The following is a 144,179-nucleotide window of genomic DNA, read 5'->3' as shown; positions in this document are numbered from 1 at the left end:
TGTAGCTAAATGATAAGGGATCTTTCTTTCTATGTATTCGCAGCACATTACACTTGTCTACATTGAGATTCAATTGCAATTCCCTGCACCATGCGTCAATTCGTTGCAGATCCGCCTGCATTTAAGTACAATTTTTCATTGTTACAACTTCTCGATGTACCACAACATCATCCGCAAAAAGCCTCAGTGAACTTCCGATGTTATCCACAAGGTCATTTATGTATGTCCTGAATAGCAACGGTCCTACGACACTCCCCTGCGGCACACCTCTTACTTCGGAAGACTTCTCTCCATTGAGAACTACATGCTGCGTTCTGTTATCTAGGAACTCTTCAGTCCAATCATACAATTGGTCTGATAGTCCATATGCTCTTACTTTGTTAATTAAACGACTGTGGGGAACTGTATCGAGCGCCTTGCGGAAGTCAATAAACACGACATCTACCTATGAACCCGTGTCTATAGTCCTCTGAGTCTCATGGACGAATACCGCGAGCTGGGTTTCACACGATCGTCTTTTTCGAAACCCATGCTGATTCCTACAGAGTAGATTTCTAATCTCCAGAAAAGTCATTACACTCGAACATAATACGTGTTCCAAAATTCTACAACTGATCAACGTTAGAGATATAGGTCTATAGTTATGCACATCTGTTCGACGTCCCTTCTTGAAAACGGGGATGACCTGTGCCCTTTTCCAATTCTTTGGAACTCTACGCTCTTCTAGAGACCTACGGTACACCGCTGCAAGAAGCGGGGCAAGTTCCTTCGCGTACTCTGTGTAAAATCGAACTGGTATCCCATCGGGTCCAGCGGCCTTTCCTCTTTTGAGCGATTTTAATTGTTTCTCTATCGTCTATTTCGATATCTACCATTTTGTTATCTGTGCGACAATCTAGAGAGGGAACTACAGTGCAGTCTCCCTCTGTGAAACAGCTTTGGAAAAAGACATTTAGTATTTCGGCCGTTAGTCTGTCAATCTCTGTTTCAGTATCATTTTGGTCACAGAGTGTCTGGACATTTTGTTTTGATCCACCTACCGCTTTGAGATAAGACCAAAATTTCTTAGGATTTTCTGCCAAGTCAGTACATAGAACTTTACTTTCGAGTTCATTGAACGCCTCTCGCATAGCCCTGCACACACTACATTTCGCTTCGCATAATTTTTGTTTGTCTGCAAGGCTTTGGCTATGTTTATGTTTGCTGTGAAGTTCCCTTTGCTTCCGCAGCAGTTTTCTAACTCGGTTGTTGTACCACGATGGCTCTTTTCCATCTCTTACGTCGTGGGGTCATCGCTTGGGAGTGGTTTATTAAGCAGAAATCATGCCTTGTTTGTCCACCCTTAGGTCACGGTCCCACCGTCTTCCCGTTACGTGGACAGAGCTAAGGGAAATGTCATCTTTACAGTCATTTTTTTATGCGGTTGATCCCAGGTGTCAGTCTATAACTGCGTTGCTACGTGCTCCTCCCAGCGATTTCTTCTTGTCTCCTGTACTTTGTCCCTGAATAGGTCTTTTGCGTCTCTGTATTTCTGTATTCTAATTTGTCTGTCTGTCTCTGATTGCTCTCCGGTACCGAGCCGCAACTCCTGCTAACGCTAGTTCTAGGTTTAAGGCACCTGGAATTCTTCCATACAACCCAAACGTATTCTCAGAAACTTCATTTACAGCGAGTTCTGAATGTAGAAGTCGACATGCCAGCTGAAAGTGAGAAGACTCCTGAGAAATTGCCAGTTCAACAACTAATGGCAACTGTAAGAACAGAAAGTAAAGCTACCAGCAAAAGGTCACTTAATGCCAAAGCACAATTCTCAGCAGACATGATGTTTAATACTGATTCAACAGCAGCATCAACTTCCGGTCTCGAAAATGCGAGCAAGAAGACCTCAAAGCACGCTCCAAGTCCCGTAATAAGGATTTGTACTGCGGTGACTGTAGTGCCTGCGTCTACGACAAAAGGGCTGAAGGATTGGATTCATTGCACAAAATGTAAAACATGGCATGAAAAATGAGATAATTTATCTGCAAAAAAATCAGGTCTATATAAAATGTGTGAAAATGGCTGTTCTGTGCTTGAAAGTGACTGAATGAGAAGTGAATGTATGCTTAAAGTTTGCATTGTTTCCATAACTGAAATATGTATCACTTCCGTTATTGGCCACAATTATGGATTTTTTTCATTTTTGATTCATGTATGGTACGTTGGGTGTCATAAATGTGAGAGAAATTCAAGTGGCGTTATTACCTTACTCCTTACAAACATTAGTTTTCCCTTTCCTACATAAATATTATATCCAAAAAATACTAAATATAGGCAAATTAATTTTTAAAGGACTCCATAAGGAAGGTATTAGGGAATATTTAATTAAAAATGAGATATTTTGCATAACCCTATACAACATTAGAGACACTTAACGGAATGCATGTCGTTATTACCTTCAGTTGTTCTAATCGTGGCCGTTAATGTACCAGACGCCACGTTAAACCTGTTTCTATAATAACGCAGATAATTAGCACATAGCGCAGGTTACAGTAAGAGTAAACACATGATAAAGCACATGAAGAGACACAATATATATCATACACAACGCATATCAATAGTAATTCTTAATGACATTGTATACAAACACGATGTAGACTATACAGCCTAGTATGCCAGGTTATTGTACCAGACGCCACGGTAAACCTCTAAAACGCTAACCGAGAATTAAGTTCACTAGCATATTAAGTTATCTTAACACGTAATCTTGGGAGGTACTGCATAGGGATGTCAGGCTAGAGGTCACATTTCGAGACATCTACTGCTCAATCTAACCTATCTCCTTTTATCTCTCGTCCTTTATCAAAAATTTTTCTCTGGTAATTTCCTATTTGCAGTCTGTCGTATAACAATTTTGCGAGCATAGTACCGCTCCTATTTACACAAATAAAAAGGAGGAAAGATCTCCACGAGGCCTCACCTCCACGCGGTGCTGCATATGGCAACGAATCCCGCAACCTCAGCTGCGCAGGGTAAGAGCTGCGCGACATGGGTCGTTGGTTCCGGCTAAGTGAACTGCGGTCCGCGCAGAACTTATTAGAGGGCAGGTCCTAGTAGTCCAAAAGCAGTATGAAAATATGCAACAGTCGTACACTGCAATAACTCTAAGATGGTTATACAACAATTTTAGTATATCCTCAAAGAACGAGAATTCTGAAACAAAAACATAGCAATTATAAATTTATTATCCTTCTTGTAACTTCAGTACCAGCCTCTTATAACGTATTTCATTACTCTAGCTCATTTTATAACTCACATATCTTTCATATAATTTTTACGTCATTTTATCGATATTTTCAGGTCATTTTAGTGATAACCGTAAACTAAATGAATTCTCACTAGGGCAGATGTCCCCACTGCCCACCCCATCCCTGCAGTTATTTTTTTCCCTTCCGTCTGTCCTGTAACCCTCTCTTTCATAATCTCTTTGTGAATAGCACATTGCAATATTTTAATTGGCTCTTTTAATATGTTACAATATGATATGTTCATAGAAATATTTCATAAGACTTCATAATTTACAGACTGCCTCACTGGAATTGTTACATATCTTAATGAAATTGTTAGTCGATTAATCACATTTGAAGATGGCAATCAAGTACTGAAACCGGTAATGTGAACATAGAAATTTTTATGCGGTTCTGGACGTAAGAAATTATTATATAAGGGGGCGATGAGAAAGATTCTGTTTGAGGGCGTTGCTGCAGTGTGTATGCAACGTAGCGTGGCTCCGATGGTGGTATGTAAGACATGTAGGCAAGGGATTAGTGCGGCATTTGTGTCTTTCCGACATATGTGCCGTAAATGCGGAAAAGTGAACTATGATGAAGTACGAGTGTGCTGTTATTCTTTCCTTGGCTGCAGAAGGACAAACACCGATACACATTCATCTACGAATAAAGCATGTCTGTCGAAAATCACCGTTGTGCAATGGTGCGCTAAGGGGCACTGCTTCTTCGTGATAATGCTCGTCCATATCGCGAATGTCGGAACACAGAAAGTGGGAGACACTTTAGTACCTGCTCTATAGTTCTGATCTCTTCCCACGCAGTTATGACTCCTTCGGTGCCCTAAAAATGGCCTCGAAGGGTCGACGATTCCTGTCGGACGAAGATGTGCCGCAGGCAGTTATAGAATTTTTCACGCAGCAGGAGACGGATTTTACCAAACGATTGTCATCAACTTGGTGCGTCGGTAGGATCATTGCCTCAGTGGTGACGGTGATTTTGCGTGGGAAGCATAACGATTCTGGACAGTGCGTCCTTCTAACGGATACTTTTGATCTCCCCTTATGTAAGCTGTCGTCATATTTACAATGTCTTCACTTACACAAAACCCACGCCACTCGGTTGTAGTGTATGGGCTTCGATTTCAGTTCTAACTTGGTTATTCAGTCTCAATGAAATCTTTCCCCGACTAAGAGCTGCTGGAGTAATTAACTTTAAGGCTTACTTTACCATCGCACTGTTACTATGCGAAGAACTGAAACCATTGGGTGGCAGAAGGATGTCAACTCTTTCACCTCTAAGCTGTCCTTCTTTTGTAACTAGCAACAAAAGCCTTTCCCTCGACCCGAGAATGTCAAGGAGTACAGCTCGCACAATGACATTACCACCATGGCCACCGTCGAAGTATTACCATTGCGGAACCACGATTGCTAAATACACGCCTATCGTTGACGTGGTTTATGAAGCCACACGACACTTTATTTACGCAGCTGTCACCAGTACAGCTCGCTCTCGTCCGACAGTTGAGGTATGGTTGCCACTTCTCTCGGGTATTCTTTGATCACAAAGGGTGGTGGCCGGAGGCTTTGTCAAGGCTCCACGAATTTCATATCACATATGATGTTACGACTTATATTTCAAGCGCCACGTTCTTCGAATGACAAGACTCTGCGTAGTGAAGATAAACGAAGGAATGCAGCACGCGTTTATATTACATAAATATTCGTTATTACGTCGAATAGTACTGCATGGCACGTGCCTTGCAGCGGATCGCGAACAGAAGTCAATGTATTTTTATTCGTCTTCTCTGTATCCGTTGGAGTTGCAGAAGGTATCCGATATTGGAATATTTTCGCGGCACCCCGATATCAGAGCCGCGGTTCACAGATTGGAAATCACTCTGCTAGAAGATTATAACACTAACATATAGAAAGAGTTTTCTATGTAGTAGAGAGACGGAATATTTATTCACCTACGTAACTGACAATATTTGGAAAAATCGAGGAAAAATAGTTTCAATAAAGTGAGCGGAATTCAATGACATACAAAACATCTCAATTACTGTGTGTATCTCGATATTTCTAATTGGCAGCGGCAATAATGATTTCATGTATGCCCATGTGATTTTAGCATTGTTCTGGTGTCATTCATAAACGCCAAATACACTCTAAATGCTAATATATGCATACCCCATCAGAAAATTATATGAAACAGAGAGGTAGTGGTCTCAACAAATCGTCTGTATGTGCGACTAAATATGTAGCAGGAAAACACCGTAATGTAACTAAATATGTCACCATAGCAAACTTGATTCTTTTTAACTACTTTACTTTAAATGTTATTTTTCGGTATTTTACCAGAATGATGTTGGAAAACTGTCTGCATCTTCTTGCTCTACACTTAAGGTTTGTTGAGATCTATTCCACTGCAAAAGTACTAATGACTAAACCGGACTGCATGAATATGACCATTTAGAGCAATGTTCAAAAATGTATCTGAATATCTCTACTTAACTACAGCGATGAGCGTTTCATTCTTGTACTGCATAAACTCAGTGTGTATATAGCTGAATGGGCCACAAGCGCAGTACTCGAATGAGTGTGGTTGTGTGTGTGTGTGTGTGTGTGTGTGTGTGTGTGTGTGTGTGTGTGCGTGTGTTTGTTTAAAGGTGCTTGTTACGAGTTATCCCTGCGTTTGTTACATGCTTTTAGCCTAAACTGAATTACGGTTGCATAACAGCAAATGCGCCTTTTCGACTGATGTGCTACAACTACCCAAGGATTATAATGATTCTGGAGATTCTCATACGCATTGGTCGATGTAAAATTTTGACTATGTAAACTGGATGATATTCAGCAATAATAATTACAGTGCTTGAAATATATTTCATGCCCAGATAAAGGTAAATATGAATAATGGATCTACGACTTCCAAATTAGACATATTTAGGGATGGGGTATGAAGCACAGTGTCTGCGTGTGTATATTTATTCGTAATAGAAAGTATAATAATATTTTAGATTTAAAAAATGTGCAAAATGTGGTTGAATCGCTCAACTTGACAATGATGATGATTTACATGTATGATACTAATTTTTATTACGTAACATCAATGTCAATGTGATTAATGTAACTGTAGTAACAGGCTGCTCAAGCAGTCTTCCAGAACTCTGTCCTCAAGTTCCTACTCGTCATGGAATTTACGGTATAAAATGCAATGAAGTAGGCGATCCTGCAGGTACTCAATAGTTATGATTAGCTTAATATGCTACAAGAACCATAAAGAATATAACCTACAAATAAAATGATCCAAAATATTTCAGTGTCATTTATAAGTATAAAGGAAAACTTATGGAAAAAAGAAGAAAACGAGGATTTATCCACTACATCACGGCGCTGTAATTATCATAACGTAAATGAGTTAGGCTACAAATGAAAAGTAAACTGCAATGCGACTGGTATGGTGGAAGTTGCACGTTAAACCAATCGTCCTGTACAATGGGCTTGACCTCACAGATTTATAATTCAGCAGTTGATAAAAAGCAACAATGAAAATGGTTTTTAACGATCGTGGGGCTGGCGCAAGACATGTTCGATATGCTATTCTCTGTTTTCTGGCACAAGCTGCAATCGAGAATCAGAGTGTCTGAGTGTCAGGAGTGACGTTCAGAATGCGTTACACAAAGTGTACCTTCAGTTCAGCTACTTTTGTAATCAGAACGCTAAACACAGCATCTTTCATATAACCCCATAGCCAGAAGTCACAGGGATTAAAATCAGGTGATCCGGACAGCTAGGCTGTGGCTTAATGACGGCTGATAATTCAGGAATTTCCAAAATGCCTCTGCAGCAGCTGCTTCACTGGCTGAGCAATTTGCGGAGGAGCGCTATCTGCCACAGAAATGATCCTACCCACACATCCACTATGTTGATGAGATGGAATGACGTTGCTGGGCAAAAGACTCTCACAGCGTTCATCAGTGACTGTACAGGTAATAGGACCAACAGGACCTATCTCCTCGAAAATATAAGGCCGCCGATAAACGATACCGTCAACGCAAACAATACAGTTAATTTTGCAGAATGGAGTAATACCAGATGATGTGCGAGCGGATCTTTCGTTGCCCATATGCTTTGTCTGTGCACAGAATGCTCCATGGTCGTTCATTGTAAACTTCCATGAGAACAAGCAATTATAGAGCATACTGGAAAGTCAGAATGAAGAAACACCTGAAGCTGGGTAATTTTGTATGCATAACAATACAGAGTGTTTGTTTTATGCACCATGCTCACACTCATGTCCAGAGTTCTTGCGGTTCCCTGTGCACTACATGTTTGCACACGACTGCTCGACTCCTCCTGCAATGCTATGGCAACATCTTTTATTGACGCCGGACCAGTTTTTTTTCCTCGCTCTGCCACATTACACTTCAAAAGAACCTTTCTTTTCTAATGTCGTAATCATTTTCTCTAAGCCCTTGGCAGACATCAGACCAATGCCTTCTTTTCATATCCTTGAGAGTCCAGAACCTCTGCAGAGCTACTGGCGCACAGTCACTATTCTTGTAAAAGAGATTTACCAGAAGCACGAGGTCCTGCATTCTGGCAATCATGCCATGGGTCTCGGATACAAACTGAGGAACAGCCGGGTACCATGTGCCCTGTGTCTTCTACTTTTCATGTTCTGACAGTTATATCGCCATCTAGTGGTGAAACATCAGTTGCTTCCTTCATATCGTTTCCCCCTTCTTCGAATAAATTTGGCGTCAATCTGAGTAGCGTTTCTTTTTTTTTTACAACCTTTTCAAACTGGAACTTTAATTTCAGTCATCCTGTACATCTGGGGTTTCAGAAAACGACTGTGTGAAGACTACACGACATACAGAACGACACAGGTCAATGGATACAGGATCAGTCCAAGTTTCAGTTCGTAATATGCTCTGCGGTGTAGTTGCAGAGTGCACCACTAGGGGCAGATATATCAGGACTATAGATATATGCCGGCCGGTGAGGCCGTGTGGTTCTAGGCGCTTCAGTCTGGAACTGCGTGACCGCTACGGTCGCAGGTTCGAATCCTGCATCGGGCATGGATGTGTGTGATGTCCTTAGGTTAGTTAGGTTTAAGTTCTAGGGGACTGATGACCACAGATGTTAAGTCCCATAGTGCTCAGAGCCATTTGAACCATTTTTTTTTGTAGATAAATCATCCGATCCATACTGTCGCTGGAATAAGGTTACACCTGCAGGTAGGCAACTCAATGAACGGACTTCCAAAGCACACTGCTGCTGTTGCACCACCCTGGGTTGCAGCAGAAGCAGTGACTTCAATGAACTGCACGCACCGAGAAGAAAGGCTGCAGCGGTTACGTCACAAAGATAGGTCTGAGCTCGCTCCCTTACTCATTTCAGGACACACAAAATGGGCTTCCAAACCTGTTAGCGCGTAATTGCGTGTTTATATACTAAGGAGAACTGTATCTTCTACTGCAATTCGCTACTATATGGTATAACGGCGTGGTTATAGCATTTAGTCTCTTCTGCTTAATAGTCCTCATTTCATACAAAAAGTGGTGCCCATGCAAACGATAATCTTTTCGGTACGATTTTAATTTTATGGTGCCCTGTGCAGCCATAACAAATTAGTACTAGGCCCATGGACTTCCGATCGTGACAGTGAGACTCCACAATAGTGCATTCCAGTAAAATATGGAATTCTCGTTTGTACATAACTACCCAAGTACGAATTAACAGATATAGAAACGTAGTTTTTCTGCTAGCTGAGCGAGCGAGTGAGCTCAAGCCTACCTTCGTGACGTACACACCACGGCCTGTCTTTCTCGTGGGTTTCGGCACACACATATTGACGTTTGCTGCACCCAAACGATGCCCATATGGAGAACCTATAATGTGAGTTAAAAACTAGGGAACATTCTCTAACCGTTGATACATGTCTATATTCTGTATGTTTCGTACAGTTTTTGTGAAGCTGTCTTCTGGAATCGCGGAGGCACTAATGAATAACATTGTATAAGATTCCTATCTCATCCTGAAATAGTAGGAGAAGCATATACCTATAATTACGGTGGATACAAGGGCAGATAGCATTTCTCAGGAACGAGCACGGCAAGTAGGCCTGCTATAAGCAAAATGTTACATAATATGCCATTTAACTGCTGGATGTCATCTGCCTGTCAAATCAAAGAGCTGTTTAACTATAAGATGAGGAGTTGCTGGAAGCAAATTATGATAAGCTGCAGTCAGCAAAACTAACATACTGATGAAATAGTAGCTGTAAATACTATTGTGTACAAGTCATCAGTTTTTGGTAACAAAACTGTGTGTGTGGGAACACTTAAAACTTTTTTTTGCGTTAATAACTTGAATATTCAGTATTACTGTTCCACAGTAATTATTGTGAAACAGTAACACTGTACGATGTGCATTCAAGTTCTAAGGCCTCCGATTTTTTTTTCTAATTAACTACTCACCCGAAATCGATGAAACTGGCGTTACTTCTCGACGTAATCGCCCTGCAGACGTACACATTTTTCACAACGCTGACGCCATGATTCCATGGCAGCGGCGAAGGCTTCTTTAGGAGTCTGTCTTGACCACTGGAAAATCGCTGAGGCAATAGCAGCACGGCTGGTGAATGTGCGGCCACGGAGAGTGTCTTTCATTGTTGGAAAAAGCCAAAAGTCACTAGGAGCCAGGTCAGGTGAGTACGGAGCATGAGGAATCACTTCAAAGTTGTTATCACGAAGAAACTGTTGCGTAACGTTAGCTCGATGTGCGGGTGCGTTGTCTTGGCGAAACAGCACACGGACAGCCCTTCCCGGACGTTTTGTTGCAGTGCAGGAAGTAATTTGTTCTTCAAAACATTTTCGATAGGATGCACCTGTTACCGTAGTGCCCTTTGGAACGCAATGGGTAAGGATTACGCCCTCGCTGTCCCAGAACATGGACACCATCATTTTTTCAGCACTGGCGGTTACCAGAAATTTTTTTGGTGGCGGTGAATCTGTGTGCTTCCATTGAGCTGACTGGCGCTTTGTTTCTGGATTGAAAAATGGCATCCACGTCTCATCCATTCTCACAACCGACGAAAAGAAAGTCCCATTCATGCTGTCGTTGCGTGTCAACATTGCTTGGCAACATGCCACACAGGCAGCCATGTGGTCATCCGTCAGCATTCGTGGCACCCACCTGGATGACACTTTTCGCATTTTCAGGTCGTCATGCAGGACTGTGTGCACGGAACCCACAGAAATGCCAACTCTGGAGGCGATCTGTTCAACAGTCATTCGGCGATCCCCCAAAACAATTCTCTCCACTTTCTCGATCATGTCGTCAGACCGGCTTGTGCGAACCCGAGGTTGTTACGGTTTGTTGTCACACGATGTTCTGCCTTCATTAAACTGTCGCACCCATGAAAGCACTTTCGACACATCCATAGCTCCATCACCACATGTCTCCTTCAACTGTCGATGAATTTCAATTGGTTTCATACTACGCAAATTCAGAAAACGAATGATTGCACGCTGTTCAAGTAAGGAAAACCTCGCCATTTTAAGTATTTAAAACAGTTCTCATTTTCGCCGCTGGCGGTAAAATTCCATCTGCCGTACGGTGCTGCCATATCTGGGACGTATTGACAATGAACGCGGCCTCATTTTAAAACAATGCGCATGTTTCTATCTCTTTCCAGTCCGGAGAAAAAAAAATCGGAGGCCTTAGAAATTGAATGCACCTCGTATATTCAAGTTATTGATATGTCTATGTTCCTACAGGAACCTACGCAATATTCTGTAATTAATATCTGAGATACCGAAAATAGTTCAATAATTGCTCAAGTTCACAAAGTATGCTTCCTTTTCACAAAAGACTTGTCTGAAATATGCACTACCACTTGATTGTAAGTGACATGTTAGTGGCAGTAATAGCTACCACATACAGAGGAAGCAGTACAAGGCGAGACCCTGAAGAATCTAACTTACTAGCAAGTATGAAATGGTTTCTGGCAGCGAACCAGAGCCCCTGCGATACACTTCCATATTTGTGAGCCATCTATATCTCATGTTAGGTCAAAGAAGATGCTGATAAGCGTCTACGTATCATCGATAATTTAAGCCTACGGTGAATAATGATACCCCTTAAAGAAATGGACCAAAAGAAGGAAAGAAAACCATGTGCACTCAGTGTGTATGCCTGGAGAACTTATTCAACATACTGAAGAGGCAATTACAGAAAGACTGTGGGACAGGGTGCTCTGCGCCACAGGTTATCACCCACCTTGCGAGAATTGAAGCCTGTTACCTAGCTCTCCCGACGAATGGCAGAGCAGGTGAAAACAACCGGCATTTTTCACGATGTTAGGATGAAGCTCACAACCTTTAGCATTACTCCTAGCCCTAGAGTAGTAAATAAAGTACGTCACTTAGCACATAATTATTTCTTTGTGTAAGACTACGACCTAACTGGCGGCCTAAGCGCGAGCGGTCGATCGACGTTCATTGCCCGCGCTACAGGTACTCGCTCGGTGAGAAACAAGCGAATCGGAATTGAGATTGTTTGTCAGTGCGAGTAGGAAGTGCAAATAAAATTCACGTGGTCGCGGAATGGCTGACGCGGATGATTCGTTGTTTTGTTCGGAGGAAACGTTTGCCTGTTACCAGAATTGAGCCGTAACGTTACCAAGTAACGTCAATCTCCTAATAAATTTACAGAGAACGATTAAAGCATACAGAATACCATCATATTTATTCTGAGCTTCGGAGTGGAAAGGATACTTTCTACCAATATACAAGAATCTCGAAAGCAATGTTAGACTACATATGCAGTGAAATTCGTGACGAGAGTACACACAAACTACAAAAAAACCAATAGGTGTTGAGGAAAAATTGCTCTTGACATTCAGGTAATCTGTCATATCACTAATATTCCGATATTGGAAGCTTGTTAATTTATTTTATCAAACCTCGTTATATAGCAAGCATTAGTGTAATAATGAACTTACTATGTATTACTCCAAATTTACGTTACTATAAAACAGAACAAACAGGAATTTATATTCTATGTTTGTCAACGAACAAAATGTAACATATTTTGAAAATTCCCAGTAAGATCGTAAAAGAACAAAAAACAAAATAATTACAAAAAGTAACAAAAGTTAGAAACCTGTTCTCACTATCGATCAGAGTTAAATATCTGCATAAATAATTAATACGTAAGAAACATGTCAGGACTGTGGGTTGATGTCTCAAAGAGGTGATTGTAGAGGAGAAGCTACTAAAGTGTCAGATGAGGCTCTCCTATGAAGTTGTAGATCATGTAGACGAGACAAGAAAATCGTGGAACAGGGGAGGAAGATTTGCGCCCTTCTGGCAGAATTAGAAACGGCATATTTTGAAACCTAAGTAATCACGTTTCAAATTCCGGTTGCATTCAGTTTGACTTGTTACCTGAAATAGGAGGAGAGCTTCAACAAGGTTTGAGGAAAGTAGAGTGGAGCAGACTCGTAGGAACAACTTTAAGGCTACGCCGATAACAAACTCAAGTAGAAATAAAAGAGACTTATTGATAGGTAGCAGTCACGGGAGGGCTGTAGACCAAATGCTACAGGAAAAACTAGGTGTAGAACACCATGTCACAAGCATAGTGAAACCTAGTGCCGAGCTTAGCAAGGTGACAGAGAACATAGATATTTTGTGGAGAGATTTCGATGAGCAGGATCAGTAGTAGTAGTAGAAGAAGGAGAAGAAAACAGGCTGGTATAGTATCAAATGTGATCTGAAAGATCCTCCCAATTTCTCCCAATTTCATTTTACTTCTTGCTTCTCATCATCTCCTCCAACTCATACTCCATCACAATACTATATACTTATGTCCACTCATCATGGTTTCTCCCTCCCCCACCCCAAAAAAACTTCATTACTATTCCTACTCTACTGTTATACAGTACATTAATACACAGCAAAATAATCAAATAGAACTACACACATACCATAATCTGAAAAAAAAGATTGTAGGTCAAAGGCAAACTAGTGGCAAGATTATGTTGGCAACACTACAAAATACAAACCGCAACACATACTTAGAAATATAAAAACAATGAGAAAACAATTGTGAGTGAAAAAGTGTGGTGTGAAAAACATAAGATGCACATGTTATACGTTATCTTGGTGTACGTACAGATAAGAAACTGAGTTTCCACGAACACATGAGGCTAACGACAGATAAGCAGGAAAAAATACTACATAAACTGCTGAGGCTAAATTCAAAACAGTTGAGACTACCTCTACCAATCATCACTGTGCGCTCATCGAATCAGTACTCAACTTCGCCGCTACCACGTGGGCACACCGTCTGAACCTAGTCACCAACAAAGCATCAGTCAGACGAGGGCAGACAAGTGGCAGACTTAAGGCTAGTTGGAGCCTTCGGCACCACCTCAGTGCATGCACTATGTTTGGTGGTCGGAATATATCCCATAGATATCACGATCAAATACAGAGCTGCAAGGTGTTGGTTAAAGAGAGGGAGACAAGATAAGTTACACACAATAACTAGTGCCCCATACAGACCTTGCCTTAAAAGTTACCTTAAAAGTTGGCGCTTCGATACATGTCAAGGTCAGTAGGATGTAAGTGATAAGGGACGTAGACTGTACATCTTCCTCCCTGACGTAAGAGAGCGGTTGAGAATGAAACATATAGATCCCAGCCGCGGTATGGTACATTTCTTAACTGGACATGGACCTTATCACACGCGCTTAAACCGCATGAGTCTGAAACAGACACCTACAAGCACATGCGGGGAAGAAGGTTACCCAGAACACACTGTCTTCTTTTGTGGGCAATATGCGAACAATAGACATCCACTACACTTAGACTACACTGAAACAGACATACATATATAGACAGCAACAAGACACGAAGAACAATGGGCACAACCAAATACATTAACAAAGAGTATTTAAAAAACAACACATGAAGGGTACCTGTGGACACGATGTAACCGACATGCGTGTGTGCAAATTAACAGTTACCTCCGGAGGGTGGACATAAACACCCACAGTGACAGCAAAAATAGTGTCACTAAAGAGGAACATGAGGAGGAGGAAGATGAGATGTAACAGGAAACAAGACACCCAGAATTAGGTTCAAATTGTTCAAATGGCTCTGAGCACTATGGGACTTAACATCTGAGGTCATCAGTCCCATAGAACTTAGAACTACTTAAACCTAACTAACCTAAGAACATCACACACATCCATGCCCGAGGCAGGAATCGAACCTGCGACCGTAGCAGTCGCACGGTTCCGGACTGAAGCGCCTAGAACCGCTCGGCCACCTCGGCCGGCGACGCTTCTTTTTGTTGTGCCTATACAGACCTTTACACAACTGCACGGTATTTTATAGACACCTGGTGTAGCTAGAGGATGTCGTTTATCTTTTGCGGATCTTAAACATTCTTTTATTTTCGTGGTGGATGGGTCTGTTTTCAGACCCACCACGAAAATAAAAGAATGTTTAAGATCCGCAAAAGATAAACGACATCCTCTAGCTGCACCAGGTGTCTATAAAATTCCGTGCAGTTGTGGAAAGGTTTATATAGGCACAACAAAAAGAAGCGTCAACACCCGTCTGGGTGAACATAAAAGGAAATGCCGCCTCGGACATATTGATAAATCGGCTGTAGCGGAACATGTGTTTCAGGAAGGTGATCATGAAATAAAGTTTAGTGAGAAGACCGTCATAGCAAAGACGTCGCATTATTATGCGCGAATGTACAGAGAGGCCATTGAGATTGCCAAACACTGAAATAATTTTAATAGAAAAGATGAAGGCATTAAGCTGAATAAGATATGGATGTCAACATTGCAGCAACAGCGCGACAATCGATTAATTTCAACTGAGAAAGTTGGCAATATCAGAGATCATAGCACAGCCGACGTCACGTGAGTGACAGCGGCGCCCTCTGGATGGCTTATCTACACGGCGCTCATTCGTGCTCTCGTTGCAGTTCGCGGATTGTCCTCGGAGGATGTCTTCCGCAGTCGAAGGTGAAACGTCAAGGGAGAGTCTTATGTATGGACCACGGTATTTCAGCCGGGAGGTGTTAAGTGATGTTTTACCTCTCTCAATTCCTCGCAGGCAGCGGTGCGGCGCGATGTCGTAGCGTGCAGATTCCAGTGACCGCTGATGCGGCGACTGCTCGTGTTGCAGTGAAGCGCCAGACGGTGTATTCTTCCATTCAGTACCGTATCTGTGACCCGCTGCTGCGGCGGTGCGGCCTTCTCCTTGTGAATTCACTCGTTGCATTATTAACAAGTGGTTAAGGTGTGGCACGGAGTGCTCTGTCCTAGAATCGAACAAGAGACCCTCTCAGGTCCGGCGTCTTCTGGCGGAGTTCATCAACTTCCAGGTTCACACATTTGGTGAGGCCGCAGTCCCTTCGTCCTCACCAGTCACCTGGATAAGTACCACACGAACTTCTTTCTGGTAACGTCTAGGATGCCATCTTCTGCATTGGCCTATTTTTGCGGTACCGGCATCTTCTTCTGTCGAGCAGCGTGGCGGCTAAGCCGTTGCAGCTGAGTGTAACGTCCCCTAACTAACCATCTATCCGTCTGTCCAGGCGACGTTTCTTCGTCTCTTCTTTCTCCTCTCAAAGGACCCATTCATGCCTGTTTGTCAGAGGTATTTGTTTGGTGTCTTCGCCAGTGTCGCGAAGTTTCTAGGGTCGTTGATCTATGCTTCTTACATTGGGCAGAAACGTGACTAATGTCGGCACAGGTGCCGGCTTTCCTTGTTTTACCTCTATGCTGACGTGATCGGGCATTGCCCTGTAATCCTCCTCCGCATCACCAGGTACGTCAAGCACGTGTGTTCAGTATGATAACAGTTCCTGGAGCATTGACTGCTGATGCGCTGGTTGTTATTCTCCTTGGAAACATTGCCCATCTGCTCGGTCGCTGATTTGTCGAATTGCTGACTGCTGCTGCGCAAACTGCACTGGTCATCGGCCTCCTTTTTCGACTGTTGCCACCTCCGAATATTGTGGCTTAACGTGTCAAAGTCCCTAAAATGTCCACTTAACCTGTAGTAAGTCTTTTCATATTTTTCTGTCGGATCTCTGCTTTGAACAGCCATAAATAACGTACAATTATTATACACCCTACAGTTCCTTCCATCTCTCGTCAACCGTGCTAATAGTATGGCCCACATATGACACACACTATTTTAATGGAATACGGCACACACACAGATTTCCAAGAGATAATTTGTCTTTAAAATTACAAAGAGGATCTTTTATCGTTGTTGATGTGACTAAAATACTCTGGCTGCTATGTTCCTGCGTTCGCAGCTCCTGGTCTAATGGTTAGTGTTGCTGCCTATGAATCACGGGATCCCAGGTTAGATTCCCGGGTGGGTCGGGAATTTTCTACGCATGGGGATTGGGTGTTTCTGTTGCCCTCATCATTTCATCATCATTCGGGAAAATGGCGAAACTGGACAGTGCGTAAGTAGGCTGTTTATGTTTTCTTATTGGTAACGCCACGTAGCGCTCTGTATGAAAATCACTGGCTGTGCTGTGTGCAGTCTGTGGCTGGTTTGCACTGTTGTTCGCTATTGTAGAGTTGGGCAGCTGGATGTTAACAGCGTGTAGCGTTGCGCAGTTGGAGGTGAGCCGCCAGCAGTGGTGGATGTGGGGAGAGAGATGGCGGAATTTTGAGAGCGGATGATCTGGACGTGTGTCCATCAGAGACGGTGCATTTGTAAGAATGGATGTCATGAACTGCTAGATATATTATGACTTTTGAACACTATTAAGGTAAATAAATTGTTTACTCTCCATCAAAATCTTTCATTTGCTAACTATGTCTATTAGTAGTTAGTGCTTTCATTAGTTTGACTCTTTTATTTAGCTGGCAGTAGTGGCGCTCGCTGTATTGCAGTAGTTCGAGTAACGAAGATTTTTGTGAGGTAAGTGATTTGTGAAAGGCATAGGTTAATTGTTAGTCAGGGCCATTCTCTTGTAGGGATTATTGAAAGTCAGATTGCGTTGCGCTAAAAATATTGTGTGTCAATTTAGTGATGATCAGAATAAGTAAAGTGAGAAATGTCTGAGTACGTTCAGTTCTGCTCAGCTGTTTGAAAATCAAATAATGTAAGAGGTTTATCAGCACAGTCATTCATTAATTTTTCTAAGTGGACGTTTCAAGTGAAAAGGTTTGGAATTGTGTGGATAACCGGGACGTTGAGGGCCCCACAGACCAAAACGGTCAACGTCGTGTTTCTGTAGGAGTCTACTAATGTTTCCGAGTACTGAGCACACTACCCTCTATCTCGAAGTCTCGAGCCGTCATCACCTCTCACAAAGAAATTTGGCGCTAGAGACTCTAGTCCATAGAATTCAATCATTTTCAGACAAGGACCGCCTGGCCAAAGAACTACAACACGTACGGAAAGTGTTCCAAAGTAATGATTACTCAGATGGTGAAACTGAGCGGACGTTGCGGTCAGAATCATCAACGCCTGAGAAAGAGGTTGAGACTGAGAAGTCAAGAGTTGCTTAGCTACCTTATCATGCGCCAGTATCCAGAAACATCGATAGACTCCCATGGAAACCTGGTATCCAGTGTATTATGCTCCCATTAACAAAGATAAAAAGACTTCTTTTAATACTAAAGACAATTTCGGTCTCCGAAACCGGGATGTGTACCTCATTCCATACGAATGTGGCATGTAATACGCGAGGCAGATTATTACAAAACTCGGGAGGGATGCAAGGAACATCAGCGATACTTCTGTTTCGATTTAGCAAGCAAATAAGCTGCTGCCCAACACTGGTTGGCTCTGAGCACTATGGGACTCAACTGCTGTGGTCATCAGTCCCCTAGAACTTAGAACTACTTAAACCTAACTAACCTAAGGACATCACATACACCCATGCCCGAGGCAGGATTCGAACCTGCGACCGTAGCAACAGCGCGGCTCCGGACTGGAGCGCCTAGAACCGCACGGCCACCGCGGCCGGCTGCCCAACACTGCCTCGAATAAAATCATGAAACGAAATACGACGAGGCCAGTATAGTGGTACAAACGCCAAGTTTCTGGGACAGTGTAATTAAGGAACCTATCGAAATAAAACTTGAAAACCTAATAAACAGGGACAGGTTTCAATTAAAACAAGGCTAGTGGCACTCAGTTTATTGTGATGTCGCCGGCCTTCACGCCCACCAGAGCTGGAAAGCGCTGAGGGGATAAGCGTTTCATGGAGTGTCAGTGTGCATGCTGAAAAACAAAAGGGCACCGAAGGGAGTAGTTGGCGTCGCGAGTCGAACTCAGCAGTAAATAACCGTGGGAGATCAACAGTAGTTTGTAATCGGATTGGAGTGCGGGCAGCGAGATCACATAACAGTAAAACTGGCGCCACCAGAAGGAGGCGAGTGGATCGTTCGTCAAAATATTGTGCTTGAAATGGAATCAGCAACTCGGCTGAATTCCCGGAAGACAGTCATTAATCTCGCCGAGAAAACCTGAGGGATCACATAACTTCACCCTAGGGGGAGGCGATGTTCCCAACGTACGCAGGTTGGATAAGCTCCACCAAATGAAAGGACAGCGGCTCCCCCCCCCCCCCCCCCGCGTCGGAGGTCGAGTACTCCCTCGGGTATGGGTGTGTGTGGTGTTGTCCTTAGCGTAAGTTAGTTTAAGTTAGATTAAGTAGGGCCTAAGCTTAGGGACAGATGACCTCAGCAGTTTGGTCCCATAAGACCTTACCACCAAGGTCCAATTTGCAAATTAAAGGACAGCTTCTCAGTAACATGACTGTGCTAACAAGACGTCGAAATGAACTATCTGTATCTACGTTCGTCAAGATCTAACATCATACTTACACACCACTGGCCAATACGATAATGCGCCGTGCAAGCCTAACACTAGTACCAGCGTGAATTCGTGACACCCGACGAATGCTAGACGTTACTTCAAATATGGTGACAACACTCTCTGCTGATTTTTTTGGGAATGGATTGACAATGGGACATGGTCACAAGCAAAATCAATGCAGCTGAAAATATCTGTACGCCAGAAACCAAAATTCTATTTTTTGCACAAAAAGCCAAGAGAATATCTACAGAGCCGTACAGTAATTAATCTCACTGGCAAATATCTGGACGAGAAAACACAGCGAAAATCCTCGCCAAGATGCCAAATTTCGGGCCCACTCCGGAAGTGCAACCGATTACGGATTACTTAATTTCCGTGGAACATGTTGCAGCTTTGCTGCCACCGGAAACTGCAGCAGAGGTTCGCCACGATACCTGTAGAACACTTACCAAGGAGCCAATGCTAAGATCCAATATCTCCAAGAAAAAATGAGTAGCACTGAGAAATCTGCCGCTGACAAGGAAACTCTAAATCTGCTATCCGACAAGGTTAACAGTCCTGATGTCACGTGTAGAACACAACAAGAAGATTTTCGAGCTTTTACTTCCAGACAGAGATTTCGATCCTACAAATAGAATCGAGAGGAAGATGATGACTCTTCTTAACGAGTTAAGCTTCATTAAGGGTCGTAGAATAGGAGCATCTGTGTCAACACGACTATATGGCCTTCATAAGGTACACAAGGAAGGTATTACTCTAGCACCCATAGTTAGTAATACTAGGGCATTTACACACCAGCTTTTTTCCCGAAAGGTCAAACATCTAATTCTGATTCCGTTTATAAATTTAGAGTTGTTGACGTAGGTACTTACCGAAAAGATACAGATAGGAGGATAGTGTGCAATACCACATTTTTCAAAGATCTTGCCGCTAGCAGACAGAGCAGCTACCGAATTCTGACATTGTCGCACCTTACGTCCTTTTGAGGGACGAGTCATTTCCCCTCAACGCAGTTAAAACGTTATTGCCTGTGTCGAAAGTGCAAATAAATTCTAGCCACTGTCCTAGTGTATGTGACATCTAGCATAACGCAGACTGGACGTAAGAGCCTATACGTCCAGGGACGTGGGGTCTGCACTATGTGCGATCACTCGATGTGTCAAAATTATTTTAATAAAGCAGTCTTGAGCGCATGTACGAGTATGTAGCGTATTTCATTTGGTGACCGGTTTCGGTTTTTTATAAGATCTTCATCAGACAATTTTTTACTCCTTGGTGAAAGCAGGAGCCAATAGCGTGCAACAGGCCGCTCTCGATGCATGTTCGGCAGATCATTTGGTCTCGAATAAGCTAAGGTCAATGTTTAAATCTGACAAGAATTTTCACTTCCATTTCCAGACGCCTCCAGAGTGGCCAGCTCCACGCCACCGGCTGCTGCTGTCGGCAAGGAGTACCAAGGAGCAAAAAATGGTCTGGTAATGGTATTACAAAAGAGCGAAACCAGTAACCAAACGAAATATAGAACACATTGTATTTTGAAATAATTTTGATATAATTTTACGGAGTATTGTATTTCCTCAGGAAAATGTTCCAAAAAAAATTCACTCGGTGTGTGATTGACAGTATTTATAGTTGCGAAGAAGATAAAAAAATATTTATCATCCAAAAAAGAAACGCAATTTTCATAGGTTTCCTTTCTACAAAAAGTTTGTTCTGTCACTCAGTTTTTTGGTGTTCCTTATTAACAAGTCCGAGGTAGAATGAATTTCCCTCTCCAGCAGAGTGGCGCTGACTTGAAACTTCTTGGCAGATTTAAACTGTGTGCCGGACTTGGAGTCGAACCCGGAAACTTTGATTAATCGGGGGCAAATGCTCTACCGACTGAGCTATCCGAGCTATCCATTCACAACCTACGACCTCCCCCCCCCCCCCCCACACACACAGGTTTACTTCCTCCTGCATACCTAGTGAAACAAAGGATGTTGCAGTGGTTCCTGGTTAAAATCTCTTTCCGGTACACATATTTAATTAGTTAGGAGGTTGCACGAGAAATATTTACATCTCATTATCAGTGACAGTTTCACCGTAGGTAGGAGTTGTGCAATCAGCATTAGTGTCAACATCAGTATAACTAATTTGCTTCTATCGAATGATACACCGTCAAAAAGGATCACTATAATGTCAGAATGTAGTTCATCAATGCCAGTTACTCTCCGCGATGAAAAGTTTAAACTTTAACTGAAAGAGGTAGAATTCATACTGCTACATGGAAGACCGGCAGTGCTTTATTTTTCATGAATATCTCGTTTGGAATCAGTTCGTGTTATACACGTGGGTGAATAAGGTGGAACTGTCTACATCTATCCAGATGCGAATCGTTCACATCGAATAGCCGCAGCAGTGCAAACGCAGACGTAGCAGACAGCACAATGGCCTTGCGGTTGCTACGTGTCAGAGAGCAACGCATTGTAGATTAGCCGGATTGAACGTGCCAACGTGGTCTCTCGCTCGGACTCGTGGGAATGAGGAAGGATGACGGACCGGTAAGCAGCTGTCTGCCTGAGATGGCGCGTGCGTCAGCGGCGGGACGCTGTAAGCTATCTGTTCCCAGTGCATCGCGCAGCTCTTTGACGATACGGAGCGCCGAGATAAGCTCCACCGCTGAGCGCAGTCTCTGTATAGCTCCAGTACGCGTACTAGGACGCGGTCAGACCCTGTAAAAGTACAGATTCGTAAGGGATTAAAAAGGTCTATTCACTTTCAGAACGTATTTAATATTTAACGTGATATCTGGAAGTAGAATCAAAAAGCGACTGTGTAAAATAAAATTCGTAAATCCCAGTTGCGCACCAGATGGTGAAGTGGATATGAATGCTTATAGCATTTTTCATGTTTCTGTATTTACATATTCATTGCTGATAACGTCTGCACATATACCATGATTTACCTCTCTTTCCCTTTCTGTCTTTTTCCTTTTTTTTCCCGGGAACGTGAACTATTTCCTTATATTTGTTTTCTGTTACTCAGAATATATTAAAATTGTAAGTAACTGTAAAAATGGCGTGCGAGGTCACAACTGAGAATTATAGTTTCTTATACAAAAAGGCTCGGTTAAGGAAACATATAATGTGTGAGAGGGAGAGGGAAGGCAGGGGGGGGGGGGCACTGCATTGCACTAACCTCGTTAGAAAAGACGAACTTTCCACTACATATGTACATATAATACAAAAATGTATTACAGAAACATCAGGCCAAAACAAATTTAAGAACTGCCAATCAAGAGTGGGAAGATCCTGGCTAGCTGGCCTTCATTTATGTGGGCGCTTATTGACTCCAGAAGTATAAAAAACATAAAGCATAAATAGCCTCTGCTATCATTTCTATTTCCAAAAATAGTAGGAAAAGGGTGGTGCTGGGACACTATTGAAATCAAATCGGTAACAAACTGGTATGGAAATTAATTAAATTGATCAATTAATTACACCCACTCTCACCGGCTGCAGGATGACTTCATATGGGTCCCCATTCCGCACGCCTCCCCCTTCCGCTCCTCCTCCCCCACCAACCCCATTGGCAGGAATATCGAGTTTTGAAGTGGTGGAAAATTAAAAATGGCGGTGCCCTTTCTGGGAATTGAACCCTGCTCCTTCTCGACAGAAAGCCCACGTAAACACCCAACACAAGGAAACCGTCCAAAAACAGGAGAGAAAGGTTAGACTGTAAGGTTTTGAGGACAGAACAACAACAACTGTGTACGCTGTGAATATTTTTCGTTTAATGTTGCAATCTTATCACATAAATACACGCATTTACACAGTTTACAATGTAAACTGACTAATTGCCGTCCAGGCAGACCAATTGCCATCCTGGCAGGGTCACCATTCTGTAAGGTTTTGAGGAGAGAACAACTGTGTAAACTGTGAATATTTTTGGTTTAATGTTGCAATCTTATCACAGAAATACACGCATTTACACAGTTTACAATGTTATACTGTTACGACAGTTGTCAAACGAACGCATCTCGTCCTCAGAAAATGAAATATTCCTAAACACAACAATGATAAATTTCAACTAGAAGTTTCTTTACAAAATTATTCTTATGACTATGTCATGATGTTGACCAGAACTACGATAAATCATCCGATTCTGGTTCAAAGTTCAGTACTATTTAGGATGACAATTAAGTATATGGAGGATGTTTAGTTTTGTGACAAGTTGAGCAAAAGATTACCCAAGGTCGTTCGAAATTACAGTGGACGCAAGCTGGTGAACCAACAAGTTTACGCCTCTGTTCACTGTATTTACCTTTGCTGCAATGAGCTGCTCTCGTCCTCTGAAATTCCTATAAAAACTAATTAAGCCTTTGCTAATTTTTCCAGCAGAGACTCTCCCTATGTTTCAAGTTATGCGAGAAAACATTTACTCATCCCTGGTCTTGGAATACGGCGATACGCATGCACATGGCTGGAGCAACGTGCATATTAAAATGCCCACTCAGTCCTCGGAAGAACAATTAACTAACTGGCTGGTTTGTTTCTCCACAGTTGGAGCTCAATGACGCTACAGCCAATATCTAGCTCAATGTCAACACTGTATTCACACAAATTTCTCCTCTGCATTGTACAGAGCGATATGCACCCTATTCTGCACTTGACGCCAATTCAGAGAAGAGTTCCTAAAAATTTCGCTCTTCTCTTTCTCGTACCTGAACTGTCTCTCCACCTGGGTTCTTTCATTCTCCACGTCACGGTTTTTTATTCGACAAATAGGAGAATTGATCTTGTTTTGTGGAAACTCTCCCTGCCAATCACAATGAACCTATCATTAAACTACATCGAAAACTCGGCACTTTACTCCCTCCTAGTTAGTTTCCGCCAATCGGACGTTTTTTGCCTGCTCCAGACGCTTAAAAGTTACATGCGTACATCAAATGTGTACCAGTCGCTGTTCGCGTGATCAACTGCGTCACTGGTTTTGTCCGTATCCAGTTGGAATTCCAAAACTCAGTTTTCTAAAGCTTCTTTCTGTCCTACTCCTGGTGGCCCGTTACTTGCTCTCCAGTATGCGCCACCTATCCATTTGCTCACTCACGCCATTGGACGCCCCCTAAGAGCTTTTTGTGGTGCCTCCCATGGTACAGCCTCTGCTTCTGCCCAAGCAGGTTCCATACAAAGCATTTCCTCTCACTGCATCTTTCATCAACTGCTCATTGACATGCATTATATAGGAGCGGTGTGTTAATGCCGTCAATTGAGTGTCATCCCTTTCGCATTACATACTTATAGGCAAATCTGCTCATTACCGCCGAAGTAAGTTAGGTGTCATATTCACCTTCCCGTTACAATGAAAAAACTCTTATGTAAGGTGTGAAATTGACCTTCATTTATTCCGACACCTTACAAGATTAGTATACTTTTTTATTTCGATTGGGAAACTGAAGTAAAGATTGCTCCTAATTACGCAATTCATGATAAAGTTTGGCACTAAGTACACAACTATCTGCTTAGTGCTACAGAAGGACTGCCTAAAAACGCAATAGAGCTCAAAAATTGACAATGTAATACCACTGGTGTTATCGTGCTGAGAAAAGTTTCACAATACCACTCGAAACTAGTGCAGACATACTCAAACTCCACACTTCACGTACAAGCTGATGGGAAAAAAAATAGGTTGTAAGGTACTATGTTTACTCGTTTTGGTGGGAAATATGTTTAACTGACGAGATGCTTACACTGGACAGAGAGGAGTTTCATAAGTATGCAGCTGACTTCTGTATCTATCGCTGTTTGATGTCAGAGTTCGTTACAGAGGCCTGCTCGACAGTCGCTCTGCAGCCCCAGTAATCGAGGCAAATACACACTACCACAACCAATGGAAAATGCATCCCTGTTCTAATTACACATCGAAACTGTCTAGGAGAAAAAAGAAAAAAAAACAGAACTCATAATGAACAGGTCATTTTGCAACACACGTACTGAGGAAAATCATCCTAAAATACTCCAGAGAGAGTGGTAGGTGAATGTGCGTTCTCCTCAATGTGTGATCACAAACTAACCAACTTGGAGGTAATCGTACCATCTCCCCGCTTCCAGTCCTCATCCGTTCCTCTCCTCACCGTAGGTTGGGATAGAGATGTGTTCTATCTTGCTACTGGTGGTCCATAAAGATATCCTTCTGGTAGCAATGATACACTGTCTCCAACCAGCAGAAATCAGTCACAGGCAGACAAAAGACAAGAACGAGATGCTTCTTGCAACCTGTAAAACGTATTTCTCGGAAAGACCGAATCCCCCTGGAACAACAACGAAATTCTGGAGAAATCTCCAGATCGCTTTTCCAAATGTCTACTGCTTAGAAAACAGGAAGCCCTCCACCTAAAGCGAGTGCAAACTCAGAGTAGACTACCACTGATCTGGCTGCAGAGTCTTCAGTACAAAGGGTGCCTGACCAGCATGTCGCTGGGCACTCAGTTTTACCAGTGCTGACAAAAGCTACACATACAACAGAGCATGATGCCAGTATCCCTCAGAACATGAGATAAATGAGGGCTATCCTGACTGCGGGTTGTTTGTTTAAAAGGGCAGCTGCAACCTCCTACAGAACTCGCCCACCATGCCTCCAGCAGCCCACCCAGCAAGCGCACACTGTTCTGAGGGGGAAAAACACTGCACTGTAACATATGTATTTAACATAATCGCATCTCTTATAATGAAGCATCTATTAAAAAGGAAAAAAAAACAATCGAGATGATAATGTCGTCCATCCACGTAAATAGGCACAGTCCATTTTCTTTTAGTTTTATGAGCAACATTGGTATAGTATTTAGTTTGGAGTGCAGGATACAATTCACATCTCAGTACTTTGTGACATCGAAGGAAGTGCACCACCACCGATTACATATGACCAAAAATTCAGAGGCCTATACATATCCACCCTGTGCAAAATTGGAACCAAACTTCCACTATTTTGCTGCGAAAACTACCGATCACAGAAGAATTTCCTCACTTTTTCGAGGATAAGAGCAAGGAAAAAAAGGTAGAATTTAAACTCCAAAGACAAAAATCTATATTAAGCAATTTCTTTCAGCTTGATAAACAAAATAAACGACCTGAGAGTGTCTCTCGCGTACAAAATAGTATCTCTAAATAAAATGTCAAGCACATATGTATTACAGAAATTCATACACGAGAAATAACATTAGAGAGTACGCCATTAGCTCACATGTTGGAAAAACACAATCATTTTACGTTGCACAACAACAGGCTATAATTCAATAGGGCATTGGTGTTTAGCACTCTATGACAAGTCCCGTTTTACAAATGCAAAGCTATATCACACCTGCGTTTACTACAGAGCATGAGAGCCAGTCTTGCAATACCACATCCTGTAAGATCTTACCGAATCTCTCCCTTACATTACCTCGAAATCAGTTATCATTCTCACGCTTACATTTGACGTTTTATTTAGTCCATAACTCCCCTCTACCGACATGACTGTAATGTTTCTATCATACAGCAGATTCCTGCGTTCTAGTTTTGTAAGCAATTTGATCATCACAGTCTGTTTCACGCAATCTACTCACATGTCAGGAGAAAACACCATCATTTCTAGGTTCCACAAAGAGTGTGTCTGCTTTAAAGTCTGAGGTTATGAAGTATGAAATAACATAGGACTTGATGTAACACTTATTTTAAACACACAATCGTGACGATAATGAAAACAGTCATGATTCCATTAGAATACATACAGCCGATTTATATTTCTTTGATGAGCAAAATTGGTGTAGTTCCGAAAGAACAATCTGGATATAAACTTTAGCCAGTCATACCACTCCTTGTAATAGAACCTCCTATAAGATTTTACCATGTATCTCTTTTCTGATTCATCGAAAAAGAAATGCAGTCTCTGTGTTGACATCTAACATATTACGTATACACGTATTGCTCCATTGGAGCATATGGCGAATGCTCGAAGTAGCTTGCACAGGTCTGTGTAAAGTTCTGTCGACTGTAGTGGAGGAGGACCATATACAACAGACTGTCAATCACAAGAGAGGGTTCCTGTATTGATCCTTCATAAGCAATTTAATACATTGTTTGTTTTCTGCTGTAACACGTCCAGGCGGTGTATGAGTACACTTTGTTTTTCTACCATGAATCCGAGGTCTGTGTCTGCTGCTAAACCGAAATTAACATGTTTCGAGTCTTTGGATCTTACAGAAATCTGAACATTGCATCGCGTAAACAATGCTGCTCCCACAACACACAGGGTGGTAGAAATTGACATCAATGTGGAAAATATCGCAACATATGGAAACTGGAAGATATTGCAGCATTGTAGAGATGCCATGTTAATATTACGCACGCCAAGTAGGGTGAGGACCATACCCTGTGCAGTGGGGAGGTATGAGGCATCATCTGCAGGGAGCCCGTTGCGTAGGGGGATGGCGACGTCACTACCAGTGTCGGAGGCGTGAGAAACGTAGGTGGTGTACCAGGTGGGCACTCGGGAGTCAGCAACGAACACCGCCTATAGGAGTGCAATGTAATCATCCGCAGAGTGGATGGTGTCTCGTATCACGGCCAGATTGCCAGGGGCTCGGATGGTGTCAAGATTCATTGTGGCGACACGATATTGCTGTGTACAGTCCATTGCAGTCGATGCAGAATGCATGATGGAGGCATTCTGCAGGTGTAGACCCGCCGGGTCTGCCGCAGTGGCCACGATTACTGGCAGGGCGCCGGCTCAGGCGCCTCCATGGGATGCTCTCGTTCGGACATGCTGGTGATCTGATCTGCTCCTCCTTCAGCATCATCGGCCCAGGATGCTGATGCCGAAGATATGTGACAATCGCTTACTGTCGGAGTGGAGCAGGCACGGACTGCAACAATAGCTGCGGGGGATCTGCCAACCTCATGTATTTGCGACACTGAGTTCGCGTTCTGGTTTGAGAGAGGATTCGTCACAGGAGGGGCGGCAGGAGTGATCATACCTTGTGACTGGACGCAATGTGGGTCACCATCAGACATCCGTTCGTCATTTCGCAAGGCCATCTGAAGGAGAGCGTCGTCAAGGGTGTTCGTCGGCGTTTCTTGCGTTTCCTGGGCGACCGCTATTTCCTAATGTGTTGTCCCGAATCAGACTGTGGTCGTTCATCATCCGACGCTATACCCGTCTGGATAAAGGCAGCAGTCAGCACGACATCTAGTTCGACGTCCATAGTTCGGGCAGGGTGGTTCGTCACGGTCTGGAGAGTGAATGTTCCTGGTGCTAGCACTGGGGGTGACACCATTCTGGTCTCGTCGTCTTGTTGTGGTGCAGTGGGGGCATTGACGAGGCTTCAAGCGTATCCCGAAGTGGGGTGGCTGGGTTCCGTGCTGCCGCCTCGATGGTGACAGATAGGGACGTGAACGTCGATGCCATGATCATTTCACCCATCGGTGCCTGTATCGAACGTCGGTGTAAACATCCGGACAGGAGCACGTTCGTGGCTGGCCTGGTACATGACGATGGCCCGCACACCGCCAATCATCAGCTACGATGGAACGTGCTTCATCAGCTCAATTTTCATCAGTCGGACGCCATTTAACACTGCGTAGGTTGTAAATGTTTGCCACTTCTCCGCGAGGTGACCCAAGACGTTTCCATATGGCTGGAAAGCGGCAATGACCACTTCCTGAGGCATCTCGAACGGGAGCTCAAACACCGCCAAAGATCAGAGACCGAATCCCGCATGGTCCACTGTCACTGCACTTACGTGTCCATCAAAGTGTTTAAATTTTAGTTCGGCGGCGTGTAGTTGGACAACTTCAGCGCGTAGCGCCTCCGTCGGCATCTTGATCTGTATATCTCTTCCTTTGATGGAAAAATGTATTCCGATCACGTTCAGAAGGTTCAAACGCAAATCCTCTCGTATGAACGGTTCAACCTCAAAAGCTCTCGGTAGTGGATGTTCGGCCTGAAACGTTACTTTCATCGTCGCACAGCAGTAAGAGTGCGCCATGAGGTACGGTATTAGTGGACTCTATAAACACGAGTACAGCGACGCAGAGGTATACAATGCCGAGAGCGGAGCGTTGGCCGGCTCGCGGGGCAGTTCCGCACGGTACCACGGCTGAGAGCCGACTGAGCCGGACTGGGATACCAACACAGGTCTCTGCTTACTAAGCAAATGCGCTGCCCAATTCACCATCCGGACACAGTGGTCAGCGCAACTGCACGGACTACCCAAGCAGGCCTCCCCTCAGACTCAACTTCTCAACGTATCCACACACTACTGATGTACTGCCCCTTGCATATCATTTTCATTACTCGCAGCATTTCGGCGATTACCGTAAGAGTTCGAGTATGGTGTCCGAAAGAACAGATACCACATATATAATTAAGGCAAGTACGACCAATTGATCATTTCAGTGTGGATGCACATCGCGCTCGAACTCTTATGGGAATCGGCGAAATGCCGCGAGTGATGAGGATAATGGGCAAGATCCACTACATCATTAGTCTGTGCATATGTTGAGAATTTGAGTCAGACGGGACGCGTGCTAGGGTAGTCTGTGCAGTTGTCTTGACCACAGAGCCCGGATGACGCAGTGATCAGCGCATCTGCCTATTAATAAGCAGACCTGGATTCTAATCCCTATCCGGCACAAACGTTCAACTTACCCCATTGATTTAAAACCATGCCCACTGTCAGCTTATGCCATTAATTCATTTGTCTTGATTCATAGTCGCTGCAGGGTCAAAATGGTGACTGTACTTCCGGATATGTCCGGAGGAACAGACACCACATATATTTCAGAATACGTTTGCAAAGTAGGTGACCGTTGATTTACTTCTTGGTGTGGTTCAGAATTGTTCTGCTAAATTCAGTTGATTTTAGGTGTCATTTTCGATAAATAATCTGAATGATTCTCACTTAAGGTGTAACGCTGGAGTTCCAAATCTATTATTTGATTACAGCGAGGTCATTCCATACAGAATCTATAACTAATCTCATATTTAACAGTAGTAAGTATCTCCGCTAATACATAATATCATAGAGCTTAGTCCTATCGCCAGCTCCTTGGAAATTCGGCTGCATTTTGCAGGAAACACTGCATTAGATGCAAGTTCTAATCTCGCTACAGGTTAACACATTTTGCCTGCTTTTTACGTCTTGTCTTACCGAACTATAAGATTCCAGTTCTAAAACCATTAAAAAAATCTTAACTTCAACGCCTTAAGCCTCATCGCAATTTCAGTTTAGTACGCCCTAGATATAAAGGTGAAAAATTGAATTTACTTTGACCTTACATCCTTATTAAAACTTAAATTGTACTAGTAATTTTTGAGAACATTTTTCGTGGAGAAAAACAGCGGTCTGACTAAAATACTTTAAAAATGAATTAACAACAACCTTGATGGCAATAAAATATTTATTTGCCAAGTTACTACTATTATCAGACTACCCTATAAATCCATTCAGTATTTAATTTTCAGTATAAATGGTCTGAAGCGGACACAATTTGACCGACACCGGTTACCACCGCAAATAAATACTTTATTGCGGTCAGGACTGTTTCCAATCAACTTTTATTACATATTTTTGCTTATACGAACATCTTAGTTTTTTGTGAATACACAATACACGACGTGTGGCACTGAATAATTTATTAATTGGATTTCTTTTTGGATCCACCCTCACTCTAAGGTTTATGTATTTCCTTGGTCATCCAGAAACGCTCACTGGCTCGGAGGACTTCATGTGGACACATACGATATCGGGCCCAAAAGTGCATAATATCTTGCTAATGCGTGATGTTTTGATCAAGCTTGTGTGAGAAAACGTCCTTGTTTTATTAAATTAGACTTTTGTCGTATGGGTATCCTGGTAAATTGAAATTCATTTGTATTAGCACAGAGCATAGATTTATGGCTTTTGTCGATGGTTTATTGAATATAACAGAAAAAAAGGAGAAGACTTAATCACCAACAATACATCCCCTCATTAAGTAAAACAATCTCAAGATGGTCAGCCAGTTTTTGGATTCCGCTCCTGTAGAAACCTACTGGTTTGGAGATAAAGGTTTAATTAACCCAAGTTTAAAGATCATTTCCGTCCACAAAGGAAATTTCATAATGGCCATTCGATAAGGAGCGAGAAACATAAACATTTGAGGGCGCTAGATCGAAAGAAGAGCGAAGGGATTGCTTTCCAAATGGTTCAAATGGTTCTGAGCACTATGAGACTTAACATCTGAAGTCATAAGTCCCCTAGAACTTAGAACTACTTAAACCTAACTAACCTAAGGCATCACACACATCGATGCCCGAGGCAGGATTCGAACCTGCGACCGTAACGGTCGCGCGGTTCCAGTCTGTAGCGCCTAGAACCGCTCGGCCACGACGGTCGGCCGATTGCTTTCCATTCAGGCTCTTGGATAGGTTCTTTTGGCAGATCAGCGTAGTGTCGACGGGTGTTTTCGTACAGTAACGTCCGCAGCTCTTGGTCTAGTGGCTAGCGTTATTACTTCTGGTTCACGGGGTCCCTGGTTCGATTCCCGGCCGGATTTGGGATTTTCTCTGCGCGGGGACTGGGTGTTTGTGTTGTCCTCATCATTCTATCATCATTCATGAAAGTGGCTAGACTGAACTGTGTACAGATTGGGAATGTGTACGTGCGCCCCACAAATCAACCATCAACAGTGGCAACACTAGTTGAAATTTCGTTCTTCACTTTTCGTATGTTGCGACCAGTAGATGCCACAGTTATTGAAACAGACGCCAGGTGCGATGGAATCGCCTCTGGGATACGGTTATTAACACAAAACGTCTTCTTCGTGTCACAAGAGGCAAAATGCTACATATTGAGGTCCCTGGTTCGATTCCCGGCCGGATTTGGGATTTTCTCTGCGCGGGGACTGGGTGTTTGTTTTTTTGATCGGGTCAACCATTATTTTCTGTTTATGAGGTTAATACAGAGTGATTCAAATGCCCGTCTGACCATTCTGATTTAGGTTTTCCGTTATTTCCATAAATCGACCTTTTGGGATTTGTTGTTCGTCTTAAACATCTATGTGATTACAGTCAAACAACACTGCTATGAATATCACATATTCTGATACTCGAAAACTCACTCATGAACGTCTATAAATGGACACACTGTACCCATGTCAGTCCGGGGGGTTTAGCGGTCGACAGTCCGGTTCAAAAATGGCTCTGAGCACTATGGGGCTTAACTTCTGAGGTCATCAGTCCCTAGAACTTAGAACTACTTAAACCTAACTAACTTAAGGACATCACACACATCCATGCCCGAGGCAGGATTCGAACCTGCGACCGTAACGGTCGCGCGGTTCCAGACTGTAGCGCCTAGAACCGCTCGGCCACCACGGCCGGACGACAGTCCGGGTTTAGCAGCCGAGCAGAATGGAAGTACTTTGTTTCCGCGTGTAGCGCGAGCACACTCGCGTTGTTCACTTCCTTCGGCCGACGCTAACGTAACGCCGTAACGCGACAAGATCATGGGCAATCAATACAGAAAATCAACACTGAAACTCGCTTTTAGGAACGAATTTGCTAGACCATCAGCACTTAATGTCGAGCGCTTTTTAAAGGAACAGTCCAAGATCCCGGCTACCGACAAGGTCGGCATCCACGGTCTGTGTGAAACTTATTAACGACGCTACATCCGACAAGGTTCTTAGAGGGATGAAACAAGAACTCCGCTCCTGTCACACAGACCCTAGCCTTCCCAAAGTTGATGTTGGCCATGCCAGATTGGGACTGCGGGCTATACGAATATTCGAACTACCTTTCGAACTCCCGATGGTAGACATCGTGGCTGCGCTTCGCCCCTACGGCGTAGTGAAAGAACACGTGGCAGAGAAGTGGACGCAATTTGATACCATTCAGTCCTCAACAGAGTGTGCCAGGTGTGCACTGAACTCTGACGACACGTACCATCATACCTCCAAATAGGAGGCTGTCGGGCCATTTGAGGACCATCCTAAAACGTGCTCCGAGTGCCTCCAACGTCGGATTACACAACTTCCACCGCAAGACGTGGCACCTCCACAGACGATGAAAGAACTTCCAGTAACTTGCGCGACGGCGCTCGCAACGTCTCCGTCGGTCCAGACGCAACAGACCGACGTAGCAGTACCGGAACCACCCTCCATTGAACGACGCCTTGCCGATCAATCAGCGTAGCCAGTTAGAGAACTCCGTACATAGGCATCGATATCACCGAACACTGCAGGCACCGCCGACAGCAGGATGGCAATAAATACACTTATCGGACCAACAGAAGCCTTTGTGCCGGCGACGCGTGAGTCAATGCAATCGTCCGACATGGAAGGTCACACACGAAACCAGTGTTCACCGAAACGCTGAAAAAGATGGTGCAGGACCTTGTCAGAACATGGTATCTCTAATTTGCAGGAGGCAGAAGAACTGATCCGCTGACCACCAGGCTCATAGCATTGCCACTGAGTCCACCGCTGCAGAACGGATGGCGGGGCGGATGGAATCCGTCTCTCCGTCATCTGCGGTGAATAACGATCAGCAGGAAGCCTCCATTGCAGGCTGTGAAGTCACTCTGTTCGTATCAACCACCTCGATCTTACAGAACGTGAACAGACTTCAGCGCCAACATCGTGGGTCAAGGACGTCGAGACCCGGCAGGACACGCATCCGGGGCCCGCCGAGGTCTGAACAACACCTGGAGGGCAGCGGTAGGCTGTGTGACGGCCCTCGCGAAGTTCGCTTCTCTTCACCAACACCATGGACAACCCTGCCCAACGACTGCACCAGCTGTCTTAGCATCTGGCCACGATGACTATGAACATGGTTAGCTCTCCTCCAAAGATATAATTCCTGAGAGAAACAACACAACCCAGAGGAATCGACTTTACATTCCTGCAAGAAGTGCGAACCAACGCACTCCCAAACTTTTATGGCTACTCAACGTACGTGACGCCTGGTGGTCCCACAGATATCGACGTGGCGATTTTTGTGCGTGATGGTATCGAAGCCACCGACATCACTTATCTCCTCACCGCAAGAAGATCAGCGGTGACGGCACTCGACATCCGATTCATTAACATTTTTGTACCGATCGGCACCACCAAACTTCATGACCGAGCCAAGTTTCACTCTGCTGATATGCCCTCCCCCCTTTTTCCTATGATGGTGCGAGCACAGAGTCTGCGCTGGAGATTTTAAACGCGTCCTTCATCCCAAGGACCAAGTCCTTTACTAAACGCCTAGTCCATAACTGGATAGAATGATTCACGATCTTCACTTGTGCGTCGCGTGGGAAAAGATACAACACTACAGCTCTGGAAACACGCATCTTACCAGCAATTAGGCGTGCCGACTGAATCGCATACACATGTCATAAAGTCTTAGAGAAGAATGGTGGCCGCCGTACGATGGCTTCTGGCCTTCTCTGATCACAGTGGCTATATCTGCACGACGCATCTCCACCCTCAACAAATCTGGCGTAGTAACGGCCTTTGGAATATAAATGTAACACACTTCCAGGGCCGGGACTGCCGACGGCAAGTCCCCGCAACGTGGGCCAGCTGTGAATGACGTCACTCCCGATACCACTCGACTTTGGCTTGGTGGCGCCTCTAAGTCAGACCGGCAATCCGCAAGTCACTTATGCAGTTCAGCAGGGACACGCTGCGTGGCACCGGCAGACCCTGGACTATTACTGCACATCGTTCAGGGACTTCTACTCTCTTTCCCCATTGTCGGACAGACAACGAGAACGACGCCGAATTAATGATCACGTATTATCGTTGAGGAATCACCGATTAGGTCTATAACGCACTATCGACACGGCAGCAGCGACGGATTTAATGGAGGCAGTCTCGTCTGAGGACGTGGGGGATGTCTTCGACAAAGGTTCGGGCAATAGGTCTTCCGTAACATCACGATGCCCCACTGGGTTACAATGTTCCAAGAACTCACGCCCCTGGACTTCACAGTACCGCCTACGTTAGTGGAAGGACTTCTCATATCGGTACACAACCCAGCAGGAGGGCAATCGGTCAGTGACTGTAGACCACTTACAAAGTTGAATGTCGACTACAAGATCTCTGTCAGGCTTTTGGCAGGCTACATTAAGAAGACATTGTCAGTGATCCTCGCCCCAGAACAGAAGTTGGGGGAAGGAGGAGCGCGAACATACAAATGGCCACTGGCGACTGCAGGGAGCCGCGCGGGGTTAGCCGATCGGTCTCGGGCGCTGCAGTCATGGACTGTGTGGCTGGTCCCGGCGGAGGTTCAAGTCCTCCCTCGGGCATGGGTGTGTGTGTTTGTCCTTAGGATAATTTAGGTTAAGCAGTGTGTAAGCTTAGGGACTGATGACCTTAGCAGTAAAGTTCCATAAGATTTCACACACATTTGAACATTTTTTTGACTGCAGGGACTTAACAGCGATCGCCTCGGCGTGCTGTATGAGGGCGGCGATCGTCTCCATCGATTTCAATAGGGCTTCCGATAGAGTGTACCAAAACCTATTCCCTATGGTGATGGACTACAAGGGATTTTCCCTGACGCTCATTGACACCCTGCAGCGCCTTCTGGCAGCAGCTATCTTTCAGGCCTAGATCAATGGACGGACGGTAGGCCCAATACCCATTAAGAAGTCTCTATGATGGGGTTGCTCATTTCAACCAATCTTTATGCACCCCATCGGGGGTCTCAATCACACGATATTTGGTATCACACTGCGGGACGTCACCTTCCGCTGTAGGACGTGGGCCGACGACATGTTATTCTGGCTCGTTCCATGAATGAAGTCTTCAGAGTATTGAACTGGACCAAGCGATAGGGACAGGTTGCGGGCAGTCTTCTGAACATTAACAAGTCGGCGGTGCTGAATATGGGACACGATCTCGGGCCGGGCGCTGTCGTCTCACTCCCGTCAGTTACTGAATCGAGATGTTTGGGAATCACGTTTGTGAAGGATGTGCGCGGAACGGCCATGGGAAACAGTCGACGGTTACTGATTGTACGCGTGATGGTGCGCCAGAATCTGCTCGGGGATTTGAATCAGCTGCAACGTGTGGAATACCTGAAGCTCTATTTGGCGTCAAACGCCAGTTACGTGGCACAGGTGGCCTTCGGTTATTTCTTATGCACAGGACGCGTATTTAAAATACATTATGACACTCTCAACCTCCCCCTAAGCGATAGAGGGGTGGTACTGGATAACGACCAAGGGTGGGCAGCTGCCCTTTATATGAGCAATATGTGGAAATGATGGACAAGTCAACATGCCTTCCTCACCGGTCGTCTATTGGAGGTCCTGATGCCGGTCTGTCACGTCACACCGTTGTCGGTCGCGACACAGCTCTCCCACGTATCGACATTCATTCTTGAATACAGATATGTGACCACGGATCTCCCCGCAAAGCACCTGCCGAATGTGAAAGATTTTTACACCCTCCTTCTGCGGGCAGTACCCAAGTGTCTACTGGTCACGAGTGCGGAAAACGATACGCCACAACTTTGTACCAACCACTGTACGCGAGACGTGGCATCAAGTCAGCAAGAAAAAATGTGCGACGAGACACCGGCTACACGCTATCGCATTAACAGACTCCCCAATTTTCTCCGACTGTCGCCTTCAGCACACCTGTGAACACTATTCCACGTTCGTGTCGCCGTCCGGCGTTTGGCGACTGACACAGATCTTAGCTTGCTACTTCCGTGTCAAACCTGACGTGACTGAACCTCGGACTATCCTGTGTCGCGATGACTGTTACTATCCCACAGCAAAATATCATGCACTTAGATGGTTGAGGGAATGACCATCGATTACATCTACAGCGAAGGGCAGAAGTTGAAACTTGAATATTGGTGGTATCTGCAAAATGTTCACAACACTCTTGCACACATACCGAGGTACCGTGCGCTCTATGCAAATTGTTTACACAGTGTTTTCGTAAACCCCCTGTATAGCTGGGGAGTGCCAGGATAAGTGGATGTTCAGCACAGGAACACCTTGAAGACAGAATGACCTGATTTGTAAGAAGTGAGGAGGGAAAGAGATTGGCTGATGCAAGGAAAATTCATTGAGGCATCAGCAATGCACCATGAGTCCGTTGCAGATATTTTAGGCTGCATTGCTAGAGGCAGAAAACGCGATTGACAGTGGACAGCAAAACTCCATTCGTATCGTTTCTTGAGGAAATATTATTTTAGCAGTAGTATCACAATTAATATACAAAGTTATTTCTGTTTATCCCATGAATCAAATTTTATTTTTGGCGTTCCGTTTTACAGAATTTTCATGTGTACACATTTACTAATTATAAAAGCGATAAGGTGCGTGCCTAGAAACCGGGAAATCATGGGTTCGAGTCTCGATCGGATGACCGGGTTTTTAGTCTTTCTTTTAACCTAGGTTTCACTTGTCAACAATTTGAAGTGTCCCCAGAAACAACACACGGTTCGGATTCCATGTTAAACTGTTCGTCCCCTTGCTCCAGCTGAATAACTGGGTTTGTTAGAGACACTCAAGTCGCCAAAGAGGCGTCCAATACGAAGAATTGCATCAGGGCACTGAGCCAAACGAAATTATAATTATTATTGTTGGCTATAAACATAATTAGGTTTTACGGAGCCCTCAGAGAGCGAGTCTTATTCGCAATTGTCCGTTTTTTTTAGGTAAAAAAATGGCTCTGAGCACTATGGGACTTAACATCTATGGTCATCAGTCCCCTAGAACTACTTAAACCTAACTAACCTAAGGACATCACACAACACCCAGTCATCACGAGGCAGAGAAAATCCCTGACCCCGCCGGGAATCGAACCCGGGAACCCGGGCGCGGGTTTTTAGGTAAATTTTGCCATAGTGCATTACATACATCAGTAACCTTTACATTATATGCTGCATGAGAAAAGGTCACTACGCCCTTATCTACGTAATTTATGAGGCGAAATGCCGTTTAAAAAAGTAAAGATGAGAGTGTGTACGATATCTGGCCTTTGTGTTTACACTGCGCCATATTTATGAGTAGGCCGTAAATACGTACATCAGCACAGAATGACAAGTGTAAAGCAATATTTGCAGCAGAAATATTCGTATCCTACAGTGTTGCCAGTTCGTGCAGCTAGCTGTTATGTGATGTTATTTCAGTGATTACAAAGTCGAGTGAAAAACACACATTGGGTAGACAAGACAGCTAGTGAATATCGATGTTGTCGAACAAGGAAATGAATGCTTCGAACAGGTTGTAATCAACATCCAAGGAATTAGAGCTCTCTTTCAGTATGGAGCATCTTTCTTTACAACAAAACCCCTGAACTTATGCTCCGTGTGAGTTGGTGGTCTTCTGGAATGATTCTAGCGACGTATTCGTATGGGCTCGGTTCGTACATTAGGCCACCATTTTTAACAAGCACATACAAATCCCCTTTTGCTCTGGTAACACAAGCTTAACAATGTAGGGATTCACCGTGGTTTCAAATCCACATTGAACATGACGTAAACTGGGCCATGAAAGAGGCGGATGTCACGACAGGTAGACATTCTGTCACCAGTTCGCATTCTTACACGAGAATTTTTTCTTTTTTATTAATGAGACAGTCGTCATGTAAGGTCACAGAACACTTATTTCTTGTTGTATCTAAACTTGAGATGTTGAAAATATTTATGCTTAATTGCGATTCGAACTCATATCTCTCCTTTCTTTGGGTTTGGCTCCTCTGAGAGGATGATGCAAAAGAATTCGATAGTCATCGTTTAGTCATGTATAGTCGACAACGACGATATGTGCAGAGTTCGACTCTCAGTCAGTACAGTAGTTTACGTCATGTTATTTCCTGTGCAGACATGTGCCCATCTCGCTACTGGTGAAATAAACCGATTTTTAACGTCTACTCGTAATTACAAGTCAACGACGCTAGGTAATGGGTTCGAATCTCGATAAGGCAAAGCTTTTTCGTCTCGTCACTTCAGTTTCAGTCATCTCGCTATTGGTAAAAAATTACGTTCTCTAACATTAGATTTTGCTTAGTTAACAATCAAATTATGTTCATCGTTCGAATCCCAGACCAATACAAAAGTTAATGCGATACCATTTCGAGTTTATTGCAGCGCAGACTTGGTTACTTATGATTGATACCATATTTAATATCTTTCGTGATTAGCTAACAGGAACGATAGTTGCTGGATTGGAGTGCTGTGTCCAAGTCCAGTACAGAAATGTCCGTAACATAATTTGAAGTTGAAAATTGCTTTTTAAAATTTCATTTACTACAACAAATTTTGTTTAACAACTGTAATGGCTGTATCATCTCTAATAGCGTGCTTGTGGTATTTTTATCATCGTGATATCAAACTCCCTGGCAGATTAAAACTGTGTGCCGGGCCTAAACTCGAACTCGGGACCTTTGCCTTTCGCTGGCAAGTGCTCTACCAACTGAGCTACCCAAGCATTTTTCAATACACGCCGAAGTTGTAGTCGTATGGACTCTATGAGTGTCCCTAATTGTAAATGTGTATTGTATGGTTACGCCGTCTGTTTCAGGATGTCTAGTACAAATTTGTACCTTAATCATATTTTTATTTTGCCTTCCGCACGAATCCGATTGAAGTATAATGGTCCTAATATAGTTTGACTACAGGAGTGTCCTACATGTGAAGTCATATGAAAAGAAATAAGCAGAATTTGAACCATATTTTGTTGAACCTTCGAGAAACCAGTGAAATGTACTCGATTGGTCATTGTGAGAGTGAAAATTAAATGCATAGAGCCACAGTAGCCTTTTATAGAACTGCGCAGTAATGCTTAGTTTGGGCAGAATCAAACTCGAGCATTAAGGTATCTGTGTTGTCAATTTTGACCCTCCTCAAATACTTGTCCTTGTGTTTATTGTAATCCACCGCCTTTTGTTCGTGTTCTTGATTTCTATTTTTACGGGGATCATTTGCGTTGACATTTAATATAACTTCACATTCCCGGCAGAATTCATAAGCATCAGTTCTTAGTTTTCGAAACGAATACAGACTATGCTCCTTAAAAATCACATGATAAGTGTTATATTTCACCTCGAGTACGGTATTCGTTTCATGGAGAAAACGATCGCTGAATTATGTGAATGATTTTATAGCACTAAGGTCAGCGTTGTCAAAATATTTCCTTTCGAATTGGTCGTGACAATAATGCGACGGTTGGAAGGAAATTGATCCCATTGAGATCGGACCACGTCCCATGTTTCCACTGCTAGCTTATGCGGACTATTGCTGTGCTTCCCTCTTCCGTCGTCCACTGCAAGAGCACCAACATTCAACCCACGTTGAAACTGTCTTCACACGACTCTCGATAACTTGCAGGATTCTCTGGAATAGGGATTTACAGACTACAGTCTTATTATTGCTGCATTCTGAATGGTAAATATAGGTGGACTTACGTTTCGATAAGACCTTAAGTGCATTAGACCTTTTAAATGGTGTTCTTTTCAGATAAACTTAACGTCAGTATACCTTGTGGGTTTTTATCACCTAAAGCCCAAAATCGTTCATGTTCATCTGCTTGGTCCGTTGCGCGTATTTTCAGAGAACATTTCTTGGCGCAACATTTCCTACTGACTGAAAATTGCTTGGAACAGTTATTCTCACCTTAGCAGAGGTTGAAAATACCGCTTCAGTTGTAAATTACTTTATTTTCACACGACCGGTTTCGGACTGTTATAAGCCCATCCTTTTTTTTAACCCCTGCTATAATGCTCACTTGCGAATTTTCTTCCAACAGGATTGTTTGTATTCTTACCTTCTTTTCGGCGAAACATAACATTGTGTCCTTGGAGTCTTTCGCTGTGACATGTTTCAATAAAATCTTGTTAGTTTACAAGCAGCGTCAATTCGGATAAAACACTAGAGCTTTCTACAGCTGACCCTGTCATCATAAGCAGGATTTGAAATCACTCACTGCCAGGGCTGGCACCGTGTTTTGCTTTTATAGTTGTAATGACAGCTTCTGGAACCTTAGGGCTACAAAATTATTGATATAATTCAGCGATCATTTTCTCCATGAAAGGACAACCGTACTCGAGATGAAGTATAACACTTATTATATGTTTCTTTAGGGAGAATAGTCTGCATTCTTTTCGAAAACCAAGAACTGATTCTTATGATTTCTGCCGGGAATTTGAAGTTATACAGAATGGAGTGTCGCATACGCAGAAGGCAAGTCAGACTTTGGACGTTGAGTGAAAGCAAACACGCTTGTCACTGGTAGGGACGCGGGAGCGGTAGTTTCAAATCTGGCGCCGGCCACTCGCGCCATGTGATGTCACAATGTCCCACGTGAGGTCACGAGAAAGAAAGCCGTGGAGTATAATTGCGTAGGTTTCCGCGGCCAGAGTCAGTCGACATAAAAGTTTTCTGGGTTGGTACCGCGTCATAATGTAAAAACTACTTCTGCTATAGAAAAGCCAACGTTTCGGCCACGATTGCAGCGGCCTTCTTCTGGGTCTGGGTCTTAGACCCAGAAGAAGGCCGCTGCAATCGTGGCCGAAACGTTGGCTTTTCTATAGCAGCAGTAGTTTTTACATTATGACGCGGTACCAAACCCAGAAAACTTTTAAGCCGTGGAGTGTACATAAAAGCACATGATCCTGTAGATCTTACGAGTGCCAGCACCCGTTTCCTACTGGAAGCGAATATCTCTTTCGGACGAATTTAATAAAGCTTGTCTCCGCGTTTAAATGCACTCAAGCTCTTTGTAGCACACGAAAAAGCTAAGACTTTTAGTGGATACCTTTTCCATTACATACTGCTTTCCCGAGGGCCCTGCACTGAGCCGAGCGTTGGCGAAGTATGGCAGACAAGCCGACTAGTGTTTGTTGCGAGGCCCTTATTTCTCGTGGGCCGCTGTCACGCTTCGGAACGGAGCCACTAGGAGCTGCTCGACTTACCTTCCGCGCCATGAGCCATTGCGGCTCTCTTTGAAAGGTCCCAGACACTGCCATTACATCTACACAAGTAGAACACCGTACCAGCCCTGAGAGTGAGTGTTCTTAACTCCTAATGACGATGGCGTAGTTAGTTATCGGAAGCTCGAGTGTTTTATACGAAATGACGCGCTTGTAAATAGAGAAGATGTCACCGCCAGACACCACATTTGCTAGGTGGTAGCCTTTAAATCGGCCGCGGTCCGTTAGTAATACGTCGGACCCGCGTGTCGCCACTATCAGTGATTGCAGACCGAGCGCCGCCACGAGGTCTACACTAGAGAGACTCCCTAGCACTCGCCCCAGTTGTACAGCCGACTTTGCTAGCGATGGTTCACTGTCTACATACGCTCTCATTTGCAGAGACGACAGTTTAGCATAGATTTCAGCTACGTCATTCGCTACGACCTAGCAAGGCCCCATATTCAGTTACTATAATTACTATCTTCAAAAATGTATTCTGAACAGATAATATTGTGAATGACAAACTGCCTATTGGCTTCTGTCTAGGGTTCTTCGGCCGACGTTCATCTAACGATTTTTCTGACGTTTCGCCAGCATGAGTGGCTGGCATTGTCAAAGCTTCACCCTCCATTGCCGATGGTGAACTGGAACCGAGCTCGCGGCCGCAGACTGTATTTACCTGGCGCGCCAACGTCCGAATATTGTGAATCATGTACCGTCAAGAGCGACGTTCATCATTTAATGGATTAAAGTTAAGTATCAAACTAATTACGTCCGCTTTCTGAATTCTCATTTCTTGTCATGTTCCAGACCTCACGTCAGTATAGTTCTTCCTTCCTCACGCCAGCCTGCGTGAGCTAAAATGCGTGCATTTCGGCCTCCACTCGTAACACGGCGTTGGCTCTTCTGCTAACACAAAAGAAGATATTATTGAAACACATTGCCCTGAATTTCTCTTCTTCTTCGCAGCCTTTCTTCCACTACTCTTTCTGAATCCCAAATTTTGTTTATAGTCACTACTTACTTCCTATGTGATGTTGGCAAAAGTAAATTCCACGGTACGGATACTCTGTCCCTAATAAATACGTCTCATCACGGCGCACACGAAGACAAGTTCGAAAGGTGTGTAGGATGTCTACTGGCTACAGCGGTATGCGGAACGACTAGAAGCAGAATGACCGTCAAATGTTTCTAGATGGCGTTGCGTCTGTCGAAGAGTGATAATATTTTGTCAGTACAAAGACTGGTTCGTACAGACACAATTACCGCAGGAAAAGTAAAAACGAATTAATGGGCGCTAAGTCGTTCTTTCGGGAAACACCTCAATTTCAGATGAAGCCACTACCCTTTCCAGCATTTGATCGGGAAGCTGGGACCTGGAACAACTATATATAATGCATGGAGCAACACCTCCCCATAGTCAGATATCAGGTGATGTGCAATGAAAATAATTTTTACTTTCTTATTCAAGTCCCACTGTGACTGTTCCCTACTCTACCATTAAAGACATTCTAGAGATACATTCTGACTCGTAGCCCATGTTGCTGCTGGCAGACATACATTTTTTTCAACGTTTTATGAAGTCAGATCAACGCTATGAAGAGTGGATTACTCAGTTACAGGGCCTGACTAGGGTATGTAAATTTAGGAAATGTTATGCTAACTCCTTTATTCTCAATATTCTTATCAAGCAATCTCGTGGTAATAAATTAAAGAAGGACCTGCTAAGCCTAGCAAACCCGTGTTTGCAAGACTATTAGCCATTGATTTGGGTGTCTAACAGTAGAAGTATTACAGTGCGAAGCCACTGACGTATTGACTATACGTCAACAGCCGGCACGGCCAAGCGATCGGCACGGACGGACCCGGAACACACAGGGCGAGCACGCTACTCGACTGACACAGTAAATAAACTATTTCAAGAATTCTAAATTACGAGGAGCATTTAACAAGTAATGAAACACTTTTTTTCTGAAAGCAGATTTGTTTTATTCAGGATTCCTAAACACCATGTTTTTCCCGACCCTTTTGGCTACAGAACCCTATTTTCCAGCATAATCTTCGTTCAATGTGACGCCTCATTACTGTGAGGGCCGGTATGTGCGCGTAGTACCACTCTACCGGTCGACGTCGGAGCCAACGTCTTGCTGCATCAGTAGCCTCCCCATCATCAACGTACTGCTTCGCGGGGAGTGCAACCCTCATTGGGCCAAGTAGATGGAAGTCGGAAGGAGCAAGATCCGGTCTGGAGGGTGGATGAGGAAGAACAAAGAAGTTTTATGGGCTCCTCTCGGGTGCGCAGACTTGTGTTCGGACTTGCGTTGTCGTGGAGAAGGAGAATTTCATTTTCATTTTTGTGGCGACGAATAGCTGAAATCGTTTCTTCAGTTTCCTGAGGATACCACAATACACGTCAGAGTTGAGCGTTGCACGATGGGGGAGGACATCAAACAATGTTCCCTACAGAGTCCCAGAAGATCGTCGCTATGACTTTAGGAGCTGCGGGTGTGGAATTGAACTTATTCTTCGGGAGAGAGGCGGGGCGGTGCCACTCCATGGATTGCCGTTTTTTTTCAGATTCGAAGTAACGAATGCATGTATCACTGCCTGTGACGATGTTCAACAAAAATGGTCACGATCAGCCCCACAACGCGCACGCAATTCCGCACAGACGGTCCTTCGTTGATCTTTATGGTCTTCTTTTAGGCGGCGAGTCACCCAGCCGGCACACAACTTTGAGGATCACAACTAGTGGACGAGTATGTCAGCACTACCAACAGAGACGTCCAGCTTAGTCGATCACCTAGAATGAGAGTGTCCGGACGTTCCAACACTCCAGGAGTCACAGCTGAGTGCGGCCGGACAGGTTTGAGTGACTTTGTTGCGATGGTGACAGAAGCCTCACACAACGACTTACCGTGCTTTTGTTCACTGTCTGGTCTCTGTAGAGATCATGCAAGTGACTATGAATATCTGGGCTGCTTTGGTTTTCCTCCAAAAGAAACTCAATGACAGCTCTGTGCTTGGAACGCGTCTCCATTACAAACGCCAATTTAAGGATACGTATAGCGGAACTTCGTGAAACTCTAGGGGCTGAAGGAGGAGTATTTCACGATGTCCCACAACCAATTCCTCATTTTGTCAGTCTGAAATGGCCTAGAAAAAATGTGTTGGATTTCTTACTGAAAGCCCCTCGTAGCATCCTGTTCACGCTCCGGTGTAAACCACGAAAAAGACAGATGTTTCTAACGGAACACACGCTGTAATTACTCTTTAAAGATCAGGAATAGGGCTGAGTTGAGCAATATGAAGCACAACCGACAAAAGATCAGACCCTCAAACACACTCTAGTGGTTAATAATAAAAAGTCTAGTATGTTCATAACGAACATGTATAAATGCAGGAACAAAATTTCACCTGAATACCATCTTTTTTGTCAATATAAAGTTTTTATCAATAGTTTTTCGAGTTAACAAAGTACCAATGACTCTTTAATTTAACACAGGGTCGTCAATTTCAATCGTTAACCTGCAGGCGTACTTGAAATCAGGATCGCCAAAGTTAACAAATTTTCAAAGGTCTCTGTTTATTTACATTAAACAAGAGATTAGAGTAAAAGGATAATTGTCATCTGATGTTACGCGTAGACAATTTACCAAACAGCTACATTGGTAGAGACAAATTCAAATAAGGTGACGAATTTACTAGGACAGGATCTTTTCAATGCTTTGGGCTGCACAATTCACGAATGAGAGAATCAAATTCCAACTGACATTCCAAATGAAATTTAAGTCTGCTGGCGCAAAAATATGATTTCTTTCCTAAGCAACAAGCAGTATTAAAAATTACAAGGCACATATTACAGTGAAGCCGAATGCTTTGCTGAAATTTTGCGAGACACCCAACATTCCTTTTATGTTAACAGGTAATCAGCAGCCAATGGGCAATGCTAATCCTATTTTACAGAAACTGAACAGCTGACTATGTATCTGTGGAGATTTCACAGCGAATGGATCTTAAAGAATCTTTCACAGCGACTGGATCTTAAAGAAACATGCCTGCAAATACTTTTGGACAGAGAAACGCAGAAATTAATGGCGGTAAACATTCCATATGGTCAGTGTAGTTATAAACAGTTACCCTTCAGGATAACCAGCGTACCGAGTGTGTCTTAGCAGTCTTTAGAACAATTAGTTGGGGAAGCTCAGAATGTTGTAAATAGTCTTGAGGACATAATTGTTTCAGATACAACCCCAGAGGAATTTGGAATCTCGTTTCAAAATTCTACTAGCGAAAAATTTAAAATGCAACAATGACAATTGCTTCTTCTTTCAATGCAAAGTGCAATACTTAGGACACATACTGCTGCACAAGGCATCAAGCCGACGCCTGAACTGTCACTAAAATTTTTCGGGCTCCAAAGGACATACAGCAGTAACATTCCGTATTGGACGAAACAAATTATTATAAGAGGTTTATACCTCATGCAGCTTCCGTCAGTGAACCACTGCACAAGTTGTTATGCAGTGGCACCAACTGGAACATTGAATACCAACAAGCAATTAATACATTAAATGAATTTTTGATCGATACCAAATGTCTTAGACATCTTATCCAAACAAAAAGTTCACAGTTGCTGCAGGTGCTTCACACTACGGCGTAGGCGCCGTCCTGTCGCATCGACGTCATGGTTTTGGATGTCTACTGCGTTCACATCAAAGACTCTGACACAGGCACGAAGAAATTGCACTTAGATAGAGAAGGAGCCTCTCGCCATTATATCTGTAGTCAAGAAATTTCATTATTACATTTATGGACGTAAATTTATCTTCCTCACAGAGCACAAAAATTATATCGCTATCTTTGGTCAGTCTCTGAGTTTAGTGCCTGCAGCCGGTTCCTGCAGTTCGTCTAGTACTGAGGTTCCAACATTTCCTGCATTATTCAACGAAATACAGTTTCGTGAATTCCATTAGAATCCTACATTACTACTTACCAGTCGCTATTTATAGAGTAATAGGATAATTACAAATGTCTGCATAATATTTCAGTCATAGTGACATTAACCTATACTGCCAAGAGACAGAACGGAATACAGTCTCGTGAATTCCATTAGAATCCTACATTACTACTTACCAGTCGCTATTTATAGAGTAATAGGATAATTACAAATATCTGCATAATATTTCAGTCATAGTGACGTTAACCTATACTGCCAAGAGACAGGAAATTAGTTTAGATTTCATTGTATTAGATACAGAACATTATGTGCCATGCATCAAACTTTTACCAGAATTAAATAAAGTTTTGTATCGTAATTATTGATAAATGTTTTTGATTTGCTTGTTGTATTGCCACATTTCTTTTCTAGTGTCCCCTGTCAAGCAAGTGTTTAATTAGTAAAACAGCCTCCCATTTTTATGAACGTAGTAGAAATTAATTTTCTTGCTTTAGTGGATGTTTGACTTGGATTAATAGTAACCTTCAGGTACAGCATGCCAACATTCTTCTTCATCCCTTTGCAACTTCAGAAAATCTGAACTCTATCTTCTCTCGTAAGAACCATTTCGGGAGCGCGAAGTTTTGGCCACCCCTGAGTTATGCAGCTTCACGGAACTGTGGGTTAGTCTCCATCGCCACAAGTAGGGGTGAAGCTGTCGGCGGCCTTCTGCAGGCGTCAGAGCTGTTAGCAGCACAGTTTAATATGCAACCCTTGTCTTTACATTAAAAGAATTGTCTGTTCTTTCCCTTCAACTAAACTTTCACGCAGGTACGAAACTTAGTTAAAAACGCACATATCATCCACATCTGTTAATCTCCCATGATATACATTTTCAGGGCTGACGACCAAACAAAAAGCGTCAGAGGATCGACTCATATATACGATCTGAACTAAAACTCAAAGTATTAACCATGTTGAGCCCTAACGAAGAAAGTATGGCGGAATTCATGCTCAGAGAAATAATTCTACAGTGTCAGAAATGATCTTAACTTGGATCGTCTGTAAGTCCCTAAAAATCAGCTCAATGATTTCCTTTCGTTTGGAACAACGAAGGCACTCTAAAAGGTAAAGCCTCCGAATTTTTTGCGTGAAAACTCTTAAAGCTTTTTAAATAAAACATACCTTATTAACATTCTACATTTCATGTCTAGCTATTTACTTCTCAACATAGTCACCCTGGCAACGAACACATTTCTCCCAATGAGAGGTCAGTTTGGTATTACCGCCCATGCAGAATGTTTGACTTTGTTGACGGAGCTATAACCTCAACTCTGTTTGCACTGCTTCATTACTATCAAAGTGAAGTGTTCGAAGGTGTTCTTTAAGTTTTGGAAGAGATGAAAGGCGGATGGCGCCAACTCGAGACTGTATGTATGATGGGTGACCGATGGCAGTGAAACCAAGGCGTCGGATTACTGCAGACTTCGCAGCGCTCGTATGTACTCTAGCACTGTCATGCTAAAGGGGAGGGTGCTCCATGCTCAGACAACTCTACTAAATCGTGCTTTCAGTTTTCTGAGCTGTTTCTTACGCACTGACACAGCTACATCACACACCGCCATACTACACTTTTTAAGTCGGAGTCCCCAGAGAGTTGCGACTTGTGTCAGTGAAGCGGCAAAATTGAGCCAGTATTATACATGACATTTACTACCCCACGCGATATTGAGAATAGAATAAAAGTTTCAGAGACATTACTTTTCAGCATGCCTTCGTACATTCACTTCAGTGTCAGTACAAATATGTCACATAATGAGAGACATGAACATAGACTGACTGAAAGACACTCCCTCCGCAATAAACCTAAGAAAATGTTTAGCTGCTAGAGAATGATCACTACCTCATTACAACCCACACTCCACACGGCGCACAGTTACACTCATTATAGGTGTAATTGCAATTAAAATGACTGACAAAGTAAGATTTGTAGGTCAAACGTCGGCTCCAGGCCTCTCACCACATGATGTAACAGTCGTGGTCTACTACTCACAACCTCAGCCCCTCAGAACTGTGATCGCGTTACATAACTCGTAGGCACATTGAACATAATGATCGTGACGCTCTAACAGCCGACTGCTCAGAAACCAAATGGCATCAGATGATCAAATCGAAAAGAACTATCGCCCACGAGAATCCCCAGATTACGTAACCAAGTACATCACTTTACACCTAAAAAACGTTACAAAAAAAGAGATGAAAAGCAATGCACTGTGGAAAAAGTTGCGCAGTTTCGGTATAGGGAAGCGAAGATCTGACGCTGTTTATCGAGCGTCTGCAGAAGAATTAAACGCTTTCTTCTCAACAGCTATAAACTGCCACGCAGCGACAAATTACCAGCCCCAAGATATCAATCTCTCGAGAGACAAGTTTTTCCTAAAACATGTCACTACCGGCACAGTACACAAGGCAATTATGAGAATCTCTTCCGAGGCAGTAGGAAATGATGGAGTGAGCATTGGCATGATTAAGAACGTCGTAGACACTCTTATTCCAGTTATCACAGACATCTTCAACCTGTCTCTTGTCAGTAGTACATATCCTACTGAGTGGAAGCAAAGTTTAATTCAACCTATACCCAAGACTGACAACCCTAAGTCGCCAGGTGACTACAGGCCGATCAGCATACTACCTGCAATATCTAAAGCCCTAGAATACATCGTCCATGAACAGCTGACGGATTACCTCAAAACTCATAACATCCATGACAAATATCAGTCAGGCTTTCGAAAGCATCATAGTACAGCAACTGCACTGATCAAAGTAACTGATGACATGAAACATGCTATGGACAGACGTGAAGGTACCATCCTAACACTGCTTGACTTTAGCAAGGCTTTTGATACAGTTGACTTTGATATATTACTAATTAAAATGTAACAGCTGAATTTCTCAAACAGCGCAATACACTGGTTCGACAGGTACCTCAAAAACAGAAGTCAACAACTCATTTGTGGGTCGGAAAAGTCATCATGGAAAAATGTGCGCTCTGGAGTTCCCGAAGGCTCCGTCCTTGGTCCATTACTCTTCTCACTGTACAATAATGATATTTCTTCAGTGATTCACTCCTGCAACTACCATCTATATGCCGACGACATCCAACTGTACATAAGTGCAAGCCCCAAGAACATTGCTGACGCAGTAGCGAGTATGAACGCAGATCTTTGCTCTGTTTCTCGATGGGCACAGAACCTAGGTCTGAAACTAAACCCCAAGAAATCCCAGGTCATACTTATATCTCATCCAAAGTTAATCAGCCGGTACTTTCGCGAAACAGTCCCACAAATACTCCTCAATGGTACCCAACTACCATACCAAAAACAGTAAAAGACCTTGGAATAATCTTGGATGAACACCTAAACTGGGAAGAACAAACAGTCACAGCTTGCCGGAAATCGCTCTCCTCCCTACATGCAATTCAAAAATTTAGAAAAATATTTCCAACCCACGTTAAACAAAAATTAGTCCAAACACTAGTCTTACCTAATCATTACTACTGTGATGTAGTTCAACACGGCACAAATAGTGAAAATTCGAGATGCCTCGAGCTAGTGATGAATGCTTGCGTTAGATACGTGTGCAATATACGGTTGTATGATCATATCAGTCCTTCATACTCCCAGCTAGGTTGGATACGCCCACATAAGGCACGCGATCTCCACACGATGTGCTTACTTCACCGATTTCTTAGCCACTGGTGCCCCCAATACTTATCTTCTCACATTAAACACCTATCATCATTCCACAACCGCAATATCAGATCGGATACGTCTAGCATCTTGGCTCTACCTTTACATAACACAAAATCTTTATCCGTGTCATTCTCCATCTCAGCCATACGACTATGGAACGCGCTCCCCTGTGATCTGCGTCTTATCCAGAACCACTCAATATTCAAGAGGGAACTCAAAACTTACATATTAGGGACGGTATAGCCACCATTGTTGTGCCCCTCTCATCTCTTTCTTTCTCCTCTCCATCATAGCTTCTAATTTTACCATTCTATTTCTCTTCCTCTAACCTTTCTACCTCTTCTATATCTCTTTCACCCCATTCTATCGTCTTATCTCTCTGCTCGATGAGAATAACTCACAAGCTGCAAGAACATAACGAGAAAATTCCCAACTAGCAATAGGACTGACATTCATAAAAAAAATATTTACTTTCATATACATAGTCATTACTATTGTTATTATTGATCGTTATAATTATTTTTTGATTGTTATAATTATCATTGTACTACTGTTATATGTCCTTAATGTAGAAACTGAAATTCGTTCAGTCTAAGTATGCCTGGTTAGGTGTAAGAGGGCCTGAAGGCCCTAATCTTGCCAGGTAAAATAAATGCATAAATAAATAAATAAATAAATAAATAAATAATGAAAATTTCGAAAGAGAGACCGACGTCAGTCGCAATCGGGCATCGAAATAATTTGATGGTGAAAGTTGAAAATCTGGACTCGAGATCTGATTTCCCGCGTAACTTGAGTGGTTGCCTTAACCGTTTTTATCTATTTTTAATACATTTTCCTTGTGCGTTTATTCAAAACTGTTCGCAAGAAACCACATAAAAAATTTCAAAACGCCATAAAAGGCAGGAAATTGTAATAAAATCATCAGGAACTCCGTCCTGCAATAAATGAAAATGACTGACTTGCAACATTGTGCCAAGTAAAGGAACATCTAAATCTCGAACTCTTGAATACAGGACCGCTAGACGGCTACTCAGACTTCAAATTCAGTAAGAATTAGTTCGTGTATCCAGTCGTAACTAACTACGCGGTAAAACTTCTCAGGGATGAGACAAACCGACTGTTTGGAGGGTCCATAAATATTCTTCTCAAGAAATTAGCATAACATATTCCATATTTCGTTCTGTGTTGTATCCTCTCGTATTATTCGTGTAAGTACATCGAAAACGAGTTACATTGCCTTTCCACACCGTAAACAGTGTTCACCTGTGTGCATCAGCCTGCAACATGTGGAAAGAGGCGAATCAACCATATTTGTTACGTGCAGTCTGGCCTACGTCATATACTTTTGATGAAACGTACCATGAGGATCGAGCCGCTGAGTCCAAGTGCAGGGGGTGCGCGGAAGGCCAGAGGGTAGGCCATGCTCTCATCGAGTATCGCTGTTCCATCACTTTCCTAACACGATACAGCATTAAGAGACTGTAAATATCTCGCACCGTCGGGCCTCTGGACAACGACAGCTCATGGCGACGCAGGTACAGTTTACAAGGAACATTGCAATGTTGCCGATTGGAACTAGTCCAAGAAGCGTGTTCTCTCAGGAACGCTTCGCAGGTCACTCTTGGGCCCACTATTATTTTCCTCATATGTCAATGAATTTGTGTCCGTTTTGTCCTCCTCAAATGTCACTTTTATGCCCACGATCTATAACATTATCTGCGTGCTGTGTATTGGAGGAAAGAGGATCCTGGTACAATTTTAATCCCATCTGGGTGGGCTCGCGTCGTGTCGAGGTTGTCTTGACCACAATGCGGAATTTTCGCTGGGAAGCCCTTAGACTTTCTTTATACAGTCCCAATCTCTCTCCTTGTGATTTCCATAACTTTGAAGCCCTGAAGAAAGACATTCATCACCATCGATTTGCTTCAGATGAAGAGGTGGATGCCAGGATACAATCGTGTTTCAACAGACAACCACAGACATTTTTCCATGAAGGTACCGACCGTCTTGTTGCACTGTGTGTTACATGGCAGTTTAATCCAAAACAGTCCCGTAACCTGTTTAATAATCCAATATGCAGATGTGAGCAGTAAATCAAACAAAATCACTAATGTTGCATGAAAACTACAAGCAGTAATAACAATTACCAATGATTGCAATTATAATTATCTTCGTTTCTTTTCCTTTTGGTACAGTGAAGGAGACTTTTAATGTGCTGCAGCTTGGAGTTTTCGATTTCTGGCAAAATGTGAGAGTCACTAGGGGATCTGCATGGATCACAAAAATGTATCTGCTCAAAGCCAAAGTCTTTGCCAGGAAAACCCAGGGAAGAGCATAGTGATAATTGAATGCAGCAGGAACAACTAGTGAGGGCTGGCTAGCCAGTTATGAAGATTCAGCGTGCAATAAGCGAGATGAATGCCTTTTAACTAACAAGGGAATGGTCAGACTTGTCATGCCCAAACATGTATTGCTTTTTTTAGCACTGTTATTTAACTGTCCAAAAGGTCCGTATGCAAAATTGTAGCTGCTGACATGAACTGGAAGTCACCTAAAAAAAATCACGAACATGGCTGTGTTTCCTGCTTGGCGCTTGCAGTGACGGCTGGCCACCCCTGAAAATGGCGAATCGCCGGCGTTGTGCGCATGGTCGGGAAGTGCGGCCGTCTTATCGCGGCGTTCACTAAAGAGGAATATCGCTGCCCGGTTTTCGTGGAAAGGGGAAACGAATATTCGTTTCTGCGGCATGCACGTCCTTTTAATTTTTGGTACGTATTTCGAAACATACCGTCCTGAAACTGGTTAGAGATGTGAAAGATATTCTGTACATGTTCTTCTATACTCCGCAAGCCACTTTACGGTGAACATTCAATCTCCCCTCACAGGTGATGGCGAACCCTGTAAATGTTTTGCTGCTTGCCACGGAGGTATACCACAGACGCCAAATGAAGCAATCAACAGAAAACACGCGTGAAGACTATGTGTTGTGCGACATGGTTGTTAAACTTCTAGACGAGCATGTAAATGGCGCAGACATGTCGCTAGAAACAACTGAAGCACTCATATTGCAGACTGTGAATCTACAGACGGCGAAGACACCGACGAAAGTTGCACTCATGAAGACTCTTCGAGTGATAGTACCACGTACCATCATCAATTATCTCCGAAAGTAACACCAGCAACTACAATTACCTTATCAGACAAAGAAAAAGCGGTGACGTATTGGTTGAACGAAAGTGGTAAGAAACGCCTACGTGTCAGTACTGTTCAAAATAAGTATCGCTTTGTCCGTTCTGAATGTGAATTGTATAGATGGAAAAAGGAAGTCGCTGGACGACGTATGAGCCGACTGGAAATTGCGACGGAGATAAATGCGCGATTTTTTGAGCTATTTACCGATGCCAGACAACAGTCATTTAGTGTCAGCAATACAAGTTTGCGTGATTGGGCATTAGAGATTGCCAAAGAGATAGGCGCTAAAAAATTTACAGCTTCTCAAAGTTGGATTAGTCGCTTCAAAAGATCAGATAAAATTGTGGCAAGAAAAATAACAAAATTTGTATCGAGAAACAGGTAGGAAAACGAAGTGACACAAATCGAAATGATAGAAGCTTTCTTACGAATGCGAAAAATAAGATCGCTAGTTTCAGTGAATCGTACGTTTACAATGCAGATCAGTCAGGTTTTCAAAAAGAAATGCGTGCGAAAAGAACACTGTCATTCAAAGGGCAAAAACATATTGAGGCGATTGCGCTGTCCACAACTGCGCTCACCCATTCATACACTATAATGCCCGTAATTAGTCTGGATGGTTCATTGCTGCCTAAACTATATGTGTGTCTTCAAGAACCAACTGGACGTTTTGGACCACGTGTCATAAGGAGAATGTTCTACGCAAACTATCTTGTGGTAGACCCATCGAAGTCTGGAAAAGTGGGAAATGAAAACGCTACACTTCTCATGCGTCGTGCTTTTCTTCCGTTCTGCGGGAACAAATCTCTTCTCCTTCTATATTCGTGGTCAGGTCATAAAAGGTCTGATTCATTAAAAGCTGTATTTCGAGCTCACCCTGACGAAGAAGTAGAGATACTTCAGATTCCATCCGGCACGACGAACGTAATTCAAATTAAAAGCTGTATTTCGAGCTCACCCTGACGAAGAAGTAGAGATACTTCAGATTCCATCCGGCACGACGAACGTAATTCAACCTTTAGACAGAGAATTTTTCCGTCAGTGGAAGGCATTTTACTGAAAACTAACAGAGAAAATTATTGTGTGCAGATCACTGCATTTTTCTGTCTATCACCGTGACAATATTGTCAAGCTGCAATCAGTAGTACATTATCAATTTTCTCCCCACGGTTTCAGAATTTGATTAAATACGCGTGGCACTCCTCGAAATATACTGATACTAGGCCTGATTCATTCCTAACACCAGCGCAGTTTTGTCTACGGACATCTAACAACGTCTGTGATTCGCAGGGCTGTCATATGTCGTCTTTGCTTGTATGATCTTGGTGCACAAAAAAACCTTTGTTTTGAACATTGTATCAATATTTCGCATTTTTGCGGTAATTACAAGAAATAAAATTTGGACGTGTTCTAAACCGTACATTTATTTGTGTATTTCATAGCTATTTGGAAAGAATGTTGTAGACAACATATCAGCCATATTTGTCAACGAATGTTTAATTATCATACGATCGCTTTCACTGGGGGAATCAGCTCTCTCACTGCTGTGGCAAGAGAGCGGCACCTAGCTGACGCCACCTTGGTCCCTAGATGGCGTTGGTATAACGTAGCGAGAGAGGTCAGGGGTGTACAAGAGGCAGTTATAAGCGCGGAAACTATGCGACAATAATGTCTTACTTCATAATGTTGTTTACAGACTTCCAGGTCATGTCAGCAGCTAAAATTCTGCATACAGACTTCTTGCAATGTTAACTCACAGTGGTAAAAAAAGCAACACAGGTTTCGACATGACAAGTATGACCATTCCCTTGTAAGATAAAATTTGAAAGGCAGAGGAAAAAGATTTAGCTGCCGGTGTGAGACTCAGCCATTAGACCTAAAGGAGGCCAGCTGTAATTTTTATTCAAAATTTAGTATGGAGATCCCTGACTGGCTCATAGCTATTATTTTGGTAGCATGTCTATTAAATTATCGTCAGAACTTACAAGGTGAGCTTCAATTGACTGGCGAGATTCTGATGCTGGCAGAACCACCTAAGTTTTGAAGAGGAGAGTAAGAGATCACTTTTTCTTAGGCTGTCATAATGACAGGACATTTTGACACGCAACTGCTGAGAAAGATATTTCCAACTTAGACCAGGACTCAGATACCAGGGCTGAACTTAGAATTCTCAGCCATTACTACACTTGTCTTCTGCTCTTGTACATCATTAGAGTAGTAATGGTGGGCCGAATTTGCATTCACTGAGATAAGTCAAGTGCATAGTCATTTCCTTGTATAAAAATTGCATTTTCCTAATCTGATTTTCACCGCCAGCTAGCTACACCCACAATGCACTTACGCGAGAGTACAGGTGTTTGTTCATACTTTTCTGGGACTTTTATTTAACCTATTAACATATTCTGTAGTCGTTGGTCATAGTCACAAACTCACTGTGCACCTACCTGTGCCAAGGCAGTCATATGTGTTTTAAATCCCTTGTTCATTTGGTAATTGATTGCGTTCCTGAAGCAGTCGAGAAAACATTTTTGACGTCGTTTATCAATAAATCAGATTGCTATAGTGATATTTAGTTTATTTTTTGTAGTTTGATTAATCCCATTATCAATGCATACACGTGGGCTGCAGCACCCATCTCTTCATGCTTGATTGCGCCACTGCTGATAATTTAACTAGATAAAACGTAATCCATTGAAAAAACTTGTTTTCTTTTAATTCACGTGATCTTATGGGGAGTTATCTATCACTGCAGCTCACCGGGGATAGATTCTGAAAGATCTTAAGATTGTATTAAATTGCTCAACTGACACCTCGTGTAAGATTTTGTCTAACATGCCAAGATTTTTCTGATTCCTGGCAGTCCTCTTACATAGGCAATGACATTCATAGGTTGATACATAATAGTTTGTCACCTAAAATTTGAGTAAGTTGTTATTACATTTTTGAAACAGAAAAATACATGCAAGCGCCATAATAATAACGAACCTCAGGCAAATAAATTATACTTAAGTTTTATGCACTGTGCTAATTTGTGCTTCTCTTATAGCAAGAAGAGGAGACGGAAGTAGAATCAGTTGGCATCCCAAGAGACAAAGTCAAACTAGGCGGGAAAATTTTGTTTTTTTTTGGTTTTAGTAGGTTTTCATAGTGTATTCTCATTTATTAGGTGCTCTGAGCCCTTGTGAGGCAAAGTGAGGAGCTACTTGATTGACAAGTAGACTGACATACGGTCGGGAGAGCGGTGTGCTGACCACATGTCCCTCCATATCTGCATCCAGTGATGCCTGTGGTCTGAGGATGACACGGCGGCCAGTCGGTGCCTTCCAAGGCCTATTCGGACGGAGTTAAGTTTAGTTTATAGTTTAGGAATTACGTAATACATGAGATGTGTTTTACATGCATCGACATCAGGGTATGTTGTGGTTAACCCCTGTCCATGAAAGTAGTTTGGAGAAAATGAGAAAAACTGAATGGGATGTTGCCATTCCATGAGTAACTACCGACAGTAAATTAATTATTGAACTCCAGCAGGGCAGATCACGAGGTGTTGAGGTTAGAAAAAATCAAAACAGTTATTTGCTGGGATCAATAGTAATAGATAGTGGCTCAAATTATATATGGATTAGTAGGGAACAGTCCAAAGTTGAGTCATTGTGTGAGGAGTACACTGATCAGCCAGAACATTAATGACCATCCACCTACTATCGATATAAACCCAACCAGGCGATATCAGCATCACCTGGCGAGGAATGACTGCTAGTTACACACACACACAGTGCATGTAGTATCAGTGAGCATGCTGTCCATTTGCAGAATGGCGGGCTGCGCGATCTGTCTGAGATTGACTGAGGGCAGATTCTAAAGTCTCAGAGGCTCAGCATGAGCATTTCGGAAACTGTACGATTTGTCGGGTGTTTGAGGAATGCTGCGGTGAGTGACTTCAACAAGAGGTGAAACCAAGGTGAAACTGCATTCAGACGTCATGGGGTAGGGCGGCCACCCCTCATTACAGATGTAGGACGTCGTAGGTTGGAGAGCCGGTAAAACAGGACGGGTGGCGAACTATGGCAAATGTGATGGAATTAATATCAGACCCTAATGTTGGGTCGAGTACAAGTGTGTCTGAACATGCAGTGCACCAAACACTCTCAACAATGGGCCTCCACAGCCAACAACCCATAGATGTGCCAATGTCAACACAACATCTTTGGAAACTACAACTAAAATGGGCATGTGACCTTCAGCATTGGACGATGGCGCAAGCAGAGGGATAAAGCGGTTTCTGAGCCACTTTTGATGTCAAACTGATATCAAATTAAATTAATTTACCAATTAATTACGCCAGCCCCGAGATGATATCATGGGTTTTCCACGACCAGTATGTGGGTCCCCGCCAGAGAGGCTCAAGCCTCCTCCCCTCCACTGACACAATCCAAAATGGCGGCCCAGGAAACAATGGTGGTAAATTCAAATTTATTGGCAGGAATATCAAATTTTTTGTGTGTCCACCTTGAGGTTCAGAGACCAACTGGCCTAGTTCACGACATAACCACGAGAGGGCGCTGTTGGTTCTCCTCCCTCCTCTCCCCTCCCCTCTCGTAACTCCCCAACATGTCACTTTATAAATTCGATAATATAGCTGATTTTATTACGATGATTATCTCGCCATGTGTAGGTTCTGTTAAAAGCTCTCACCACAACAAAAAACGCTTGATTAATGCTCGAACTCTCGAATAATATCTGTGGTACTCCGATCCTCGCATCCACCCACCAGATGGCATGTTATTGATATCAAACTGATAGGCTAATTAATTAATCGGATCATGAGAGCCTCTTTGCATGATGAGTAACTTTTTTCCTGCAGTCGGCTTGCACTCGCCTGGTAACTGTTACAGGCACTTCCATGATGTCTCTGGAAACTTGCCATTGGCTAGGTAAACATATCCTCTGATAACAAAATGGGTGGTAAAAAATCGTCAAATAGCTGAAGGCAACCAACGCTATTTGCGTTTTGTCTCTTGGTTGTCTTGTGATGCTGGTGGAAGTTTGTCACTTAGAATTCTGATATACTACTCCCAAACGGATCCTGCTGAGGCCCGTCAGTCTGGGGGGGGGCAGTAGGATGTTTCACTCTCTTCTTCAACCCCGGATTGCTTGTGAACAGCTGCCACCAGGACGCGAATCTCTGCCCGCGCTTCAGGGATCTACTGCTGTCTGTGCCGGAAACCTGTTCATAATTCCAGATTCGCAAGAGTGTCCTATCCTACCCAGAGGTACTGGGATATTGAATAATATGCTTCTCCTCATCCCTCCTGCAAACTGAAACGTTCTGAGGTGTGTTTTAGAAATATGTCGGAAAGGCTAACACAATGACCAATAACAAAATACCAGTTTACTAAACGCCACATCTCAAACATGTACGAGTCTTCCGATCTAGGTTTCCCTCAGAATATAGTCCTATAGAAACATTCGTATTGCCTACCACCAAATTAATGAGTAGGTAATTAGAGAACTCGAATGGTTCAAATGGTTCAAATGGCTCTGAGTACTATGGGACTCAACTGCTACGGTCATCAGTCCCCTAGAACTTAGAACTACTTAAACCTAACTAACCTAAGGACAGCACACAACACCCAGCCATCACGAGGCAGAGAAAATCCCTGACCCCGCCGGGAATCGAACCCGGGAACCCGGGCGTGGGAAGCCAGAACGCTACCGCACGACCACGAGATGCGGGCTAACTCGAATGGGAATCCCTAGAGATAAGAGGATGTTCTTTTCGAGAAACACTATTGGAAACTGGGATTTGAAGCTGACCGCAGAACGATTCTACGGCCACCAACTTATATTTTGCATAAGGACCACGAAGATAAGACATGGGAAATTAGCGCTAATAGGAGTACATATAGGTAGCCTTTCTCCCTCGCTGTATTTGAAAGGGGAACAAAAAAGGGAATGACTCGTAGAACTACACCATGCTCTCCGCCACACACGGTAAGATGGCTTGCGAAGTAAGCATATAGATGTAAATTCAGTCTACCATTAAGATGTCAGTCAATAGATTTATAGGCATCCAAAACTCACGGAACAACGTTGTCTCTTTTTTAACGAGAAAACAAAAGATGGAACTTTTACTGCTGATTGTCTCTCTGTAGAAACCCCTAATTTCCTCATTGCAATCACGTTGCTAGACGTATGTGAGAGGCTGTAATATGTTTGCCCACAATACTTAGAAGAAACGGTATAGAGCTCACCTTTCAACTCCCCCAGTCATCACAGTATAGCTTACCTGCTGTATTCTTACGAATCTTCCAGTTTTCTGTGTTGTTGTTGTTGTGGTCTTCAGTCTAGAGACTGGTTTGATGCAGCTCTCCATGCTACTCTATCCTGTGCAAGGTTTTTCATCTCCCAGGACCTACTGCAACCTACATCCTTCTGAATCTGTTTAGTGTATTCATCTCTTGGTCTCCCTCTGCGATTTTTACCCTCCACACTGCCCTCCAATACTAAATTGGTGATCCCTTGATGCCTCATAATATGCCCTACCAACCGATCCCTTCTTCTAGTCAAGTTGTGCCACAAACTTCTCTCCTCTCCAAGTCTATTCAATACCTCCTCATTAGTTATGTGATCTACCCATCTAATCTTCGGCATTCTTCTGTAGCACCACATTTCGAAAGCTTCTATTGTCTTCTTGTATAAACTATTTATCGTCCATGTTTCACTTCCATACACGGCTACACTCCACACAAATACTTTCAGAAACGACTTCCTGACACTTAAATCTATACTCGATGTTAACAAATTTCTCTTCTTCAGAAATGCTGTCCTTGCCATTGCCAGTCTACATTTTATATCCTCTCTACTTCGACCATTATATAGCATTTGAATCATCTGATTTTCACGAGTACTAGATGTCGTCCTGGAGGAAGACCATATCGACTATCAAATGCACAAGATCCTATGACCAATACACTGGATTATGATGCATTCTTCTTGGGTTATCAGCCGAGTGGTGGCGTCGTCTTATCGCAACGTTTCTATGAGTTTCGTACCCATGATAGGTACGAAACTCATCGAAACGGTGCGACAAGACCACGCTGATAGCCCGAGAAGAATTCATCAGTGGCATACACCGAGAAAGATTTCAATCGCATAAACACACTGGCTTTTCAGATCTATAATGTTGCGCTTTCTGGTAGATATGCTGTCTGCAATTTGCAATCATGTCACTCCATTCAACCACACACTTGCGTTGAATCCTGTGGAGACGTCTTTTAGTGATTACAGTCACTGGTGAAAACATACGTGGCCCTCTCATATCTCGAAACGAGTCACCTTTTTCGAACCTATCTGCTAAGGACACCATACAGCAATCTCTCTGCATCTTGTAACTGCTCCTCAGTTTCTGACTCGCCAACCCACTAGTTTTGTCCATGTGGTCGTTCCAATTTAAGTCAGAACTGAGCAGAAGTTGGAGAGTGCATATCCACCACTTTCTGCGTTCTGTGGAGAGAGAGGTTGAGCTGAGATAATGCGACAGCACCATGTTTTGACCACTCAGTGGAAACGGAAACATTTTCTCACAGCACCGCCAACCAGGTACAATACATAAGGTCAGGGCCAGAAGAAGCTTTCTTCTGCAACATGAGGTAGTAGAAAAGACAGTATGAGCAGATATGGTGGTGTTTTTATTGGGAAACTTAGGAAGACTCCAAATCATATGGGAACTGAAAGAAGGATAAGGATTTTGCTACTGCGTTGAGCTGCATCTCCAAACTACATACAGGTACTACAGTCCAAAGGAGATCTGTGTCCCTCAGGGTGCATTCATGTCTGAAACCCAAACCTCCTCTTTATTTTGTACCATCCTATATGAACTATGAAAATTCCGCTAACATCATCCAGTAGAGAACTCGATAAGATATTGCTGCTTCTGTTTCTTCTAATATATCGAAAACAAATCCCGTCTAGATGCTGATATGGATCATATGTGACGACCGTATTATATATACAGGTATTGCTCCACTGGAACAGGTGGCCAGTGATCAAAGTTGCTTGCACAAATCAGTGTAAAGTTTCATCACCCATACTGTAGGAGAACCACATCCCAATGACTATCAAGCACAATAGAGGGTCCCTGCGTTGTTCTTTCCTAGAACAGACAGGATGGTTGAAATAAAAGACAGAGGTGGTGTTTTTAATTGACAAAAGATGTGGAAGACATCGCAACATATCGAAACTGGAAGAGTTTGTTGCATTGTGGAGCATTTGCAAACAGCTCTACATTTAATCTCATCTTGTACAATGATGGAGTAGCAGATGTCTTGGTGTTCCATTTCGATTGATTCCTTATACTGCATCAATGTACGCTATCAGTGTTTCGCTGCTGGCCACTCCTAGAAGGTGTTGCTCGCACGAAGTCTCTCCATGTCAAACAGGTGGTGTCAGCCAATCGTTATGTGGTAATCAACACCATACTAGTGGATGGATGGGATGGCAAAGACACCATTGATATGGGAAAATGTACTGTAATAAGCATCACAGTTGATAATGCTAACAATTTTACCAGTTTTTCCGTCATTTTAATGCTGACCAATGGCACGGCAGCATGCTTCTCAATTTTTGTATCATCGCTAAACCACCACTGCACTGCTTTGAGAATACCATATACTAGACTGCTAATGTAGAGAGATGACTGTGTAGTACGTCCAGTCATGGTTAATTCTCGAACATATTCAGCAATGTATACCAGACAGTGCCCTTACCAATGCAATTAAGTTATCCACATATTTCTAGCACTTCAATCATAGTATGCAATTTATAATTATTATTGCCCTTCTTTCCCTATGTGGATCTGAGTCACAGAGCATTCTTGCATTCTTAAGATAGAGTTGGAGACTGGAAGACCCCCCCCCCCCCACATTGTCTTTGACCAACCCTCCCTGCAACACTATCACCTATTTAATTTGCAGCTAACCAAAAATAGGAGGGTACTATACCCACTACATTCCATATCTCGCAAAGGAACAGAGTGAACCGAGCCCATAACTGTTGCTCAGCGAAGACCATTCTGCACCAGTCTTACTAACAGCACCCATCCAAGTGGTCGACGTCTCTACAGATGCGCGCATATCGTGGAGGTTAGCCTCCCTTAACGGTGTATAGCAGGTATGAGTGTGTTTTGATGACACAACAAACGCTTAAGAAGAAACATGTGGTTTATGCATAATAGAGATCCAGACGGATGGAGTTTTAAGTATTTTATGTAAATCAACTGTGCTATCAATTCTAAAGTAATGTTCTAGTGTCTGGGGTCAGTACCACGAAGGTACCGGCAAGAGAGATATGATTGTAGAACTTGAAAACATGCACTCCTAAGGCTTCTGCACTTAAACACGCTACAATGTTAAAGCCTTGCGGTTTCCAAAATACACTCCTGGAAATTGAAATAAGAACACCGTGAATTCATTGTCCCAGGAAGGGGAAACTTTATTGACACATTCCTGGGGTCAGATACATCACATGATCATACTGACAGAACCACAGGCACATAGACACAGGCAACAGAGCATGCACAATGTCGGCACTAGTACAGTGTATATCCACCTTTCGCAGCAATGCAGGCTGCTATTCTCCCATGGAGACGATCGTAGAGATGCTGGATGTAGTCCTGTGGAACGGCTTGCCATGCCATTTCCACCTGGCGCCTCAGTTGGACCAGCTTTCGTGCTGGACGTGCAGACCGCGTGAGACGACGCTTCATCCAGTCCCAAACATGCTCAATGGGGGACAGATCCGGAGATCTTGCTGGCCAGGGTAGTTGACTTACACCTTCTAGAGCACGTTGGGTGGCACGGGATACATGCGGACGTGCATTGTCCTGTTAGAACAGCAAGTTCCCTTGCCGGTCTAGGAATGGTAGAACGATGGGTTCGATGACGGTTTGGATGTACCGTGCACTATTCAGTGTCCCCTCGACGATCACCAGTGGTGTACGGCCAGTGTAGGAGATCGCTCCCCACACCGTGATGCCGGGTGTTGGCCCTGTATGCAGTCCTGATTGTGGCGCTCACCTGCACGGCGCCAAACACGCATACGACCATCATTGGCACCAAGGCAGAAGCGACTCTCATCGCTGAAGACGACACGTCTCCATTCGTCCCTCCATTCACGCCTGTCGCGACACCACTGGAGGCGGGCTGCACGATGTTGGGGCGTGAGCGGAAGACGGCCTAACGGTGTGCGGGACCGTAGCCCAGCTTCATGGAGACGGTTGCGAATGGTCCTCGCCGATACCCCAGGAGCAACAGTGTCCCTAATATGCTGGGAAGTGGCGGTGCGGTCCCCTACGGCACTGCGTAGGATCCTACGGTCTTGGCGTGCATCCGTGCGTCGCTGCGGTCCGGTCCCAGGTCGACGGGCACGTGCACCTTCCGCCGACCACTGGCGACAACATCGATGTACTGTGGAGACCTCACGCCCCACGTGTTGAGCAATTCGGCGGTACGTCCACCCGGCCTCCCGCATGCCCACTATACGCCCTCGCTCAAAGTCCGTCAACTGCACATACGGTTCACGTCCACGCTGTCGCGGCATGCTACCAGTGTTAAAGACTGCGATGGAGCTCCGTATGCCACGGCGAACTGGCTGACACTGACGGCGGCGGTGCACAAATGCTGCGCAGCTAGCGCCATTCGACGGCCAACACCGCGGTTCCTGGTGTGTCCGCTGTGCCATGCGTGTGATCATTGCTTGTTCAGCCCTCTCGCAGTGTCCGGAGCAAGTATGGTGGGTCTGACACACCGGTGTCAATGTGTTCTTTTTTCCATTTCCAGGAGTGTACTAGTCATGTGGAGCGCAACACTCTTAATACTGTAATCCAGGGCATATATGCCCAACATCTGGCGTACACCCACCCTGGAAGTTTTCTGTCCTACTCACTACAGTGACAAAGTTTAAGATGATAAAACTACTTCCTTCAACATCAAATAAAAACACGGAGTATTTGTGATACATGTACAGTACAGCTTTGTGGAGGTGTATAGCGTCCACTGCTCACATCCGATAACAGTTCAGAAATTATACTATTCTCTGATCAGTCCTATAAAATAATCACCAGCAATGGAGAATGCCTCTTACAAGGAAACAGACAAATGCATAGCAGCGGTGTTTGACATGTGACATTACACGCCATGCTGCTCTGACTCCAATAACAAGACACAGTCACCTCTGCACACAACATCTGTCAAGAAAATATATACACAAGGTTTGCTGTACCTCACAAACACAAGGTTTGCTGTACCTCACAAACACCTACCACCAACTTAGAACCGCCGTAGTTATGAAACTGAAGACTCGATTTATGTCCAAATGCCGGAGGTAAATGGCGTACATCGCAAAAATATTCGTTCACCTAGAGGAGTGTGCCGAAACGTGTTTTCCATCGATGGACATGTTCCATCAGACTTGTGTTGGAAGTCCTCTACTGACTGTGGCATGGAGACGGTTGCATTAAACGGCCGTAGGTACATAGTGCTCAAAGTCACACACAGGCCACACAATTGCGTACAAGTCGAACGCACATTATACCAAGCAACTGATACAACCCGAGGGAACAACGGTAAAAAATAGTTAAATGTGCGATAAATGACCTGCAGCGACATCTCCCTCTCTCTAGAATGCATCATACCTGTTACAACATCATTTCAACTGATCACTCACCAATTTTCTATCATCCTTCAACACAGATCCTTGTCAATTTAGAGGAAGATGGTTCTCTTTTTCCAGAAAAGCCTCAAAGACAGCAGTCAACTTGCATGTATCACTGTTACCTCAGTAGACATACTGTAGAATGATGTTAAATAACCATACAGCAACTGTTCTGTAAGGTATGTGACTGGTGGAGAGTACAGAGAAACACACTGCAAATACTGTTTGTTAGGGTTTAAAACACCTGAACAGACCTGCACAGGGTCAGACACGTCATCCATTCTGTAGTTGCATATTGCAGTCCCCCAGCTGGTAATACAACGCTCTTTAGCCAAGTACACTTTATAAAAATCTCTACGTTGATGCCGATAACTTTGCGGACACACCTGGGCCTATGATCCGACATATATAAGTTTATTACTCTACATTTGGTGGTCATCCACGTTAAACTATCTGTCCCAGCAGTCTTACCGCTGTCGACCAAAAATGACTGTTACCCTGGATCCTGATGCTTCCATGTCAACTCTTCTCCTATTCCTCTTGCTGCCACACACTAGTCCTCATGTACAATAACTTTCCTGTACCAAGTAGAAGTGGAAAATAATCTCACCAAAATAGTGCACCGATCAAGTTGAGACCTGTAACTGTTAATTGTGACATACTTTTGCATATTCTGAACAATTTTTAGCTTTCTAGCCGCATTTTTAGTCGCACTTCTTTTTTTCTTAAACTAATATAATTAGTAAAACATATTCAATAGATTATGCTGAGACTTCACAATGTTAACATTAATATACTGAGACATACACTGGCAAAATTTGGAAAAGCTATATCAGTTCTTAATTTCACTCTTAGATTATGGCGCAATACTTTGTATGCAACGCGCAGGCTCGTTATGATGACATGGCGCTAGTAGTAGTGAAAAGGGATAAGTCCCGGCACACTCAATCGCCACTGTATCTCTCACAATGATGCAGTGCATGTTTTGCCACATCACTCACGATTTATTTTTGTGAAAAGATTTATTTTTGAACAACATTAAATATTACAAACAAGTGATGTTACTATAGCTGACCTCTTTTACATGAAATTGATTGTTGCAAACTTTTCCTTAATACTACACCCATAAAAGTAACCCTATATAAAATATAATACAGTGGAATTTTACAAATGACGTATATAAATAACATAGAATTATGAAATTAAATATTCGATAATTACAAAATTAATTTTGTGATTTAGAATTTTTAGTCTTTGCCTGAAAGAGAAAGACACAAGAACATTTCGCTTTTCAGTACTCACTCCTTTAACCACAATCGTACGAAACAATGTGAGTGTCCTTACGGACCTCTTTCACTAGAACATTTAAGGTAGACGGTGGGAATTCAGTATGTATGGCATTCTCCATTATACTCTATTACAAAAAGGGGAAGGGGAGGAGTCACTGTGGTACTTTTCCTTCTCGCTTCTTTCTTCAATACAGCTTGTAGGCTGCGTTTCATGAAACCTCCACGTCCCTGAGAAACAGATAACATAGCCTAAGTTTCTGTTCTCAACTGCCATTTAGGGGAGTGTAAGACACACTCTATATTCTGCATCCTTCTATAATTTAAATAAGGAATTGAGAAGTCCTCAGAAAGAAATTTTCTTTCTTTTCTCCTGATAATTATTAATTTGACAACTATTATTAACTTTTTCAAAATTATTATTAACAATACGTTACTTCATAAAATCGTATTATTTTACTTCATTATTTAGCTTGAATCACAAACTTTGCAATTTTTGTATGTATAAAATATAGTTATTACGCCCTGCAGGTCAGCATAGGTTTTTCAGTAGAGACATTTTGGGCTAGTTTAGAATTTATTTCATTACCTTAGATGTTGCTCTACTTGGAAAACTGAGTAACATTTGTAAGTTCTATCTTCACATGTCTCAGTTATCGTACGGATTAGTGTGCTTAGAAATCATTTGCTCGACAGCAGTTACTTTGCTTTGTTACACATATAATTAGAAAGTTACTTTTATTATAGCATACCAAACTCAACAGTCTGGGTTTCTTAACAAATCTATTCACCTGTATTGCAGTATGTATGTGTCAATATTTGTGCCTTAAGCAAGATTACGCGATCCTCAGCCTTTTTACGAGACGTGAGGGACTTACTCACTAATTTTCCAACATTTTACCATATACGCCAGCCTACTGACTTCATTTCTCCTGTGTCTCTCTACTTTCATTTACCCATATTTTTCAATTTTTTCATATTTCGACGCTTCTTTCTCCCTTTTATCTTCGTCATCCTACTGACCTCATTATTTACATTTTTTTTTTGTAATCCTCACACCGCTTTCGCATGTCTCCTTTCATTAATATCAGAACATTTTGGCTTGCCTCTAGTGGCACCATTTTATTACCGTCTTTTAACTATAGACAATCTTATTTCCAACCGAAAATTATAAATTACTTTATTGTTTCAGATTTTAGGAATTTCCAGTTTCAGTTACTTCTCTAAACGCAAAGTATTTGTATTTTACTGTTACTAATCCTTTTTGTGGATCTCATTTATTATTTATTTACTTCAGCCATTATGTTTTTATCATTAGTGCTCAAAAGCTACCCACTGTTATTTTAACATTTAGAATTTACTACTGCAAATTACTTCTCATGTTCTCTTATAAGTCACCATTCAGGTAGAGTCACTGAAGGGAATCATTCTTACTTACTAGGAAGACATTACAAACTAACAGCATATGTACAACATGAAAACATATATTCCTTACTGACTACAGATAGAACAGCAGAAGAGAATGAAACTTGAAAAGGAAATAAAAATTCATCCAGCTGGGACCGCACAGTGCAGCAAACTGTGTGTCTGCTGAAAAGTGGCAGGCTCCCTACGGAATCTAATTACGGTTATTTTTGAAAGGCTTCAGGTTTAAAGTGTTTCGTAGACCTAGTTCTCTTTTACTTTTCGGGTATTCTAAACGGCAAGCATTTGTTGAGGCCTACTTATTATACTGAATGGTCCTTGATAAACATGCGTAAATTTCTTTGTTTCCGCCGAAATTTTCTGAGATTTCTCTTTAGTTTTGACTAACACTCGTTCACCAATGTTAAAACTAGTGGGGAAACTTTTGTGTAATGCCTTCTATTTCTGTCCAAGATTCTTTTACGTATGTTTGCCCTAGCCTGTACCTTCTTCTCAGTTATAGAGCTCTGAGACAGGACTGGAAAACCAATCATGTTTGAAAGTGTTCTGGGGTAACCACAAGCGCCGCAACGAAGAAGAAGAACGCAAGACAAGAGAAGGCAGTGAGACCGCGTCGGCCACTAGCGCCCTGGCCAGGATGTCGCCACGATAGGAGCGGCATCTGGCCGAAGTGAATATAAGTGCATCCTGCCAGCCTAGGCCGGACATTAGTGGACAGTATTCGCAGAGTATTAACACGGCTTAGCAGAGAGTGCTTCGAGAACAGTTACTAGTGATCCACTAACTGTGTGTCAAACTTTTCATGAACACTATATATAGCAAAGTACTCGGATTTATGTTGCATGTCGTCCATCGCTTGCGACACCGTTGTAAATACAAGTTAAGTGTTGTCAATCTGCTTTACTGAAATAAAACTGCTACTGTTATTTGCTTGAATTGTTGTATATCAGTCCGAGAACGCAACATCGCTTAGGCATCCTAGACGAGGCGAGTGGGTAAGATCCCACATTTGGCGACGAGGACTCAACAGAAAGGATGTTATGGGGTTCCTGATCAAACATAAGTTCAGAAGGAGCATAGGCTGTTGTATCATGTTTAAGATTGTTGATGATTTTTTTTTATCTGATCAGCCCAAGTTGAATGCTTCCTGGGACAGTATGTTATGTCCTACACGTTCTGTTTAGCTCACGCATAGCCCTCTAGCCTATATTTCTGTATGGAAAATACGCCGAGATCCTTATATGGCGAATTCCAGCCTTTTCTACACATGCTTTAAATTTTCGAAATACAAATTGCGGACCATTATCCGATAATAGACTCTTAGGCTTGTCAGTCTTTACAGAATAGTCCTTTTCTAGCTTGTCTACCAAGCTCTCTTTATTGGATACAGTTTGACATACTTGCTAAAACTGTCAGTTGCCACAAAAACATGGGTACATGCTCCTTTAGATGTCGGGAGGGCCAAAAAGATCTGCTGCATATAATTCCAGGGGTTCACTTGGTTTACATTGTGCATGTCTCCCTGCACTATACTATTTACTACACGTGCCTTTTCACAAATAACAGGATGCTAGCCTTTTTGCTGCTCTACGATGCGTGTTGTCGAAAATCACATTCTCACTTCATTTAGTAAAGCATTTCTTGATCCCACAATGGCCGTACCGTAGATGCATGTAATATATTAGCAGATCGACATGTTGTGCTGGGAAACATATTTTCCAAGGCAATTGCACTGCGCTACTTTTGGGTGATCAGCAATCCCAAATGGCTTTTGACTAACGTCAACTGATCATCATCATTTTGCTCCCTTCTTAAGTTCTTACATACTTTCCTCAAGACAGTTTCCTCCTTGAACTCATGTATGGCCTCATTGTTATCTACTAACAGAATTTCTGATTCCCTGCGTAACTCAGCACTTCTTGATACCCCATCTGCCACCAGATTGTTCTTTTCTTGTATATATTTAAGCTCAAGGTCTAATTGCTGAAGGTACTTAGTCCACTTACTTAGTCGTAGATATATCCATCTGAAGTTCTTAAAAACTTAAGTGCCTTGTGATCACTATGTATTATTGCTAGTGACCTAACAAATAGTGCTCAAACTTTTTCATACCAAACACGACAGCTAGCGCCTCTGATTCCGAAATTCTATAATTTTGCTCAGCAGGTTGTAGAGAACGACTTGCTAACGCGATTGTTTTATGTCCCTTTTGGTTGCCTTTCCATCTGAAACACCTCTACTGCAATCCCATAACCACTTTCGTCAACGGAAAAGCAAAAGGGGTTCGAAAAGTCTAGATGCTGTAAAAGTGTACTCATCAAACAGTGTTTTAATGGGATGAGGAATTCCAACCACGACACCACAAGATAATCAGTTTTTTAGTTCTTCAAAAACGGACTGGCATTCTTTAGTCCAAGCCCATGGGATATTCTACTTCAACAAGCGGAGTAGGCAAGATGCATTCAATAGGCGATCTTCAACAAAACGGCGGTAAAATCCGAATAAACCACTCGGCCACCCCGTCCGGTTATTTACTAATTGCTTGCTCAGTGACACCCCATGGCAACATACATTGAAAAGATGAATTTTTTTCTTAACTGCTTGATTTCTCGAAATATGTATCTGATACAGTTTCTTGAAAAATACCAGCCCAGACTTTCCATTCAAATGGCACTCACACCCTTTAATTATACCAGACGTATCCGAGAATACATTGTGATGAGTGGATAATTTTTTCATTAATTTTTCTCTCTGTTTATCAGAAATTTGATTTATTGACTGTACCTTTGTTTCTATCTCTTCTAGGATATAGTTCCCTTCCTCATTAGCATCCTGCACATTATTACTGAATTTAGTATCTTTCTGCAAGTATCCCTTATTCTTCTTTACTGTAATAGACAGTTCCCATGCTTCATTATTACCGCCTATGTAATTTCCTATGAAAGGCTCTGTAATTACACGAGAATCAGATAAGGCTAATACTAAGTGGTTTTGGTCAAAATCAATCCTTTCTTGATATTTTGTTAAGAGGTCTGTGCCGGTTAACATCTCCACACTTAAAATGGACATGATTAAAAACGGATGGCTTATTATTATGTCGCCTGTACTAACTGGTATCAAAACATCGTGTTGTTCTGGTCTAGAAAGTTTCCGAATAGCACCTATTATTCTTAAACCACATGCAGTTAGTCAATTCTTAAGAGGAACAGAATCAAAGACTGCTTGGCACAAAGCACTTGCTTCACAGCCACTATCAAGAACACACCGCACTGTTACTCCTGAGATGTTGTTTTTTATAGTAGGGTGAGTCACTCTAGTCTGAACAGGTTGCTCATAAACGTCTTCTAGTAAATCGTATATTCAATTTGTTTCCAGCTAAAGCAATTTTGTTCAGTTGAAAGTACATTTACACTCAGATTCACGGGGTCATCAATCTCTACATTAATAGCTGCCTTCCCCAACTTCTCCACTAATTTTAAATCAGAGCACTTGACGACTTCCTCTACTTTCGTTTGCTACACATCAGCTAACCCACTCTCTACCTATGGGCAATCACGTCCCTGAGCAACACTGCTATCTATAACACTGTCGTCCGTTTGTACAATTTTTGGCAAGTCAATACAGCTAATAGGTTCCTTGAACTCATTGTTATTGCTACCCCCTTCCTTCCATCAACTCCTACTCTTTAAAACCTTGCAAAACTGACTCTACTTCCTCTAGCAAAACTTTAGCCTTCAAACCGCCATTGTTGTCCAATATGTAAGCTTTTACTTCAACTTCGTCCTTATCTGATTCAAACCCGTTAATTTGTTCCTCCTTATTATCTACAGTGTTTTCCTTTTCCTTCTTGACTTATTTCTCTCGTGTGCCCAAAATGCTGTCAGCTATACAGGGTGTTACAAAAAGATACGGCCAAACTTTCAGGAAACATTCCTCACACACAAAGAAAGAAAATATGTTATGTGGACATGTGTCCGGAAACGCTTACTTTCCATGTTAGAGCTCATTTTATTACTTCTCTTCAGATCACATTAATCATGGAACGGAAACACACAGCAACAGAACGTACCAGCGTGACTTCAAACACTTTGTTACAGGAAATGTTCAAAATGTCCTCCGTTAGCGAGGATACATGCATCCACCCTCCGTCGCATGCAATCCCCGATGCGCTGATGCAGCCCTGGAGAATGGTGTATTGTATCACAGCCGTCCACAATACGAGCACGAAGAGTCTCTACATTTGGTACCGGGGTTGCGTAGACAAGAGCTTTCAAATGCCCCCATAAATGAAAGTCAAGAGGGTTGAGGTCAGGACAGCGTGGAGGCCATGGAATTGGTCCGCCTCTACCAATCCATCGGTCACCGAATCTGTTGTTGAGAAGCGTACGAACACTTCGACTGAAGTGTGCAGGAGCTCCATCGTGCATGAACCACATGTTGTGTCGTACTTGTAAAGGCACATGTTCTAGCTGCACAGGTAGAGTATCCCGTATGAAATCATGATAACGTGCTCCATTGAGCGTAGGTGGAAGAACATATTGACGAAACTAAAATGAGCTCTAACATGGAAATTAAGCGTTTCCGGACATATGTCCACATAACATCTTTTCTTTATTTGTGTGTGAGGAATGTTTCCTGAAAGTTTGGCCGTACCTTTTTGTAACACCCTGTATAGTGAAAGTGATTTAGCACATCACTGGTACTGTCTGCTCCTGTTTCTTCATCTGTGTTATCGGTTTGCGTGTGCTGATTGAGTGTGGTCTGTATTTTTGTTACTGGCTGTGTTACTTTTTCCGCATCGTGAGTGCCAGTTTCCTCATAGTCTAGACTTAGTTTCCCACATGCAGCCTGTCGTATTCATTCGATACAGTATCAGATAGGGTAGCATTCTGCTCTCCATCTTGTTTCAACGGCAAATTATTTACATTTCTGGTTTCATCATAATAATTACTGCGAAAGCGCGGTGGACGTTTACCTCCTCTTCCTCTACCACGGCCTTGAATACGATAATTAGATCTTGTATTCTGAACTTCTGTACTTCTATTATTCACCTTCCCACTGTCATTATTTCGCTTATGTATATGATTGTTTGAAGACAAATTATTATTTTGTACCTGCTCCTCAACAACAACTACTCTTTCTACTCGCTCCAGATACTCAATGAACGTATCTACGTTATTTATAGGTGCGGAAATGTTTGTTTTCTGACGATACCAAGGCAGCTTACCGTCTAGTCCCACGATAATTATTTCCGGTTTCATATTTTTGTCAGATGTGACATCCGCGAAACGCACTTTCTAGAGAACTCTTTAAATGATTCACAACCTGGAGTAAACTGTTTACCATTCCAAAATTACCTCAAAACATCGTTTTGTTTTTGTGACCTCATTAGGAAATGCAGTTTTAAATTCAGGAAGAGTTTTGCTTGTAATCATTTCGTCATCGCAAAGCATCTCCTACTAAATGAATTTTAATCAAAGAAAGTTTCTCACGTTCTGATCATGCATTTGGTGAAACATCCTCAAAATCATTCCAGGATTCTAATGGACGAATTAGTTTATGTGGAAACGTAAAAACTGACGACATCTGATAAAAGCGGCATCAACTGAGGCAACAGATTGTACAGTAGTATTACAAGAGCTACCATAGGTTAATCTAGTCTCTGTGTTAGTAATGTACTTATGTAGTTCCTCTACTTGCAATTCTACTGCTTCCACTCTGTCAGAAAATTTCTTATTAACATCCTCACATAATTTCACACAATCAGATTTTATTTTCTTAATATCTTTTTGACAAGAATTTACTTTCTTAGTTTCTTCTTCGAATCGATAAGAACAATGTTTGGATTCACTGCCTATTCTTTCTGACAACATTCCTGCCATAAGTTCACCTGCCTCTTTGAAATCTTTGCGGACTTCTTTAATTTCGGTTTTGAAAATACTGTGCAATTTAGTTACCTGTTGCCCTACTTTTAACCTGCAGATCATGGTCGATAGAATCAATTTTGTAGTTTAAACTATTCAGTTTTGAGGTCATTTCATCCTTCAGTTCTTTACTACTAGATTCAATCTTACTGTTCAGTTCTTTATTACTAGACTCAATGTTACTACTTAACCGCTTACTATTCCATTCCATCTTCATACACAATTTTTTCAGCGTTAAAAAAAATTGTATATTTTCTGTACATTTCACGTTTGCTGACGTGCTGCAGTATGTTAAAGATTTGCATTCCATCTTATTGTTCAGTTCCTTACCACTCTCCTTTAGTCCTTTATGATGCGCCTCAAGTTTAGAAAACAGTAATTGCATCCAATTTGGTGCCACTTGGCATTTTCACAGGTTTTAAACGAGTTTCTAGGATTTCCTGACTTGGCTGAATTTCAGAAATATTGAAGTCAGTTTCATTACCTGATAACTCTATTAATTCTACATTTTCCTTTTTAACCTCAACTTCAATTACCTCACCATCAGAAACTGGTTCTAACTTCGCACTAACATTGAAGTTTACCTCTTACTCTACTTTGGACAAATCACTTTCAAATTTTGGATTTATGGCTTTGATGGAACCATCCTTATTAATTTCAATTTCAAATTCTGAGAATACATAGTCACATCAACCTGGTCAATAGATTCTCTTTGTAATAACCTGTTAGAAGCAATTAACGAATACTTTAACAAAATAATTAACAAATATTTAAGTACTTGACCTCGTCGAGCGATGCTGGCACAGTGCACCAACGAACGTGATGCAACGCGTCGCGACGTAATACAGCAGTAGCAGCTGTGGCAGGAAGATGGCGGCGAGTATAGCGTACTGCAGAAGCTCCACGGTGGGTGGGCACTGATGGCACGCGCAGTAGCTTGAAGGCCCACGCAGCTCCGTGATTGTGCACCGTCTTCTTCTAACCTCAGCGCCGGTGGTAGCCGCAATCTAGTGTCGTCTTCTTCCCTTCTTCCGTCACGATCACCAGAATCTGCAATACACGTTTCCAGCCTGCTATGGAGCGACTGCTGCACACGTGCCAGCATTGCAGCGGAGACGTCCAAAATGGCTGCAGTAATACAGCATTGCGTATCATCGAGTGTGGTTGGTGTGTCCTTGTAGACAAACGTTTTTCAGCTTTCTTCACAGAAAAAAGTCTGCAGGCGTTAAATCCACGGAATGGGATTGCCAACGTACAGGTCCTCTGAGACCAAGCCAACGATTTGGAAACAATTCGTGAAGAGATGCTGTAGTACTTCGTGGACTATGGGCTGGACAGCCGCCATGTTGGTACCACAGTTTCCTCCTAGTCTGCAAAGGAACGTCTTCTAGCATCCGAGGAATATGGTCTGTTAGGAGGCTGTGATACTTGTGCGCGTTCAGTGGTCCGTCTATGAAACATGGGCCTATGAGCTGATGGTTCACTGTACCACACCACACGTTTACGCTCCATGGCCGCTGACGTTCCACGTATCGAAGCTAATGAAGATTGTCAACAGACTCACAGTGCATGTTTCGGTTGTTTACTTGGCCATGATTGGTAAATGTGGATTCAACACTAAACAAGATTCATTGTACACCTGGAGTATCCTGTCTTTATGCTCATGTACAAAAGTTGTCTAGATGCTACACTACCACCTTCACGTAACTGACGGAAGTGATTGTTAAATGATTGTCTAGATGGTTAACGTCTATTTGGATATCTTGTTGTATACACCGTAGAAGAACAAACTGCATTCTTCCTACATTCTCCATATCAAACGAGCATGTCAGCTTTTTCGACGCTGGTAAATCACATCGTCCACTCTCGACCTACTGCTTGGACTGTTACAAATTGACTCTTTAGCAATTTGCAATGCACTCAAGGAAGACAAAAGCTCACTGTAATCAAACGTAACAACATCGTATCTAGTTGAATGGCACAAACAAGTGTCGGTGTGGGAACTTCTCAGAATACGACATCTCGTAAACAACTAACATTAGAAACCTGCAACACACACCACTGACATTCTAATTTACCCTACGTTTGGTTTTTTAATATCGATAGGCATTTAAAATGTGCATGTTTGCATAAAAATACTCTTTCTAAGTACTATTACGATCTGTTGATTGGCTAAGAATTCTAGCCGCTGTCTATCAATCCACTCCGTTGAAACCGCACATCAATAGTACTTTCCATTTCCACTATTTTAGTGGTGCAAGGTTTAGTTGGTTTACTCGAGGATGTGATTTGATTTCACGAAACCAGGCGTGCTCTGTAAATCAACATTCATATACAGGTGAAAGCGAATTATTCCTGAAAGTTGTTTTTATGTGTAAAGTCGTTCCACATCATTTCTTAAAAGAATTGTTCAAATGATCTATGGAACATGTAATAATCTTATAACCATGGACACCTATTTTGTTGTAATTACGGTGATAATAATAATGTCTTCCATTCCATTGACGGATATAGAACACTAGAACTTTATCATAACGTATACATGTACGTCTTGAAATCATCCCAAGTAGTGTAAATGCTATACCACGCACATTTGATGATGTTTTCTAGGTGTCATGTAACATAAACTATTGAGCCACAACACTATGACCATTGCCTACTGCGAGAGTGAATACCGCCCTCTGGCGTTGTGAGCACGTGACGTGATAAGGTAAGCATATAATCAGAGTAAAGGCAAATGGGAAATAGTATGAGCATCGACCTATGTTATAGGCGCCTTTGACAATGGGCAGATTGTTATGGCCTGGTAACTGGTAACGAGCATCTCTAAAACGGCGCAGTTGGCCAGCTAACTGCGCGATTCTGTCGCTAGAATGTATGGAAAGTGATTAAGCATGGTGAAACCACGAGTATGCAAAAATCTATTGGATGTCAACGCCTTTTCACAGAACTTGGTGGTTGGAGGCTAGGCCAGTCTTTAAAGCAGCATAGACGGCGATTTGTGCCAAATATGACGACGAAATACAATGCTGGTGCAAGCACAAGTGTTGTGCAGCACACCGTTCAGTGCACATTGTTGAACTTGAGGTTCCACAGCAAACGATGTCTATGTGTTCCCAAGTTGGCCCAGCGACATCCTCCATTACGGCTGCAGTAGGCATGGGATCATTGCGATTGGACCATGGATGTTTCCTGATGGAATGAATTCCTTTCCTTGCCACACCAGGCCGATGATCGTGTCCCGATACTCCATCAAGTTTCCAGAACGCTGCTCGAAATATACACCACGCCACGGACACAGGATGGTGGGGTCCGTATAACGCTATGGAAAACATTCACTTGAACTTCCATGCGACGTGTGGTAGTAATCGAAGGCACTATGTAAGCTGCGGAGTATGAGAACGTTTTGCATGTCACCTGCATCCCTGCAGGCTTGACGTTTTACCCGACTGTTAAGACATTTTTTTTATCAAGATAACTCTCCGTTATACAAGCCCAGACTCGTGCTACAGTGGTTTGAGGAGAATGATAATGATGTCACGATGATATCTTGGCCACCAAAGTCGACTGACCTGAACCTGATGGAACACGTCTTGAACGCCATTGTACGCCAGCTCTGGGCACTCAAGTCACTCATCTATAATTTACGGAAATTTGTATACGTTTTATTTGAGTTTACGATGGTGATTGTCTGTCCAGGCACATCAGACTAAGTATGGAGTACAGAGACATGCAATAGTTCGTGTTCAGAGAACTATTTATCACCATATAATAAGATAATGCCACACACACCTGTATTGTTACTTAGTTTCAATATAACAAATAGGGCAAAGATAGTGAAATAAAAGTGACAATTAAAAGTTACTTTAAATTTAGTTTTTATTTTTGTTCACATTGCAAAGGTAATAGTTCTTGCACGGAAACGACTCATGTGAAATTTAACCGTTGTTAAATTTCACTGCAAAATTATTAATCATGGTACCAAAAATATTAGTTATAGATAGGTAAAACTGCTAGGATACTAGCAAAAGACAATCAGATTACAGAGGAGATCGTTTAAAACACCCCATCCTAGCATAATACTCAAGTGTGCCTTATCTGTACCAAATAGCACTAACAAGGGGGCATCAAACGTAAACAAAGAAGGACTGTACGGATAATCTCAAGTTTGTTTGACCCATCGGAGAGCGCCCTAGATACGCCGAAAAAACTGAACTGTCATACTATTGAAGACAGACGAAAACTATTCCACGGAAGTTTTAAAAACCAAATTTCAGTGCTGAATCTACGAGTCTACTACAACTCGTTACGTATCGCTCCCGTAGGGATCGCGAAGACGAAGTTAGCCTCGTTACAGCGTGTACAGAGGCGTAGAGAAGCAATAATTCTACCCGCTCTCAAAATGTAAATAGAACGGCCCTAATAGCTGATACAGTGGGAAGTACAGTCATGAACTTCGGATTGGCTTACAGAGCATATCCATAGATGTAAGTGTAGAAATTTATTGATAGCTGTAAAGTTAATTTGAGGGCTAATAAATCTCTTCTCCTTCTGTGACCGTCTACATGTGTGTCCTTCCGAACACTATCCACATTTTGCGTTTACATTCATGATCCTCCAATATATCGAAAATCTTCTGCTTTTACTCGCATTTCACGCATCATCATTTCTGCTTTCAGGGACTAAGCGTGGCGCCTATTCCGTCTTAGTGGGTCAGCCTTATTCATGACACCTATTCTCGGGTCTCCCAGTATCTTGTAATAAATGACAATGTTTGGTCCTATTCTGTAATCTCGGTGTCTTCGATCTGATTTAGTTTCTCCACACATTCGTCATACCACAGATTTTTGCGGTTTGTTATTCGAGCCTTCACCGATGTGCTGTTGATACTTGTTATTTCTTTTTCTGCTTAATTTTGATGTTTCATTACTCTGTAAGCCATTGCTTGTCTTCTATGAATGTTGTCTCCGATGTTACTTACGAAGTGATACCATTATCTGGTCGTGGCTTCTCTCGTTACGATTGTAACAATATTTCTTTTGAATTACATATCACCTTATCTGATTCTTTCACAGATCTGCAAACAGATTAAATACGTTTTTTTCCTTCTCTTCCACAGCTTTAGCTATTTCCTCATTCCAAATCCTTGGACTTCTTTTCTTCTTATCTTACTTTTTTTTCATAAAGCTTCGAATGCTTCTTTATTGATACAGGTTTTTATGTTTTGCCAGTGAACTTGTACATTTCTAATTTGTCATTGCCTATTATAGATAGTTATTCGTTCTACTACCGTAGACATCTCTTATTCCTTTATCAAACAATAAAGTTCCTATTATAGATAGTTATTGGTTCTACTACCGTAGACATCTCTTATTCCTTTATCAAACAATAAAGTTATTTTATAGACTTATCCTGTATCTCATTTTTATTGAAATAATGTTATTTGTATGCGAAGCTTTTTTGCGATAGCAGAAAATCGCGAGAATATATGTTACTTCAACAGAAGACTCTGACGCTCTGTATTCATTTATTAAATTTGTTAGTAGTTGAATAGTAAGCTGTTATTGATCTGCTGCGTCTAAGCACTCCATATGAACTTCTGGATATCTTTCTTTCAAAAGTATGTACTTGCAGCTTTTCTATCATTTCTAATTGCAAAGTGAATTAAATATTTTCCATTGGGATTAATATATTGTCCACCGAATGTTTCCAGTACATTTCTGTTAGTTTGTTCCCTATTCTTGCGCTGAGATTCTTTCAATGATTACTTTATCAGTTGACTTAAATCTGTTTATTTCTTTTTGAAGTTTCACATAAAACGCTTCAGTACCTTCGCATTTTCCTTCCTATGAAGCACAAACTGCTATTATTGTCAGATGGCCTCTGTCTATTTTAATCCGTACAGTTACAATTACTCAATTACTAAAATCGGGAGGAAACCCCAAATCAGCTGCACTCATATGTGCTTTATTGTGTGGTAAACGTTATTCAATACTTTTGATAGCGATAAAATTTTGTATCTAGCATGTCTACCACAGTTACACGACTTTCCACAAGATTCTCGAAGACATTATTTTAACTCTAAGATGTCTGTCTTTCACTAATGTGTTTTCGTTGTTATCTCTAGTGCAGCTTCATAACATCGTCCTTCACCCCACTTCTAACCACTACCAACATTTATATAATGTACAAGCGTATGACCGACAGCTGAATGCCTCAGAGGTCCACACGGGTGTTTAAATTATTCTATAAAACGAAGCGGAAAAGTTGTTGTCGAGGGTTGCTGTGTTTTGTTTTACAACAACAATTCATCCGTATGGTGCGACGTTAGTTTCTGAGAAGACAGGAAATAACTCGAAAGTGCAACAGAACGTTAAAAGGCTAGTTAGAACTCTGGTGCGCTTGTCGACGTTGTTACGGTACCATTAGCAGACGAGAAAAGCTTCTAAGCGTTGTGACCACTCGATTTATCAAGTTCCTCGGAAGCTGCGGGTGTGTTGCGACAAAGCCAGTTACAGACTAAAGCTTTCGTAACCCTGACCGTCGCCATGGAGACCGGTCCGTTCTGCTTGCGGTGCTGCCTGGGACGTTAATTGGCCTTAGAGAGGATTAGTGAGCACCGCTATTCGAAGTACAGCGTGGGCAGCTTCCTAACGAGCAACATATCATGAAATTTTGTTTTATAGTTGACTCACGAAAACACAAGAGAGTTGGTTGAGACCTGAAGAGCAAAACACGCCACAACAGTTATGTTACAAACAATGAGGTGTTAACCGAAAACCTGGAATCTATATATATCTTCACCTTTTAAAGAGTGGCACAGACTGGAAACAAGCTGAGAAAAATACAGAAAATCAGGATATCAGGATGTACTGAAACAACACCAACAGTGTTGTGCGACACGGTAAACTTTTCGAGACTGTACCCTTGACCATAATGCATCATTAGTGCTCTATGAGATGTCGATGTTTAAGAAGGGTCAATTCACTTTTCCGTGTTTGATTTTGTTCTGTGTTCTTCTCACCTGTACAAATTAGCGCAAACTCATAAGCTCGAATTCAATACATTAAGTACACTAAATACCCTTCCAGCGAGACAGCGCTACAGATTTATGTAGTCCAAACTTGCCTTTGTATTTTAGCGGTTTGTGTTGGTAACCAGCGAATCAACGTTGTTGGAAACTATACACACCCCAGTATACAAAAACAGAATTACAAACACGCTACGGGAATGTGGCAAAGATAATGACAAAGGCAGAGTTCCTGCACAATTATTAATGACATGTTTTCCCCATAATTCGGTGTCTGCAGCTTTAAGAAAACCCCAAGAGACTCTGTAAACTGGGAAGTAGGTGTTCTACAAGCACAGTTTTGCAGTATAGCAATATTTATGTAAATAAGAGTGAATAATGTTTTGCTTCTCTAGGTGAAGTGTACTCCTGGAACAGCAAGGTTTATTTTGAAATTATCTAATGTTCTCTATCTAATGTTCTCTATTTGTAAACTGGAAAGTAGGTGTTCTACATGCACAGTTTTTCAGTATAGCAATGTTTATGTAAATAAGAATGAATAATGTTTGACTTCTCTAGGTGAAGTGTGTTCTTGTAAGAGCAAGGTTTATTTTGAAATTAACTAATGTTCTCTATCTGAAGAGCTCAGTGCTATTAATTATTTTGCGTTTCCCTCCGTAGAGCGGAATAATACAAACAGAAAATGGTTTACTCATAGTTTCATTTTTTAAATTCCTCTGAGTACATTAACAGCTTTACCTGTTACCCTCCGAAAGACAAAACTGCGCTGTACCTAACTCAGGGCCAGGAACACATTCTTCATACTAGAATAGTGATACCGTATGACTGTGTGAATTCTGTATCAGTTGCATTTATGTCTAGTTTTACATGTGTAAAGCTCGATGAGAACACACACAGGTTGCATACTCATGTTTTGACAGCGCAGTGAGTGCTCGATTAAATTTCGGGAGTGCAGCCTACGGGCTTTCGAATAAAAATGTGACCCTCAACTATATAACCTCAGACTCCGAGTTGAAATATTAAAAGTTCTGGCTGGTTTTGTTGTCAAGGGGCTGGGATACGTAGTTGTCGCATTTCAAACCAAATGCTGCTGAGTCTACAGTACACAATATGAATATACACATGAATCGAATGGTCGGAGGTTCCTATCACTCGGCAATTGCGAATTTTGAATGTAACGTAGAAATTTACAAAAGTTAGATTGCAATTAAATAAAATCTGCAGCTACTATTTTAACGACTTTAAATGATGAGTACGATAGCAGAAGTACCTTTAAGAATATCATTAATTACTGTAAAACACTTATTGGCGTCGATGGTCCAGCAATTAAATAAAATATAAGTTGAATAACAGGGAAACAATAGATTCCTACTTCACGTAATTAGTTATGAGGAACAACATAGCTCGCAAGATATTCACTTCTAAACGCATACTACATCTTCACTGCAGAAGCCACGGAAATCTCACAAGTGCACAAGTCGGCACTACAAAATATTTCAATCTCCCGCGACCATGCGCAAACTGCTCAAAACTCTCCAAGTATTTCCTGTGATCATCCGTCGCGCCTTCCCGTCCAGCACTCCGCGTGTCCTGTCACTCGAGGCTCCTCCCCCACTTCCCTACAATCTCTCCGTTGACTTCGGTAGTCGCCTACCGTAGTAACGAGCGCTGTGATTGGCTAGAGCGCTCCCGCCATGTCTCCAAGCCAACGCACACTCACAAATATATTGAAACACATATGAACTACTGGATTTACATTTAAATAACTTGAAATTAAATAAATATTCCTATGGCTGGACTATAAACACGCTGTAACATACATTATTAAATACACAAACAAATTAAATAAACATATATCAAAGGAACAGCAACAAAAGTAGGCCAGTAGCTTAATGTCTCTGTGCTTTGTAAAACGCAGTAAATATTTGACCAATTTCTCAATGAATAATATATATCGGATATAAACAATAACATAGATGAATAAATACATTTATAAGGCAAATATTGTGGTTTATTCACGAGGGGGCAGCACTGCATTCTCTCGGGTCTGTACCTCACCGCAGCTTTTCACAGGCGATGCACTGGTCGAGGAGGTCCGGCAGCATGAACTCTCCGGTCACTGGACCAAAAACCGTAGGATTCCAGGCTATGGGGACATTAAAAGGCATTGGTATATGCAAAACCCATCGACAAAGCGAAAACGTTACAGAAGTGTCTGAGCAATGCGTATGACGCAATCCAGCTGGCGCCAGGTGTGTTCGGAAGAGTGCGTGATTCACTGCGAGGAAGGGCTGAAGGATGTGTTGCGATGGGTAATAAACACATACACCAGTATGTGTACTGTCTTCTCCTTCGTAATAGACAGATGGAAATGAGAGGACTGACTAGTCCATATATCAATAGATATTGATTTTCAGACATTTCGTTATGGGATAGTTTTGAACAGCATTTAGGACTATGTGACACATTTTTAAATCACCCTGTATTTTAGGCTGGTATGTTGACGCAATTCGAAGAGTCTCTGGCTACCTGAAATGGAATACTATCATTTGAATTTGATAATATTAGTTTTTTTTGTTTCGTTCGTGTATTAAAGTTGTCAGCCAGTAATAATATTTAAGCTCTCAGATGAGTATACGCGTGGCGACATTCAAAGATATTATTGTCAGTATTAAGATTGCTATCATTTACTCTTTCATCTTGTTCTCCAACTCACAGAGAATTATATTCAGTATTGAGAAGTGGAGTACTATAGAAGTCGATCACTGGTTCGGAAACTTGGTTGTATCTCACACATACGAAATTTCTGAATGAGGATAAAGGGAAAAGGACGAAGTTAGAGTAACACAGAGAACAACCACCATTTCTAATCCAACACTACTGTTGTGGTGTCACCGCCAGACACCACACTTGCTAGGTGGTAGCTTTAAATCGGCCGCGGTCCATTAGTACATGTCGGACCCGCGTGTCGCCACTGTCAGTACTTGCAGACCTAGCGCCACCACATGGCAGGTCTAGAAAGACGGACTAGCACTCGCCCCAGTTGTACGACGACTTTGCTAGCGACTACACTGACGAAGCCTTACTCTCATTAGCCGAGCAGACAGTTAGAATAGCCTTCAGCTAAGTCCATGGCTACGACCTAGCAAGGCGCCATTAGCCTTACAGTGATTGTAATTAACCGTATCTGGAGATAGACTCATTTGTATCGTCAATAGCGATGTACCACAAGGATGCATTAAAGTTAAGTATTCAAGGAGCTGCATACTTTTCTTATAGCATTAATTAGGTATCCTGTTCCAGAATTCACGCCAGCCGGCGTGTGTGTACGCGTGCCTTTCGGCTACCTCAGAGTGGCGTGGCTGTTTTGCTACGCCACAACAACTGTTCTTGTGTTGATTTCAAAGAAAATCGCTTCACCATTATTTATGTCGAATGTTTTCAGAGCGTTGTTGATTCACGAAAATAGCTGCGAGATGCGTTATTTATTTATTTAACCTGATCTGATTAAGGTCATCAGGCTCTCTCTTAGATCTGACCAGAATTTCACACATACAGTACATTTAGTACATTTTTACATCATAGTTACCTAAGAAATAACATATAAATATGAGAAATAGTATTGAAATGATGTGATGTCTACAGAGACATGCAGGTAAACAATTCTGACTATAAACTAATAAAATTAATACTTGCAGTACTAGTACTACTGCTGTCACTAATATAAAATAATAATAATAATGATGACAATAATAACAATAATGGTAGTATCAGATATAAAAAGATTTGTAGGTGTTCAAAATAGGTGTTTTCTCATGTAGCGAGTTCTTGGGAAAAGGAAATTAAAGGAGACTACACGAGCTAAGAATAGTAGGAGATGAGGAAGATATGGTTGGAAGAAAGAATGTAAAGGATAACGAGCGCGTATAGGTAAAAAGGTGGTCATTATTGTTGCTTCAGCAGACGTGTCTTTAACTGTCTTCTGAAGCAGGACATGTTAGTAGACAAGATGGAGGATACGGAAATGTCTGTGTTTGTCTGCACGCAGCCAGGATACCTGTGAATATGATGGTTCAAAATGGTTCAAATGGCTCTGAGCACTATGGGACTCAACTTCTGAGGTCATTAGTCCCCTAGAATTTAGAACTAGTTAAACCTAACTAACCTAAGGACATCACACACATCCATGCCCGAGACAGGATTCGAACCTGCGACCGTAGCGGTCTCGCGGTTCCAGACTGCAGCGCCTAGAACCGCACGGCCACTTCGGCCGGCAAATATGATGGTCAGATATGATCAAAGAATCGAGAATCATAGATACAACGAGCACAGGCATTCATAACCACTTCCAGGCGCCATGAACTCTTCTGAGAGAGACGAAGGATAACATCACTGCATTGAATAATTGGAACTGCAAGTGTATGTACAAATTTCTTTTTCAGATCAAGACGGAAGAGCTGTTCATATTTTTGTAGGTCACGGAGAAATGCTGATGCGTTCTTGCACATTACAGTTACGTGCTCAGACCAATTAAGATTTAAGTCTATTATTTCTTATAGACTCTCTGCTAAGGTTCAAATGGTTCAAATGGCTCTGAGCACTATGGGACTTAACTTCTGTGGTCATCAGTCCTCTAGAACTTAGAATTACTTAAACCTAACCAACCTAAGGACATCACACACATCCATGCCCTAAGCAGGATTCGAACCTGCGACCGTAGCAGCAGCGCGGTTCCGGACTGTAGCCCCTAGAACCGCACGGCCACCCCGGCCGACCTTTGCTAAGGGAGAGAGGTTGATATTTGTCCCATTTAGGATTACAGATGGCAGGGATGCCGACGTTTCGGGCTAATAAGCCTAAAACGATCACCAGTACCTCTTGGCTTTTGTATGGTATGAGCTTCAACTCCATATTCTGTGCCCTTTTTAATAGTAGACATCTATCAGTATTGAGATTCTCGATAGCTGTCTTCACGTTAATTGGTTTTTTACTTAGATACAGCTGGAGGTCAACAACGTCTAATACCGAACGCTCGGGGAACGCCTGATACTTTTTGCCTCCATTGTGACTTCATGGTGCCGGACACGACGCATTGCTAGCGTTATGTCAGGTATGAGCGAAATCATTGCAATGCACTTGGCAAGAGATTTAGGTTGCTAAGTTTGGCAAGTAAAATAAAAGTCGAAAGTGTCACAGGCTTTGCTGAAGTCTAGGAAGCACATGATAGTTGTCTCTTCTACATCCATGGCAAGCGTCGTTATCTTTATTAAGGCAGATGTTGTGTTGCAATGTTTAGGAAATCTGATTGCTATTTGTCTAGTAGGTTGTTTGTAGTTAGGTGGTTTATTAGATGGTCGTGAAATATACAGAGTGTCTCTCCTAAGAGTCATAAGGTGTATTTTCTCTGATGTTTTGGCAGATATCTGCAATTTAGTTTTTGCATCGTGTAGCTGGAGTCAGCCCGAACAAATAGTGTTTATCACGTTCTTCACGCGATGCCCAGTGTCGACGCACATCGTCGGTTTGTTTCCCACTCCAAACAAACTAATTTTAAGTAAAATGTCAAGTGCCCCTTCGACAGAGTGGTCCCTGATTAATCTAGTGTGTTATTTGTTTTATCAATATCTATTAACAGGGACCGTGAAACACGAAGAATACAGAGCAATCCTGCAGCAATTCAGTACCGCTGCCGCATGACGATGGCAGCCGGTGCGGTCCGTGGCAGAGCTATCGCTACTGGAGTACTGGTTATTCTTCACGTTTTACTATCCCTGTTAATACTCATCGATAAAACAAATGTGGCACTAGACTAATCTGGGACCACTCTATCGAATGGGCGCATAAAATGCCGCTTTAAAAATAGTTTTGTTGGTAATGGGACAGAAACCGACATTTTCCGCCGACACTGGGCGTCGCATGAAATATGTAATGAGCGTTACTTGTTTGGGTTTCCTCCAGCTACACGATGCAAAAAATAAATTGCAGATCTTTTCTGAGACACCAGAGAAAATTAGCATGACGTTTCTTAGGAGATACACACTGTATATTCTAAGGCATTGGACAGTGCAGGAAGAATGCAAATAGGTCGGTAACCAGAGGGTGCTGTGGAAACATCCTTTTTAGGTAGTGATTTAACTAGTCTCGATTTCCAGGCCTCAGGGAAAACACTTGTGGTTACGGAGGGTTGAAGGTATCTGTTACTGTGGGCAGTAGCGGATCAGTAATGAACATCATTTAGACTGTGATGCCATCGTGCCCAGTAGTTGCTGAGCTGATAGGTTTGATGGCATTTTTGACAGAAATGCCAGTAACATGCTTTAGATACAGTTGTCCGTACCTAAATTCGGTAGGCCCTATGAAGTAATCAATGCTTCGTCTGTGGTTCAATTGTGGTTGTAGGTTATGTGAGGTCCTAGTTCAGTTCTTCGGCTGGGACAATGGGCTCAGCTGCCGCTTTTACTTTGTTTATACCAAGACCACGCAGGTTTTTCCATGTGGCAGCTGGTCTATTACTATTGTCTGTACTGAGCGAGGTATCGCAGTGGTTAGCACACTGGACTCGCATTCGGCAGGAAAAGGTTCAAATACCCTCCCGACCATAGAGGTTTAGATTTTCCTTGATTTCCTTAAATCGCTTCAGGCAAATGCCGTGATGGTTCCTTTGAGAAGGCACGGCCGATTTCCTTCCCTATGCTTCCATACTCCGAGTTTCTGCTCCGTCTCTAATGACCTCGTTGTCGATCGGACGTTAAACTCTAATCTCCTCCTCCTCCTCCTCCTCCTCCTTCTCCTATTGTCGGTTAATGCATGGGCAGGCCTGAGCTCTGCATTCCTCACAGCTTGAATGGCTCTGTTCCGCTTCTGCTTGTAAGAAATATGATTTTTAGGCGTAGGGCGTAGTTTGTATGCTCGACGTGCAGAGTCTCTGGGATTCATGAATTAGTTTAATTTTTCAGTTGGCCAAGGTGCAGATTTCCTTCTTACTTTTCCGGTCTTTACGAAATCACATTTGTCGTATAGTTGAGCAACTTACAGATGATCGTGTTGGTAAAGTAGGAACTTTGAAGTAGTATATTTCTCATCATAGCGAAATAGTTAATTAATAATATTGAAATTTTATGTTTTGCATTTATTTTCTCTGTAGGGTCTCGCAAGGGCATGGATAACACTTTTATTGCTTTATGACAGAATTAATTCATATATGTATATTTCCGTAAAAATTCTTACCTGTGGAGAAAAAGCTGTTACACTGATAAAATGAAGAAAATATTGGACTCTTTCCACTCTAAAATGTGGCATATTTCGAGGGAGCAGCACCCTATCAGTAAGCACTCTAAAAAGTTCAGCACAAAAAGTTAGAAACTGAGGATTGTACAGTAATAGAGAATCTTATCTAAGATATTTCTAGTACTGTATATTCCTTTCATACTCCCCGATCGTGCAGCTATGCACCGGCTGATGCACTTTCACTGGCCTACATGGTTCCACTACAGGCACTAGTGCGGGTTTCGATTCTGATTTTACAACGTATATCGCATACGGATGAAGAAGTGAACGGCAGAAATGCATCTACATCCAAATACAATGATGAGCCGTAACATTATGACCATTACCCACAACAAGGCCGAATGTCACCTGGTGGCATTACAGGTACGTGAGGCAGCAAGGACAGTGTAAAGGGTGATTCAGCTGCGTCTTCCAGTATCGTTTTGTGCAACCCGAAATGTTACAGCTGTCCTCGATGAACTACTCGCGAGATTTTTATTTCTCTGTCTCGCTGCTCGTAAACTATTACTCCTACTGCAAAAATGAACAGAACCTTTTGTAGGAAATTTAATGTGGCTAAATTTTGGACCAGTTTTCCCTGGAGGCAGTAGATTTCAAAGTCGAATACTTTCAAATTGTAAAATTATCGTTCGTCTAAATTTTACCTAACAGTCTAGTGAATTTTAACAGCATAAAGGAACCAATTACGTTATTGTATTCGTCAGACTTTCTGCCTACGAAACTGCTGTGTTGGTAAGGGTCAAGTGTGGATCGTATTGTCAAGGTAATTAGTTTTAGACTAATGTTTACTAAGGTCGTTTTACATTCGTTACCCTCACGGGCACGTTAAAAAACGGTCGAATATCGGGAGTAGTTCGTTTAATCGTATATTTATGGGTAGGCATAGGAAGGAATGCTGCGAACAACATACCAGAAATCATGACTGTTTAAGAATGAGCGTGAAGTGGGGGTGCTTTGGAAGGTCTCTTTTTTACATTTTCTGGAGTTATTCGCAAGCCGTGGCGTCCAGTTAAAAAGTATCTCAGTACAAAATTTAACTACATTAAATACCCTACAACAAAAAGGTCCTGCTCATATATTCTGTAGGACTAATACACTACTGGCCATTAAAATTGATACACCACGAAGATAACGTGCTAGAGACGCGAAATTTAACCGACGGGAAGAAGATGCTGTGATATGCTAATGATTAGTTTTTCAGAGCATTCACACAAGGTTGGCGCCGGTGGCGACACCTAAAACGTGCTGACATGAGGAAAGTTTCCAACCGATTTCTCATACACAAACAGCAGTTGATCGACGTTGCCTCGTGAAACGTTGCTGCGATTCCTCGTGTAAGGAGGAGAAATGCGTACCATCACGTTTCCGACTTTGATAAAGGTCGGATTGTAGCCTATCGCGATTGCTGCTCGCGTTGATCGAAATCCAATGACTGTTAGCAGAATATGGAATCGGTGGGTTCAGGAGGATAATACGGAACGACGTGCTGGATCCCAACAGCCTAGTATCACTAGCAATCGAGATGACAGGCATCTTATCCGCATGGCTGTAACGGATCGTGCAGCCATGTCTCGATCCCTGAGTCAACAGATGGGGACGTTTGCAAGACAACAACCATCTGCACGAACAGATCGACGACGTTCGCAGCAGCATGGACTATCAGCTCGGAGACCATGGCTGCGGTTACCTTTGACGCTGCATCACAGACAGAAGCGCCTACGATGGCGTACTCAACGACGAACCTGAGTGCACGAATGGCGAAACGTCATTTTTTCGGATGAATCCAGGTTATGTTTACAGCATCATGATGGTCGCATCCGTGTTTGGTGACATCGCGGTGAACGCACATTGGAAGCGTGTATTCATCATCGCCATACTGGCGTATCACCCGGCGTGATGGTATGAGGTGCCATTGGTTACACGTCTGCCGGCCGGTGTGGCCGTGCGGTTCTAAGCGCGTCAGTTTGGAACCGCGTTACCGCTACGGTCGCAGGTTCGCATCCTGCCTCGGGCATGGATGTGTGTGATGTCCTTAGGTTAGTTAGGTTTAAGTAGTTCTAAGTTCTAGAGGACTGATGACCTCAGTAGTTAAGTCCCATAGTGCTCAGAGCCATTTGAACCAATTTTGTTACACGTCTCGGACACTTAGCCGGCCGGAGTGGCCGTGCGGTTCTAGGCGCTACAGTCTGGAGTCGAGCGACGGCTACGGTCGCAGGTTCGAATCCTGCCTGGGGCATGGATGTGTGTGATGTCCTTAGGTTAGTTAGGTTTAATTAGTTCTCTAAGTTCTAGCCGACTGATGACCTCAGAAGTTAAGTCGCATAGTGCTCAGCGCCATTTGATCCATTTCGTCTCGGTCACCTCTTGGTCGCCTTGACGGTACTTTGAACAGTGGAGGTTACATTTCAGATGTGTTACGACCCGTGGCTCTACCCTTCATTTAATCCCTGCGAAACCTTACAGTTCAGCAGGATAATGCACGACCGCATGTTGCAGGTCCTGTACGGGCCTTTTTGGATACAGAAAATGTTCGACTGCTGCCCTGGCCAGCACATTCTCCAGATCTCTCACCAATTGAAAACGTCTGGTCAATGGTGGCCGAGCAACTGGCTCGTCACAATACGCCAGTTACTACTCTTGATGAACTGTGGTATCGTGTTGAAGCTGCATGGGCAGCTGTACCTGTACACGCCATCCAAGCTCTGTTTGACACAATGCCCAGCGTATCAAGGCCGTTATTACGGCCAGAGGTGGTTGTTCTGGGTACTGATTTCTCAGGATCGATGCACCCAAATTGCGTGAAAATGTAATCACACGTCAGTTCTAGTATAATATATTTGTCCAATGAATATCCGTTTATCATCTGCATTTCTTCTTGGTGTAGCAATTTTAATGGCCAGTAGTGCAGTTTAAGCATAGCGAGTGAGTGATTATGAAAATCTAGCGCGAGTTTTATGAAGGCTAGGTGTAACATTGCTTGTTGCATAAACCGACGGAGGTAGGGGCAACTGAATCACCCTGTATAAGTGGAGCAGAGGAAAAATCGTTGTGACGACGATACAGGTCGTAAATGGGAATGTAGAGGCTCACTGTGAGTGAGCTCTATAGTTGCAGTGTTGAGTTGAGGCAGTGGACTGACGTCAGGATGATGGCCAGTGACTGCTAACGGAAACATGGTCAATAGTCGTACATTTTTTTCAGCACGTAACTACAACTCTACCGACGCTCTGTGGCGACAATGCCCTCCTTCGGCGTGTGCTGAGAGCAGAAAGCGCAGCGGCATTAATGCAACAGGTGGCCTGTGGCCGGCTTGACCTTAGTGGTGGGACAAGAATGATAACACGCGGAATCCGCAGCACACGTGTACCATCTCAGCATATTTGCACAACTCAGGGTAGGAGGCGCCGATAGACGTGGAGACCTACCGTGATTCTTATAGTGTAAGACCCCTACCTCCCCTCCCCCCCCATCATGGTAGAAGACTCGCTACAGTTGGAGTAAGATTGTAAGTGGCGCGCCAGCTCGAAGGCACTAAGTCCACGATGGTGGACTCAGATTCAGCAGTAGGCCCATCGTCGGTGGAGGCTGTCTCGTGGTGACTGCTTGCACAACCATGAGGCTCCAGTGCCTGGTGTAGTTCTTCCCTTGTACGAGGGTGGTGTCAGGCTGAGATGCCTTTGGCAGACAGTGATGGGTGTTTATACAGGTTCTACGTCCACTTGTTTTGCCGAAACACCACTTCCAGCCACCCACATCAAACCAAGACAGTAGCCTGGAGGTATAGTAACTGGCCTGCCGATCCCACAGTCTTCCTGCCCTTCTATTGTTGCAACATTTGGTGTTGCTGACCCCAAATCGGTCCGCAATGTGGTGTGTGTGTGTGTGTGTGAATTCCTAAGGGACCAAACTGCTGAGGTCATCGGTCCCTAGACATAACCACTACTTATGCTAAGAAAAACACTCGTAACCATGCCCGAGGTAGGACTCGAACCTACGGCGGGAGGGACCACGCAATCCGTGGCATGTCGTCTCAAACCGCGCGGCCACTAAGCGCCGCCCACAATGTGGAGACCGACCGGTGGAGTCCTGCCTATAATGTAAGGATGTTTTGGTCTGCACCGTGCATGCCTGTACCGTTGGCCTCTTGTAACATTTGAGGCAGGGCTTTTATTTTGCTCAATAGCGACGAAAAATAGTGGCGGTCCTACACACCTCCCCTCTCTGGTATACCTAGTCTCTGGATCTTGGCTCAGGGTAATTCTGCAAGGACTGAACATACATTCTTAAACCGAAAGCTGTGTGCAGTCGGAGTGGCGGAGCGTTCCTAGCCGCTACAGTCCGCTACGGTCGCAGGTTCGAATCCTGCCTCGGGCATGGACGTGTGTTGTCCTTAGGTTAGTTAGATTTAAGTAGTTCTAAGTTCTAGGGGACTGATGACCGCAGAAGTTAAGTCCCATAGTGCTCAGAGCCATTTGAGCCAGTACTTCTCCTTAGGATGAACTAGTCTGAACCACAAAGTTCACTGACTACATAAGTAGCCTACAGTATTAGCCACTGGTACCTCATTTGGTCAGTAATTTCCTCAAATGTTCACTTACACACTAACAAGGTAATGTTACCAAATTCTGCCCCCCCCCCCCGCCCCGTGTATCATCTCTTAACAACTACTTAACAGTAAACTGGCTTAATAAATTTCACACAAAATTACACAGAAAGGAATATAGTCGTTAATGGTGACACCGACTAATTCACGTGACCACTGGCAAATCTTACCTGTGCTGTAAATTGCTTACATTCGCTATTTATCGTTACACAAATAATCCGTTAAAGGCTCTATGCTATTAATCTAACAGATGTATTATGGCCCAAAATAGTCTGCAAAATCATCCATTAAATATCCTGATCACCGAAAAGTATATTCTTTTCACTAATCGTGACAAAATGCTCATGTGCAATCCCGGACAACCAAATTAAAAGCAGTACTACAAAACCTTTTTTTCTCTTAATAAATCATCCTCAACACATGATCCTTAACAGTACATGGTCCGACACTGCTCAACATCCCATTTCGTCTATCCAATTGTTTCTTTACTCGACATTTAGGCACACCATTCAGAACTTAGTCTCTGCAATAATAGTCGCCATTGTGTCTTCCTCGAAAATACACCTCTGAGACTATGCTCTCACAAATCTCACTTACGGTACTACCACACACAATAAGGTGTCAGATAGTTCCAAGTATTTCCCTTACTGTAATGCTAATCACAGACTGGATTCTTCTTGTAACGCTAGGCTTTCTTGCACCCACGTTCACCCGAAATATTTTCCTGATGGTCTGTGCCACTGTATCGTGCGAGATAAACCTTGGTGATTTGCTCCGCAGTTTAACAGGTTTACTCCATTAAGACAGACGAAACATGCGACAGTATTTGACTGCTGATAGTTTCCTTGGCTGGAACATTCTCCCCCTGGGCTTCATCGTGTTCAACCGAAGGTCAGTTTTGGCATGATGACTGCATAGAAAGTTTAACCTTAAGGTTGCGCAGTGCAGTCACGTATGTTACCCTCGTCACGTGAAATGAACCGTAGCTACAGGGTGTTTCAAAAATGACCGGTATATTTGAAACGGCAATAAAAACTAAACGAGCAGCGATAGAAATACACCGTTTGTTGCAATATGCTTGGGACAACAGTACATTTTCAGGCGGACAAACTTTCGAAATTACAGTAGTTACAATTTTCAACAACAGATGGCGCTGCAAGTGATGTGAAAGATATAGAAGGCAACGCAGTCTGTGGGTGCGCCATTCTGTACGTCGTCTTTCTGCTGTAAGCGTGTGCTGTTCACAACGTGCAAGTGTGCTGTGGACAACATGGTTTATTCCTTAGAACAGAGGATTTTTCTGGTGTTGGAATTCCACCGCCTAGAACACAGTGTTGTTGCAACAAGACGAAGTTTTCAACGGAGGTTTAATGTAACCAAAGGACCGAAAAGCGATACAATAAAGGATCTGTTTGAAAAATTTCAACGGACTGGGAACGTGACGGATGAACGTGCTGGAAAGGTAGGGCGACCGCGTACGGCAACCACAGAGGGCAACGCGCAGCTAGTGCAGCAGGTGATCCAACAGCGGCCTCGGGTTTCCATTCGCCGTGTTGCAGCTGCGGTCCAAATGACGCCAACGTCCACGTATCGTCTCATGCGCCAGGGCTTACACCTCTATCCATACAAAATTCAAACGCGGCAACCCCTCAGCGCCGCTACCATTGCTGCACGAGAGACATTCGCTAACGATATAGTGCACAGGATTGATGACGACGATATGCATGTGGGCAGCATTTGGTTTACCGAAGAAGCTTATTTTTACTTGGACGGCTTCGTCAATAAACAGAACTGGCGCATATGGGGAACCGAAAAGCCCCATGTTGCAGTCCCATCGTCCCTGCATCCTCAAAAAGTACTGGTCTGGGCCGCCATTTCTTCCAAAGGAATCATTGGCCCATTTTTCAGATCCGAAACGATTACTGCATCTCGCTATCTGGACATTCTTCGTGAATTTGTGGCGGTACAAACTGCCTTAGACGACACTGCGAACACCTCGTGGTTTATGCAAGATGGTGCCCGGCCACATCGCACGGCCGACGTCTTTAATTTCCTGAATGAATATTTCGATGATCGTGTGATTGCTTTGGGCTATCCGAAACATACAGGAGGCGGCGTGGATTGGCCTCCCTATTCGCCAGACATGAACCCCTGTGACTTCTTTCTGTGGGGACACGTGAAAGACCAGGTGTACCGCCAGAATCCAGAAACAATTGAACAGCTGAAGCAGTACATCTCATCTGCATGTGAAGCCATTCCGCCAGACACGTTGTCAAAGGTTTCGGGTAATTTCATTCAGAGACTACGCCATATTATTGCTACGCATGGTGGATATGTGGAAAATATCGTACTATAGAGTTTCCCAGACCGCAGCGCCATCTGTTGTTGACAATTGTAACTACTGTAATTTTGAAAGTTTGTCTGCCTGAAAATGTACTGTTGTCCCAAGCATATTGCAACAAACGGTGTATTTCTATCGCTGCTCGTTTAGTTTGTATTGCCGTTTCAAATATACCGGTCATTTTTGAAACACCCTGTATGTTGTAAACAGTTCGCAACGGGCTTCAGCAGCCTGTGCTGTCTGCCATTCCGCAAGCCGTGACCTAGTGCTCGCATTGCTATCACTTTCTGATACGCAGGCGCATACTACCTCAAAAGATTCAGTGTTGTCGGCCCGATCATTAACCTTGCAAATGGGTTTCCTCTTGTTTCTCATATCTGTCCTGCTTCTGAGGCGGCGGCGCTACAACAGTTCGCGACACATCTGCGTCCTTCGGAAGTAAATGCGTCTGCACTACGTCATTACTTGCAACATTTGCAACACGATCTACATTATCAGTAACTTCCGGTAAATGCTCTGCAGTGTCTATAATAAAAGTGCTGTTGGCAGTTCCACACTGCAACACACAAAAATCATCGGCACAGGCACTGTGCCTCTGGCCCAGGCTCCACGGCCTCCAAACAACACCTATTATCACCAAACTGGGTAGACACTACTGCACTTAAATCATCCATGTTGCTATTCTCACACTCAATCGCTTCAGCACAACACGCACTTACCGCGTCTTGTGCTACAGACTATTAAGACCACCCATTTTCACAAGATACTGGAGCCGATACTTCTACATTACTCTCCTTAACTTCCACAACGTTACTTCTTTTCGCATCCGCACAAGTACTACCATTTTTTCTTTCACGTTCCTACAAAATTCTCATATTCCTTTGTCTCGGAGGCCTGTTTTTAACAATCGCATTCGTCAAATTCTTCCTGGCTCGTCTTCGCGTATTCTGCAGTATCTCTTCTGCGCAAAACTCTGCCCGTTTCCTCAGTCAAATTAATTTCGTCCACTTGCAACGGAGCTATGTAAGTTGCTAACATTCGTAACATTCCTTCCAGGGTAGACCCTTGAAGAATTGACAACGACACGCTTCATCCTTTACCAACTTAGCAAACAAGAAGACGAGAATAAAACAGAATTACAACAAAATCACTTAAACGTAATGCTATTCTAATTCCTTAACTTAACGTCTCCTACTGAATGACTGCTCAGCATCACTACTTTATATGCTTTCACATAATGAGACATATTGCTCGCTCATAATCACCGTCCATTCTAAACGGCGCAAACAACCAGTACATATTTCCTACACTTCGCGGGAACAGTCATTGAAGTAACTCCGTATAATAAATACAACAAAACACCAACAACAGGAAAAGAAAATCAAATGACGAAAAGGAAACTTAAATGTAACTCTGCCACAGCACTTCTCGACAAAACTCAGGTACACATCCTCAGTCGCCCGTCATTATTAACACACTATACTCTTCTAGACAATGGGCCACACTCGTTGCTAATGATGAGACATATTGCTCATATTAACCAGGTGAAAATTAGCACATTTATTTACAAATCCACATAAAACTGTCTGAGCTTCCTTGACCCATACTGAATACACAAAAGTGTCTCTCCATGACACTCAGAGTAACACACACACACACACACACACACACACACACACACACACACACAAAAGAAAACTCTGAACTCACCCCACTGCATGTTGACTCTGCAGGTTGCGGCTGAAGATGAGATTCCAGGACCAGCAGCAGAAGCTGACAACGCTGTGGCTGTCACCAAAATATAGAGGCCTGGGGTGGACGACCTCTGTGGTGACAGTGTTGAGATGAGGTGGTGGGCTGGTAAAAGGATGAAGACCAGCACCTGCTACAGGAAACATCGTTAATAATTATGCATTTTATTAGTACACAACTACAACTCTCATAGCGATGCTGTGGAGCAGCAACGCCCATTCGCTCCCCCAGCCCCCCAGATGAACGCATTGTAAGCAGCAGATCTAACGAAACAGGCGGCATTAGGGGGACTAGGCCGGTGCTGCCCCACTCTCCATTGTTGCTAGATCCATCGAATAGATGGCAATAGAGCATGACATTGTCCAAGATGGCAAATTTTGGCGGCAACATAGGTCAATTGGGCTACTTCCACTAACCTTACCCCTACCCTTCGCCCCTCCCCCAGAAAATGGCAGGAAGTTCAAATTCGATCAGGACAATGCAACACCCACTTGGGCAACCTCCACTAACCTAAGTCATCCGACAGTCACCTCTTCCTAGGAACTGGTGGGAAGTTTGAAGTTTGGAGGGAAGATAGGTCAATTGGCTATCTCTACTAACTTAAGAAAACAGCAGCAATGAAAGGGCAGTTTGGCTACCTCCACTAACCTAAGTCATCCAACCTCCACCTCATCCTAGGAAATGGTGCAAGGAGCACTGAACCTGTGCTGCACATGTCTTTATTTTTCATGCAGTATTTATTTAAAAAATTAGAGGCAGTGCCACCATCAAGTGTAGTCATCATGGGGTCAGGAGTCAAACTGGCCTAGTACACAGTACTACCAACAGAGGGTGCTGTCATCTGTTCCATGACATAATCCAAGATGGCGGTCTGGGCGGCGGAGAAATGGCGGGGAAACAGTGTTGTCGCCATGGGGTCCGGAGTCCAACTGACCTAGTACACAGTACTGCCCCCAGAGGGTGCTGTCGTCCATTTTGTGACATAATCAAAGATGGTGGTGGAAAATAGAGGGGCCGGCCAGTGTGGTCGAGCGGTTTTAGGCGCTTCAGTCTGGAACTGCGCGACCGCTACAGTCACAGGTTCGAATCCTGCCTCAGGTGTGGATGGTGTGATGTCCTTTGGTTATTTAGGTTTAAGTAGTTCTACGTTCTAGGGGACTGATGACCTCAGATGTTGACTCTCATAGGGCTCAGAGCCTTTTGAACCATTTGAACGAAAATAGAAGGAAACTGTGTGGTCGCCATGGGGTCCGGAGTCCAACTGGTCTAGTACACAGTACTACCAACAGAGGGTGCTGTCATCTGTTCTGTGATGTAATCCAAGGTGGCAGTCTGGACTGGGGGGGAAATGGCAGGAAACAGTGTGGAGGGATGCAGTGTTGCAGCCCCACTTGTTACGACTTCTGCACCACTTGTTAGCAGCAGACACAGTGGCTGTGCCAAAGACTGAGACAGCGTGGAGTTTAACAATTATTTATTGAACTTTCTTTACAATTTCTTCCTTGTCGTCACTGCCCAGCCCTGCGGATCCCTCCACCTGGCTGTTGCTATGTAGATTCTCTGACAATGCACGCAACGCACGCCGCTGATTGCACTCGGGAGCCTCAGGCTACCAGTGCTCCGCTGAAGCCAGGATGCCCTGTGGTTGAGATGAACTCGTCGCCTCTAGGCGCCCCAGTATGGGCATTCCCATGGAGCCGCATCACTGTGAGGCCAGCTGCCAATGTGTGCTGAACCGGCAGCTGGGAAGCAGTGAGTCGCAATGTCCGCAAGGTTCCATCATGGACGGAGCACCCGCCGTGGGGCCGGGTTGCCGTGAAGTCCAGGCCTCAGTCCCCAGCGGCACCTGTGACCAAGACTGCACTGCGGGCGGTCCTGCTGGAAGTTCTCACTGTAGTTAGTCAGCCATGGTGCCGACCGATCTCGGGCTGACCTCCAGAGCTGAAGTTGACATATGGCGGCGAATGGATGACTCCTGCAAGCTGAAACAGACTTCTGAAATCGTCACCTACGAAGATAGAACATAGGGACACGGACTACGTCTGTCCTCAGATCCGAACTGCTTCCTAATGGCTTCTGTCTGTTGCTGCCTGCGCTCCACTACTTATATCCGGCAGGAGGATGTTTTTTACCCTTGGTGGTAGCTTTTTGTTATTTCTCCTGCAGTATATTGCAGCGTAACTTAGCATGCTGGCTTGACTTCCCCTACTCATCACTCTTCAGGCTTTGCTCGGCGCTTGGTCTGTGTGCGTCCTTGCGTCAGTCTGTTGGTAGACTGCTGCTGTCAGCAAGGCTATCTGTGCCTGCCTACTTTGCAACGCCTCGGTCGCCAGTGTGCCTCTGTTTTGCCTTTCTCCACTGCGTGAAGCAATGCTTACTACATGTGGCTGCAACACAGCCTACATACCTGTGAACTACTTGTAAATTACTGAAATAACGCTCTGCTGACACGCAAACAACTCCTAAATTACCGAAATAATTTCAGTACACAATACACAGACACGAAAACTCCTCCAAAATAATGCAGTACACTGATGTGCAGACACGAAATCAACTCTTAAACTGTCCAAATAATGCATAGCAACGCCTATGGACCTGCTCAAAAAATAATGCAACAGACACTCAAACAACATGGACAGGTACCACCCACTGCCTCCTGTCCACTGGACCACACAGGAGCTACCGCACACGCTCCCAGAAGTCAGGATGCACTGGCAGCTGTCAAGCCAAGCACAGGTGCCCCTTCAGGTCCCTCAAGTATGAGGCGGGGGCAAGCCTTTCATACTTGACACCTGAGAAACTCATCTTGAATCACAAGATCACCTAGGCACCGTTGCTGACGTGACCAGACGGGAGTGAAGACCTATTTGCAGTGTGCAGACACTCCAAGGGTGCTCGCGAGTCGAAACCGTTGTGAACCACTGCTGGATGCAGACCATTACAAGCCGTTGCTCTCACGCCACTGCTGCCTACAGAGAGCAGGTGAAAGTTGGGCCTATTTTCGGGTATACAGTTAGAGTTCTTCGAGTGTTATACTGACATCACAGAACTCCAACCCACACTCACGACAGACCCATATGCAAGACGCCTTTGGGCAGCATGTGTATTTGCTGTTGCTGATGCGATACCTGCAGATACTGACATCACAGAATACCATGGGGTGCATTGTTCCTAGTGGTCCTAACGGACCTGCGAGCTACATCTAGCCGTGCACCCATACCCTGTGTGGCTGATGCATCTCGCAAAATGTTTGTCCAGCTGTCATTATATGTCTGAGGAATGTTAAACGTTCTCACTGCTTAAAGCTTGTGCACACTCGTGAAAACTTCGTTAATTATAAAAGCATTCTTGTTGTTTGGAAATCAGAACAATTACACAAACAGAATTCGAAGCACTGTCTTACAGAAGAAACAAAAAATGGCTGGAATTTTCAGTATCCTACAGCTACAGGTCTGGAGGTGTCCTAATGCCACAGTGGCGGATGGGTGACGGCATCCCCACCAGAGATGGATAATCTGCTTCAACTTATCCTTGAACAGTTGCTTTCTCAGAACTTTCGATACATACCTTGCCTCCATCTTGTTCGAATCAGTATGTTGACCCTCCTATGTCCCGGTACAAAGGATGTTTTGTGAATGAACAGAGCATTATGATTGTACATTGTATGGATCACCATATTGCACCGACAATTAAACCCTGCAAAATTGGCCAACAGATCGTCAGATAAGGAAGGACTCTTATACAATTACACTGCTCTCCAACTGAGGACAGGAGCTTGAATATTAGAGCGCAAAACAAATCTCCACTCCAGCAATATATCATCACATATCGTGTCGATGTAGTAAACATACAATTCGTATTCTGCACCATACAAAATCAGCCCTTTTACACCATTCGTGCATACACTACAAAGACAGACAGTGCCGTATACACTCCTTGCAGCTCTAGATATTTCTCTGCAAGGTAGGCGGTCATTCACCTCCAACAGGTGACCAGAGCACCCTCAGCAGACAGAAGTCATTCTCAGAACTCTTCTACAAATTCAGGTTCTTTCCACCTTGACAGAAACGCGTTACTGTTTCTGGTCCAGACCCGCTTGCTTGCCTGCTTTTTCTACACCAACCTCCAGACTCTGGGGTTACCAGAACACATGTATTTTCGCATGGTTTGCAATAATATTATACCATTTTCGTGGTACTTCTCGTTATCAAGCACACAGCAGTTTCTACCAATGACACAAGCAACATAATTCTGAAGATATAGACTGGAAATAATTTCTCTACAAGCCCGAAACTGTAGCTAGGTAGGGCGTGCTGTAAATGACTGACTAACTAGAAGCTTGTCACGTCTGCAAAGACATTTACGCGGGAATTCGTAAGAAATAGAGAAAACTGATATTTCCACTCACAGATACCAATGTCAGTGATGTAGCAGATTCCAAATAATCCCTATGATTTACAAGGTCTACATGTCTAGAGAACCATCAAACGTGTCTTCCACATGCTAGATACACACACACCACAATCGATCTTCTTTCAATTAAATAAAGTCACAAAATGTGGAGATGCAGTCAACTGAAGAATTTACATGGGAGGGAATAACGGTCCAGCGCAAACACACATCCATATTCAGTGTTCTCAATTTTCCACATGATCAAGAAAGCTATCCAACACATACTAAATATTAGTTCGCTATTCGGTCGTCTAGAGGGCAACACGGTTATGTCATCTCCATTCCTACATTCCAACAGGCTCTCCATTCGGACAGCTCCCCACAAAGGTGACCGGCGTTGCGCGCCAAACAGGCACAGGTAGAATCATCACCCTAAGAAACTGTCACGTATATATTTTATCCTTGTATTTGCAACTAAATGTTACGACCGTGGTCACAGATGAAAGACATTCGACAATGAGTGAAATATCGGAAATACACCCAGACAACTGCTCTGGCTCTGGAAATAGAACTATTAGTACCATTCTTATGACTTGACATATTCTTCTCTTTGCTATCACAGTACTCAACGTCAAATTCATACCTTCCTTACAAGTGGACATAGTAATTTCCTTTGTCCGCAGCTCGTGGTCGTGCGGTAGCGTCCTCGTTTCCCGCGCCCGGGTTCACGGGTTCGATTCCCGGCGGGGTCAGGGATTTTCTCTGCCTCGTGATGACTGGGTGTTGTGTGATGTCCTTAGGTTAGGCAGGTTTAAGTAGTTCTAAGTTCTAGGGGACTACTGACCATAGATATTAAGTCCCATAGTGCTCAGAGCCATTTGAACCATTTATTTTAGTAATTTCCTTTGCACATGTTGGAACACAAACACATACTTTATATAAGCGTGATGCTCAAGGTGAACGTATCATACACCCCCTACTACTAAGTATAATACTTCGTCAATAACTGATTGCTTGCGATACGAAATTAAACTCTTCGAAAATCAACGATGGGTGGACATGTTGGGTACGTTTTTCTTGCGAGTGCTACCACTGTGTCTTAGAAAGAGAGGTTAAATCATCTTACAAGCCGCCAGATGTTAAAAAAAAACAATCCAAACATCTGCTGTATGTTACTGTCACAAGCGGTCTTGGTTCTACATGTGCAAACAAGTATCTATGTTAAAAGCTATATCGGCTTTATAAATCCACATATGGCATTACCTATGAATCACGTGGGTTTTCCAGACAAATACTGAAATGGTGAACACCGGAGTGTATATTATCAGACCAGCAGTCCAGTTACACGTAGTCCACGATGTAACCTCATCATAATATCGCTGAATTTTGAAGGTGACTCGGCCAAGGAACGTGGTATGAAACCGCTATCTACAACCCCATCACGTCGCCACCACTAGATGTTTCTCCAGTATTTGTAACGTATTCTGTCTCGATATGATGTCATAAGTTCTGTGATATGTCCACTAAGTTATAATCAATGACTGATTGAGAAGTATCACACACAGTAATAGTTGGTCTGCTGATTGAGGTCATAAGAAATGAACACTAGCTTTTCAGATCTCTAGTCCTACGCTATTTGCTAGAAATGATGTCTATGATTTGGAATCAAGTCTTTCCATTCTACCACATACATGCATTGGATCTTATGGAGAAGCCTTTTAATGATTACTGCCACAAGTGAATCATATTTCTGGCACTCTCATATCTCGAAACGACTCGCCTTTCTCGAACCTATCTGCTACAGTGAAATTACTGCCTCGTTTTAGGTATCCCCTATGCATCCTGCAACTGCCCTCTCAGACGCTGCACTACCATCCCTGCAGCTTTGTGCATGTGATCGTTCCAATGTAAGTTGGAACTGAGTAGGGGTCAGAGGAAAACTATATCCACCACCTTCTGCTACTCGTGTAGAAACTGGTGAAGCTGAGTTACTGCGACAGAACTGTGTTTTGACCCTTCGACGGGAATGAAGCCTGTTCGTGCAATACAAGGTAGTATAAAAGACAGTACAGGAACTGATGGAAGGACATGGATTTTCCTACTGCATTGCTTCTCCAAACTATGTAAAAATGCTTCGAACTAAATCAATCTGGAGCTCCATCGTGCATAAAAATCACCCATTTCTTGTTATTCTTCACCGTCTGCTATTACATCATAAAACTTTCAAATCTATTACTATACATCGATAAGGAGTGCTAACCTCCTCGGCATTGGCCCATCTCAAGAAATCTTGTGCACTTTGATGGGCGAGGACGCAATAATCTCCATTCATTCACGAGACGTGGAATGTAACGGCCTACTTCTGGTCGATTGCAGATTAAACTGGTAGCGGTGCTGCAGGGAAGGTGGGTCAATGACAGTGTGAGGTGGGTCTTTCAGTCTCTAATTTTACCCTTATACTGCGAGAATGCTCTGTGACTCCCATCAGCCTAGAGACAGATCGTGAATTAAGCAATATGCTCGAAGTGTTAGAAATATGTAGTGTGGTAACTAATATACTTTGATGATGGATGTGTTCGAGAATTAAAAATGTATGGTGGTACTGAACAGTCATCTATCCACATTCACAATGATACTTGCAAGGTGGAGAGGGGGTGGTTTAGTTACGATACAAAAATTGGGAAGCATGCTGTCACAACATTGGTCAGTGTTGAAATAACTGTAAAATTGATAAAATTGTTCACACAATCACCTGTAATGCTTATTATTTCCATACATCAGGGGTTCTTTTCCATCCCATCCGTCCGCTGGTATGCTGTTGGTTACCACATGATTGACTGACATCGCTTGTTTGAGTTGGAGAAAGAGTTTTGGTGGAGGGACAACACCTTCTGGGGATGGATAGCACCGAAACAGTGATGCCGCACTTGACTGCAATATGAGGAACCAGTCGAAACAGAATGCAGTGTCATCAGCTATACCGTCACTGTGACAGATGAGTTTAAATGTAGAGGTCGTCAATCACTTTCATACAGCAGTTCGGAAACTCTCCACAACACTGCCAAACTCTTTCAGTATCCTTATGTTGTAGCTGTCTTTTATTTAAAATCATCGAGTGTCTGTGGTGTGTTATGGTAGCCAGAGTAAGAAGATGATTTACACCGTGCGACGTTTAGTTTTCAGGGAGAGTCAATGGATCAGAATGTGTTGATGTCAGTTTAGAGCCTGACACAGACCTCGAAGTCGTGGCAGAAAAACAAAATGTATGGCAGTGTACAAAGTCTGTTACAGCAGAGAAAAACAATCTTTCAAACAACGACGCTGGGTCACAGGGAGTGTCTCTTGCAACTTACAGTATGGTCTGCATGATACCGACATCGGCCTACAGTACAGGTGATGAAACTTTAAACTGGTCAGTGCAGTGGATCAATACCCGTATATTTAATAGGATTGTCACATGCGCTCGATGCTGGTACACGTGTGGTATTTGTTTTCGATATGTGGGAGGCGAGAGATGAGGTAAAAATCCTTCCCCCAGTTCCCGTACTGTTTTTTATACTACCTTGTATTGCAGGAGCAGGCTTCGTTTCCGTCGAAGAGTCAAAACACAGTTCTGTCGCAATAACTCAGTTTCGCCTGTTTCTACACGGATTGCAGAAGGTAGTAGATATAGTTTTCCTCCAGCCCCTACTCAGTTCCGACTTACATTGGAACGATCGCATGCTCATAGCTGCAGGGATGGTAGAACAGAGTCTGAGGGGCCAGTTGCAGGATGCATAGGGGCTACCTAAAACGAGGGAGTACTTTTACTGTACTAGTTAATTTCGAGAAAGGTGACTTGTTTCGAGATATGAGAGTGCCAGAAATATGATTCACTTGTGGCTGTAATCAATAAAAGACTTCTCCATAGGATCCAACACATGTATGTGGTAGAATGGAAAGACTTGATTCGGAATCACAGAAATCATTTCTAACTAATAGCGCAGGACTAGAGATCTGGAAAGTTGGTGTACATTTCTTATGACCTCAGTCAGCACACCATCTAGTACTGTTTATGATCCTTCTCAATCAGTCACCACCTATAACTCAGTGGATGTATCGCAGTATCTCTAACATCGTATCGAGACAGAATACGTTACAAATACTGGAGAAATAACTAGTGATGGAGGTGTGAGGGGGTTGCAGATAGCGGTTTCATACCACATTCCTTAGCTGAGTCACTTTGAATATTCGGCGATTTTATAACGAGATTTCATCGTTGGCTACGTGTAACCGGACTGCTGATCTGATAATGTACAATCCTGCCATCACCATCTCAGTATTTGTCTGGAAAAACCACGTGATTCGTAGATAATGTCATATGTGGTTATATAAAGCCGATATAGCTTTAACATGGATACCTGAGAGCATGTGTATAACCGAGACCGCTTGTGACAGTAACATACAGTAGTTGTTAGGATCGGGTTTCTTTAACATCTGACGGTTTGTAAGACGATTACACCTCTATTTCTAAGACACGGTGGAAGAACTGGCAAGAAAAACTTATGCAACATCTCCACTCATCGTTGATTTTCGGTCAGTATTATTTCGTATCGCCAGCAATCAGTTATTGACGAAGTATTATACGTAGTAGTAGGGGATGTGTGATACGTTCACCTTGAGCATCACGCTTATATAAAGTATGTGTTTGTTTTTTCCACATGCGCAAAGGAAAAGACTTTGTCCAATCGTAAAGAAGGTATGGATTAGACGTCAAGTACTGTTATAGCAAAGGGAAGAGTATGTCAAGGCATAAGACTGGTACTGATATTTCTATTTCCAGAGCCACAGCTGTCAACTGGATACTCATTGTCGGATGTCGTTCAACTGAGACCACGATCGTAACATTTAGTTGTAAGTACAGGGATAAAATATATATGTGACCGATTTCTTAGGATAATGATTCTACCTGTGCATGCTTGGCGCGCAGCACCGATGACGTGTGTGGGGATGATTCACGTTTCCTGTTAACTGTAGGAGCTGTCCAAATGGAGAGACCTGTTGGAGTGTAGGAATGTAGATGACATAACCGTGTTGCCCTTTAGACCACTGAATAGCTAATTAATACTTAGTATGTGTTGGATAGCTTTCGTGATCATCTGGAAAATTGATAAGAGTGAATATAAAGGTGTGATTGTACTGTGCCATTATTCCCTCCCATGTAAATTCTTCTGTTGACTACTTCTGCACATATCGCGCCTTTATTTAGTTGGGATAAGATCGATTGTGGTGTTTGTATCTAGCATGTGGAAGACACTTTTGACGGTTCTCTAGACATGAGAAACACCTTAGTTGACTTTGTAAATTATAGGGATGATTTGGAATCTGCTACAGCTCTGACATCGGTATTCGCAATTGGAAATATCAGTTTTCTCTATTATTTTCGAGTTTCCGCCTAAATGTCTTCGCAGACGTGACAAGCTTCTAGTTAGCCAGTGGTTTACAGCAAGCCCCACCTAGCTCAAAATTCGGGTTTGTAGAGAAATAATTTCCAATCTGTATCTTCATAATTATATTGCTTCAGCGACATGTGAACATTTTCGTGTTTTTCTATGTTGAGAGAGGAGAAGACAGTGGCAGTGCCAAAAAGATGGAAAAGTAGTAAATACTGAAAATAGTAGTCAGTGTTCATTTTATAGAGAGAGCGAAGGAGACAATGACGGTGTGAGAGAAACGGAGGGACATGTGGCAGTGAAACATAGTTGGCAATGACAAGACAGTACTAGGGAAAGAATTAAGGAGGCAGTGCCGGTGGGAGGGGGAAGGAGAAATGAAGAGAAAGAGAAAGTGGAAGTGCGTGAGAGCTGATGATAATGAGTGTGACAACGAGGAAGAGAGAGATATCGACAATGAGAAGAGACAGCAGCATTAAGAGGAAAGGAATGAGATACTGGAAGTAAGAGACAGCAAGAGGGAGACAGTGACAGTGAGAGGAGACTGCAACAGTAGGACAATGGAGACGAATAACAGAGAGATACAAAAAGATAAAGACAGTGAGTTGGACACAATGAGTAAGTGAGAAAGGGCAACTGAGAGTGGACGGATATGAGCGACTTGCAGTGATGGACTAGTGGGGTGTGAGTGAGTTACAGATAGGGGAACATGTGGTGGTTTGAGGTGAGTGGCATTTTATAAATAGCGCGAAAATGTTGGCATGCCATTTTTGGAATTTTTTTTAAAGATGCTAAGGAAGGTGGAAGGAGGCAGCTAGTATCCCACTTTTTAGTCACAGTTTTTTAAGTAAACAGGAACCTATCCCTATTTTTTGTGCTCCAGTAAGAGCATTTTTCCGCTGCTTTATGAATAGCACACAAATCTATGAAGCATTGCTTCCGGCATTGCAAAAAGGCTCTCCAGTATGCGGTAGTTCAAGCATACATGTTTTAGTAGATGCATTTAAGCTATTTTCGCATACATTCTCATTTTGGGAAACATAGAGAAGGATCTGGAATGGATTTGAAGCTTCTGTGAAATGAGGTATCATCGAAATTATAAGGAATGATATTTTAATGTGTTATCAGCTTGGCTGACCTATTAAATTTTTATGTAAGTAATCAGTCAGCCATACTTTCCTGAATTGTGGCTTCAGGTATGCAGAAAATTTTCTGGAGGACCAGTTCACCAAGTACAGTGTTGAACTATATGCTGAGCTTAAATGGATCATTGCCCAGTAATTGTGTACATATAAGGTTATGTCATTTACTTGGACTAAAACAGACCTCTTTTTGGATTACGCCATTAGAATGTAAGACATGATGTGTAATAGAAAAAATAATTTTATGTACAGGAGTGTAAACGTGGTACATAGACTTTCAGTTCCCTTTTAGAAGGTCATTTCTTTCCTGTCTCCGTACACTAATGGAACAAAGTTGAGGTTTGGTAATATTGGTTCGAAGTGCCCTCCACCATGCACTTTACAAAAATTTCCAGATAATTCGTTAACTGTGTACTGCACACTGTTGTAGATCGCACTACGTGCGTTTCTACAGTTAAATTGCACGAAGACTTGTATATCAGTTGCTCATTTTCTTGGATAATGAAACTTTTGTTCTATGGAGCACGCCAGAAATTTTAACAACTCACAGGCGCTGCAGACATGAAGCAGATGAACTTCCATTTGACAGTGAAATAGTTTCCAGAGATAAGGAGATGAATCCGTGAGTATGTAGGTGTGCGTATGTGCGCCAGGAGCGGATGGGTCGAGCGGACGGGAGCAATAAATCTATGTTAAGCGGGCACTCTGGGTTATTAATTATGCTAATTAAGCTGACGGCCCTGCTGCTGCATGTTTATTCGTATTACAGACGGCCCCGTTAAGTGCCAGCCTTGCCCATTTCTGCTAAAGGATGGAGAGCGAGCCGGTTCTATATCAAGAAAGAAGAAGGGATTGATATAGAGATTGTTTTATTTTTCTGGGTAAAGATAAGAAGCTTCCCTGCCAATCATATTAGGTAATGTCCCGTCCATCTACGAATGCTCTCGTACAGAGCGGCTGAACTACGTTAAGTAGGAAAGCTTTTAATGGTAGTGAACAGAACGCCAATAGAAGGAGCCATTTTCTCTTCTTAAAACTTTTGCGGAAAGTAGTACAGCTTACGTCAGAACAAAGAGTAATCCTTCCATTACGCTAAGTAACACAGAATATTAAATTTCGCTTATTGATTCGATCTATGCCCTTTTTGCAGAACTGCTCTACATTACCGACTTTTCGTATACGCTGCACATTTTCGCTACTAAGGACACCTGCTTCTATCTTCTGTTTGAGAATGAACTTACAAACTGAATGCAAAAGTTTCAGTCGATTGCATTATGAAAAATTTAAAGTAAAACGGACGCCTAATATATTCATCTATATTGTGAAAACAAATTGCACGCATGTTGAAAAAAATGTAAATTAAAAACAACATACGAAATTGTATTCAGAATGAGTATAAAACACATAACACCTAAAATACCAGAAAAATCAGAATTGATCGTAACGGGACACTGTGTAGGCACATACTAATGCGAAACCAAAATCAAAATTAATATATTTCAAAGGCGCTCCACTTAACAATGATCGGTTCACTGGATGATAAGTTAATTTAATATACTAAATAAAGGAAACCAAAAACTTAATGGTTGCTGTTATTTTCTACTAGTTTGTAATGGAGATCGTCCATAAACAACCAACTATCACTGACGATACAGACATAGAAAAGTTACATCTCTTTCGGTTTCCACAAATGAATGAATTCGAATCTTCTGTTATATTATTCACTTGTACTTTTCAGCCTACATTGTTTAAAGTAATTGGACGCGTTAATGAGACGTAGTTTATTGGGTAAAAAAGGCTTCCACTCTGCCCTGATGCATATAACGAAGTAGGTACAGTAACATCTATGTATGTTTTAAATTCCCACTTCGTGTTTATTGTCGGTATACGGAGGCCAATATCAGGAAATACCGTAGGGATTTTGTTACGTTTTTACTGACAGACCGACTGCTTCATGAGGTTCAAAAATGGTTCAAATGGCTCTGAGCACTATGGGACTTAACATCTATGGTCATCAGTCCCCTAGAACTTAGAACTACTTACACCTAACCAACCTAAGGACATCACACAACACCCAGTCATCACGAGGCAGAGAAAATCCCTGACCCCGCCGGGAATCGAACCGGGGAACCCGGGCGTGGGAAACGGATTCACGAGGAAGCTTTGTGTATGTAACTACTGTGTGTATGGCAAGAAGTACACTGCAATAGCCAGAAAAGCTTCCACCATACAGGTACGTTTCGCACCAGGCACATTCTCAGGCCTGAGCAGCTGCCACCAGATGGCGCTCTCCAACAGGAACTACACTCCGGGAAATGGAAAAAAGAACACATTGACACCGGTGTGTCAGACCCACCATACTTGCTCCGGACACTGCGAGAGGGCTGTACAAGCAATGATCACACGCATGGCACAGCGGACACACCAGGAACCGCGGTGTTGGCCGTCGAATGGCGCTAGCTGCGCAGCATTTGTGCACCGCCGCCGTCAGTGTCAGCCAGTTTGCCGTGGCATACGGAGCTCCATCGCAGTCTTTAACACTGGTAGCATGCCGCGACAGCGTGGACGTGAACCGTATGTGCAGTTGACGGACTTTGAGCGAGGGCGTATAGTGGGCATGCGGGAGGCCGGGTGGACGTACCGCCGAATTGCTCAACACGTGGGGCGTGAGGTCTCCACAGTACATCGATGTTGTCGCCAGTGGTCGGCGGAAGGTGCACGTGCCCGTCGACCTGGGACCGGACCGCAGCGACGCACGGATGCACGCCAAGACCGTAGGATCCTACGCAGTGCCGTAGGGGACCGCACCGCCACTTCCCAGCAAATTAGGGACACTGTTGCTCCTGGGGTATCGGCGAGGACCATTCGCAACCGTCTCCATGAAGCTGGGCTACGGTCCCGCACACCGTTAGGCCGTCTTCCGCTCACGCCCCAACATCGTGCAGCCCGCCTTCAGTGGTGTCGCGACAGGCGTGAATGGAGGGACGAATGGAGACGTGTCGTCTTCAGCGATGAGAGTCGCTTCTGCCTTGGTGCCAATGATGGTCGTATGCGTGTTTGGCGCCGTGCAGGTGAGCGCCACAATCAGGACTGCATACGACCGAGGCACACAGGGCCAACACCCGGCATCATGGTGTGGGGAGCGATCTCCTACACTGGCCGTACACCACTGGTGATCGTCGAGGGGACACTGAATAGTGCACGGTACATCCAAACCGTCATCGAACCCATCGTTCTACCATTCCTAGACCGGCAAGGGAACTTGCTGTTCCAACAGGACAATGAACGTCCGCATGTACCCCGTGCCACCCAACGTGCTCTAGAAGGTGTAAGTCAACTACCCTGGCCAGCAAGATCTCCGGATCTGTCCCCCATTGAGCATGTTTGGGACTGGATGAAGCGTCGTCTCACGCGGTCTGCACGTCCAGCACGAACGCTGGTCCAACTGAGGCGCCAGGTGGAAATGGCATGGCAAGCCGTTCCACAGGACTACATCCAGCATCTCTACGATCGTCTCCATGGGAGAATAGCAGCCTGCATTGCTGCGAAAGGTGGATATACACTGTACTAGTGCCGACATTGTGCATGCTCTGTTGCCTGTGTCTATGTGCCTGTGGTTCTGTCAGTGTGATCATGTGATGTATCTGACCCCAGGAATGTGTCAATAAAGTTTCCCCTTCCTGGGACAATGAATTCACGGTGTTCTTATTTCAATTTCCAGGAGTGTACTTTCTACTTCGCCGCCACATCCATCGGTCCGGGGTATTCGTCTACTGATACTATTGCCAGCTGCTAGAGAGAGTGCTGTCAACTGTGGACTACTTCGCTTCAGCCCAGTACTGACGCGGATGGAGATCGGTCTGTAAGTAGGCACAAAAGAAGGTTCGCCCTCAAAACTTTTTCAGTTCCTGCAGTTCACCTAGTTCCTACAGCACAGCAATTATGCTACGGAGCATAGATCCGCAAGTTCCTTTCAGAAGATTACAGTTCCTGCTTAACAGTCTATATTTAGAGAGTAATAGAAACAGTCAACTATGAGTGTCTGCGTAGTATTTTCAGTCATAGTGACAATATAATAGACAGCAGTGGATGTTTGTGCTGAATTGATAGTTACAACACCTCAATAATAATTTATTGCCACTATGATAGGCAAGTTGTCTAGCTGCTCAATAATAATTTATTGCCATTATGATAGGCAAGTTGTCTAGCTGCAGATACTTAGTGCTATCCTGTGCGAATCCAGGGCAGGTCACTAGTATGCTATAATTCTTGTATAGAAGACTGCTGACATAAGATAACAATTTTCGCAGCGCTGGAATAGCTTAGAAGTCATAGTTTCCAATTACCCGGTATACCGACACAGGGTGAGGGTCGCGTTGTAATCATGAGGGTGAAAAAGAGTGGTAGAGTGCACACTCTGAAATGTCAGTGATACAGCATAATCTCTCCTAACCTTTATTTATCGAAAAGAGTTTACAAATGTATAACTGTCTTCAGAGCTGCTGTTGGTGGCCAAGCACACTTGTCATGAAAGAATGCTGATGCATCGTCGCCGCAGATCAGTGTAACGGCTGCGTGCGGTGCTGGTGACCAGCAGCTTGGCGAGGAAGACGTGGCCTACTCAGATGTACTGCCACCTCAGCGTTCTGGTAGACAGCTCAGGGCGTACTCAGGAGCAGACTGCTGTCTCTGGTCCAAGACGCCAGTTTTTATGAGGGCTAAGCCGCTGTCACCCACCAGGTATCGACCAAGACAGCAGCAAATGCTCACGAGTTAACGAGGAGGCTGCGCGGACGTGCCTCGCCTGGTTGGTATGAAGACGGTAGTTTGAAGATCATCTGTGATAACCAGGTAATGGAAGAGGGCAGACTGTTCACCAGTCTTCTCATCCGCGGTGTCCCAGTAGGCACCAGTGGCTGACCACAGCTCTGATTTCCATCAGTTGGCTGCCTCTAGGTTTTGAAGTCAGCAATCTGGTCGTCATCAATCAGCATGTCGTGGTTTCAGTGAAACTCAACAGACTGTCAATCTCCCTGGTTCTGATGACACGGATAGAAAGGCAGCGTGATAGAATGTGTTCTTCAGCTCCGAAAGCCTCTCTATTTAACGGGTCGAGCCTGCGCCTATGACGTAACGGCTCTGGTTCTATGAGAGCATTTGTCCCCGTTTATCGGACCCGTCAGCACTCCTTGCCTCGCCGTGTTCGGTTTAATACTGATCCTGGGTCGCTGAGCTCGGTTCTTTCTGTCTTTATTTGACTATGTAGCGGCTCTCGGTCTGTGACGTTACATGGTGTTACTTCATAGTACCTTCTTAAGTAGCACAGCGGTGCTTGCATTTTTCTGTCTGCCTTGTTTTGAGGTCTGTTGCATCTGCTGTACACGGTGTTGATATAATGACTAACACACCAGCCCAGTGCTAAAGTACTGTGTTCTGAGCTCACCCGTAAGAACTTTAACGAAATTTTAAGCCTACCCAATAAAGTTATAAAATTATTCTGCTGTGCAACGGCAGTCACTGGTCACTGCAAATGGTAGACGCAGCTCTGGAACTTAACGATGTAGAATAGGCTATTGGCGAATTTCTGAAAATCATTTTTGTCCCAGAATGAGATTTTCACTTGCAGCGGAGTGTGCGCTGATATGAAACTTCCTGGCAGATTAAAACTGTGTGCCTTTGCAAAGGTCCCGAGTTCGAGTCTCGGTCCGGCACACAGTTTTAATCTTCGAGGACGTTTCACATCATTTTTGTGCTGCTGTGATACTGAAACGACAGCTAAGGTAGCTAGCCGGCCTGAAATACACTTTAAAAGTGAACCCCAGTTATACACAGCAAGATGTGACTCTGGACCACATGCTGCTCATGCGTGCAGCTGATATCCAAACCTTACAGCATGACTCCACCATATATGTTGTTCGGGGAGGCGTATTGTTATCCGTGTAAAGGAAACGACAATTAACGGAACTAATATACGTCAGAATCAACTATCAGAGGAGCAGAATTAAAAATACCATGTGAACCAGATTTAAAATTTTCCATATACTGATATCAGCAAACGCCTGAAGGTTCTTATGAGAAGATCGACGGCTATTTTCTGCTTTATTTTTGCCCAATGTAAACTTCAGTGACTATCCTAATGATTGTGACCGAGCGAGGTGGCGCAGTAGTTAGCATACTGGACTCGCATTCGGGAGGACGACGGTTCAATCCCGCGTCGGGCCATTCTCATTTAGGTTTTCCGTGAGTACCCTAAATCGCTCCAGGCAAATGCCGGGATGGTTCCTTCAAAAGGGCACGTCCGACTTCCTTCCCTGTCCTTCCATCCGATGAAACAGATGACCTAGCTGTTTGGTCTCATCTCCCAAATAACCCATCCCAACCAAACCCTAAAAATAGTGTCTTCGACGGAACGTTAATCGTTAATTTTCCTTCTTGATTTATTTGTGCTTATTCTGTCGAACTGTGCAATAACCCTCTTGGATAATATGGAGGCATGTATGTCCTTCAGTGCTGATTCCTGCCCGCACTATCGTTCCAGTGTCCGACTACTGTTGGAGGTTTCAAGTTCTACAACCTCTCCAGATATAAATTCATTAGTTATCAAGGTTAAAATTTTATCACACCTAGTGACAGAACAAAAGGTAAAACGCGGTATGCCCCTACTCGCGATAACCAGCACCAAAGGTCTGCAGGCGCTATGGAGTCGACCATGGTCCTCATACACGTAGAGGCTGAACTGCAGCGACAAAAGTCATGGGATAGCGATATGCACCTACAGATGATGGCAGTATCGCGTGCACAACGTATAAAAGGTCAGTTAATTGGCAGAGCTGTCATTTGCATACAGGTGATCATGTGAAATGGTTTCCGACACGTTTATGGCCGGACGATGGGAATTAACAGTCATTGAACCAGAAATTGTAATTGGAGCTAGACGCACAGGATATTCTATTTCGGAAATCGTTAGGGAATTCAATATCCCGAGATACACACTATCATGAGCGTGCTGAGAAACCAAATTTCAGGCATTACCTCTCACCACGTACAACGCAGAAGTCGACGGCTTTCACTTAACGATCGAGAGCAGCGGCGTTTGCATAGAGCATTCTGTCCTAACAAACAAGCTACAATGCGTGAAATAACCGTAGAAATCAATATGGGAACTACGACGAGCGTCTCAGTTAGGACAGTGCGGCGAAATTTGGCGTTATTGGACTATGGCAGCAGACGACTGACCCGAGTGCCTCTGTTAACAGCACGACATCGCCTGCAGTGCCTCTCCTGGTCTAGTGACCATATCGGGTAGACTCTAGACGACTGAAAACCGTAGCCTGATCAGATGAGTCCTTATTCCAGTTGGTAAGAGCTGATGGCAGGTTTAGAGTCTGCCACAGACCCACCGAAACCATGGACTCTAGTCGCCAACAAGGCACTGTGCAAGCTGGTGGTGGCTAGACAATGGTGTGGGCTGTGTATGCATTGAATAGATTGGGTCCTCTGGTCCAGCTGAACTGATCATTGAGTGGAAATGGTTATGTTCAGCTACTTGGAGACCAGTTGTTACCATTCATGGACATCATGTTCCCAAACAACGACGGAATTTTTTATGGATGACAACGCGCCTTGTCACCAGGATCAGCTGTTCGCGATTGGTTTGAAGAACATTCTCGACATTTCGAGGGAATGATTTGACCACCCAGATCTCCCGACATGAATTCCATCGAACATTTATAGGGCATAATCTAGGGCTCAGTTCGTGCACAAAATCCTGCACCGACAACACTTTCGCGATTACTTACGGCTAAAGAAGCAGCATGGCTCAATATTTATGCAGGGGACTTCCAGCGACTTGCTGAGTCCATGCCACGTCGAGCTGCTGAACTCCGCCGGACAAAAAGAGGTCCGCCACGATATCAAGAGATATCCAACGACTTTTGTCATCTCAGTGTGAATGTTCATGTAGCTGTCTGTCGCCTCCAATACACCTGATGACTGGAAGGGTGTATCGTGGACTAGGGAAAGATCTTTCTATGGTTTCATATCTGTATCCATAGCTACAGCTACATAAATAGTCTGCAGTTTGCACTTACGTAGCAGGTAGAGAGTTCATCGAAACATTTTCACACTATTTCTTTACTGATCCACTCTCGAACAGTCGAGGGTAAAACGAAAACTTAAATCTCCCGTCCGGGCTCTGGTTTCTCTTATTTTATTAGTATGATCATTACTCGCTATGTAGGTGGGCGTCAACAAAATATTTATACGTTCGGAGGAGATACGCCTTTGTTTCAATGATTGCCACCCCAGCTAACGTATCACATTGGTGACACTCCCTTATTTCGCAATTGCACAAAACGAGCTGGCCTTCTTTGAACTTCTTCGATGTCCTCCGTCAATCCTATCTGGTGAGGACCCTATATCGAAAGTAATAGTCTTGCAGAGAAAGGTCAAGCGTAGTGTAGACAGTCTCTCTAGATAATTTGTTGCACCTTGTATATGTTCTCCTAGCAAAGCGCAGTCGTTGGTTCGCCTTTCGCAAACATTATCTGTGTGATCATTCCAGTTTAAGTTGTTCGTAACTGTTATCCCTAGGTATTTAGCTGACCTGACAGACTTTAAATTTGCTAAATTTATCGTGTAGCCTAAATTTAACGAAATTCTTTTAGTACTCACAATTTTCCTTATTAAGGGCCCATTGCCACTTTTCTCATTATGAAGATGTCTTGTCTATATGATTTTGTAATTATTTTTGATCTTCTGGTGACTTTACTAGACGGTAAATTACAACTTCATCTGAAAACAACCCAAGACGACTGCTCGGATCGTCTCCTAAATCATTTATATAGATTAGGACCACCTGAGGGCTTATAACACTTCCTTGGGAAACGCCGGGTATCACTTCTGTGTTACTCGTTGACTTTCCGTCAGTTTCTACAAACTGTGACTTTGCTGACAGAAAAGTACGTATCCAGTCGCACAACTGAGACGATACTCCATAGGCAGACAATTTGATTAGAAGCACCTTCTCCTCAGAAGGTGCTACGGAATCAATTTGAGATTTCCTGTCGATAGCATTAATTACTGGATGAGAATAAAGAGCCAGTTGTGTTTCGAAAGAACGATATTTTGTGAATCCGTGCTGGCTATTTGTCGATAGATCGCTTTCTTCGATAAGTTCAAAAGTTTTGTACACAGTACATGTTCCCGAATCCTACTGCAGATTGGTGCCAGGGATATGTGTCTGTAATTCAGCAGATTACTACCATTTCCTTTCTTGACTGCTGGTGTGACCTGTGCAACTTTTCAGTATTCAGGTGCGGATCTTTTGTCGAGAGAGCGATTGTATATTATTGATAGGTATGGAGATATCATATCAGCATACCCTCAAAGGAAAGTAACTGGCATACAGTCTGGACAGGAAGACGTACTGTAACCTCCCCCTCACTTATCGACCTTAATGACAGTGAAAAATTAAACCGCGTGTACCTAATGGAAATTTTTTGGAAAAAGCAATCGTCACCGAGGTTAATTTGTCGGTAAAGAGGGAGGAAAGGGTTACATCTAAATGAAAGGAAAAATGCTAATGAAACTGGTGGAAATTAATTTTTAAATAGGGGTAAAGTTAATAAAGAAAGTAAATGTGCGGCCGTTACGTTAACAATTAACTAGCGTTAATTAGATATTTGAGATTTGGGGGAAATTACGGTCGCCAGTCCTAAGGACAATTACTATAGTAACTGAAAAAGAAAGGTTATTACACATATAATTAGCACTAGAAGCGTGGTAACTGAAGGTTGACAAGTGTAGGGTGAAAACTGAAAGTTTGTCAGAAGTAATAAATTTCGCTACTCTCTGACTTAATTTAGCAAAAGAATTAATAAAACCGGAAAATCGAAAGTTAATTTAGTGACTGAAGTTAATAGTGAGCTTTCTTTCTGAAGCACATCGAAATTCAGTAAAATACGGTTAGTCTTGGACTACCTCAACAATCATTTCAAAAGCTACTTGAATCTACGCAATTTAGAAATAAGAGATTTAACTTTGAACTTGAATTAAATGATTCTGAACAATTAACAATAGTAAAATTTAGTACGTATCAAGCTGAGCTGCAGTCACAGGTATGCTAAAATACGGTAACAAAACTCGCACTCTTAATTCGTGCTTGCGTAATCTAAATATTGTAGCCAGCTATGAAAACTTTAACTGAACTTTGAAATTAAAGCAGTGAAATCCTATATTATTATTTTAATGCTGGCGTTTGAATTTCAACGACACTCGGGTTCATTCCGGAAAAGGAAGGGACCCTGCTTGGGACAATGCAATTGGGACAATGAGCAACAAATGTTCATGCTAAGTTGCTATAATTATAGTTACGAAAATGGTACAGTTTGAAAAGCTGAGGTCTACCATACAGTTCTAAAACTTTACGTGCTCCCAGTCTTCCTTGTTGGTTGATTGAAGGTTTGAAGCCGTCGATCGAGGAGGTGGCGACAGTCACTCATTGTCGGCCGTCGCTGTTGCAGAAGCTGGATGTTGGCGCGCCTTCCTCTCGACACGGTCACCAGGCGAAACGGGCTCATGACGTGCGCCAGCTAATGCTTCCCGTCCGCGACACCGTGCCAGAAACTATCATAGCAAGTCGAGCGCAATTACATGCTGCCAAACCCCGAAAGCGCGGCAACTCGCGGGAGCGTCACACAACACACCTGCTCCACTCGCTACTCCAGCCAGACTCTCTCTCTGCCCGCGCTCCATGCGGCAGAGTTAACACTACCAAAGATCCTGCACACTTTTATTCTTCACACGACCTATCGATGTAATCGTTCGATAGCAGTTTTCCCTAGGCAAGACCCAGCGTAAAAATACAAATAATATTTACGAAACAAACCGATTATACATCGACATAAATGCATAAATATATATATATATACAAATAGTAAAACAATTACAATATGTAAAGACACAGAAATGTCATATATTCAGGTAACAAAAATAAGGAAAACAAATTGATAGTACAATAGATGGAAATAGGAGGATATGCATTTCCGGCGTTACAGTACTTTAATTAAGTGCTTTGAGTTACTTCGCTAGACCGAGGTTGTCTGCTTCTAGCCAAGATCGATAGAGGAATGCAGTAAACAGCATGTTTATTGTGAAAGCTGTAAGAAGTTTATACAGCAGTTTGAAATAATAGTTACAAAACTGCTAACAGATGGCGCTGTACACTGTACAGCTCATATCAGCATACATAAGTGAAATAATCGTATGAAAACAATTTTTGCAAACAATCACATCACAATGTTTTCAAAATGTTCACCATTGGCACTACAGAGGTGGCGCAAACGAAGAATGAAATTAACCATCACATTTCGTAGTGTCTCAACCGAAATGGATTCACATGCCACAGAGATCGCCGATTCAAGCTCGTCCAGCGTGGCGGGTTGCTTCGGGTAGACCATGTCTTTCACTGTGCCCCACAAAAAAAAGTCACAGGGAGTCAAATCCGGCGAATATGGAGGCCAATCCATGCCTGCACCAGTAAATTTGGGATATTCCAAAGCAATGACTCGATTCCCGAAGTATTCCTCAAGAAAGCGAAACACTTGTTCGGTCCTATGTGGTCGGGCTCCATCTTGCATACACCATTCAGTACTTGGTCGATCCTCTAACACTTGCTGTGTGGCGACAAATTGTTCCAAAATTGCAATGTAACGTGCACCAGTGATCGTTCCTCGAATGCAAAAAGGGCCAATAATGCCTCTGCTGCATACTGCAGCCCACATAGTAACTTTAGGAGAATACAGGGGTTTCGCGTCACTCCAATATGCCTTTTCGGGACACCAAAATCGCCAATTCTGCTTATTCACGTATGAAGTGTGCTTCATCTGTAAACCAGATGCAGCCAACATCAAATCCTTCACTGTCAATCATTGTGAGCATCTGATTAGCAAAGGCAACCCTTTGCTGCACAGCTCGTACGAGTATGGCCTGGTGCGTTTGAATTTTGAATGGAAACATGTGTAGGCTCTTTCTCAGTATTTTCTGCGTGCTGGAACGCTTGAAACCAGTCTCAGATGCAACTCTACGGACGGATGACATTGGATTTCGCTGAATAATTCCAGAAACTGTGGCGCTATTTTCAGGTGTAACTGCGGCTTGCTTGCGGCCAACATGCCCCACTAGATCATCAGTTACGCTGCCTGTTCGTTGAAATTTTGCGAAGAGCGTACGAATGGTTTTCGCATCGGGTCCTTTTGGAACATTAAATCGTGCTTGAAAACTTCGCCTTGTTGCCGGAGGACTCTCTTCTAACCTGTGGTACTCTAGCACCAGAAAAACGTGTTGTTCAATGGAGAACATGGTTTTAATCTCTTCCTTCGGTACGCTAACCTCCTTTCACGTTTCAATAGTGGAACTGATCGCTCTGGGCTTCGGATCACTATTCATACTAGGCATTACGTATGGCGATTACAGCGCCATCTGTTAGCAGCTTTTGTAACTATTATTTCAAATTGCTATATAAACTTCTTACAGCTTTCACAATAAACATACCATTTACTGCATTCCTCTATCGATCTTTGTTTTCGAGATATTTAATTTTGAAACCAGGGAGTCCTTTTCTGGACACCCTGTACGTTTGATGTTAATACCTTATAAAGTACGTAGGATTTATCCAAATTTGACCTTTCAGCGTAGAATACTTCTGAGGCAGGGACAGAGGAGTATCAAAATCATTAACAGTTTTCCTCCAGTAGCACATTCGGCGCCCATGTTTTGGAAGTATAGATGCCATGTTATGTGACGTTTAGTGCTAAATGTGACTTTTACATGGTAAGAATTACAGTCTATCATGTAGGTGATCTGACGACTGTAATGGAGTTTTTTTCCGTCGTATACGTATAATGCATCAGTACATATTTGTAATCACTATTCTCTACACCCACGCATGCAAAATACGAATGCACTATCTCAAACTGATAGACGTGGGACAGTGAACAAGACACTGACCCGTATTCTGGAGAAGCGAGATTAAAATCTCTATACAGTCTTGCTGAACTAGAAAATCGCATGACCGATTTTCTTCACTATCCTTTCGTAATCCGAACTTGTACTCCATCTATAATGACTGCGCTCTTGACGGGAAGTTAACCTCGAATCTTCCTTCCTTCTTCTTGATCTAGGTTTCCAATGGTTTCCTTAATGGTTGTGGGGAAAATATAGTGATTATTCGCTAAACAAGGCCTCCACCGATTCCAGTCCCCCTCCCTTTCCAGTAAAAAGTTGTGACTTAAGCGTTGACGGAAGGTTAAACTTCAATCTCGTCCGTTCCATTGCCTTAATTACTGTGTAAGCTCGCTCAATTGGAACGTATAACTACCTATATGAGTGCACAACTCAAATTGTTTACATTTTCAGATAGTAAACTTATTACATTAGTGTCTCTGAAGGCGAGGTACGTAATTAAAACACGTTATGGGCCTTAACAGTCTCTGTAGGTTACTCGAATCTTCAAGATCCGCCGGTGCCTTGTGTGGAGAATTCTTTTACGCATAAATCCAATGTCTGATAGGAAATAGGAGTAGGAGAAGCTGCAGGTAATTATTTTCATTCACCAACGTGAAAAGTATCAAAACACAAAAGCAAGTGTAAATTAAAGTCTACGAGTAATTCTATTCCACGTATTGTTATCCTCGCGGCTTTCAGACACTGACAACAGGTGAGAGAAGAGGAGCTTCCTATTACTCTCTGCCTTCAGTTGTATATTTTCTCGCATTGGAGATCAGCGCTGGATCTTCTATAAATTCATTTGATATCTGCTTAGGACGGATGGCTTTAAATAGCAGCATAGTTACGCTCATCTGGAAAGTGGAGAAGGCTGATTTGTATATTTGCAAGCTAAGGCTTCTGATTGGGGAAAAAAAAATGCCTTCGTTGGAGTCTCAAACAAAAATGGCAATGTTTTAAGATTTCACATCCATAAAGTGCTTTTTTCGCGTCGATTTGTGTTCACTATGTGAAAAATTTGCACGCAGAAACGTTGGACCATTCGTAAAAAAAAAAAATTACGTGAAGTGAGGCAGAGGAGATGCAAGAGTTCTGGATAGAAATCGTTTTGTTGCAAGGCAGTGTTGCACTTTAGTGTCCGTGATATTGACGATCTTGAAACTGTGTGAGAAAAAGAGGTCACCATTAAGAGACTTTTGCAACAAGAACAAAAAGAAAATTTTAACTGTACATATTAAATTTCAGTAATTACATATGTAAGTGATTACTGTCTTCTTCAACCAGTAACTCCACATTATCTTCAAAATGTGGCAGTTAAAATTACTACGAGCATTCCATAAATTGTTTCTGATGTGATTTATCGTAAATAGACTGTTTCCAACTGACTCTGAAAAACAAGATTACAGAAAAAAGTTTATCTTCCAAGAATATTGGGAACGAAGGGAAACAGCGCATGTTGTTATGGTATGAAACTCGACTACAATAGTTGCAGGACCACATGTAACTGATAGAATGCATATCAACTGTTAGCAAATAGCATACCACAAGTCCTACTCATATAGGTCAATGCGTTTGCGAAAGTAGCTGTACTGCCATTACTTTCCCTATTGTGTTAGTTTGATGCACGGCTCTTAAAAGGTGTTCACCAAATACTCGAGATAGATAACGCTAACCAAACTGCCACAGATTATTGTAATAAGTGACTTGTACCTTCTTCAGCTCTTGTTACAGGGGCACTATGAATAATACTGGAATATTGCTTTACAGTATTAATGAAATGTGTTCCCTTCTACCGATGTCCCTTAATTTGCATATGATACCCAGCTCTGATGAATTAAAACTCATATTCATTACACCAAACATTGCGAAATCATCAGCAGTCAATGTATCGGTTGTGAAAAAACACCCAAACGCCGTCCCTTGTACTCTGATGGTAACTACTGCCAGTGACAATGTGCGGCAGAGAGCGTTGACATGGAGAGTCCAACGCCTATAACTTGATGACAGATCGAGAAATAATGGCAATGACGGCGTCAGTCACACTAAAGCAGCACTATCCATTATGTAATCGGACATGGGCAAATTGAACCTTCATCACGTCTGCGAACACCTCCATCTGTCCATTAGATCAAACCTGTCTACTGCGTTTCTGACAGTTGTACTACTCGATCATTCTGGCTCATGCATCTACTGCGTTTCTGACAGTTGTAATACTCGATCATTCTGACTCATGCAGACCAACATGAAGTTTTGAAAATTACGCGAGGTACTGGTACTACTGCGTAACCGCGGCTAGAAGCATTATCTGTTTCCCAGAGCTGACTAACTGTATTACGTGCTGCACATACGCTTTCTATGGTTGCAATATTAGGGGACTATGGTTAGAATTTAACGTCTTGTTGACGACAAAACCAGTACAAAATCCATTATAACAGTAGCTCATGTGCGTACCTGAAAGGTGTGGCCTCGTCAAAGACGTCGAAGAAACTAACCCGTCAATATAACCTTACGTAAATCCATCGTTTTAACCTCCCCGATTCAGAACTGATAAGAAAAAAAAATGCATTAACGATACATAAATGACAAATTAACAAAGTTTATTTCCCTTCCAGCCAGTCACTACCTCTCTCATTTTTCTGATTCTCATTATACCGATCGGTTCATTTTAATAAAATCTAGCAATTTATCTTGTAAATAAACAGTTATTGTAGACTGCATAAAAAGTTTTTGCATTTTGTTTTTCTACACAGTATACTTTTATTTTATTCCTTATGAAAGCCATATGATCTTTAAATACTCCGCTTATTGTCTTGTACTCTCTAATACTAATATTCAAATTTAACTCCAACCAATGGCAAGAACGGCCGAAATTATCATTTATCTAGAGATCATGTGAATAAAAATATGTTCAAAGATTAAATTGTGTTGTACTTCGTGCAAGTTATTTATTATCCTTGTACTACTGGAATATCTATGCAATTTATGATGTTAGTTGAAGTCTGTAGTGTCGTTTTTAAAAACTGTGTGAACAAGATGAGGAAGTTACTTCATTGTGGTGTTAAATGCGAGAGAAAAAAATGAAATTTGCAGGTATACAAAAATGTTTAACGAAATCATTCATATAATCTTCTGTTAGTGTAGCCACGTTCCCCACAATTTCGCAAATTTTAATTAAGAACATACTATAACTGCCTCAGATACATGTTTCTGCCAAGTTGACATTGCAATGAAGATCCCTCAGTGACAATTGAACCCCTGATGATGAAGCTGTGACTTCGGAAAGTACAGTAACGAAGTGAAAACGCCACTGAAAAGACAATACAAGCTGTCCATTATGACACTGTCGCGGTTTTGCTAAGATTAGAGACAGTAGCTACCAAAAAGTTCTGTAAAGTACGTAAATTCTGTGGATGCGATATTTAAAACTCTTTTACACAAGTACTCTTTGACGTTTCAGGCTCTATGAGCTTGTCACCAAGCCAATACAGGTTTACCCACAGCAAAAAGTCGGAAATTCGTATTTATGGCAAAAATGTAGATGACTCTCTCTCCGTGTAACCGTTTGTGTACTAATTTAAAATAAATAGCCATACTCTTAGAGAACATTGTATAATATCATCCACATCCATTCGCTACTGAATACAACATATGTTTGAAGAAAGTGAATGCCTCCTGACGTATTTAATTTTGTAATTTACAAAACATTTTTCTCGGTTTCCATATTAGCTTTCTATGAATTATACAGAGTTTAGTTCCAGCTTTGCCTCACATAATCTCACTTAACCTGATGGAGAAAACAAGGATCAAATAAATAAAGCCCCCCTCATGTTGAAATATTGAATTCGGAAGTAACTCATTGACCAGAACCTGGGGTTTGTGTTGCGTGGCCAGTTTTCTCTTGAACTGTCACGGAAAATATTTAAGAATATTATATGCTGAATCCCTTGATCGGTGTAGTCATTCTCTTACCCTACCTCGTAATAGCAGAAAGTATTCAGTACCATCAGTGACTGTCCCGTTTCTTGCCTTCTATACACTTCTCTTTTGTTATGGTAAGAGACTGCAGAATTTAGAGCCTATGAGCTGGCTGGGAGAAGATAACAGTTTCCTTAAAAGAAACGAGCAGAATTGTAAATTTGATAGCTAAGTGCTATCTCACGCATTCTGGACGGTTCACGGGGACAGCTATCAGCCGAAGAAAAACACAGCTTTGTTTGAGAGCCAGGTGGCGCTTTCCAGAGGCCAGAGTGAGAACTGTCGTGGCCTAAGTGGCCACGCCCCGGAAAAACGTTCTGTTTAAATTTCTAAAACAAGCTTTGCTGTTGGTGCATAACGTCATTTTCAGCACAGTGTGTGCTTTTCCTTCCGTATTTACGTGGAAGATCTCGTATGTGCAAGCTTCGGAGTCGTAACACGGAGTGGGAGAATTTTTCTGGTTTCCTCCTCACGTCTCTACACTATTGGCTAATAAGAACTAAATCCGCAAGAGCAGGAGTTTGTTTAACTTTATTACTAAAAATTTTACTGGACGGAACTCTCAATGCCTGCTTCCATTAGCCAGCGAGTTTCCTTCTCTGACAGAAACAGCGATGTTTCAGAGCGTAAAGATACACTGAGGCAACAAGTGATGGGGCAGACATATGCACATATACAGATGACGGTTGTATCGCGTTTACAAGTTAGAAAAGTTCATTGCACTCGAGAAGCTGTCACTTGTACTCAGCTTATTGATGTGAAAAAGTTTCCGACGTGATTATGGCCCCACGACGGGAATTAATAGACTTTGAACGTGGAATGTTAGTTGAAGCTAGACACGTAGGATACTCTGTTTCGGAAATCGTTATGGAATTCAGTATTCCGAGACCATCAGTGTCATGAGTGTGCTGAGGATACCAGATGTCATTCATTACCTTTCACCACGGACAACGCACTGGCCGACGGCCTTCATTTAACAGCCGAGAGCAGTGGCGTTTGCATAGAGTTGTCAGTGCAGTGCACGAAATAGCCGTAGAAATCAATGTGGTACGTACGACGAACGTATCCGTTAGGACAGTGCGGCAAAATTTGGCGTTCATAGGCTTGTCAAGCAGATGATCGACGCGAGCGACATTGTTAACAGCACGACATTACCTGCAGTGCCTCTCCTGTGCACGTGACCAAATCGCTTGGACCTGGACAACTGGAAAACTGTGGCCTGGTCAGACGAGTCCCGATTTAGACCTGATGATAGGGTTCGAGACCCAACGATGCCATGGATCCGAACTGCCAACTAGGCACTGTGTAAGCTGGTGGTGGCTCAATAATGGTGTGGGCTGTGTTTATATGGAATGGTCCGTGTGCTATGGTCCAGCTGAACCGATCATTGACGGGAAAAGGTAGTCTTCGGCTACTAGGAGGCGATTTGAAGCCATTCATTGGCTTCATGATTCCAAACAACGACGGAATTTTTATGGACGACAATGCGACGTGCCACCGGGCCACAGTTGTTCGTGATTGGTTTGAAGATCATTCTGGACATTCGAGTGAATAATTTGGCCACCCGGATCGTCCGACATGAATCCCGTTGAATATTTGTGGGACGTAATAGAGAGGACACTTCGTCCACAGAATCCAGCACCGGCAACATTTTCGCAATTATGGACGGTTATAGAGGCAACACTCTCAACATTTCTGCAGGGGAGTCCAACGTCTTTTTGAGTCCATGCCACGCCGAGTTGCTGCACTTTTCTGGGCAAAAGGGGGTCCGCCGTGATATTAGGAGGTATCTCATGACTTTGGTCACCTCAGTGTAGAGACCACTTGCTGCTAGGAGGTCATAGAGTAAGCTTGAGCACTGAGTATAGAGAGAGTTGAAATCAGAATCTCCAGCCACTACTGGCGCCGCCTGCCGTACTCGCGTAATTCGAGTTCTGTAAGACTGGCATGCGTTGCACACACCGATGCAGTACGAACACGAAGTCAGTTCACTCCCTTCTGAAGCCAGTTATACAGCTTTAACGTTTCACAGGGAGCTTATGCATTTTGGTGAGCTGCCGGGTGTTTGCACTTATTTTTCTGCGTTCTTTCTGTGTCACTGGTCGTACCGGTGAAATAATCTCGTAATTATGCTTTTATCATGTCTATCCAACTGTGCCAAGTTAGCTTTTATGGTTATAATTCCTTATCCAGTTATTAAATGTTCATTCATTTATATCGGTGGGTAACTCATATTTTGATGTTTACGATAAAAGAACTGACTGTTATTGTTGTAGGTTGGCAGGAGAGCCAACACCGGGTTACTAAAGGAAGCCGAAAGACACGTGTTTTAGCTCACGCAGGCTGGCGTGAGGTCTGGAACAGGACAAGGAAATTAGAATTTAGAAAACCGGACGTAGCTTGTGAAATACTTAACTTTAATCCATAAATGGTGAACGTCGCTCTTGACTGTACATTATTCACAATACAATAGTAACTGGACATGGCGCCTTGCTTGGTCGTAGCAAGTGACGAAGCTGAAGGCTATGCTATCTATCGTCTCGGCAAATGAGAGCGTATTTTGTCAGTGAACCATCGCTAGCAAAGTCGGTTGTACAACTAGGGCGAGTGCTAGGAAGTCTCTTAGACCTGCCATGTGGCGGCGCTCGGTCTGCAATCACTGATAGTGGCGACACGCGGGTCCGACGTATACTAACGGACCGCGGCCGATTTAAAGGCTACCACCTAGCAAGTGTGGTGTCTGGCGGTGACACCACATTCCTCCCCCGCAAATCGGCGTAGGTTGTGGCATAAGGCTTCCGCCAGCCGCGGGGAGGACCCCATGTTGACGTATGCGACGAGGTGGGGAGCCTAACAACAGGCGAGGCTGTGCCACCCGCACCCTGCCATTCGGACCGCGGGGAGCTAGGAAACGCCTGAAAACCTGCTCCAGGGTGCACGAAAACATGCGGTGTATGCTCCCGCAGAGAGACAGGAGGGGCCGAAGGGTCGACCTCCATCGGGCCGGGGCACCCGACGGGCGAAGACGACATATGGTCCGGAGCGGGCAAGAGTTCCATGTCGCAGGACAACTGGTCACGGGAAGCGATCGGCGGCGCGTGACCCAGGGAGGCGCCCGGCAGTTTCAGTGATGCGTCCACTGTGGGCGTCGCCGGCGGGAGAACAGGCGGCGGTGGCGGCGGCGGCGGCGGCGGCGGCGGTGCGTCGCCATGGTGCAACATGGAAGGCAGCGTCGGTAACACCTGGGGCTGAGGCGAGCCAGTAGATGGGTCCCCAGGGCGCTGAACGGACGGCACCGTCGCTGAAAGCAGACGGGGAGCGGCAGATCCCGTGCGACGACAGAGGCGCAGCTGATTGAGATGCCGACGCACCTCACCAGAGGCCCCCAAAACCAGATACATAGCACGGCCGAGGCAGCGAAGAATGCGCCCTTCGAGCCAACGCCGTGAACCTCGATAGTGGCGGTAGTAGACAACGTCGCCTGGGGCAAGAGCAGGTGTCTGCCGCTGCACAGGAACCTGATGCGGCGGATGTAGCAAAGACATCAAGATTCGATGAGGGCGACCGTGGAGTAACTCAGCCGGCAAGCGATCATCTCGGGGCTGAGAGCGATACGAGGACAAAAAGAGCAATAACGCGTCCTTCCAAGAATGCGACTCTTTCAATTTCAACATCTGTGACTTGAAAGTCCTGACCAATCGTTCAGCGGCACCGTTTGACTGTGGCGAAAACGGCGCGGACGTCAGACGTTGAATACCATTGGCCTTGCAGAATGACTGAAATTCTGCGGATATAAATAGCGGGCCATTGTCGGAAACAATAGTCTGTGGAAGACCTTCAATGCAAAAGATAGCAGATAACGCTTGGGTGGTGGCAGATGACGTCGTGGAAGACATCCGGACAACAAAAGGAAAATTACTGATTGAATCTACCACAACCAACCATCGAGCATTCCAGAATGGATCAGCAAAATCGATGTGTAAGCGTTGCCAAGGGGAAGTGGCTTTTGGCCATGCAAAGAATTTCCGCGGTGGTGCTGATTGTTGTTCGGCACGCACCATGCAAGAAGAGCACATATTCGTAATCGCGGCATCGATTCCGAACCAAGTACAGTGCTGACGAGCAAGTTGTTTCGTTCTCACTATACCCCAATGTCCTTGGTGGAGAAGCTCTAAGACAGAGGACTGTAACGAACGTGGGACCACGACACTGGACTGATCATTATCAGAACGCAACAGCAAAACACCACGTCGTACAAAAAGTCTCTCCTGGTGAGCAAAAAATCGGCGAACCAACGCATCCCCGAAACGTGACTTTGACGAGGGCCATTGCGTAGCAACAAAACGCAGAACGGTAGGAAGGACAGGGTTGGCAGCTGTGGCTGTAGCTACACGACGAAAATCAATCGGAAACGATTCGACCACGTCATCGGTTTCCGAATCAATGAACATGCAAACAAGTTCGGAGGAATCGAATGCTCTATCCTCAGCAACAGGCAAACGGGACAAAGCATCGGCGTTTCCGTGCTTAGCAGTGGACTGATAGCGGTACTGCGAGAGGAAAATAGACCAGCGAATGAATTTCTGCGCTGTACGTGGAGGTACAGGCTTGGTCGAATGAAAAAGCGATGTCAAAGTTTTGTGGTCTGTGATGATGGTAAAGTGACGACCATACAAGAAATCATGAAACTTTGTAACACCAAATACGAGAGCCAATGCTTCTTTCTCGATCTGTGAATAATTTATTTGCGCAGACGAGAGCAATTTGGACGCAAAGGCAATAGGGCGATAGTGCGATCCATCTTTGTGCGCAAGCACAGCCCCGATCCCGAAATACGATGCATCCACCATCAACAAAAGGGGATTCCGGGGTTCGAATGGCGTAAGGCAAGTATTGGAAAGCAACGCCGATTTCAACTGGCGAAAGGCGCGTTCGCAGTCCGTCATCCAGACGAACGGAACACCTTTACGGCGTAAGCGATGAAGCGGAGCTGAAATGGAAGAGGCATGGGGAACATAGCGATGATAATAGTTAATTTTGGCCAGCACACTCTGTAGCTGCTTCAAATTATGCGGCGAAGGCAAGTGTTGTATGGCACGGAGGTACTCGGGACTGGGATGTATGCCTTGGGCATTGAGTACATGTCCCAGGTAGAGTAAGTCACGAGCAAAAAACACACATTTGTCCTTCCGCAAGCGAAGACCATTTTGTCGCAAGACCTGAAATAATGTTCTGAGATTGGCTAAATGTTCTTCTTCCGTCTCTCCGGAGATCACAATATCGTCCAGATAGTTTGCTGCCGTAGGGACCGACGCACAAACAGTTTGTAGGTATTGCTGAAACAATGCAGGGGCGGATGCTCACCCGAATGTCAGTCGTTTGAATCGATACAAACCAAGATGCGTGTTAACCACCAAAACGCGCTGGGATTCTCCGTCCACCGGTATTTGGAAGTACGCATCTGCTAGGTCCAACTTCGAAAAATATTTACCCGGGCACAGTTTGTCAAAAAGCTATTCCGGACGGGGTAAAGGAAAAGTTGCAGTCACTAGTTGTGGATTCACTGTTGCCTTGAAGTCCACACAAAGTCTCAATTTTCCGGAAGGTTTTGGCAAAATTACTAAGGGTGATGCCCAGAGAGAAGCCTGCACACGTTCAATTACACCTTGTGATTCCAAATCGTGTAACGTTTTTGCGACCTCATCACGCAATGCGTGGGGAACATTGCGCGCTCTGAAAAATTTCGGCTGCGCGTTTACTTTCAGTTCCAAATGTGGTTTATAGTTGTTAGCGCAACCGAGGCCCGGTGCAAAAATGTCTGCAAATTTTTCACATAGACGAGAAACACTGTCGGAAGGCACAGTCTGGTTCACTGATAGGACCTGATTTACTATAGACAAGTTAAACAACTGAAATAAATCGAAACCAAACAAGTTCACTGCAGAAGAAGAACGAAGGACGTAAAATGACACAAGTTTTGTTTGTCCCTTGTATGTTGCAAGGAGGCTGCACTGTCGTAACACAGGGATTTCTGGACCTGCATAGCTAGTTAACTTAACATTTGCGGCACGCAATGGAGGTGTGCCCAGCAGTTTGTAAGTGTCTTGATTGATCAGTGAAACTGCAGCCCCGGTATCGAGCTGGAATGGTATCACTTTGCCGTTAATTTCCAAGTCCACAAAACGTTTATTGCCCTGCTGACGACAAGACCGGCTGTCTCGTGAAACGTGAACTGACACTGGTACAAAATCACTTGCGACTGGACGGGAGTTCCGGCGATGTCGACGCACACTATTTGTGGGATGAACACAGTCACTGTTAGAGAGAGTGGCACTGGGCGGAATGGAATGGACTATATGAATTTCCATGGGCGAAGTTTCGCGAGCCTGAGTATCCTTGGTTCGATTCCGATTCCGGCGTGAAGCAAAGGGCCTGGAATGGTTTTGAGCTTCTGATCTAAGCTTTTTCTGGCAAACACTTTGAACATGTCCTTTTTTATTACAGTAAATGCAAATAGCTTGGCGTGACGGGCAATTCTCACGCGAATGTCTAGTAGCACACCGCGGGCATGAGTTTAGCACTGCATTTGGTTGCCGACCGCGGTACACGTGGCTGAGAGCTGAGCGGCTGAGCGCGAGGATTGTTTATTGTTCCGTGCAGCTCGCCCGGCGGGCCGGTTAACCTGACACAGGGGTGGCGAAGTTTCAAATGATTCCTGAGCAAAGTGAAGTGTGTCCTGCCGATCCAATATGTCCATCACTTGTTGAAGGGAGGGATTGACTAGTTTCAAAATCTGTTCCCTTATACGAACATCAGAAACGTTCTGTGCAATTGCATCACGTACCATAGTATCTGAATAAGGGAGTCCACATTGACACTCAAAAGGACAATCCCTAGAAAGGCCTTGCAAGGTTGCAACCCACTCCCGATTAGTCCAACCTGCCGTACGTTTTGTACGAAAGGAGGTATACCGTTTGGCAACTACATTGACTGTTTCTTTGAAATATGCATCTAATGCAGACAAAATTGCATCGTAGGACAGAGTTGCTACGTCGCGTCGGGGAAATAATTTGACTATCACATGGTACGTGGTCACCCCGACGGAAGATAACAAAAAAGGCTGCCGCTCGTTACCTTGAATTCTGTAGGCGGCGAGATGGAATCCAAATTGGCGTGACCACTCCGTCCAGCTTTCCAGTGCAGCATCAAAAGGACGAAAAGTTGGTGCAACTGCGTGTTGTGGCTGCGTTAGCGGTGGAGTGGCGGCTGCCGCATCGTTTTGCATTGCACGTTGACCCTGGACGAGCTGTCCAAGGGCATCCAGTATGGCCTGCGTCTGCTGATTCTGTAAGCGATAAAATTCGGACAGTACATCTGGAGATGGTGGCGAAGCCATTACACAAGTAAATCAGGGCAGTATACTTAAGAACGCAGTGTTGCCTCGTCGCCAATGTTGTGGGTTGGCAGGAGAGCCAACACCGGGTTACTAGAGGAAGCCAAAAGGCACGCGTTTTAGCACACGCAGGCTGGCGTGAGGTCTGGAACAGGACGAGGAAATTAGAATTTAGAAAAACGGACGTAGCTTGTGGAATACTTAACTTTAATCCATAAATGGTGAACGTCGCTCTTGACTGTACATTATTCACAATATCAATAGTAACTGAACATGGCGCCTTGCTTGGTCGTAGCAAATGACGAAGCTGAAGGCTATGCTATCTATCGTCTCGGCAAATGAGAGCGTATTTTGTCATTGAACCATCGCTAGCAAAGTCGGTTGTACAACTGGGGCGAGTGCTAGGAAGTCTCTCTAGACCTGCCGTGTGGCGGCGCTCGGTCTGCAATCACTGATAGTGGCGACACGCGGGTCCGACGTATACTAACGGACCGCGGCCGATTTAAAGGCTACCACCTAGCAAGTGTGGTGTCTGGCGATGACACCACAGTTATAGTGTCCAACTGTTTATGTTATAGATACATGATCCCTCCTCTCTGTAGTACACCTATGTGTGTGGTGTGGTATCCATATTTTCACGCTGGACTGGGCCAACCCGGTTAGTATCATTTCAGCAAGACATTTACATTCAGCAAGATTTCCATTAAATTAATCTGTATGATCATATGGGATGATCCTCTTCTCTGTAGGCCACCAGAGATCGGACTATAGCATTTATGGATATGGTAAACAGCAAAATTTATACCACATAGTTTAAATTCTCATTTACAGAAAATTCCAAGCATGTCAGGGGAAGCGTAACCTAAAAACCCTGTTAATCAACTTGCGATCCTGTAATGTACGTTACATACCGAACATTTCTGCTGTAATATATTATGACACTAATGATGCTGATCTGTTAATTCAGTAGGTATTGTACAAGATGAGCCGACTATATTCTGTCACCAGGTTTCATTGTCTCCCTTTAGTCTCACACATTTAACACTTCTCAATAGAAATGCAACCCGTGTATTACACCAGAGAAACACTTATTGGTCACATTTGTGTTGCGTAAGAAATGACTGTGTGGACCATTTTCCATCATCCTACTTGTAAACACGCTCTGGAAGGTCGAGAAAATTACATTTTAACAAAGTACTAACTTTCCGCGCTGTGTGAAACATTTACGAATCTGTTGCAACACGGGCGGGAAAGTTTACATGGCTCTTTTGTATGCAGAGAAGAATGGAAAATTTAAATTGCAGTTCGCCTCACTGCGAACTGCAGCAACTTATTCCACCTCCTTTTCCCCCGTCCCTTAGCCTAGTTTGAAGCATGGATCAAGAAATAACAAAATTAGTTGAGCAAAATGGCACCATCATCTCTTGTCGATCGACTACAGATTTATTCACGATTATATTTACACTGCAGTGACAAATGTCATGGTATAGCTATATACACATATACAGATGGTGGTAGTATCGCGTACACAAAGTATAAAAGGGCAGTGCATTAGCGGAGCTGTCAGTTGTACTCAGGGATTCATGTGAAAAGGTTTACGACGTTATAATGGTCGTACAACGGGTATTAACAGACATTGAACGTGGAATGGTAGTTGGAACTAGACGTATGGGACATTCTGTTTCGGAAATCTTTGGGGAATTCAATATTCTGAGATCCACAGTCTCAAGAGTGTGCCGAGAATACCAAATTTTAGGCATTATCTCTCACCACTGTCAACGCAGTGGCCAACGGCCTTCACTTAACGACCGAGAGCAGTGGAGTTTGTCTAGTGTTTTCAGTGCTACGAGACAAGGAACACTGCGCGAAATAACCGCAGATATCATAGGGATGTACTACGAACGTAACCGTTAGGACAGTGAGCCAAAATTTAGAGTCAATGGGATTTACTAATAGCACGACATCGCCTGCAGCGCCTTTCATGGTCTCATCACCATATCGGTTGGACTCTAGGCGACTGGAAAACCGCGGCTTGGTCAGATGAGTCCAGTAAGCAGCTGGTAAGAGCTGACGGCAGGTTTCGTGTGTGGTGCAGACCCCACGAAGTCTTGGAATCATGTTGTCAACAAAGCATTGTGTAAGGTTATAGTGGCTCGATAATGGTGTGGACTGTGTTTACATGGAATGGAATGGAATGGATCCTCTGTTCCAACGAAATCGATTATTGACGAGAAATGGTTATCTTAAGCTACTTGGAGGCGATTTGTAGCCATTGATGGACTTCATGTCCCCAAACAACGATGGAATTGTTATGGGTGACAATGGGTGATATAATACGGTCAGAATTGTTTGAAACTGGTTCGAAGAACATTCTGGACACTTTGAGATCACCCAACATGAATCTCATTGAGAATTTACAGGGCATAATCGAGAGCTCAGTTCTTGCAAGAAATCCTATAAGGGCTACACTTTCGTAATTATGGATGGCTATAGAGGCAGGATGGCTTAATATTTCTGCAGGGGATTTGAAACGATTTGTTGAGTCCATACCACATCGAGTTGCCACCCTACCCTGGACAAAAGGAGGTCTGACACGCTATTATTAGGTATCCCACGAATTTTGTCACCTCAAGTGTATGCTTGTAACGTATACCTGTACTAGCGGTAGGATATTCATAGAAACAGAAGGCAACAAACTACGGTGGTATTCGATTCAGCTTCACTTTATTTAAATTTAAAAGTCGGGTTCGATCATACTGTTTTATATTTAAGCCACAGTAAGAAATTACGGTCTAAATATGAGATTTTTTCGAATCAAATAAATACTTTAACTCTCTGGCAGAATAAGGCTGTGTGTCGGAAAGGGACCCGTAACCAAAACCTTTCTTTTCCAGAAAAATACTCTATCGATTTACTCTTCCAGCCACGATTTAGCTTTACTTCCGCCGGTACCTCTCTCATACCTGCGATGGCGGAACTTGAATCATGGTTTGATAGCTCAGTCGATAGAGCATATTCCCTCAAAATGCAAAGTTTTCAGGTTCGAGTGCGGCCGGGATACAAAATTATGACTAGCCGTAAAATTTCAAATCAACGCACAATCCGCCGTAGGCGGAAAAATCCGTCTGCCAATATAAATTAGCTGAAACAATTGTCATTTTTGCTGCAAATAATACATTTACGTAAAGGTGCATTAAAAATACTGTAGACAAACGCCAGGTATTACACGATGAATGTGGATACTGAACAGGTTTCCGCTTATCGAAGAGATTAAGAAACTCCGAAATTTTTTGTGACTTGTCCTTGAACTGGCTCAACATTTGTAATCCTCACTATATTGAGTTAAACAGGGTAACTGAATTCACCATACACCTACAATTTAATGAGCTGGTAGAGTAAGTACCAGAGTATTACGGAGAAGTTGAGAAAACCTTTAGAAGAAATACATATTAAGGGACCAGCTTTCTGGGAAATCTGTACAACAATCTCCAGTCTTTAATATTTATTTCACTTAAGAGCCCCAGGCAGAAGATAAGAATTATTAGGGCGCATGCATAATACACAGATAGTCAATTTTCATTCGCAAATTAATCACGGAATGGAAAGACTAGCAAAGACAAGGAGTATCATGGGTCAAACACAGAGTGGTGTCTTGGGGAAAGACCCCATAAGTGTGTATTTAGCGCTACCTCTACCATTAACTGATCTACACTCCTGGAAATGGAAAAAAGAACACATTGACACCGGTGTGTCAGACCCACCATACTTGCTCCGGACACTGCGAGAGGGCTGTACAAGCAATGATCACACGCACGGCACAGCGGACACACCAGGAACCGCGGTGTTGGCCGTCGAATGGCGCTAGCTGCGCAGCATTTGTGCACCGCCGCCGTCAGTGTCAGCCAGTTTGCCGTGGCATACGGAGCTCCATCGCAGTCTTTAACACTGGTAGCATGCCGCGACAGCGTGGACGTGAACCGTATGTGCAGTTGACGGACTTTGAGCGAGGGCGTATAGTGGGCATGCGGGAGGCCGGGTGGACGTACCGCCGAATTGCTCAACACGTGGGGCGTGAGGTCTCCACAGTACATCGATGTTGTCGCCAGTGGTCGGCGGAAGGTGCACGTGCCCGTCGACCTGGGACCGGACCGCAGCGACGCACGGATGCACGCCAAGACCGTAGGATCCTACGCAGTGCCGTAGGGGACCGCACCGCCACTTCCCAGCAAATTAGGGACACTGTTGCTCCTGGGGTATCGGCGAGGACCATTCGCAACCGTCTCCATGAAGCTGGGCTACGGTCCCGCACACCGTTAGGCCGTCTTCCGCTCACGCCCCAACATCGTGCAGCCCGCCTCCAGTGGTGTCGCGACAGGCGTGAATGGAGGGACGAATGGAGACGTGTCGTCTTCAGCGATGAGAGTCGCTTCTGCCTTGGTGCCAATGATGGTCGTATGCGTGTTTGGCGCCGTGCAGGTGAGCGCCACAATCAGGACTGCATACGACCGAGGCACACAGGGCCAACACCCGGCATCATGGTGTGGGGAGCGATCTCCTACACTGGCCGTACACCACTGGTGATCGTCGAGGGGACACTGAATAGTGCACGGTACATCCAAACCGTCATCGAACCCATCGTTCTACCATTCCTAGACCGGCAAGGGAACTTGCTGTTCCAACAGGACAATGCACGTCCGCATGTATCCCGTGCCACCCAACGTGCTCTAGAAGGTGTAAGTCAACTACCCTGGCCAGCAAGATCTCCGGATCTGTTCCCCATTGAGCATGTTTGGGACTGGATGAAGCGTCGTCTCACGCGGTCTGCACGTCCAGCACGAACGCTGGTCCAACTGAGGCGCCAGGTGGAAATGGCATGGCAAGCCGTTCCACAGGACTACATCCAGCATCTCTACGATCGTCTCCATGGGAGAATAGCAGCCTGCATTGCTGCGAAAGGTGGATATACACTGTACTAGTGCCGACATTGTGCATGCTCTGTTGCCTGTGTCTATGTGCCTGTGGTTCTGTCAGTGTGATCATGTGATGTATCTGACCCCAGGAATGTGTCAATAAAGTTTCCCCTTCCTGGGACAATGAATTCACGGTGTTCTTATTTCAATTTCCAGGAGTGTATATTCAGCGAAGAAATTTGCAGTGTAGCGACGTTACTTGACTTGCTTCTTAGTATAACTCAACAGTAACAGCAGATTGTTACGTAGTCATGGACAGCTCTCGTGACGTCGGGGGCACGCTGTATCTGAACCGTTAGACATTGGACTGCTACTTGACGCCAGCACAACTCCTGACTTCTGACTGCTGCTTTTGGGGACACGCCGCTGCCTACGTTGTTCTCCGCTTTATGTCACCCCACTTTGCTTGAAAGGCAAACTCCTACTACGGGTTTTTATTGAGCGTCATGAGGACTTCACTTTTGCCATACTCATTTCCAATGGAATGGGTGTGACACAGATTTACTCGTGCTAGCGTCATGAAATTCAGAAACCCCGTGCTGACTTCAAGTGTTTTGGTGCATCTTATTTCGTTACTCAAGACCGTATGAGCTACCTACCTAATTTATCAATCAGACAGGAGTGTAAATCCTTCACATAAGACAACACGCTGTTTGAAAGACACTCATGCCGTAATTGCTTTAGCGTATTCTTGGGTAGTGAAAGGGTCAGTCCGTAATTCATAAGATTTACTTTTTCTTTACTAATCCGCTCATCTAATAATTCATACCCACTTATTTCACACTGATATTTTTCGCTGTTCTTTCCAGTAAATGAATTTTCAGAAATTTTAGGTGTGCTAAAGTACGTAAGATTTCTAGCTATAAGACAACGGCTAGGCACTAGATTTAAACATATATTCCAAATAAAAACTGTGGCAGTTTTAGGATTCGAAGAATGCACTATGCTTATTTGTTGATACTGCGTGTCGTCACATTTTAGTATTTTACTGTGCTCAGTTGATTAAAAAGTTGGATTCTAATAGTGAAATTCTTTTGAAAACTGTGAGAAATATTATGTTGACAAATGAACTGTTTACTCGTAATTTAAGACAAACGTTTACCTGTAAGCAGGGAAAAGTCTTATACTCTTACTGCGATTATGTACAATATAAGTCGTTTACTGTACACTGTTAAGGCTGTCGTGTATTGGAGTATTACCATGCACAACAAATATTGTTCTCAAATAGCAATGACCATTTGCTTTGATACGTTAAAAACACATATTCAGACTTTCACATGATATAGTCTATTGGTATATTGTTCTGTTACCAGAAACATCTTTGTAAACTTAAATATATCTAGCCTATGAGCACTACACGTATGTATTTCTTCCTTTGTTTCCTTTAAATTACCGCCGAGCAAATAGTGGACTGATTTATTTTCACCCTAAATACAGTTCTTATGTGCAGGAAAATGGGGTGATTTTAAGACGAAATTTTCTCCGTTTCATCTAGAGTATATGTTTTGTGATCAAACGGTGCCAAATTTGACGACAGATTTAGAAGAGGAAAGAAGATTTTGAAAGATGCCTTTTGCAACCAGACTATAAATACTGTATAACCTTATTCGTAGTTAGTGTAGCATGTTTACTGGCTATTCAACTCAGTTAGTGGAAACGAGGGCTTATTGTTTTTCTCTTTTTCTTAATCTCATAGAGGCCTTAGTCTTTTGCATTACTTTCTTCGGTGTTATGAAAAACGGAACGTACGTTTCGTGGAATCCTTGAGTGATCTTCGAGATGTTATGTGATGAGGTTAGCCAACCCCAGTCACACGTGATTATGATACAGCAGAAGAAACCACAGCCATGTGTTGGAAAATGTCAAATTAAACACCTTTCAGCCATCTGGTTTCAGTTTTATTTTAATTGGTTACCAGTTTCGGCGATTTGCTACAGCATCTCCAGAGCCCTGACCGACGTATCTGGTCAAAACAGGGGCCAGCATTCGAATACTTGTATCTGTGGATTTCTGCTTCCTATAGTGATCACTTCAACCATCATCTTCCGAGTGTTAGATAAACATTCAAATCAAACCAGTCAAAGATGAAGGTGGCGTAGTAAATCGTCGAAACTGGTAGTCAAATAAAATAAGTTTGGAAACTAGATCGCTGAAAATTATTCGATTTGACATCCTGTATCGAACAGCCGTGTCCCGCAACCATCTCTAAAAAGATGGACATACAGAGATGGTTCAAATGGCTCTGAGCACTATGGGACTTAACAGTTGTGGTCATCAGTCCCCTAGAACATAGAACTACTTAAACCTAACTAACCTAAGGACATCAGACACATCCATGCCCGAGGCAGGATTCGAACCTGCGACCGTAGCAGTCGCACGGTTCCGGACTGCGCGCCTAGAACCGCGAGACCACCGCGGCCGGCGACATACAGAGACAGCCATGTGTTGTTCCGCTGGTTTCCAATCTCTACATTAACTATCGTTTTAATCAAATTTCATTCGATCACACCAAAAACTTATTTGTAAAATCCGCTTCCAGAGTTGGAGTCATCTCTTGTCATAAGTATCCTCCAAAGTACAGATACCTGCACAGGAAAAAATCGATTGGGGACAGATCGAGTGATCGTGGTGGGGATGTGACTGTCCTACCGCGACCAATCCAGTGGCCGTGAAAGTTTGCCACCATTTGGCCTCTTACTTGTCTGTTGAAATGCGCTAATGAACCGTCGCGCTGGAATCGATTGCGGCGACGTACAGGCATGGGAACATCATTCAGCATGTCCGGCAGAATCTCTCACAGAAATATGAGATACCTGCGGTCATGAAGTCGGTCCGGGAGAATGTAAGGCCCAATTTAACACCGTCCTACTATGTCAGCCCACACGCTAAGGGTAAATTTGCGTTATGAGGCATGCTTACGTGTAGCACGGGGGTTCACATCCGCCCGCGCGAGATACTGCTAGTTTACTTGTTGACTACGTACATACGTACGCTGCAACTTCTCGACAATGCTTTCTTGCGCTGGAACTGTCCGTGTTGTTCGTTGTTAACCAGCTTCCTGTTTGTGCACATAGGACTAGCCGTTTTCGCACAATTGGCGATGCAGGGTGGATGATTATGTTTGGTTTGTGGGGCGCTCAACTGCGTGGTCATCAGTGTCCAATGTTTTTACAGTCCAATCTGGCGACAGTCACGAATGATGAGGATGATGATGAAATGATGAGAACAACACAAGCATCCAGTCTCCGGGCAGAGAAATTTCCCATACTGGCTGGGAATCGAATCCGGGACCCCGTGATCCTGAGGCAGCAACGCTAGCCACAAGACCACGAGCTGCGGACAGGCGATGCAGGGTGGCGCATAATGTGTCGCACGGCACCTTTCTACCGAGATATTTCGCACGATACAATCGTACTGCTTCTCGTCTATCGCAGTTGTGTGCACTATAAATCAAATGTATCTTACCCATTTCGTGGTACATGTAGCCAGTCATGTTAAACCCACTGCTTTCACGGCGTGAATGGCTACGGTCTCTGCGCTCCGCCCGTGTTTCTATACAACTCCGTCTCTTGACCGTAACGCCCTCACGAGGCGTTTGCGACCCCCGCTTCCTATGTGACTACTGATCCTTTTGTATGCCCGATGTGTCATGTCAGCTTGTAAACGTTTACTTCATTGAAACTTCCTGGCAGATTAAAACTGTGTGCCCGACCGAGACTCGAACTGGCAGAAGTAAAGCTGTGAGTACCGGGTGTGAGTCGTGCTTCGGTAGCTCAGTTGGTAGAGCACTTGCCCGCGAAAGGCAAAGGTCCCGAGTTCGAGTCTCGGTCGGGCACACAGTTTTAATCTGCCAGGAAGTTTCATATCAGCGCACACTCCGCTGCAGAGTGAAAATCTCATTCTGGTTTACTTCATTATTATGTGATGTCGGCTACAGTGTACAGGTCCATCTGCACTGTACGAATCACTCCAACAAAATGGAGTGGTGCATTAAAACGGATGGGGAGTAGCTGCATGAAATCTGTTGTAAGGATTATCGTTTCAGTTTACCATGTTTTAGCTTATATATAACGTGTATGTGTGTGTGTGTGTGTGTGTGTGTGTGTCACTTTTGTCGAAATTAATCTCATGCTTGCGACAAAAACCATGTTTCCTCGCACTAGGTAGACAAACTTGATTTAAAGATAAATTCTTTTTAATTAGTACTAATGACCGTGACACAAAATTGTTATCTATTTGCTAAACAGACTAATTTTTAGCTCCATTAATTATCTGTGTTGATACGATAAGTTTATGAAAACTTCGAGAGACAACAGTTTCATTTATCTGATGATCTTTGATTTAATATATTATTATGATGAACAGATGTGTTCTTTTTCTTGAGGAACAATGAGGTACTAAGCCACTATTTCGTATACTTCACAAACTTATAGATAGAAAAGACACTGGAATTGATTTTGATTATGTTTATTTATTGGTTTGTTGGAATGTCTTCTGCTATATGATTGGCGGAAAACATTTCGGGCAGTTACTTCATATAAGCAGAAGAACTGTGAATACGTCTGCTGTTGACACATTTCATGTCACGTTTTCATATGCATATCAGTTTTTCGTCGGCTAGAGTACCTTTGTGGTTGGTTAGGAGGTGCTAAGGCATAGCTCACGTAACTGAGATTAGCCAACCAATCGTAATCAGTTAGCAAGATCCACATAGCTTGCAGACAAGGGACATACTCTGACATTTTGCCTGCTGCTGTAATGACGTGCCAAATTGTTTAGTATAGATGTTCTGTCTTGTGATATAAGAAATGGACACGGTGATGCGACGTCATTTTGGATTATGATGGGAGGGTTGCTTCCTGGTGCTACCTTTGTGGAGTTATATGTTATGTGGAAAATAACATTTATTTAGCGCAGGTACTTTACAGTTCTACTTCATGTCGGTGATACTATATTTTTTTTCGAGCTTATGTCTTCGTTAGAATGCATAGGAATCAACATCCAATTTATATTCAACCATCTGGGTCTGCAAGTTGCTTTTCTCATTGCTTTTCCACTCATTAAGTTATATTATGGGCTTTAATATGAATATAGGGTTATCTTCTGTAAATGCTTGGTCATGTAAATTCACTTGTTTCATCGAAGGGCACTTGTATGTAAGACATTAGATTTTGTATTCGTTTTGTAAAGAATATATACATACGTATTCGGTATTGATGTAATTTGGGATTCATGAGAAATTATTTTCCACTCCTTTGATCTTCATTCAAATTCCCATATCTGATCACTTAAGAATGTCGTTCATGAACGAGGTAAGCTAGGTTTCTTTGTGTTGAAAAACGAGAGAGAATGAAGTGGCTTCAGCAGTGGTGTACTTTCTTATTGTTAAATGAAAATTTCAGGTCGCAAGATAAGTGCATATTGCAGTGGAGCTTCAAGGAGCGTGGTTGCAGTGACAAATACTTGTATATTTTGCTATAAAACGAGCTTATTTCATTTTTATGTGATTGAGGCTATAGTTTGCAGGTCCATTTAAACTGAAAATCACTCGTTCAAAATGGAGTGATGCATTAACACGGATGGGGATTAGCTACATGAGATTTGTTGTAAAGATTATTGTTTCAATATCTTGTTTTAGGTTATGTTAAAACTTCCTTAATTATTCCGTTGCAGTGTGAGAAACTTCCTGGTCACTACACCATATAAAATAGAGTTAGTAGGGTGGTTTGATCGGTCTCGTATAAAAGCAAGGGAAAACGTTTTTTCGTGAACAACTCACCTAACTTCATGACAAAGTCTCCTTTGAGGGATATGCAGTTGGTCGAGGAATCCTCCAACTTTCGCATCCCATCGTAAAATAAGATCTGACCAACTTTGTAAAATACTAGTTGACTACAACTATCACTTCCACATTTGACGAAAATTTCTCCCCAGCAAGTCAGAGTTTCAACTTAAAGAACAGGAAGAAGTCGCCTGGGACTAATTCTGATAAAAAGGGTGGATGAGGAACCAAATCAAAGCCCAATTCATGCACTTTCGCTGATGTTAGGTATGGTGCGCTTCCAGATGCTAGAGCACTTATTTATGTGTCAAGCTTGCTTTTCTTTTCAGGTTATGCAAGTTTCAAACGATCCAACAATGAAGCATAGTAGGGTCCAGTTACGGTTTCGCCTTTTTCCAAGTTATCTATGAGGACTATTCCTTGGGAATCCCAAAAAGCGGTGGCCATCACCTTAACAGCTGACAAAATCATCTTTGGATTCTTCGGTGCACTTTAATCAGCCTTTGTCCATTGTTTTGACTGCAGTTTTCACTGTGTCCTGTAATGTTGGATCGAAGTTTCATCAAAAGTCACAAAACGGAACGAAATGTCTTGCGGATTGAGATTAAACACCGGCAGACATTGCGTTGAAATGTTGTGTCGGATGTGCTTTTGATCGACTGTGAGCAATCGCGGCACCCACCTCGCCAAAGCCTCTTCGTAGTCAATTCTCCATGCAGGTTGTTATGCACTCAGTCACTTAAGATGCCTACAGTC

Source organism: Schistocerca cancellata, chromosome 4 (assembly GCF_023864275.1).
Source record: "Schistocerca cancellata isolate TAMUIC-IGC-003103 chromosome 4, iqSchCanc2.1, whole genome shotgun sequence".
In the NCBI taxonomy this organism is placed as follows: domain Eukaryota; kingdom Metazoa; phylum Arthropoda; class Insecta; order Orthoptera; family Acrididae; genus Schistocerca; species Schistocerca cancellata.
The sequence above is the reverse complement of the archived record's forward strand: the minus strand, read 5'-3'. Positions refer to the sequence as shown.